The sequence below is a fragment of the Ambystoma mexicanum genome, chromosome 3p, assembly GCF_040938575.1.
Source record: "Ambystoma mexicanum isolate Mex_15411 chromosome 3p, UKY_AmexF1_1, whole genome shotgun sequence".
NCBI classification, from domain to species: domain Eukaryota; kingdom Metazoa; phylum Chordata; class Amphibia; order Caudata; family Ambystomatidae; genus Ambystoma; species Ambystoma mexicanum.
In genome coordinates, this window is record NC_090925.1 from 1,034,405,950 (window position 1) to 1,034,550,128 (window position 144,179).

The 144,179-nt window shown below is 47.4% G+C and overlaps 1 non-coding gene across 1 annotated transcript; it reads right to left on the reverse strand.

The window, feature by feature from the left end:
* Window positions 1-44,607: 44,607 nt before the first annotated feature.
* Window positions 44,608-44,710, reverse strand: LOC138581565 (U6 spliceosomal RNA). The gene has a single exon (XR_011304628.1). It is a non-coding gene; the product is annotated as a U6 spliceosomal RNA (small nuclear RNA).
* Between the last annotated feature and the right edge of the window lie 99,469 nt (window positions 44,711-144,179).

The window sequence follows — 144,179 nt, forward strand, 5'->3', positions numbered from 1 at the left end:
TATGAAATTCACATGTGCCTAACACTGCTCTGGTGTACTTCCTCAGAGATGAAATCCATGTGTGCCTAAGACTTTCTTTTATAGATGTTTGGTGGATTCCACTAAAAACTCTTTTGTCCAACTTTGGGAAAAACTCAAAAATCTCAAAAAGTTCCAACTGCTCGAACATTTGGAAATCATAGGGGTCAGATGTTTGGATGAGTCACCCCGCCCATGCCTACTCACACATTTAATACATCAACAGTTGTTACCTTTTTGAATGGCAGTACATCACTCAGCACATCAGAAGAAAATTGACACCATTAGACCATGGCATTCGACAAGGTGTCCGCTCTCGGAAGGGCTTATTAAACAGGGACTGTCAAAAGCAGTGAAGAGTTTATGCTCTTCATATCCTTACACATCTTTGCAAAAATGTCTATCATTTAAGCAAAACCAAAATCACAAAAATGTGGGGTCCATCATGAAAAGTCAATAACAAATCTCCTTCCACTCTCATAGTTCTCCCCATGAACCTCACTCTCTTTCTTGAAAATGAGTCTTCTTCAAGTACTAGAATGTGATGAGAAGATTGCAGCATCTAAGCCCTGTAGACAACCCCGTTCAGCAACAAACCACATAAGGTGATTAGCTCCTGATTGACCAAATCGATCATTACATCATTGCAACAAGGCTAAGGCATCAAGGACATCAAACGTGCAATTATAACACCAATTTTGATTAAAGCACACAGAAGACACTAAGGGCTAAAAGGAGCACAAACGAAAGGAGCTCAGAGAAGGCGCTCCTTTCATTTGCGCTTGTTGCTAAAATGCTCAAGTCACCTTATTATCGAAGTTGACCTCATATTTAAGGAGGGTCTGGATTATAGTGCATATTCCTGACACTAATGAATGACAGGCTCCCAGCAACCACGTTGTTGTTGGTAGTGCATTTCACAGAGACAGGCCATTAAAGGGGCCTTCTTCATAGTTCTTAGCCTCACTCGTGCCAAAAAATGCTTTGAGAATGGGGCCCTAAATATCTAGTGCATTATCTGCCCATATTAAAATTGCCATTCCCGAGTAAGGTCTTGAAGGGTGAGGGTACATACCATCTCCAAGAACCTAACCAAGCAATCATCATCCTTCAAAACAGACAGTTAGGGTTCAGAGCTCTGTCTCCTTCTTTATAGACCGTGGCCATCAACTCAGTATGAGCACTTTTTTGTTTTCTAACAAACACATCAAAGAAACGAGCCTATAATTGTTCTTTTATAATGCGGTTTCTTGCTATGTGTTGTCTTGCTGCCAAGACAACAGCGTTGCCTCTGAGCTATCCTCTCCGCCATCAATACAACTTCTTACATTTAACATGTAAATTCAGCTCTTGGAGGAGGACATTAGCACCTACAACCTGGCCTTCCATATGCACTCAAATGACACCAGGTCTACATTTACCTTTGGAGAAACAAACTGAAAACTGATACAGAACGTCCAACTGCTTAAGAAGCATCGGTCAAGGAATGGAAGGCAGTGTTCCTCTGCCCGCACATTCCCGAATCTAAATCCATGCTCATGAGGGAAAATCAAATTTCTTTCGGCTCAGGAATTAGTAGATACACCGCCTCCCAAAGAGAAGGTAGAAGAAACCTTGCGCTTTGGTTGGACTGTAGCCTGACCTTCTCACAACACATTTCTGCAGTCGCCAAAAGCACAAACTTGCAGATATCATGATGCCCCTAAAAGTTGTGCGCTGCTTCTGATCTGATGAAGCACTGCTTCCAACTCACTAGTGCGCTAGTACTTTTCTGTCTTTACAATTGCAATGTAGTCCACACTGGAGCACCAAAGAAAATGCTTCTTTAACTCCTAACAGCCCAGAGTCAAGTTGCAAGGTTATGCTTGAACCGTGGGATTCGATCACTGCTGCATTAAAAGAGCACCACTGGACTTTAGAGGAGCAGAACATCAAATACAAAATGCAATTTGTGGTCTTTATACTATATAAGGGATGGGAGTAGCTCCCGAATCAAATCACTGACGAGGTACATGTCTGTATGCTTCTTTCAAGCAATGCAAATCGTATCCTCCAGACTAAATCAATCAAAACAGAGAGGCAGCCCCATCAAAGTCATCAGCCCTCAACCTTTGACCACGCTGGATCCAAACCTCAGGGAGATACCTAACCAAAAACATGCATTCAGCCAGCAAGGCCCTCACATCTCCCCATATTAAATGGACAGGCCCTCTTAAAGCAACTTTGCAACCCTCAAATTACTCCTAACCAGACTTAAAGTGATTACTGGCAAGACTAATTAGGCTTACCTCTGCATCTTCATAAGTAATCTGTTTCATTTGTATCCCAATTACCTGCACCACTAATGCTCTGCTGACAAGTGGGCCCTCAACTTTTAAATAAATGAATGAATACATCAGTCACACAATAAAAACCCACACTGTGATGTATTATAGGGCAGCAATAACCACCCTAAAGTTAAGAGTGACATCCGAAAATTTTTTTGCTAATATCTTTTGACTTGGTGGATGGATTTGGATGGCATTTCCCAACAGAACGTTTGTCACGGGCCCTCACAGACTGGAAAGTATTCCTTAAGAAATGAAAAAAGTTATTAAGAAAGCAAAAAATTGCTGTTTTCTGCCTACTTGTATTCATTTTCCCATAGAGAAAATGTCAAAATTTTATCAAGCCGAAGCGCAAAAATCATTGGACCAAATAAGAAACACTTGGGCACAAAGCGTTGACTTAATTTCTGGGACAGGTTTGAGGTTATTCCGTATAGTAGTTTTTCAAATATTTGAGGGGAAAGGTGATGCCACCTTCTCCCAAAAATATAGCTATATCACCCATAGTGCTTTGCAGTAGAGAGGCTTCACAGAAATGACAAGTCACCATTTTCGTTTGCTCAATGGTAACAATTGCCGGGGTAATACCAGAGAATGCGAAAAATGAAAAGTGCAAAAGAAGTTATCCAAGGGAGGAAAAAAGGATGACATTGCATCAGGCTAGAGGTGGGGAGGGAAAAAGAGGACACCATTTTAAATTGGAGGGTTGGGGGTGGTCTGGTGAGCCTGTTAAAGTTAGAACATTTTTGGATTACTAGGGGAATCTCATGAGATTACTGCTGTAATAACTCAAGATGCGCTCAGAAAAGATAATGCATCACACAAAGCAAAGAGCGAAAGGGGGAAATGGGAAAGCCCCCTGGAGGGAAAAAGCAGCTGAGGGTGGTGGGGGAACCATGGAAAGAGGAGGGGGGCACTTGGTGAGCGCCTCGAAGGCAAGGAAGAGTTTATTTTATTTTCCAGCGGCTTCACGTTATCGCCGGAATACCGTTGGAATACCATGGGCATGAGTAGTTCATTGCCACTGTATCTGTAGTTCTTTGCCATTATCAGGGGAATATCGGTGGAATCCCACAGGAATCGGAAGAAAGTTAAAGAAAAAAATAAATGTTATGCCTAGTGGGACCAAAGCAACCTATTGGTGCAACATGTATAGTGGCCACGCCCGAAACATGGCTAGTGGGCACCAAGTAACCCTATTGGTGCAACATGTACAGTGGCTCTGGCCGAAGGGCATGTCTAGGGTGTTACAAAGTAAAATATTGGTGCAAAATGTATAGTGGACATGGCCGAAGGCCGCGGCTAGTGGGATTCACAATGACACGCAAAATTAGAGAATGTTAAGATAGCTCAGTGCGTGGAGGGCTTGCTGCTGTGATCTGTGTGTGATTCGCATGTTCAAATCCCAACAAGGCCAACTCAGCCTTTCATCCTTCTGAGGCCGATAATGAGTGCCAACTCTGGATGGGTGATACTGTATGTATATGTGTTTTAAGTAAAGTGCTTAGGTGTAAGAGCTATATGATTAACACATAATTAGATCCTTATGATCATCAACGGGAGTACGCTGAGTTAGGATAGTCATCACTTCTTACATCTGTTAAATTTCAAGGGTTTGGTTGTCTTAGGGCCCGATTCATGAATCTTGCGCAGAAATGGCACAAGGGCCGCGCGCCGAGAAGGGCCGTGTGTGAGCCATGGCACAGATAAAAACTTGCTCAGCACGTGTATCTATGGATTTCAAGAGGCATCAATTGCTGTTACGCAAGTAACTGCAAGCTGTGCGAGGAACGCCCCCAACATGCCTCCACGCACACCAAAAAGCAAGTTAAAGGACTAACACAGCGCAATACTCTGTGTCATCCCTGGCCCAGCATTCAGCACCCTAGCGAAATTGCATGCTACACCTTGAAATACCCATACGCACCGCAGAAGAAACGTGTGCCCACCCATGCAATTCCAGGCCGTACCCCTACGAAACCACGCGGCAACAGCTCGCAATACCCCACAGAAAATGCGTGCCCTCCCACGTAATTTCAGGCCATACCCCTGTGAAATTGTGCGACAACACCGCGCAATACCAATCTGCACCTCACATTAAAACGCATGCCCTCACATGCAATTCCAGGCCGTTCCCCAGCAAAATGGTACAACAAACCTTGCAATACTCATCCGCACCCCACAGAAATGTGAGCCCTCCCACGCAATTCCAGGCCGTAGCCTTGAAAAATCGCATGACAGCACCTCGCAATACCTGCTCAAAAGCCCACAGAAAATGTGTGCACTCCCACGCAATTCCAGGCTGTACCCCAGCGAAATCGCACGATTCCCCCACACCCTCGGCACCCAGCCTGCCCACTTAATCATCCACTGCACATTAATCACTGCAGTACACACAGCACCCCAAACCCCCCTCACTTGTGACATCCCCTGCAGGCAGCCCCCCATAAGGGACACCAGCCCCCATCACCCATGACACCCCCTGCAGGCAGCCCCCCCAACAAGGGACACCCCCCACCCCCTCACCTGTGACAAGCTCTGCAGGCAGCCGCCTCCAACAGGGGCACCACCCCCCCTCACGCATGACACCCCCTGCGGGCAGCTCCCTCCACAAGGGACACCAGCCCCCCTCACCTGTGAGTGAGGAACCTGCAGGCAGCCCCCTCCAGATGGTACACCAGCCCCCATCACCCATGACACCCCCTGCAGGCATCCCCCTCAACAAGGGACACCACCCCCCTTCACCTGTGACAGCACCTGCAGGCAGCCCCCTCCAGATGGTACATCAGGTCCCATCAACTGTGACACCCCCTGCAGGCAGCCCCCTCCACAAGGGACAAAACCCCCACCTGCGTCAATCCCTGCAGGCAGCCCCCTCCACAAGGGACACCAGCAACCATCATCCGTGACACTCCCTGCAGGCAGCCCCCTCCAGACGGTATACCACCCCCATCACCAGTGACACCCCCTGCAGGCAGACCCCTCCACAAAGGACCCCCCTCACCTGTGACAACACCTGCAGTCAGCCCCCTCCACATCGGACACCAGACCCATCACCTGTGACACACCCTGCAGGCAGCCCCCTCCAGATGGTACACCCCCCTCACCCGTGACACCCCCTGCAGGCAGCCCCCTCCACAAGGGACACCACCCCCCTCACCTGGGACAACCCCTGCAGGCAGCCCCTTCCACAAGGGACACCAGACCCATCACCTGTGACACCCCCTGCAGGCAGCCCCCTTCAGATGGTACACCCCCCCTCACCCATGACACCCCTTGCAGGCAGCCGCCTCCAACATGGGCACCACCCCCCTCACCCATGACACCCCCTGCGGGCAGCTCCCTCCACAATGGACACCAGCCCCCCTCACCTGTGACAGAAGCTGCAGGCAGCCCTCTCCAGATGGTACACCAGCCCCCATCACCCATGACACCCCCTGGTGAGCCCCCTCAACAAGGGACACCACCCCCCCCTCACCTGTGACAGCACCTGCAGGCAGCCCCCTCCAGACGGTACACCAGGCCCCATCAACTGTGACACCTCCTGCAGGCAGCCCCCTCCACAAGGGACACCACCCCCACCTGTGTCAATCCCTGCAGGCAGCCCCCTTCACAAGGGACACCAGCACCCATCATCCGTGACACCCCCTGCAGGCAGCCCCCTCCAGATGGTATACCAGCCCCATCACCAGTGACACCCCTTGCAGGCAGCCCCCTCCAGATGGTACACCCCCCCTCACCTGTGACACCCCCTGCAGGCAGCCTCCTCCACAAGGGACACCACCCCCCTCACCTGGGACAACCCCTGCAGGCAGCCCCTTCCAGAAGGGACACCAGCCCCGATCCCCCATTACACTCCCTGCAGGCAGCCCCCTCCTGACTGTTCACCACCCCCCTCACCCATGACACCCCCTGCTGGCAACTCGCTCCACAAGAGACACCAGCCTGCCTCAACTGTGACAGCACCTGCAGGCAGCCCCCTCTGGACAGTACACCAGCCCCCATCACCTGTGACACCCCCTGCAGGCAGCCCCCTCCAGACGTGACACCGCCCCCTTCACCCGTGACACCCCCTGCAGGCAGCCCCCTCCAGATGGAACACCACCGCCCCTTACCCATGACACCCCCTGCATGCAGCTCCCTCCACAAGGAACAACAGCCCCACTCACCTGTGACGCACCTGCAGGCAACCCCCTCCAGATGGTACACCAGCCCCCATTACCCGTGACACCCCCGGCAGGCAGCCTCTTTCACAAGGGACACCAGCCCCCTCACCTGTGACAACCCCTGCAAGCAGCCCCCTCCACTAGGGACAACTGCCCCCATCCCCTGTGACACCCCCTGAAGGCAGCCCCCTCACAAGGGACACCACCACCCTCACCCGTGACAACCCCTGCAGGCAGCCCCCTCCACAAGAGACACCAGCCCCCATCACCCGTGACACCCCCACCAGGCAGCCCCCTCCAGATGGCACACCAGCCCCCATCATCCGTGACACCCCCTGCAGGCAGTCACCTCCACAAGGGAAACCACCCCCACTCACCTGTGACAACCTCTGAAGGCAGCCCCCTCCACAAGAGACACCAGCCCCCATCACCCGTGACACCCCCACCAGGCAGCCCCCTCCAGATGGGACACCAGCCCCCATCATCCGTGACACCCCCTGCAGGCAGTCACCTCCACAAGGGAAACCACCCCCACTCACCTGTGACAACCTCTGAAGGCAGCCCCCTCCACAAGAGACACCAGCCCCCATCACCCGTGACACCTCCTGCAGGCAGCCCCCTACACAAGGGACACCAGCCCCATCACCCATGACACCCCCTGCAGGCAGCCCCCTCCACAAGGGACACCAGCCCCCCTCACCTGTGACAGCACCTGCAAGCAGCCCCCTCCAGATGGTACACAAGCCCCCGTCACCCGTGACACCCCATGCAGGCAGCCTCCTGCAGACAGGACATCAGCCCCCCTCACCTGTAACAACCCCTGAAGGCCCCACACAGACATTGTGACACATCATCAGTGCAACGATTGTGTGTTGCGCACCTGTACTGCTGTGTTGTGACAACAGCCTGAATATCATCAGGAACATTTATCCTGCAAACAAAAATAAATGCTTTCACCGGAGCTACATTCATGATTGCTGCATCTGCGCATACACACTTCCTGCCTTTAGCCATCCCCCAACATACATCTGTGACAAGTGAATGTCAAAGTGAAGTCCTGCTGCCCATGCTTCAAAGCCATGTCATTAAGCCCCAGTGACTGAATGTTTGCCAATGACACAAGCAAAAATACTGCCAGTCTACTACATCAACAAACAATGGTCAGGTATGCCCCAGCCTGAGCATCAATGAGCTGGTAGTTTTTTAAAATCTTCTCCTACAATCACATCAACATTACAGGCATGTGTGAAGGACAGGGCTGGTGAATTGGGCAGCGACTGTGAACTATGAAAAAACTGCCACTATTGTATCCCAGTATAAGAGGTTGACCAGCACGTGAGCAAATTAATACTGTGGAGACACATGCTGGTGAAGGTGAATGCACAACATGTTTGTTAAACATCATTAACTAAGTCATGTGCCATGATGGTTAACATGTAACACTCCCACAGTCACCCCACCTCCCTCCACCCCAACCACAGTGAAACTAAACACAGAGTGATGCAGCACATGTGAAATGAACATCCATTTGACAGTGCACACCCATCCGTCTACCTGACACTCCACCACAGGTCAGCCACGTGTGGATACTGCCCTCGCCAATCATGCCAGCACCAATTCACAGGCATGTATGCAACCACACCCATGACTATCAATGGAGAGAAGCAAGGCATCGAAATAGACTCGCAAACAGGCACACACCAAAAAGAACAGCAAGAAGCAATGAATTTGCGTAATAAAAACCATAATAGCAAGGAATATTCACATCATACATTGTGCACAAAAAAGAAAGATGTGTCCCTGTATATCATCCCAAAAATCTATCAACATGCCTTAACTACTATGTACAAGTAAAAATACAAAAAAATGTCCATAAAGTCTAGTTTAAAAATAAAATGAAACCTACACCTAAAGAACTATGTATAAACAAAAACTGGAGGATTGTCCAAATTGTCTGCTCTAAATAAAAAGAAAACAAAAGGAAACTTACACCTACAGAACTATGTACACAGGCAGCGGGCTAGTCCATCTCCTAATATCCTATCTCACTCAAACTCTGTACCAGGGCATTATCGAGCACTGCGTCCATCTCCCCCAGGCAGGCCACAGTTGTTTCCTGGAGGGCTTGCAGGCCCTACAGCATGTTCTTCTCCAACTCCTTCACCTCCCTCCATGTTGCCTCCAGAATGGCAGCCTGCCTCCTTGCCTGACGCAGTGCAACCTCCGCCCTAGCCATTGACATTATCGCCTCCCGAGCCTGCTGCCTCTCTGCTCCGATATGCTGTCTATAGTGCATGAAGACGGAAGACATTCTCCTACGCAGTTCCACATTTGCGTCCTGTCTGATGGCGTGTATCTGCACCCTTGTGATGGTACGCCCTGAGCAAAAAAGCTTCCTCCTCAGTGCCTGCTGCTGCCATAGTGCCCTGTGCCTGCTTCCTGTGGACACCCTCCGGGATGATGACATTACCCAGTGGTGTCTGGCTCATGCCCTGCTCGGGAGTGCCTGCCCTCCCTCCATTGCCAATGCTCCTGTAAGTGCCTGGTTCGGCACTGTGACCACCTCAGCTGATTCACTGTCGACTCTCAACTCAGGCAGGGATGTTGGCTCCACCACATGGGCCAATGTGGGTGGGACTCATGCACAGACGGCCCTGGAGGTATCTGGGCCGAAAGGCACCCCGGAGGACGACTGGCGCACAGAGGAGGAAGACGAGCACAATCCAGCACAATCTGGACCAGGAATGTTGCAAGCACCCAACAGCAAGCCTGCACTTCATCACGTATGCCGCCGGTATGCCTGCCTACACTGATCAGCAGGGGTACCACAGTGTCCCGAATATCAACAGCCGCCGGCATTGGGGTGTCGGTCTGGGTGGGTGGAAACAACCAACATCTATGGCTGGGTCTGGGTGGAGGCATGCCGGCAGGTGCATACATCTTCAGCCGCTGGCCCAGGGACAAGAATTTGTACAGGTCCTGCAAGCGGGGCCTGCACAGTCTCGTGCCACAGGGGCGGGACTGCAGTAGTCACACCCACCTCACCACCCTTGCCTGACCCCATGGACTGTGTTATTACACCCGCCTCCTCCCCCTCTACCCCACCAACCTGGATGACTCCCGAGCGTCTTCCGCACTGGATGGCCCCTGTGCTGTCTCACCTTTCCCACTTGCTGCTGAGGAGTCCACTTCCACCTTCGCCCTCTTGGACCTACCGCAGCAGTCTTGGCCGATGGTCCCGATGCGGCACCAGCCACCTCGCTCCCTGACAATGTGCTGTCCAGAGGGCGTGGTTGGTCCTTGTGCCTCTGCCTGGTGGAGGCATCCCTGCTGCCTTGCTCCACAGAACTGTCTTCACCCTCTTCTTCCGACGCAACTGTGGATAAGGCGACATAGAACACAAACATCATGGTACTGCACAAAGGTGTGCTTGGCGTCACAAACATGCACATGAAGTTTACTAGTAAGGGAACAAACATCATCCTCCACCACAACACATATATACATGCAATACACATACATGCACATACATGCCTGTCCATCCAAACAGACATTCACATCCGGGGACATGGCACTGTTGCAACCTATCAATTGCGCATGCTACACACACATGCATCATGTGCTCATACACATGTTGTGCACACACATCAACTGACAGTCCTCAAGCAGTGCAATGAGCAATCACATCGGAGTACCGTCAACTACAATCCGGCCACATGACTACGTCACACATAGAAATACACCAGTTTCATCCAGCCATGAATGATGGCCAGTCACACATTCACATTTTTGGCACTTACACATGAACAATGTGCATGCACATTAGGTAGCCAACAGTACCTCATCTGTCACACTTGTGACACGGGCACATCTCAGACACATGTAACAAAACACAAGCACGTTGTGAACGGCAGCATTACAACAAACAATGCAAATGAAATGTCAGTGAAATTACACATGGCTCAATGCACACATGTAGAGAACTGTCTGGGTGATGCACGTAGACATCCAGACAGGAGGCATACTTGCTGTAAGCCTAAGCTGCTCACTCCCAACATACAGGAACATGCATATGCACTGTGGAGCTGAGCAACACATGGACACTCACCTGACGACTCCAGACGTTGCTGCAACTCGCTGACCTGGGTGTGCAGCACCGGGTAGAACTTTTCCAGGACCCGCATGTTGGTGGTGTTGATCCGGCACCAGCCTGGAAGAAGCGCAAGGCCCTGCTGTGGGTCCTGGATTTCAGGTCCTCCCAGCTCCTGTGCACATGTTTCAAGGTGCGGGATGTCATCCCCTCTGCTTTGTTGGCATCCACGTTGGCAGCGAAGTTGACAGCCCTCTACCTCCCTGCCACAGGGTTGCCACTTACCTCAGAAGGTGATGGTTGAGACATGGCAACCCCGGAGGCAGGTGTGGGTGGGCAAGGCGGTCCTGGGGCTGGGCTGTGGAGCGGTGGTGATGGTATGGCATGTTGGGAAATCTTGTGAATCAGCTGAGGTGGTCACAGGGCCAAGGACAGGAGCACTGGCAATGGCTGGACAACAAGCACACACAGTGGGCAAGCAGCAGCAAATGACTCGGTAGGAGGCAGCTCAGGGCATTAGGAGGCAAGTAAAAAGGCTCATAGACAGGAGCGTGGGTCTTCCGTGTCTATTGTGTGGGCAGCTGGAAACAGAGTGACGGTTAGTTTGCATGTTAGAAATTTGCACGGACACATGAAATCAGAGGAAAGGCCCACAGTGCGTAACTTATGTGACACGCACTGTGTGCTGGCGTTCTGTCTGCCCGAATCGGGATAAAGTAGTGCGTAGAAGCAAACCAGACCGTACGTGTGATTGGGAGTGGACTGACAAGTGGTTTTCTGAGAATCTTTGGCTGCCACTCAATTCCGTATCCACTGCGACAACACAAACTTCTTTTTTGGGTGGCGGATTTGCCTCCGCACATATGCGCATCTACTTTTCTTTCTTCAGAGGCTAACGGTGAGTTATGTATGCATTATCCATACTTCGCCTGTGTATTGCGTACCTCAATTATTAACATTACAGTAGCTTTGCGGGCTTCGCATATTCATTTTTTGTGCTTCTGGGTGCCACAGAGTATCGCGTACCGCTTATTCTGTTTACGAGAGCTACCAAGGTGCCGCGTACATGAATGTTAGATTTTTGGGGTGCCTGTGCATTACGCGTCCCGTATTTTTGTCACCAGGGGTAATATTGAGCCTTGCTGGACCACAGAAGTACGTTTTCCATCATGTATACTGCCCCCTGACTCCGATTGCCCAGGACAAATTGCTTGGTGTGCCTACCATTGTCCATCTGTACCATGAGTGGAAAGGCCCCAAGAGGGAAAGGTGACAGAGGTGGCCGGAGTGGGGTACGTGCAGCAGAAGCTGCTGCCCCCCCTACTCAGTGGTAGGGGACATGCAGAGAGAGCTGTGCCCCCCCCAACGGGGTTAGGGGTATGCAGGGACAGCTGCCAGCCACCCCTGCCCACCAGCGTCAGGGGGCTGCAGTGGAAGCTCCGCCCCCCCAGGGCCAGGGACCTACAGCGGTAGATACACAGACATGCAGGAGCAGCTGCAGTCCGTCTGTCCAAGGGTAAGGGATGTGCAGACAAAGCAGTCACCCCCCCAAAAGGGTCAGGGATATGCAGGTGCAGCTGCTGTCCCTGCCTACCAGGGTCAGGGGGCTGCAATGGAAGCTTCTGTCCCCACCCCCCAGGGTCAGGGACCTGCAGCGGTAGCTGCTGTCATCCCCCCAGGTACACAGACATGCAGGGGCAGCTGCAGTCCGTCTGTCCAAAAGTAAGGGACGTGCAGGCAAAGCAGTCGTCCCCCACCCTCCAGGGTCAGGGAACTGCAGGGAAAGCTGCTGTCCCAGCATCAGTGGGTGATGCTGTGGCCTGGGCCACTAGTGGTCCAGCATCTGGTGCCCTCAGTGGTCCCAGCCACACAGGGTCTGCACCACCTGTTAAGAAGGCAAAGTGTGCACAGCAGGAAGAGGCTCATCCCCATGGCACGGCACAGGACACCACCACGTCAAGGAAGAGGAGCTTCAATGATGAGGAACTCCAGATCATCGTGGAGGGAGCACACATACACCTGCTCAGCATATGGTGCATTGGCAGCAAGTCACGGATGACATAAACACTTTAGGTTATGAGAGGCACACCGCTTCTCAGGTCATGAAGTGGTGGAATGACCTCAACCATCGCACCAAATACAAGATGGGTGCCAAACTCGCATCTGGTCTGGCAACTGGAGGGGGGTCACCAGAGGCGCAGGAGTTCACCCAGCATGAACATGTCATGGGCCAGTTCATTCATGTGAGTTAGGTGAAAGGGGTGGGAGACTTGGAGGATTATGAGGCCACGTCCTGTGAGTGACCAAGCTTTTGCATCATGAGTATGCGCTAGGTTAAAAGATAGAAGAAGTATGATTGTGTTGCACTTGTGCCTGCATTTGAATGACTGCCCTGGCTGAACTATGTCATGGTGTACTGACTCATGCACAGTGTAGTCTAGATTGGATACAACCCAAGTGTCAAACATCAGTTGCACATTGCATTGTGACAGTGGTCATCACCCACCAGCATACACAAACAACAATTTCAACATGTTACCTCAACGTGACATCTGGTTAGGAGCATCAGTAATCTGAGTGGCTCATCTGCTAGACATGTGCTTCTGTTTGAAGCACGTGTTACATATCATGCAGTGCATGGTGTAGATAGTCCATCCACACATGTAGGTAGGTGGTCCCATGCTAAAGATAACTGCCATGAAGACTACCAGCTGGCCTCACAGTGTCCCATGAATGACATAGCATTTGTCAACACTCTGCACATCCCCGGTGCAGTTATATCACTGACACCGTTGACAAATATTTGTCGGGATTCATCCCTGTTAACCTCCCACACTCAGGACAAACTCCATGGGACCCCGCCCCTGTCCCTCTTGTGTGTCACTGTCCCATCTTCCGATTTCCCAGTCCATGTAATTGCTCTCTTCACATCACACACCTCTGACCCCACACTCATGCCATGTCCACATTGTGTACACTCCCTGTGCCAGTTGTACACTACTGTGGCATGTAATTGATTGCACTTGGCTGTGAATATGTGCCTATGTGAACACATGTGATGTTATAGCATGTTGCATAGCCGCATGACGATGGCCATTTAGTATGTATTTGTCAAAGGTTTTCTGTGCCATGGGACACCATTTGCCTTCAGTGAACCATTTCTGATGTCAATTTGTCCACCGGCTACATGGTCTGGAACATAGGATGTTGTTGCAAGTCTGCAAACACAATGATCAAATGACGTCTTGTACCTAGTGTGTGTATGCCATTTCTGTCATGGTAACATGCACGCAAATGTGTTTCAGGACAGCATTGTGATACCAATGTATTTTGTCAATGCAATTAACATCAATTTTCATGTCTTTATATGTCCTTGTGCAGGTGATGAGGCGCTAGATGCAGGGGAGGAGGTAGAGGTGGAACGGGAGTCTTAGCTGGAACTGACCAACAGTGGAGGACGTGGTGTGGCAGCCCATGAGAATCCACTGGTGCTACAGTCCATCCGGGGAATTTCTCGGTTCGACAACGACTCCAATGATTCCAGTAGCTCTGGTCCTCGACTGGATGCCCAATCCTCAATGCTGTCGGAGGCGAGTGCACCAGGTGTTGGAGCTGTTGTTGCCTGTGAGTCTGCAGGGGTCAGGTGCCCTCGCAGGGCCAGTCAGTGTTGTCATGTCCATCTGTGGTGGTTAGATCTGCAAGGCCATGCTCCACACTATTGGTTTCTGGTCCTGGGCCAGATGTCCAAAGGAGAGATGCAGTCCTGCAGCCACAGACAGTGGCATCACAGCAAGGGCCATGCGCCCTTGGGTCAGACAGGCGTGGGCACCGCACAAGTGGTGGACGTGTGCAGGCTGGCGAGACAGTGTGGGAGCAGTCGATGTTGCGTGTTGTGCAACAACAGGGGGCTGCCTATGAGATCTTGGCTGAGGGCATGAATTGGGTGGCCAGTTACATGATCCCACCAGAGACACAGGTGGAGCATGAGCTGCAGGCATTGCGGTCCACGTGCTGCTCACACATGCTGCACTTGGAGGACAACAGCAGGAGCCGACGGGCCAATCTGAGGTCTCTGCAGGCACCCCTGCTTTCAGAGGGTCAGTCCCACAGGGAAGCCCTGAGGCGAGAGTTGTTGGCCCACAGAGCTTCAGTCGAAGAGGAAGAGGCAGCCCGCAGGACACAGTATCAACAAGAGATGCAACTAGTGAGGCATAACATCTCGGAGGAAATATGTGCATGCTGTGAGGTATTGCATGCCGACCTCTGAAACCTCACGTTGCTGATGAATTCATCAGTGTACCACCTGCCCGCTGCCATTGAGGACCAGACCAGGGCAATACGTGGTGAGCCTCCTCCACCACTACCACCTTCTGATTCAACACATGAATGTGGTCGCAGCAGAGACATGCCTCTGGATCCAAGGTAGCCGTGCGGTCCATGAGCCCATGGAGGGAACATTATTTTTTTTACGTCCACCCGTGTGGTAGTTGAGGTGAACCCTGCCCCCCGGTCCGTGATGGACATTTTTCTTCTTCTTTTTCTTTTTTTTAAACCCTGGCCAGATGTTGTATGTTGGCATAGCATATTTTGTTTTGCCTTTTCCTGGTTGTGTTATTTTTTCATTTTTATTGTGATTTCCCTTGAGGTGTGCTATTAACACCTCAAGGAGAACATGTGTGCTGTGGTGTACATACAGACAAGCCTAGTGAAGTCAACTAGCAAGTTTGCATGCTGGTGCACAGGATGGCATGTGCAGGTAATTTTAGGTTTGGTGTTCCGTTGCACATTTGTGCTGTGCCAATGGTACTTGAAATTGGCTGTTTTAAAGTGTTCTCCCATGTAATCTGTGATGTGGCGGTGACTGCTATCCCATTTCAAGTCCATGCTCCCCATGCCCTCCACCAGACGCTGTCCTTCCTGTACCACATCAGTAAACATAGTTCCTTGTGAAGGTGATGTGGGATTGAAACCATTTAGGCACAGTCAGTGGGTAAGATTTTGCATGTTGAGCATGTGTCATTGGTGTGCATGTTTGCTGCATGGCTTGGTTATCTTTTATGTCCTTTGCATGCTGACATGCCGGTATAGTAATTTGAGTGGTGCACGTGTCACTGTGTCACCTACCCCTGTGTATACCTCTATGGGTGCACCTACTGTGATGTACTGCATGCCATACTACATCTGAAGACGGGGCCATGTACCCCTTGATCTGTAATTTGCTTGGGATTCCCTCTCTGTGTCACTCTCACTCCCTCTCTCTGTTGTGCTACACTGTAATCCTGGACGGATCACAATCGATTTCCATTCACCCTGTGGCACCCTCTGCTGCTCCTCCACTGTGTATTGTATGCACATTTCATTACAATGTTCCTGTGAGATCATGTATGTGCATGTTGTTTGTGCTGTTACTCTGCCAAGTATTCTATTTCAGTGAAGCATTTCTCGATGGTGTGCATCGTATACAAGGCGGGTAAGTTCCATGGGCAGGTAAGTGCATTGCATTTGCTGACACTTAAGTGGTGTTTGCATGGGAGTGTGGCACTCTGTCTGTTCACTTAGGATCTACTTACCTTGTGCTAAAAAACTATTCCTTGAGGGGGGCCTGTTTCACACAGGGGTGATTCTAATGATTCCGAGAAATAAAGTTGGTACCCTTTAGTGCGCTCCTTGGGAAGAATTACTCAATCACTTGGTTATGTTAATTCCAATTTGTTTATTCAGTATAGGTTCTGGATACTCCATACACTTAAAGTTTCAATAAACAAACTTTGTCTCCCAAATTGTCTCCCAACACGTGTTTCCCCATGACTTTAGCCACGGTTCCTAAGGGGAGATTCCTTGTCATGTTTCTCATAATTCTGATTCAGTATTGATCGGTATTCAATTTTCTCTCTCATCGGCTCTCTATTTGTCTTCCTTTTGTTCTTTTTCCCTTTTTTCTTTTTTTCTTTTTTTCTTTTTTTTCCTTGTGTGTAGATTCTTGTGGATTCAAAGATGTTCCTTTCTCTCGGTACGATTGCCTCTGTGCATCCGTATACAAGGCGGGTAAGTTCCATGAGCAGGTAAGTGCATTGCATTTGCTGACACTTAAGTGGTGTTTGCATGGGAGTGTGGCACTCTGTCTGTTCACTTAGGATCTACTTACCTTGTGCTAAAAAACTATTCCTTGAGGGGGGCCTGTTTCACACAGGGGTGATTCTAATGATGGTTATGGTCATATTCTTCTGATGGATTGCCACTGTTCACTGATTATGATAACTGTGATTTCTAGCTGTGGGTGGCCTTTCAAGGTTTTTTTTGGAGTATGTTGTAGACTGTGGCAGGTGCAGATGTTTGGGCTGAGGTGTGCGTCATGGAAGTTTTATCATGTATAATAACTGACACATCAGATCCATAGCAGGGTTTGTGGGATTAGTGCAGTATGTCACATTTGGCCTGTCAAAATTATGGATACACTATTAGGGTGTGCTACAGCATTTTGAGGCCACAAACAGGTTGATATTTCTGGTGTTATGTGGGATATTTGGTGTAAAAGCACATCAGGTTTTGTGTTGTTAGAGGGTTTTCTTTCATTTCTCCTGCATGCAGCACCATGGTGTATGCAGGTTCGGGTGCAACGTGTCTGGGTGCATGGTGGTACAGCATTGGCATAAATGCAGTATTACACCATTGCTTTGCGGTGACAATGAAGTCTGCATTGACCATGGTCTGATGATTAACAGTGGACTTTTAGCATTAATTAATTGTTGATCAATGTATCGCTTTGCTTTTTTTTTGTCTGCTTATGTCATCCATTGAGGCTACATCTGTGTGCAGCTGTAATGTGTGCAATCAAACATGGTTCTGCAGAGGTACAAGAGGTGAGTGGTTCAATGATTGACAATACATCCACTGTATATTCTGCAAGAGCTCCTTCACAGTACCTAAACTATGCGCTCCCAGCACATTTGTCTTGCAAATACACATGACTGACTGAACCAACTAGTGACAGGCACTTCAAACACAACTCTCTGCACATCTGCAACCCCTGACACTCGCCTTCATCATTCTTAATTCTCCTCATCCACACATGTCTCCCAGGAAGTAGTCAACAGAGTTGAGTACTCCATGAAGGTGTCAGCCCTATTGGTGTCCCGCCGCTCCTACAGAAACATCATTGCCAACATCTCCTCTCTATCAAATGCTGTTGTTCATCAATGAAAACACTCCTTTCCTGGTGTTTAGTTACCATCCTCCATCAAGCACTCACTTGTGCGCACCATCCTTACTATGACATATGCACAGGCTTCCTGACCACCAACATACTGGTGAATAGCTTTAAACACCTTCCGGGAGGGACTAAAAGTGTCAAGAGCAACAGACACTGCTCTGGACTCACATGAATGAAGGGTAGCATACCTCAATTCATAATGCCCTGCAGTTTTCAACATCCTTGATGTCTCACATGCTTTTCAGACAGTGATGCATTCCATCCTCATTTCATTGATCCATCACCGGACAGTGGACTTGCTTATGTCATTCTGCAAATGACAATCCAAACATACACCATGCTGTGTCCTTTCTTCTACCCTACTTCAGCCGCCACCTGTGGCATCTTGCAGGTGTCCGTTCTTTTTCCATGCATCAATGACATATACATTAGCCAGCTGTAAGGCTTCTTTTAACCATTGTACAACTGATTCATGTGCTATGATGAGGACCATATGTCACTCCATCGTACCAATTGGCAGAAAGGGTAGTTGAGTTTGGTGGTATTTCAGCAGATTTAACACCAGAATACCTCCAAAATTGTAATAAAGCTCTATATACCTTTCTCTTCGGGCCTGTGCACTCCAGCATTCTAGCTCTCACTCAGAGAGCAGCAAGCAGCAATCTTCTGATTACCTTTGAACTGATGTGCATTTGTCGACGTATATGTTAGTTTTGGCACTTTATACAGCTAGCATCATAGCTCAGGGTTGAGGTGCATTGGAAGAGTAAACCCCATCAAGCACAGGTGGTGCCGTAGGTTAGGATTGAGGTGAATAGCCATGGGCAACATTTTATGTGAGTCCCAGCACTGTACCTCAGTGGGTGTCATCAATTAGGATTAGGGAGCATTGGTAGAGATGAATGTGTGAGTGTAAGAGCTGCAATATCGAATGAGCCATACTGAAGATTCCCCCTGCTAATAGCGCAGGGAGCTCTTGATTCTATTAAAGACAAGGAGGCGAGCATTAAGCTTTCATCTTCTTTATTTTCTACTCTCCAGAGGTTTCAACAAATATAACTTTGTATACTTTCAATTTAAATCTTTTTTTTTTTTTCAAACAAACCTCAAATCCCATCAATCCTGTAGTCCCCTAGTCTCTTGCCATGTGACCTAGTCCTTCCTGTTCCTCTGTCCTTTCTCTTCTTTGACTGCGTGAACTGTCATCTCTCTTTAACTGCGCACCCAACTGCTGAACTTGTGCTGAACTTCCTGCTTTGTGCTGACTTGGTTTCTCACATACGAACTTGCGAGTTTGTTCCAGGCAACCTGATCTGATTAGGGCTTTCAGCTGTTCTTTTGCTCATCCCCTAAAGTCAATAAGAAACAAAATTGTGTATGTTAGGGCGGGAATACACACCCTATTCTGGAAGAAATAGCCATGTTAATTATCAACAGTACTTCACATCGTTCATTTCATCATTGCATTCATTGTGTGTTCGGGATGGGAATGTAATGCTCGCCTCCTTGTCTTTAATAGAATCAAGAGCTCCATGCGCTATTAGCAGGGGGAATCTTCATTCTATGTCAAGACGGAGGCGAGCATTAAGCATGTTCAAAGCTTCTTATTACTACTTCTGCCATTGCATTAATAGGTCGGTAGTAAAACGTTCTGAATGTCGTATCACTAGCCCAGTCTGTGGCTTTCATGATGTCTTGTAGTGTTGCGCCTAGTCCTAGTGCTTTCGAGGCCATCGCTCCTCTTACTGCGTGTTCCCCGAATCTTGTCATGTCTACGCCTGCTAAGCTCATGATGTTTCTGACCCAACGTGCTATGGGGGCTGTTGCTACTCCTCTGTGTGGCTTTCTGCGCGCAATTAATAACTGAGTTGTCCCTGCCGGTCTTAGTTCGGCTGTTTTATTTTCGTATTCCTTTATACATGCCGCTACGCACCATTTTGGGTGCTCTTGCATGTACGCGTACGTGATAGTGCTAGAGTCAGTTTTAGTTCTTCTGGCTAAGCTGAACGTCACGCCTTCCGGTCCGTACGTTCTCCTATTCACTTCTAAGACTCTCACATCTGCTACTCTCCTGCATGACACCATGCATAATAGCATGGCCAGTTTTTCGGACAGCTATCCTAGGGACAAATACTTGTTATCGGGCCAGACCGCAAATAGTTTCAATATTACTGCTACGTCCCATAAAGATTCATATCTCGGCTACGGTGGTTTCCTAAATCTTATTCCTCTTAGTAGCCGTATTACTGCTATGTTTTCTCCCACCGGTACTCCTTCCACGGGTAGGTGACCTGCTGAGATCGCAGATCTGTATACCCCTATTGTTCTGTATGCTTTGCCGTCCTGGAGGAGTTCCGCTAGGAAATTCAAGATCTCAACTAGAGGGGCAGAAACGGGATGAATATTTCTCCTTCTGCACCACGTCGGCCACTTGTTCCAAGCTGCGTCGTAGCTCCTTCGAGTTGATGGAGCCCATGACTCGGCGATGAGGCTTGCAGCTTGTGACAAAATGCCCAGGAGATTCCAGCGTCTCCTGCTATCCTGCACGCCATCAATGGCAGTGTCCTCTTCACTCTCAGAGGGTGAGATGACCCAGCTGGGTCCGTGAGGAGGTGTTCTCCTTGGGGCAAGATTCTCGGATAATCTACCAATAGCTCCATGAGTGCTGGGAACCATGCTTGTGATTTCCAGATCGGAGCCACTACTATCAAGTTCACTTGTCTCTCTGCGTACTTTTGCTAGTACTCAGTTCATCATTATGAATGGGTGAAAAGCGTAAAGTGTCTGCTCCCTCCAATCTTGTAGGAAAGCGTCCACTCCGGCTGCCGCTGGGTCCAATCTCCAACTGAAGAACCTCTCTTTCTGAGCGGTCAGCCTGGAAGCAAACATATCTGTGTATATTGGGCCCCAGATCTTTTCCAGTTTCTGAAAAATCATCCGGTCCAGCATCCAGTCGCTGGAGTCTGAGAGATGTCTGAAGTTCCAGTCCGCTACTACATTCAACGAACCTGGTAAGTATTCGGCTACTACCGAGATCCCTGATTCTAGGCAGGAATGCCAGAAATCCTTGGCTATTTCTGCCAGTAATTTGGATCTTGTTCCTCCTAAATGGTTGATGTATTTGACTGCCAAAATGTTGTCCATTTTTAGCAGAATACAGGAGTTCACTTTCCCTTTCGTAAATGCCCTGATCGCAAAGGATCCGGCTAGTAACTCCAGGCAGTTTATGTGTAATTGGAGTTCCGATGCGCTCCATCTCCCTCCTGTCCGGAGATCCCCGCAACGGGCTCCCCAGCCTGCTCTGCTGGCATATGATTCTATTATCAGGTCTGGGCGGCCGCCGAAGATGGCTCTACCATTCCAGGCCTCCATGTTCGCTAACCACCATTCCAACTCTGTTCTGGACTCTTGATCTAAGAGTACCAGTTGGTGGTAGTGTAGGCCTTGTTGAAGATGTCGTATCTTCAACCTCTGAAGGGCTCGGTAGTGTAATGGCCATGGGAAAATTGATTGTATTGATGCCACTAGTTAGCCTACTACTCTCGCTATGGTGCAGAGTGATATGCTTGTTTTGCTGAGACATGCCCTTATTTCTCTCTTTATGTCTCTGATCTTTTTGTTTGGGAGTTCCAATGTCGCCGACTTGGTGTTTATAACAAACCCCAGGAATTCTCTCCTCCTCGCCGGAGTCATCTCTGACTTCTCTCAGTTCACTAGGAAACCTAACGAGGTTAAGAGGTACACGACTCAGTCGGTCTGGAAGACTAGGGTCTCTCTGCTGTCAGCCATCAGTAGGATGTCGTCTAGATATATAATCATGCAAATTCCTTTTCCTCTAATCGCTGCGGCTACAGGCTTCATCACTTTCATGAATGCCCATGGCACAGAGGAGAGCCCGAATGGCATTGTTGCGAACCGCCATAATTGCCCGTCCCAGTCAAATGCTAGGAATGGATGGAAATCCCTCTGCACAGGAATCGTAAAATAAGCGTCTTTCAAGTCTATCCTCGCCAGCCAGTCGTTCTGTCTGAGCGTATCTCTGAGCTGGTGGACTCCTTCCATTTTGAAGTGGTTGTAGGCCACCCAGCTGTTCATGTGTCTTAGATTTATCACTGGTCTCACTTTGTCTTTTCGGTGAACCAGGAACATGTTACTCACACATCTTGGCAGCGTTATGCATGGTTCGATCGCCTGTTTCTCTGCTAGGCTTCGCAATTCTGTGTCTAGCAGCTCTTTCTCGTTCAGTGTCGTGACTACGGGGCGCGGCGCTTGGTCCTGAACCGGAGTCTCTGTGAATTCTATACACATGCCTTTTACTGTTTGAAGGACCCAAGCGTCGCTGGAAAGCGAGCGCCAGTTTTCCGTGAATATAGCTGTCCTCCCCCCTACTGGCGGATATGCAAAATTTCTCACCTGTGGGCAAGTTTTGTCCTCTTCCCTGTCCTCTGCCCCGTCTTCCTCTAGGGTAGCGGCCTCTTGGGGGAAAAAGGTATCAGGCTGCCTGGATTCCCAATATTGGTTTCTGTTGTTCTGAGGCCTTCTAGATGCTTGGTATCGAACCTCCCCATCTCCTTACCAAATATCTCTCCGAACAACAGGCCCTGAACTGCTCCCCGGCTTCGTATGACGACAGATCTCCTAGTTTACGGTCAATTTTCAAAAGGAGGCCTCTCCTGCGCTCCAATGAAATCATGCAGTTTGCGTTTCCTAGTATACATACGGCCCGTTGGGCCCAGTTCGCTAGGACTCCTGGGTCTACCTCCTCGCCTGTATCTCTGGCTCGCTCGGCTAGGTCCATTATCTTGGATGGAGGGCCTGCTAGGTCGAGGAGTTTTTCTTGGCAATTTCTCCAGGAGCAGTCTATGCCGTTCCTCGGGTCTCTGTTCGATTTGGAGACGAACAACAACATTTTAGGGTCCAATTCCAGGGCTTCCGCGACCTTACCTGGCAGGTCTGGTCTTGGACATTCAGCCCTCAGTCTTTGTCTGACCTCTTTTTCGAGAGATTTCCTCAATCTCTGCGTCATGTATTTCCCCACTCGCGGCGATGGTACCCACTCCGAGGATCTCGGATTTCTGATCTCTTCCAGTTGGAACATATCTGCCGTTTCATCTTCTTCTAAGTGGTGGAGTTTTTGTTGCCTTTTCTTAGGCAGAGGCTGGCTCCCCTCATCCCCTTCATTTTTTTTTTAACTTTATTTATTGGTTTTAACAGTTTAACAAACAAAGTATGCATCACTTGTAATATCAGACGTTAATCAGAGAATTGCGTATCCCCTCCCCACCCCCAACTCAAGACCACAGTCAACATTATCTTCCAATTATGATGGGCCGGATTGATGGCTAGGACAGTCCGAACCGTCCGAGGTATCGTCAGAGTTATTAGGATGCAGTAGTGGCTCTGTCAAAGCCACCCAGCGATGCAGTTCTCCACTGGAGTCCAGCCTCTGTTCAAGGATTGCCGTTTCCCACGCGCCGGTCTCCGCCGTTATCCATTTCGTCAGGTCCCCCCACCACAGTGCCTCATACGGGGCCCTTGGGCTCTTCCATCCCATGGCTATGCGTCTCTTCGCAGTTATGTAAATCAGATCTTTGAGCTTGATTAGAGGTCTATTTTTGTGGTTGCGTTTGCATCTGCCCAGGATGCAGGCTGCGGGGTTGTTCACTTCTAGCTCAATATCTGCATCCGCCACCCTCTCCTGAACCTGTGTTCAGAAGTGGCGTATCTCCGGGCAGCTCCAGAACATATGCGTCATACCCGCTCTCGGCTCCTTACATTTGGGGCATACCTGGGCCTCAGCTCCTTTGAAATTGGATATGGCCTCTGGTGTTAGGTAGGCTCTGTTGGTGATGTATAATTGAATGAGCTGCAAACGGGCATTCCTGGAAACTTTTTTGTGGTAGTGAGTTATTTTCTCCCATTCGGCATCTGCAAAGTCTTGGCCAAGTTCGATTTCCCATTTTGCTTTGCTTTTGAGCTCGCTGTTTGTCGTGCCCTGGAGCAGGGTTTCGTACAATCGCGAGATTTCATGGCCGCCTTCGGCTGTGTTTAATAGTGTTTCTATGACCACGTTTTCCGTCTTTGGGGTGGTAGCCTCTGGCCATCTGACCATTATGGCTTGTGTCACTGCCCTATGGAGCAAAAATTGGCCAGCGGGTAATCCCGTAGTCTCAGCAAGGTCAGGGAAGGGTATGATCTCTTGGTCTCGTGTTAGGTCTCCCAAGGTGGCCACTCTGTAGGGTTCCCACTGGGTGCGTGATTCGAGAGAGCCCCATGGCTGGTAAGCCATAATTGCTGCCATGGGGATTTGCGGTGAGAAGGGATCAGCTGGCCCCACAGTTCTGCACGCTCTGTTCCAGAGCTTTATTCCAAGTTTGATTAGGTATGGGAAGGGCTGTGTGTGTCTGTTCCGGACCCATAGTAGGTCCCTCAGGAGAAGGTTGGGCAATGCAGGTTGGAGGAGCCTAGTGTCCGAGGAGGTCTTGTCAGCCATCCATCCCATCACATGCCTTAGTTGGCTTGCCAGGTAGTACAATTCGAAATTGGGGACTTTGATTCCTCCCCTCTCGTAGGGTCTTTGGAGTGTATCCAGCGCCACCCTGTGTCTTCCTCCCTGCCAAAGGAACCGTCTACATAGTTTATTTATGTTTCTGAAGAAGGAGGGGGGATGTTGTAGGGAACGTTTGTAAAGTTATATAGTAAGCGGGGAAGAGCAACCATTTTGAGGAGACCGACCCTTCCGGCCATCGAGAGCGGGAGCTTGCCCCAGAATTCCATAGATTTTTCTAGAGTGTCTTTAGCTCTCACCGTGTTGAGTATATGTTCCGTGTATGGGTCCCGGTGTATAGTGATTCCCAGGTATCTAAAGGAGGTCACTTGCCATTCTAGATCCAGGGAGGGAAGGGATCTTAGGTCTTCTTTATACAGTGCGGCAAGAGGGTAGAGGCAGGATTTGTCTTTGTTAATTCGGATACCCGTGTATCTGCTAAATCCATCCAGTGTTTCTAGAATGTAGGGCAGGAGGTGTTCGGGGTTATGAAGGTACAATAGCGTGTCGTCCGCGTACATAGAGACGAGGTGGGTCACTCCGTCTATTACGATGCCCCCATCTCTGTATTCCTGTCTAAGGTATGCGGCTACGGGTTCGGTGGCAATGATGTATAGCATCGGGGAGAGTGGGCAGCCCTGACGGGTGCCCCTGTGTAGGGCCCATTTGTCTGAGAAGGTCCTATTTGTGCGCACCCTAGCGGTGGGGTTGGTGTAGACTAGCCGGGTCCATTTCAGGAAGGTGGGTCCGATTCCCATTCTAGCCATAGTGGCATATAGCCATTCCCAACGCACTGAGTCGAAGGCCTTGGTGGCGTCAAGTGACGCAACCGCGTAATTCTGAGGCCTCTGTTCTATTCTGTATATGATGTGATGTAACCTACGCAGGTTCTCTGTTATGGAGCGACCGGGCACGTAACCCGTTTGGTCCTGATGGATCAGGTGGGGGGTTACCCTTCGCAGCCCACTAGCTAGCAGGGAGGTTAGGATCTTGCAATCGACATTTAACATGGAGAGGGGTCTATAGTAGCCACAGTGCGATCCGTCTTTCCGGGGTTTCAGGAGGGGGATTATCACCGCTTCCCTCATGGAGTCAGGGAGGGCACCACGCTCGTCGGCTTCGTTAAACACCTGTGCCAGCAGTGGGGCCAAGGTCTCTTCGTACAATTTATAAAATTCCCCGGGGAGGCCATCAGTGCCTGGGGATTTACCGGCCGGGAGTGATCTGATGATTACTTTGACCTCATCTGGGGTGATGGGTTCGTCCAGGGTGTCCGTCATTTGAGGATCGAGCCTGGGAAGGTCTATGTCATCCAGGACATCCTCAATGTCGGAGTCGGCCACGGGTGGGGGTTTGGCGTATAATTTGCTGTAAAAGTCAGAGAACACCGAATTAATTTCAATCTGGGTGTGCACTAGGGAGCCGTCTGGTTTGAGTACTTGGCAAATGGGTGTTCTGGGGGTCTCCCTCTTGTATAGCCAAGCTAGGGGTTTACCGGGTTTGTCACCTAGGGCATGGGTACGTTCAACGTGTTTGGCATAGCTCAGCCTACCCAGGGACTCCCAGTGCGTAAGGCAGGTTTGTTTTAGGTCAATTACTTTCTGTAAGTGTTCTGGGGATGGTCTAGTCTGCCTTCCAGTTCTCCCAGCTCCCTCTCTGCGTGTTCTAGGGAGGAAGTAACCGACCTTAGTGCCCTGCCCGCGGCTGCGATCATCTCCCCCCTCAGGACCACTTTGTATGCCTCCCAGGCGATGCCTATGTGTTTGACACTGTTGAGTTTCCTTTCCCAATAGTCTTCTGTCCTGTATGCAATGTGTTCGCGGAGGGCTGTGTCTAGAAGGGCTTCAGCCCTGAGTCTCCAGGTGGGGACAGGGGGTCTAGGCGGGTAGACCTCCCAGGTGGCCAATAGTGGGGAATGATCGGACAGCATCGCCTGTTGTTCTAGGCTTATGAAAAGGTAGTCAAGTCTAGTGTGGACCGCGTGTGGAGGGGAGTAAAAGGAAAACTCACGCAGGTCTGGGTGTTGTTCTCTCCATAAGTCTCGGAGTTGTAACTGCTGTACCAGCCTGGACAGTATTTTGGCCGGCGGGGAAGGGCATGTATGCTTATCGTCATACCTATCTTTCTGGGGGTCTAGGGTGCAGTTGTGGTCGCCCCCCCATATCATGTAAGGGCTGAGACGTGAATATAGGGAGTGAAAGAAGGTTGTTGCTTCGTGGTTGGGTGCATAGGTGCTGACTAGGCATATCTCTCTCCCTTCGATAGTGCCGCATGCTAGTGCCATCCTGCCCTCATTGTCTACTTTGGAGCTAACTAATCGGAAGGGGATAGAGGGGTCTACCCAGATCAGGACACCCCTGGCATAGGAGGAGTAGGAAGATCCTACCAGAGTACCACGCCAAGCTTAGGCCAGTGCCTTCAGTTTGTCCGACGTTAGGTGCGTTTCTTGAAGTAGGGCTATTTTGGTTTTACTTCTTTTGATGTAGGCGAGTATGCGCCGTTGCTTCACGAAGCTATTCATGCCTCTGACGTTCCACGTCAGGATTTTTAACGAGTCAGCCATGGGAATCGGGGGTTCTAGTGACTATATCAGGCCCACCCGGATGCACTGCATGTGGCTGGAGGAGCGTGGGGATCGTATGGGTTCCTGGAGGTTCGCGCATGTGGGTCCCAGCTGGGGTACTTGCGTCCTTTAACCTCTGCTCCGGTGACTGTAAGCCCATCCAGCGTAGGGTAGATGCTTCGTCCGTGCTGTCTGAGGTGGTTGTTGGTGGTCTTGGTATTCCCCGATTCGGGCACTTAACAGCTGTGCCAACTTCCCCTGTCCCACCCCCCCGTAACTGTGAACTTCCCAAACATAAACCAGGTCGAGCGAGGTGTCCCTCACTATGACAGACCCGTTTCCGCTCCTTTAGACCAAACATCGGTCGCATGGTGCCCTACGGGCGGGTAACGAGTACCCTTAACAAGAAAGAGCTTCCGGGGGTAGGAGAGTGTTCGTCCGGGCGTCTCGTGTCGAGCAATCCGGTCAGCTGTGGCGTGTGTAGCCGTTCCTTGGTGGGGCCTCCGAAAGACATTGGGGCAAGGTGTAGCCATTGGGAGACAGGGCTCAGCGGGGTTGTCGCTTCCTGACTTCGACATCTGGGATCTGCTCCCTGTCCATTCAGTCCTGAGCCTCGGCAGGGGTATCGAAGAGGTGAGTTTTGTTGTTGCATATCACCTTCAATCTGGAGGGGTAAAGGAGCATGTAGCGTAGACCGGCAGACTTCAGTCTAGCTTTGGTGTGTATAAACAGTGCTCTCTTCATTTGAACCTGGAAGGTATAGTCTGGGTAGATGGATATCTTGGCTGAGCCCCTACAGATCTGACCGCCTGATCGAGAAGGCGAGGATGGTTTCCTGGTCTCTGTAATTAGGTACTTTAGCGATCACTGGTCTGGGTGGGTTGCCGGGGGGGGTTTCGATGTGAGGGACCGGTGAGCCCTTTCGATTGTGAAACCCTGGGAGAGTTTCTCTTCACCAATCTCCTGTAATAGGAGGTTCTCGACGAAGTTCTCGACGAAGTTCGTGGGGTCCAATCCCTCAATGCCCTCAGGGAGCCCCAGGAGGCAAATGTTGTTACGGCGTGCGCGCCCTTCTGCCTCCTCGGCCCTGTCTTCCAGGTTTTTCACTTTTTGTCAGAGTACATCGACATCTTTGAGGAGCACAGTCTTGGCTTCAATGTTTTCGCGGACCTGGGCCTCCAGCGTGTCTGTCCTGCCGGGCAAGGAGCGGACGTCTTGGCGTAGGAGGTTCAGGTCTATGGCTACAGCGTCTATTTTATGTTCCACGACTGCTTGAGATTGTTTGATGGCTTCGAGGATCTGTGTGTTGCTTGGTTCCGATGTTGGCCCCGAGGGGTCGAGTAGGTCTGCAGCGAGTGTCCCTTTCATGATCTCAGGCGCTGTGGGCCCCGCCGCCGTGAAGGTATCAATGGTGGTCTGGCGTTGCTTGGCCCTTGCTCCTTTGGTAGACATATCAACTGGGCCACAGGGCTTCACTGTTATAGGGGTGGCCAAGGTGTGATGAGATGGAGGGGCAGTAAATGCCCAGTGCCCTCACCCGTGGTTGAGCCGTTGTGCGGGCGGGCAGCGGTGGAGGGCAGCAGTATGTTATGGGCAGCTCCGAAGGCTTGGAGGGACAGCTAGTGCGGAGGGGCCAGGCCAGCAGTGGTCTTTGGTGTGCGCCGGGGCCACTTCTTTGAGTTTCCAAAACCGGGAGCGGCTAGCAAGATACCGCTACGCCTGCTTGCCTATGTAGGGTGGAGGAGGGAGGGGGGGCCGCCCCGAGGGCCGGCGATAACAGTCTGTATATATCAGTTGGGTTAGTCCCCCCGCTCACCTCGAAGGGTCTCCGAAACCCTGGCTCCCGGTTCCGCGGTAGGTAGCGCCCTTATCTGGGATGTCTCAGGCTGGGCGTCGTGGTTGCGCCTCCTCTTATCCGCGCACCCGGCCTCACGGGTGCTTCGCAAGTCCCCCTCGTCGGTCTGGCCAGGCGCTCATGTGCGATGGAGGGGTCTTCCCCCCCTTTGGCAGCTGAGCGTTGTGGCGCGGAGCAGCCTTAGAGTGCGGGCCGCCGCATCGTGCTAGGCGAGGGAGCCGCCATCTTGGCCCTGGTCCGCTGGATCGTGTCGCACGGTCTATAAGGCGAAGCCGGTCGCCCAGAGCCACGGGAATCGACCCGCAGGTGCAGCAGGATGTTAGCCCTCGGTGAGGCGATTTGTGGGGTTCGGGACGCCCGAAAAATGTAGTTAAAGGCAGCTTATGATGGTCGCATCAGGCGGAGCGCGCGGAGCGAACGTCCTCTTCAAATGGCGGTTAGCCACGCCCCCCCTTCACCCCCTTGATTATCTGCATCCGCTTGAGTGGATGTGGGGGATATCGGCGGTTCCTCATCTGGGAAGCCTTCTGGGGGTTCCTCCTCTGTACAACCCATATTGTCTTCCCCTGGGTAGGGGGTCCGGAGGCTCGGCACCTGAGAATCTTTCATGAACGCTTCCTTTAGTCTGAGGAACGCGTCCGTAGCCTCTGGGGCTCCTGTACCTGCCCCTGTCAGTTGGCCCAGGGGGTCAGTAGAGTCTTTGCTCTTCCGGGCCCTGTTACACCCCTTAGGGTCGTTAAATGTTGCCCTTGTGGACGTGCTTTCTTACTGCTTGGTGCGTTCTTCCTTCTGGCTCAGGAATAGCTCTATGGTTTCTAGCCTTTCTTGTAAAGGCTGCACTCCTTGGGCCACTGCCTCTGTCAGTGAATCTCCCAGCACTTCTTTGAAGCCATAGGCTAGGTCTTCTTGGTAGACTGCCTCCTGCTCCTCTTCGCTCCACTCGAAGTTTGACATTGTGCTGGCCGGAGCCTGAATCAATACCTGTCTAGGTGTAGTGGCGCGTCCACTGATTCACTTTGCTTGAGGCTGCACCTTCCTTATAGAGCTTGTGTGTTCGCAGGATATATCTTTCAGATTCTGACTGGTAATACTCTCTAATCGTGTGGCTCCGCTGTCTAAAGCCCCGCCCCCGCGCAGGAGGGGTTTGTTGCTAAGCGTGCTGTGCCTCTTATTGGCGTATTCGCTGCACGTGGCCGCCTTCGTGAGAGGTGGGGGTTGTTCCTCTGCTCGGCCCGCGGGAAGTCTCCCGCCTGCGTAGAGCTCCAACCTTCCAAGGGTGGGGGCTGCATACTCACGCTCTGCTAGAGGGTTCGGCAGGCCCCTGAGGTGTCGTGCATCACGACACGGGGCCTCCGAATCTCTCTACTGCTTTAAATACTAAATCACCAACGCTCGTGCGCTCTACTATACATGTTTATTCTATCACTGTCTACGGTGTACAATTCCATATACGTTAATGACATAAAACACGTTCTGTTAAGCGAACATTACGGAGCTAAGATAAACTGGTACTTATCTTGTGGAGAGCAGGACAAGAAGAGAAAGGACAGAGGAACAGGAAGGACTAGGTCACATGGCCAGAGACTAGGGGAATACAGGATTGATGGGATTTGAAGTTTGTTTGAAAAAAAAAAGAAAAGATTTCAATTGAAAGTTTACAAATTTATATTTGTTGAAACTGCTTGAGAGTAGAAAATAAAGAAGATGAAAGCTTAATGCTCGCCTCCGCCTTGACATAGTATTTTGAATTGAGGACCTTTGTCTTGGCTAAATATTCACGTCCAGCGCCTGAGCCACAAGGAAGAGCCAGTATTACACCCTTCCCCTCCCTCTATTACACTCCATCGACTACCTAAAGTCACAACACAGCCCTGCGTTCAGCTGTGTTTGGTCGGAATATGACTAAAGTTCTATGAATTACCCAATTATTAGATTACTTCAAGGCACTTGGATGTAGCTGCACGTGCCCAGCCTCTATGAACCTTATTTTTTGTAACACACTTATCTCAATCGCGACGCCGAAGTCGGTCCTCTCCCAGGCTCTTGCTGCACCGCCGACTTTGGGGCCGTCCTGTGTCTATACCGCAATGCCTGCAGGCATGTGCGGGCTGGCCCGACCCTCTCGCTCATGATTCTCGGTGCAGGGATGTTGCTGGAGGCCCACAGGGGGTCACACAGTCATGGAAGAAGCCGCGACAAGATTTGAGGTTGCCCTGGTGCCTCCATGACACATGGCGAACTTGCTTTACCAGTCACATGACCCACAAGAGGTCACATGACCAGGCAACCAGGAAATCACTATAAATAGTCACAGAACAGGACTCCCGTGCTTCTCAGCTGTTTCCTGTGATGTGATCTCGAAGTCAAAATGGGCAAAGAAGTGTGCCCACCTAGCTTGGCGAGAGTTTACACATTCCATATTCGGCAAAGACCTGAGATTCTTGTGATCTGTTCTGATGAGGAAAGGATGACCTCCTCCTTGCAGCAGATGCCTTCACTTTTCACAGGCCAATTTGATGGCTAATAGCTCTCGCTCAATAACAGAATAATTCCGTTGGCTGGTTGTGAGAGTGTTCGAGAGATATGCGATGGGATGTTCCTCTCCTTCCTCTTCCTGCAGGAGAACAGCTCCCACTGCATTTGCTGAGGCGTCCGCCTCTACAATAAACCTTTTGTCTTGGTTGGGTTGAACCAGAATGGGTGCTGAACTAAATCTATGCTTCAAGGCCAGAAATGCTGTCTCAGCTGCAGGAGACCAAACAAAGGGTTGATTTTCTTTCTTTAAAAGAGCGGTAATGGGAGCAACTGTGGCAGAAAAATCTTGAATACATTTCCTGTAGAAATTAGTGAAACCCAGGAATCTCTGGACCTCCTTTATAGTCTTCGGAGATGGCCAGTCCAAGATGGCTGAGACCTTCTTACTGTCCATCTTTATACCCTCTTGGGAGAGTATGAATCCTAAATATTTGACAGATGAGACAAGAAATTCACATTTACTGGGTTTTACTAAAAGATGGTTCTCTTGAAGACGATGGAAGACTTCGTGGAGGTGAATGATGTGATCTTGGTGGGTTTTTGAAAATACCAAGATGTCATCAAGGTAAATGATCACTGAATGGAATAACAAGTCTGAAAAAGTGCAATCCATGAATCGTTGAAAAATGGCAGTGGCATTGACCAAACCAAAAGGCATGAACTTATACTCATACAGGCCGTAGGGTGTTCGAAACACTGTTTTCCATTCATCACCTGTCCGGATGCGCAAGAGATGATAAGCATTTCTTAAGTCGAGCTTCGAAAAAACTGTGGCTCCTCTCACAGCTTCCAGGATGTCTGCAATAAGGGGCATGGGGTATCTATCACGAATAGTTACCAAGTTGAGCCCACGATAGTCAATGCAGGGTCTAAGCTCCGTTCAGTCTCTCTTAGCGATGAAAAACAATGGGGCACCATTAGGAGATTTTGAGGGTTGAATAAGGCCATTGGTTAAGTTGGCATCCAAGTATTTCCGGAGTACTTCCTTTTCTTTCAGGGACAGAGAATACATTCTGCCAAAAGGAACTAAGGCATCAGGTACTAAATCGATGGCACAGTCTTCAGGACGGTGTGGAGGAAGATCATACTCTGCCTTTTCCATGAAGACTTGATCATATACGTGAAACTGAGGAGGAATCAAGTGAATAGTTCGTGATTGAGCTTCGACTGACTGTAGAATCGCAGGTTGGTAGCTTGCAGATTGTAGGCAGGATTGTTGGCAATGGGGTGAAAGGAAACTGAGGGTGTTCTTAGACCAGTCTATGGGGGGATTGTGTAGCTGAAGCCAGGCAATGCCCAGGATGATGTGGAAATGAGCTGCCTGAATAATCTTGAAGGATATGTCCTCTTTATGAAGTCTAAGGCTGGTCAGTTCCGTGGAATGGGTAATGGGACCCGAGCAAAGAGGAGTACCATCAACTCCCTCTACCTTGAGATCTTCCTGATTGAGAATGCGCTGGATACCCATCTTCTCGGCCCGCAAGGTGTCCCCAAAATTGCCAGCCGCCCCGCAATCTATGAGAGCGAGAGTCTCTAATGAGTTATCCCTCCAGGACAAGTGTAGAGTAACCACCATCAAAGGGGTGTCTTCTGACTGCGTGGAAGGTGTGATGGATAATGAAACATGGGGACTTTCTGTAATTCCTCGAACCGTGGTCCCCCCTAGGTTCGAGGCCCCCCATTTCCCGACCTTCTTGGAGGGACTTCGGGACAATTCTGAAGCAGATGTGAAGAGGATCCACAATACATGCAGAGACCCGAGTCTCTGCATCTCTTCTGTTCTTCTTGAGTAAGTAGAGCCCTCATGGATCCAATTTGCATTGGTTCTTCCTTGCTTAGGTTTGTAGATGAAGGTGAGGGAGGTGGAACGGGGGCAGGAAAACCTGTTATTCCTTTCCCTCTCTTCTTCTCTTGTCTGCGTTCATTTAGTCGGTGTTCCATCTGTAGGACTACTGACAAAAGTTCTGAGAAAGAGGCGGGCCTAGGAACTCTCGCCAATTCATCCTTTAGTTCCTCCTTGAGACCTCTGCGAAATATAGTGGATTGCGCCTGTTCTGACCAGGTGGATTCGGTAGCTAGTCCCTTAAACTTTGTGATGTAGGACAAAAGATCAATCTGGCCTTGGTGTACCTCCAGGAGCTCCTCACACGCTATGTTGGTTATTTCTGGTCTATCAAAAGTCTGTCTTAGCTTGGTAAGGAATGCTTCCCAATCTTGTAGGACTGGATCATTTCCGGTAACCAACGGGTTGACCCAGGACAAAGTGTTTCCGGAGATATTGGAAACCGCAAACCCTACCTTGCTCTGACCTGTCGAGTATGCTGTGGGTCGGAAGGCAAAGTACACATTACAGGCTTCAATGAATTCTTTAAGTGATTTAGTTGTGCCATCAAATCTACCCACAGACAGAGGTAGTGAAGGGAGATCAGAACCTGTTTCCCGTGTAGACACCAATTTTCTAAGTACATTGTTCTCCACCTTAAGGTTTTGAACTTCTTGATTGAGATTACGGACTTCCACATTAAGGGACTGGACTGCAGTTAGCAATTCCTGGAGTTGCTCAGGGGTGGCCATCTCGGTTTGTGTTGGGCATTGCAAACTGTCACAAATTGGGGATTTATCCGTAATGTCCAAATCACTTTCTAGTTCTGTTTCCCCCCCCTCCTCCTCACCTGAAGAAATGTCCTTGGAGGTTTTCTTTCTTCTTTCTTTGACGGATGATTTCTTTTTGATGAGATACGGTCTACCACGGAACAACGCCACACTGGTTGCGGAAGGTTTCCGGAAACCAGTGGGCCCGGGACCGTGATAGCCAGAACAGGGAAAAAGCCGTACCGGCAAAAAAAAACGGAACCTTCTTGCAGAAGGGATGGTAACCACAAGGCACTGAAGATCGTTGGAGACACGAAAGCTTTGAGCAGGCAAGTGAGAATCAGGTAGCGGAACGGGGACCTGAGAGAAATCCCCTGTAGAAACGGAAGCGCTTGGGGAAACTTGGAGAAGGCGCGGCCGAGAGTGTCCCCACAGGGAAGGAGAGACGAGAAGCCGAGGCAAAGATATGTCGAAGCTTCCCTGAGGGCAGAGAAGAGAGACAGAGAGAGTGAAGGGAGGGGAACTGAGAGAGAGTTCCAGCAGGTCAGAGTGTAGGGAGAGAAGGAGAAAAAGAAGGTACGGAGGGAGGGGCGAGTACCCAAGGAAAGGCAGGGCTCAGCAGAGCCAAGAGAAATGAACAGGAGCGTGACAACAGCAGGATAGCGAAACACACACAGTTGCAACGCGACGAGTCGGCAGCAACTGAACGCTGATATACAGGGGCTGGCCATGTTGGAAAAAGACTAGACCGCAGCTCAGAAAACATGTCAAATATAATGGAACAAACGATGGCAGCCCAATTTCCATCGATCCCAATGTTTGGCGAAAAAAGGGGCGCATGACAGTTCCATCTGTGCCCAATGTAAGAGCCAAAGGGGAAAACCGCTTGACTTACTCCAACCCATGCCACTCCCACACAAACCCTGGCACATGGTCACCATGGACTTTATCACTGACTAGCCTAGGGTCCAGAAGTTCGATACCATCTGAGTGGTGGTTGATTGTTTTACTTAAATGGCTTGCTTTGTTCCCTTTTCTGGCATCCCTTTGGCCCCCGTGTTGGCCAGCCTCTTTTTTTGCAACATCTTCTGTCTGTTTGGACTACTGTCCATCTTTGTTTTCGGACAGAGGTTCTCAATTCATGTCAAAATTCTGGAGAGCCCTCACAGCACTTTTCGGCATCAATATCTGCTTTTCTTCTACTTACCACCCTAAAACCAACGGCCAAATGGAGCATGTCAATCAAACATTAGATCAATACCTGCATTGTTTGTGCCTCCAACATCAAGAATCCTGGTACCATGTCCAACATACGGCAGAATTTGCATATAAAAATGCACCTCATTTCTCTACCGGTTTCTCTCTGTTCATTTCCCTGTACAGACACCACCGACTTCTTCTACCCCCATGGCAGATTCATGTTTGATAGACCTACAGCAATACATGAGTAGACGCTTTCCCATCTTCAGGACGCCCAGACTGCCATGTGTCACTCAGCAGACAAGCAATGGAATCCCGCCCTGCTTTATGAGATCGGCGATAGGATCTAGTTATCGACGAAACATCTCCGTATTACATGTTGCCATAAACTCCTTCCCCATTTTGTGGGTCCCTACATGATTACCAAAGCTATCAACTCAGTCTCTTATCATCTGGCATTGCCTGTCTCCTGGCATATCCACCCTGTGTTGCACACCTCCCTCTTGACATTTTTGAGATAAGGGCATTCATATGCCAGCCATCAACAAAGCTGAAGGCTGAGGGGCATGGAGTACATCCAATTCCCAGATGTTATTTAGTCCTAGTTTTTAGTGGCAGCTCATCCATAATGGGCGATGGGGCACCAACTGCCAACCATTATAGAGAACCGAAGGTAGTCCATTAAAAACACTGAATGCTCCCAGAGCTACAGCAAGGAGCTGAGAATGCATGCATGGGCTAGCTTTGTTAGGGAATCATGGACTCTCTTGGTTTACAGTATCCCAGCGATGCATGCCCAATGGCCATCGAAGACCGGGGGTGTTTGGGTACCCTAGCCTTGCATGGGCCATATGTAATGCAGGCTGTGGTACTGCAAGCTTAAAAGTGTGCATGGGGCATTCCTGCACAATTTGACACACCCATAGAGTCTGGGGCATTCTTTTGAAGGTGCTAAGGCTTTGCCATGCATGTCAGGAAGCAGGAAGGGAGAGGTGTTCAATAGACACAACCACCTACTTCCTGGTTCCAGCCTGCAGTGGGCACAGGACTAAGAGGGCCATTTGCATCAGCATGTGTGGCAGCAGCAATGTTTTCAAACAAGGAGCGGAGGCATTGAGCAGCTAAGGGAAAAAAGTGTTTATATATGAATTTATTCATGTATGCATGCATGAAATGGGTTGAATCTGTATAAGTGCCTATGTGAATTGTGCATCTGTGAATGAGAGTGCACTGTGTGTGTTGTAGCATAGGTGTGCACGTGTGAATGGGTATACATGTGGGTGCCTGATAGTGAGGGGAGGAGAGACACTGATTCTTGGGGCATCTGAGGGGGAATGTCCCCAAAAAAGCTTAATAATTGTACTTCCTGTGTAGGCAAATTCAACATGAGGAGTGTTCTTACTTGGGATAAAGGCTATTATGGGTGTAGCCAGTATAAATACCTTTACTTAAAGTAGCATGACATTTTACTGGCATTATGAGCAAAGCCAACACAATGGAGGTTCTTATGTGAGGCTGCTAGCCTAAGAAGCTGCACCCAGCAAGAACATGTTTTCTTACAATGGCACTGCATTTTTACTGACCTTATGATCAAGGCCAGCATGGGTGTTCTTATGTGAGGATACTGGCATACATTGGGCCAGGTATTGTGGATATGTTTTCTTATAGTGGCATCACATTTATATTGACATTAAGGGTAAAGGCAACATAATTAGTGCCCCTCAGCTGGGATTCTGGCATTCACTGGTGCAGCCAACATGGACATGCTTCCTTATAGTGGTATAGCATTTTTTACTGGAATTATTAGCAAAGCCACATGATGACAGTGTTCTTACATGAAGATACTGGCTTACATTGTTGCAGCCCATGTGAATATGTTGTTTTACAGCGGCCTAGTTTGACTGACATTATTAGCAAAGCCAACTTGATGAGTGTTCTTATAGGGGAATAATGGCCTACATTGGTACAGCAAGCATAAACATGGTCTCTTCTAGTGGCATGGATTTTTTACTGGCATTATGGGCAAAGCCAACATGATGAGTGGTCTTGTATGAGGATACTGGCCTACATTGGTGCAGCCAGCATGGACCTGTTTTCTAATTGTGGCATTGCATTACTAATGGAATTATAGGCAGATATAACATGATGAAGACATCCACCCCTATGCCTCGCTTCACACTTCCTGCTCCTCCTTCCTCCTCCTTTTCCCTTTCTCTCTTCTCTTGTCCTCTCCTGTCTGCCTCCCATTGTTCACTGTCTCTCTCTTCCTACTCTCCACCATCTCTTCTCTGCTCTCGCCTTCTCTTCTCCGCCTCCTCCTGTACATGCTCTCTCCTTCTCTTCTCCTCTCTGCTCCTCTCATCTTTTCATCCTGATCTATGCTTTAATTCCTTCTCTTTTTCACCTCCAGTTTCTTGCTTGCTCTCATTGTCCTCTCCACCTCCTCACTGCGGTACCATGCTCTACTCTGCACTCCTCGCCATGCTTAAACCTCCTCCATCTGACTCCTAGATCCCACACCTTCTGCCTGATTTTCTACCTTTTTATATTCTATTGTGGTTATGAATTGTTGAATAAAGTGTGAAAGCGTGGCCGATATTTGCTCACTGGGAATGGGTTAAATGATTGGTTGATACGTTGAACAGAATTACAAACTCCGTGGTGAATTCTGTTGCATGGCTGTTCGTCCTTAGGCTCTATGAACCAAGACTGTTTAAGGGCCGGACACCATCTTCGAATTGTTTGACATCCTCTGAGCCAATGCTTTCCGTGACTTCTGTGGCCAAAATTGCTGCCTGACAATAAATGAGGTACCAAGTCTAATCCATTTTATGCAACTATAGCCTATCACGGTATGAAGGTCTGTGTGGCTATGCTTGAATGGTGCCTGAGTGCCTGAGTGTTTCTCTCTGAAAATCCTTCCCATAGTATCGATGGTCCACAGAATGTTCAGACTTCTGCCAAATTGGGCTTTCTTAACTCTGGCCACATTTCTTGGATCATAGTTGGCTTCTCAAGAACCAGGATAAGGGTTTGTGTGGTAACAAGGGTTGGAGATGGGGTTCCAAGGTAAGAAGGAGGACCTTTACATTCACGGCAAGGGATGGCCTGGGAAACTAAGATCATCTCTGTATAACCTTTTTGTGGCTCGCTTCATGGAAAAGGAGGCTGTTCCCAATTTCCACCCCCTAATCTGCCCGTATGACTTCGTCAAAGAACGTTAGACTCTTATCACAAAAGCAATTTTGCGGTTTCTCTAAACAAAAACAAAAAACCTTGCAATGTTTGTGTTTGTATTGTTTTTTTATAGCGCTCATTAACATCCATAGGTGTCTTGGTGCTATGTACCGCTGAGGACTAGATGGAAGGAGCTTCAAGTTTTATGGCTAAAATGACAAATTCTCAGAGCTTCAGCGACAGTGAGATTGACTTTCATGGAGCGGTGTGACAGAGATTGTTAGCACATTCCAGAGTTGCCCAAAATGTTAAAGATTTCGCTTTGATAAGCTGGTCCACCTTTAGAAGTTGGGAAGTGGATCTGAGAGAATGAAGAGGCTGGAATTTGTCAAAACACGAGGGCTATGCCATAATAAGCCCCAATCGGCCATGCAAAGCGCCTTGAAGCAGACCCCACAGGCCACAGGGAGCCGGTCAAGGTGATGAAAAGACAGATTAATATGCCCTTTGTACTCGCTAATTTCTCAGATCAATGTGGATAGTGCGCTGTTGGGCAAGCTATTGTCCCCCATTTGGCTCCTCGGATTAGCAATCTGATTGGACAGGAACAGATAGTTCAGTAGTGGCATGAGATACCACAGATCATGGGGATTGGTTGGCCACATTGGGAGATTTGCCTGTCAGCGGGAGAGGCCAGCACTTCCTGCACCCTCCGGGCAAGGGAAAGGCTGCAGATAGCGGCATCTAGGTGTTCCTGTGTACATATATGAAACAGATATTTCTGACCATATAATACCAATTATTCTCAACATATATGTGAGTTCAAAGGTTAAGGTAACAGCTGGAGATTCTGTAAAATACATTGGGATTAGTAGAGACACCAGTCGCCACTCCACTATTAGTCCTTTAGATGGAGTCTTTATTGGGATTATCGCCAGTTCAACTGAGCAACAACCAATTTTTACCAGTGCAGGAAACAGCACCACGGTCGGTCAATGTCAAGCTTATGACTAAGTGATCATTAACTGGAAACATGAGATGACATTTTTTGAAAGGGTTAGGGTTAAGACGTTTGCGGCAGGGGCTTGGAACTGGAGGGGAGGAGCAGAAACTAGGTTTACCTCATGAGTTCATACTACTACTTGGTAATCCTCTAAAAATCAGTTCTACTGTAGACAGTACATGTAGGGAGTGTGCTGGATGGGGATTTCTTATTATGGCCAATATAACAAATATGGTGCATGTCTTGCATTAATTTAACTTACAGACCAGTACCAATTACCTAAGCAATCACTTGTAGAGCACTTACAGACCCCAGAGCTAATTTCTGAGGGATGGGGACGTTCAGCTGGCGAAAGAATCCAAAGCTGTGTATTGCTACACAGCAAGCCCAGATGCACTCAAATAGGGAAAAAGTTATCCCTCTATTTCTATTTAAATTCATTAAACATTTGGCGCCAAAAGAGGCGTACATTTTACGATGTGTTTACAACGTGTGAATTTCTCTTATTTACAACAGAAAGGGTCATTTAGAACATTTGGCAATATTATTCAGGATAAAATATACAATCATAGATGTCAAACCAATAGAACAATCAGCACGAAAACACTAGAGCTGACTTATGGATTTTAATCTTCTGAGTCCAACAAGTCGTACATTAGTAAGCAAACAGTAGTACAATCAGTGTTCCCTATTTACACATGGAAAGGACACTTGTAGGTGTTCCATATAATAAAGGTGAAAGCAACAAGCGTTAACAAAAAAAATGCTTCTAAGGAGCAACACAATTGTAAATCTGTATAATAGTTACAGTGCAAACAAACTCTAGATGTATGGATTTGATCATTCAACAGTTTGTAAATGAAGTCTCGTATTCAGGTGTGACCCGAATAAGACTGGCGCGTTTCGGCACATGGAACCATCTTCAGGGGATAGACTTCATTTTTATTTTCATAAACATTAGATTCTAAATTATTCGTAAGTACTAATTTAAGTAAAGTTAGTACAAAAAGTCTGTCACCTTTACATTGCTCTGATTGGAGTAAGAGCCATTCTGTTGCTTCAAGACCAGCTTCGTGTGTGATGTTAGTATAGAGAGATGTAACGTCCATGGTGAACATCACATCCCTTCCACTGACGAATTGCAATCAGAAATTGGCAAATTTCAAACAAGAACTAGAAATAAAGAAAATTAGGAAGTTTAGACGCGACACCCAGGACTATAAGCTTAATATTGTGTATAGTTGGCAGTCATACTACGGGCACCTCTCCAATAAACCCAACTTTAACAACCCACATAAACCAGGTCAACAATCGGCAGAAAATACCTCATCTGACGCCTCAAGCGCCGAAATTGAAGTACTTCCAGAGCAGAGCAGCGAGACTATCCCTGGTCCTACTACAGAAGAACCAGCAGCTAACGCAACAGAATGGCTCTTACTCTAATCAGAGCAATGTCAAGGTGACAGACTTTTTGTACTAACTTTACTTAAATTAGTACTTACGAATAATATTTTCAAATTCCAAGATCGTTTCTTCCTTCAGATATCTGGAACTAGCATGGGGGCAGCAATGGCACCTTGCTATGCTAACACCTACATGTATTATCTTGAACACGAAAACATTCTCAGTTCACCTAGATGGATGAGGCATTTACCACTATATTTAAGATACATTGACGATATCTTTGGAATCTGGTCCGGTCCGGAAGAAGAACTGCAAAACTTTTACGAAATGATGAACTCAATTCATCCTCGAATTAAGTTTACTACAGCAACAAACGACACTACCATCCACTTTTTGGATGTGGAGGTATATGCCAGTAATAACTCTCTCGAGACAAGAATCTACACTAAGAAGACCGATAGAAACAGCCTGCTGCTTGCCACAAGCTTTCATCCGAAAAGAACTGTCGATAGTGTCCCGTTTAGTCAATTTCTGCGTTACAGAAGGATTATCTCTGAGACCAACGAGTATGAACGTCAATCACGACAATTGGAAACCAAATTCTCATCTAGAGGATATGATCAGTCAAAGATCACAGAAGTCGCAGACAAAGTGAGGAGCACTGCAAGAGAGACACTATTGACTCCTAAACCCCCCAAGCCGGGAGAAGCACTTGTCTACGTCACTACCTATTCCATGCAGAGTATGAAGATCAAAAGGGTCATTAAAAAGAACTGGAGCATGTTTAGAATGGACCCACAGTTACAACAACTGTTTCATGAACCTCCTACTTTTGCTTACAGGAACAGTAGGTCTTTACGTAAGAGCCTTGTCAAAGCTGAAATTCCATCTCCCAGTCTACAGAAAACATTTAAGGGGACTATTCCATGTCACAATTGCCAGCACTGCGGCAACATCATTAAAGGCAACAGCATATCACACCCCCACTCTGGTAAACCTATTTTTCTCAAGCACTCTTGCACATGTGATGCCCAAAATGTTATTTATGCATTAAAATGTCCATGTGGGTTATACTACGTAGGCATGACGACCAGAAAAGTCAAAGTTAGATGGTCTGAGCATAAATCTAATTTCCGCACTAAGAGTCCCAAGTCACCAGTATCACTACACTTTTCTGAAGCACGTCACACCATTGCACAATTGAAATGTGTTATCTTGGAACAAATCACAGCAGGAAGAAGGGGTGGAGATGTGCAGCGTAAACTATTGCAACGTGAGATTTTATGGATTGAACTGTTGGACTCTCTAAGCTCACGTGGCATGAATACGGAATTCGACCTTATGTGCTTTGTATAAACCTGTGGTTTCTTTGAAAACTAGTATGCTCTGCTTGTATTAATATGTCACTCCATTAGCACCATTCACACACTCTGCGATCATTATTGTTTGTGTGTTTTAAATTTGACAACATGTACCATCTAGATCGGTAATTACCGCATGATGTATTTTCATTTTTTACCCCATTGCTTTGTGGAGCTCCTCCTCGCCTCTCATTGAGGTAGACTGTTGACCATTCACTTCCCCGATGTTCTCAGTTCTCCTCCGACTTGTGATGTCTCCTTGTCAACTATTCTTCAAGTTCTGACATGAATATGACTCTCCCTTTTGCCTTGTTGTTCGCTGCTTGCCCGCGCCCAGGGCTTTGATTTCTCCTCTACGTTGTCCATACATCCCGTGGCCTCCTTGAATTGCCCATGGAGTTTAGACTCCTTCATTGTTGTTGATTGCTGTCTCCGTTCCTTTTTGGTTTTTTAGACCTTTTCTCTTACCTTTGTGGATGCTGGTTAGCTTCTGCTGACCGATCCCCATGATTAATCACTTGCCGCGCCGTGGGGGCACCCCGTAGTTCCTTTGAACTACGGTTGTTGCCCCCACGCGCGCGTTATTTTAACCCCTTGACTGGGTCTTATGTTTGACATGTACTGCCCTTCTCTTAATGACCATTTGGCATTCAACAGCTGTTATGTGCAGCCCTTTCTCCGGACTGCTCGAGACCGCCCGTCTCTTTCAGTGTGTCACTCTTGTTTACTGTTATATTACCTTGGCAACGCTGCACTCGTTGGTGCCCACACCAAGATGGACGTCGCTTTGGTGCTCTTGCGCGCATGCGCGGGGTTACCAAGACGACGCTGTAGTTTGGGAAGCTCGGTCACTTCGCTCGCACAGCAGTGGCGAGATGATTATTGCGTGTTCGCATTGGAAGGTATGCATTTTTGTTTCCCTGAAACCAGTTACACGTTGCAATAACCTGGTCCACGTTTCTCGCTTGGTTGAGATTTTAGTATTACATTATTGTACTCGCTTTTATTATATATCTTGTACTTTATTGTACAGCTTAACCTTACCTGTATGTGTTGCTGAACTCGTGCAGTGTTCTAAAGCCTCCAATTCCTCTTTTTCATGCGGTTTACTTGCATTTGTTCTCACGGGCTAATGCCTAACGATTTGTCGTAGTCTGTCATTATTTACCATTTGTACTTATATTCTAATCTCTCTATCTCTTCACTATGGACTGATTGCCCGTTTTTGGTGGGCTTAATAGCTTGGCTTTTGTCCTTACCTCCATAGATACCCCAGCATACTGTGGTTTTTTGGCTATCCGTTGTTTCTTGTCTGGATTACCTGTCTGTTTCCTGGCCCTTATATCAGCAAGGTTAGTGACTCTGACTCGTCTCACTATGTTAATTGACTTCATTTAAATCAGAGAGTTCTATTGAAATATCTTCTTTCTTTCCTACCCCACAGAGACTGTGCTAGAATCTAATGTTTATGAAAATAAAAATGAAGTCTATCCCCTGAAGATGGTTCCATGAACCGAAACGCATCGGTCTTATTCGGGTCACACCTGAATACGAGACTTAATTTACGAACTGTTGAATGATCAAATCCATACATCTAGAGTTTGTTTGCACTGTAACTATTATACAGATTTACAATTGTGTTGCTCCTTACAAGCGGTTTTTTTTGTTAACGCTTGTTGCTTTCACCTTTATTATATGGAACACCTACAAGTGTCCTTTCCATGTGTAAATAGGGAACACTGATTGTACTACTGTTTGCTTACTAATGTACGACTTGTTGGACTCAGAAGATTAAAATCCATAAATCAGCTCTAGTGTTTTCGTGCTGATTGTTCTATTGGTTTGACATCTATGATTGTATATTTTATCCTGAATAATACTGCCAAATGTTCTAAATGACCCTTTCTGTTGTAAATAAGAGAAATTCACACGTTGTTAACACATCGTAAAATGTACGCCTCTTTTGGCGCCAAATGTTTAATGAATTTAAATAGAAATAGAGGGATATCTTTTTCCCTATTTGAGTGCATCTGGGCTTGCTGTGTAGCAATACACAGCTTTGGATTCTTTTGCTTTCTTCTGTCCCAAGTGGCCTTGTGACGACAGCCCGATTGCACCATAAGACTGATTGTAATACTGAACACTACCCTTTGTTGATACATTTTTTATTTATAATCCTACTACTTTCAGACTTTTTCTCAACCTGTCTGTGCACCCCTATACTCCTCTTTCTGACGTTCAGCCGGCGCACACGCCAGATTCTCTGGATTTGTTGGTGAAAGGGATGCCGGCTGGCAAGGAGACCACCTGCTGACACTATAATGCATTTCTTGACTCAAACTCAACGGAGAGAATCCCTGACGAGATAATGAGACTTCCGTCTATACGAGTTTGACAACATATGTAGAAACCCTGGTAGTACCATCATTTACCTGATCTCACGGCTATTATCTAAATGTTTGCGCTCCAGTACTTAGAAAAGGCCAGAATGCTTAATCAGCAACATCAATGTGACCCTCATCTTTGTATGTTGCTCTCAGCTGAAGAACTATTAGTTCTAAAAATATGGCACGCTTCACGAATTTGCGTGTCATCCTTGCGCAGGGGGCATGCTAATCTTCTCTGTATCGTTCCAATTTTAGTATATTTGCTGCCACAGCAAATTCGTGAAGCGTTCCATATTTTTAGAACTAAGCGCGGACAACTACATCAATAAGCGGACAGGTTCCCATAGGAAAAAAACATTCTCTTTTCTTAAACAATAGGCCGTCAGGTGAATGTCGGTCTCTACGGAGCCATGCAGCCACTGACCTCCGATTAATTTGGACAAGTCAGGTAATAAGCAAATACAATTACAGAAAAGGAATCAAATAGACTAACCGCGGGTAGAGCACACAGACTGATACTATTTACTAAAAAGCAAGAAACAGTTAGTGAAGAACTATTAGAATGCAGTCCGCACACAAATTACAGAAATTCTTCGCAAGGAGATGTGACTTTTCGAGGAAGAGAACCGATTTGTTTTTTCGAGTGTTGCCTCCGCATTGGTAATATTTGTTTTTTATTCATGGGGATTTTGGTTGTTCTTCAGCCGATTGTCATAAAAGGACGTTGGCTGTACTCTATTTTGCTGGTACTAACTAGTCTTTGGATCATGATTGTGTTGTTGGAAAAAAAAGTCCTACTGAAAAGGGGATCACACAAATAATGTAGTTGTGCCTATTGGGGGCACTCAATCTATGTGTTGCTCTTTCTAATTCACTGATTTCCTTCATGTATGTGCTTAGGCGTGAAATGGAGTGTATTAGTGTACATATAAACGAAACCTATGGATTTGTTTATATGTGTGCTGAACAACATCTGAATTGTGGAGTTGTGGTTATGTGTTACTTAGCAATAGTTACACATGTGATAGTTGTCAGGATGGGTCAGAGTCAACCACATGTCAGGCACTTGGGTCTGGCATGGCTTGCCAATATTGTGATGTGGGGGGACAGGCTCTCCGGTCGATTACCAGGAAGTGACAAGTATGGTGGTAAATAGGGAGGGTAAAGGGTGGGAGTAAGACCTGCCGGTGGCCGCTCCAAGTGCTATGGGGGCGTTGGGGGAATGCCATAACACCCCCAGGCATCCTGGATGGACCGTGGTTGAGGGAACGGATAGGGATGGAAACTTTCAAGGCCGTGACCAGGGAGGTTAACTGGAGTGCTAAAACCAGTGGAAACAGGGGCTTGCTTAAGAGAAGGGTTGAAAGTCTGTCCCAGAAGGGAAGGGGTGTACCCATTTAAGGAGTTAAGCTCCAACTTGTTTGTGCGCTGCAATACGAGGGCTACCCATAACCCACCGGCCACCACCTTGTTTCAGATGCTCAGTTATTTTGCTAATGACCATTGCTTTACTCTGTCTGTTCTGCAGTTTGCCACATGTCCCAATTACAGGGGGCCTCCATTCAAAAACAGCTGGCAGGAACCACCAGGGTGCTGTGCAGCTGCAAGCTTAGATCGGCGGCACAGAGGGGCACGAAACCTCAGATAGGTCTTGGGGCAGAAAGTCACAAAGATGACAAAGTGGGAAGGCGGGGTGAAAACGCGAGTAAATATGAGCACGAAGACTGACTAAAGAAGAAAAGAAACAGGTGGCAAAAGGAGAGCATGTTTGTGCTTGAGGCCCACACAAGAAGAAAAGAATACGTGAGGAAGAGAAGTGCTGGGCACCAGTCTCCCCCCGCCCCCGGTGAACGTAGAAAAGAAATAGATTTAGTCATGAGACCCGGAACCGAGTCCCAAATAATACATAAAACACCCACTAGAGACAGATTTTAGAAAAGGACTCGGGGTAAAGGCTACCTGCTTCCTGGCAGCGCTCACGTGGCGGCCCCGTATGACCCTAACAGGCGCACGCCAACAGGCGCACGCGCCGTTCCCTTCAGCCAGGACATCCGTTCTGCGTCGAATTCCGGGACTGTCGTATTGACGCAGCCCCGGCATTATAACTATTGCCAACATAAAGCAGCTGGGTCTCTCTCCTGCCCGCACACAGTTATTTGTACTGTTTGTTTGCATATTGGGATGCGTTGGCGGATGAAGGGAGCTGGACGATTTGCGACGTGGATGTCCTGCAGGTTAAGCTTGGCACAAGGCTTGTTTTGTTGAACAAAGGTCAATGCGTGAGCTGGCGCTGCCCAATGGATGTGCACACTTTCGGAGGAGATAGACTAAAGGAAAATGGTAGACGTGTTGCCTCGGAGTACATGTATTACGCCAGGCTGCTAAACCGTGGTTGCCCACACTGGAGCGGACTGAGGCTGGTGCCCTCTCATGTCATTGCCGGTAATGCTGGCTGTGTGCTTATGGATGCAGGGTGCTGGTGAACACTTCTGCTTTCCTTTGCAGCAGGGGCATCTGGCGGGGTGCAGTTTAGGCCACAGATATCGACGGGCTAAAGAGGGTGCGAGGGAGGGTAGGCAACATTTTGCTTGCTCCCCTGTACCTGTGTCCCGCTGTGAGTAGGCAGCAGTGTCCTTGTTTTCTCTCTCTTGCCTCCGCTAGCGTGAACACAGGCCTGCATCAGCTACTGTCTCGACCCCGCCCCTTCTCTGTCCTTCTGATATGATTTTTAAATTATACTCTATTACTCTAGCATAGATTTAATTACTCTTCGCCCTTGGATATGATAGGTTATTTATAACACGCTTAATATCCAGAGGTTTCTAAGTGCGGACCGGGGATAGAACCTGCGTTGCTCCTTGTGGTTTTGCTTCCAAGGCGAGCACTTTGCCAATGAGCTATCCTCCCGAAACATCCCCTTTGTGACACTCTGTTATCCATGTCTACTGAGGACAACGTGCGTGCTTCTGAAATCTCTCTGTCCACCATGCCCTCTGGGAAGCCATGAACAGTTCAGTAGTGTGGTTGAAGGCAACAAGAAAGCAGTCTGTTTGCCATCTGTGCACTAATGACAAAGCGTTGAAATCTCAGGTCACTCCCGGGTGTGAACGCCAAATCTTCTGGAAAGCCCGGATCACTGGATGATGCACTAATGGCCTCCATGCTGTATCCTCAGCGGGCAGGCAGGCCGTGGACAGGTCTGCCACCTCACAATCCAAAACTCAGTTGGTACATAAACTCAGTGGGCGAACTGAAGGCCTCAAAATGTGGCCAACAAGAGTTCTTCCGCTGTGGTTATGAATACCCACATGAAAACAAAGGTACATTATGGGGCAAGTATCAGAAGCAAGTGGAAATATGTCCAATCAGATATCGGTGCAGTATTTTAGGGTGGCTCTCCTCGCTGATGAGGATTGAGGCACATTCATTCATGTTGTACTGCTTCTATCCAGTGACTATCTACTTTTGAGCAGAGGATCTCGGATGGTGTTTTTACAAAGTGGTCATTTCCACAAAATTCTGCTGTTGCTGACATTGCCCTGAAGAAGGACCAAGCAGGTCCAAAATGCTTTGGCCGTTGGCATCTGCCAGCCGAGTTTATTAAAATAAGATATTCTATCAACTAAGTTGTCTTTAATAGTTTTTATAGAACCGTACCAACGACTGATTTTGGAAAATATATTTGTATTTATTATCTAACACAGATAATCACAGAGAAACTGAAACAGGAAGTAGATGCATTATCAGCTTCAAGTCAAGGGTTGTCCAAGGTCTAATACACATTCCGAGGTCTAATCCACATTCCAAGGTCTAATAGACATTCCAAGGTCTAATGCACATTCTAAGGTCTAATACACATTCCAAGGTCTAATAAACATTCCAAGGGTCTAATACACATTCCAAGGTCTAACACACATTCCAAGGGTCTAATACACATTCTATGTCAAATAATGTGAGGAGGGAAAGTAGATAATGTTGCATTTATTCAGAGACTATTTTCATCATTATTTGACAGTATTGGCAAGTTAAGAGGCTGCTGTATCAGCTTTTCGATGTGACGAAGCAGGTCGAGGCTGAGATACAATCGTGGTCAAAACAAGACATCATCAACAATGTTGGCCTCATCACGAGTTTGGCGGTAACCCTTAAATTCGGCGGTAGTGCTATTACTGCTGGATTTAAGGGTCTGCCAAATCAGGGCTTCGGCAGATTTCTCCCCTGCTCTGAGCTGGGGGGAAATCCGCCGAAAATTCCCGCTCATACCGCTGGCAGGAAATCCGCCGGCGGTATGAGCGTGAAAATTCCCTGTAGAGCCCAATGGGGAATGTGGCATTCCCGAATGGGCTCAGTGGGGAATGGGGACTTCCATTACCGCCAAACCCGTGATCCGGAGCTAATAGCGCCGGGGGTTTTGGCAGTAGGGCAGATAGCGTCAGCGCTATTAGCGCCGGCGTTACCGCCCAACTCATGATAGGCCCTGTGTCTGGAACAATACACGAGTCTCTCTTACCATTCTGACACCAAAGAAAGGTGGTGGGCAAGAGATGGATATCTGTTTGCAATAGCAATAAGGCTCTACAAAGCGAGAGAATCACCAAGCATACCCGTCATGACACTCATTATAAATGGAGCCACTGTGTTTTCCAAGTTGGACCTCAATAATACCATCAGTTAGAATGACATCTAGAATCCAGATATATTGCGGCCCTTGCAAATACTTTGGGTTTATACTTATGCAAACATCATGGCTTCAGAGTTTCTTCTGTGCTGGACGTGTTTCATGATGAAATTCAAAAAGACATTTGATGCCTCTTCCAAACTACATCAACTATAATAATTCTAAGACCCGGCACAGACGATCGTAGTATGCAATTCTCTTTTATTATTAGAAACAGCAGCAAGAAAAGTGAAAACATTCAATTAATACGTTTTTTGCAACACGCTGGTGACCAGTCTCTAAGTAGAAAACAGAGATTTGAACCTGCCTTGCTCTGTGTTGTTTTGCTTCCAAGCCAAACACGTTGCCCCTGAGCTATCCACCCAGTCTTTAAACTGCACCCCTCATCATTCTCTTCTGCCCCCTCCACTTTCAGTCCTCCATTCAGTGTGAGAGTATATAATCCCTCCAGGTAACCCTTCTTTCTGTTTACTTCCTGCATAAAAAAAAGAAAAAAAGATAAGCACCTGTACATTGATATGGTCATGTTTGATTAACTGTCACTGGTTGATTTCGGTTCCATGTAATAATGTCGCCACAAAAATATCGCCATGCAAAAATATCGCCGAAAAATGGTTTTTTTTTGTGGCGACATTATTGCATGGAACATGCGGGGGACACCCCCGCAACCCCCAAATATTTTTTTTTGCCCCTGTCGCCACATAAATGGCCACCCAAATAATATCGCCACAACATTTTCCCGGCGATATTATTTACAGCGACCATATATGTGGCGATATTAATACCTGATACCTTGATTTCGAGCTGTAGTGAAGTGAGCAGTCATCGGTATATCACGGCGCTTAGTGAGTAGGTTCCCTTTTGTGCATTTTCCCTTCCTGCGGGTGGCGATTGTTCAGCAAGGGGCATGGACACTGGCGCAGGGGCCTGTGTGCCATTTTGGCGGTGTTGCCGGTGCACTATGGTTCCGGCACTGTTGTCCCAACACCGGTTACATGAAAGAACCTAGTGTTGGGTGGGCTGGTGCTGGGGTGGGGGTTGGGGGTGTGGGGATGGAATTTATGGCTGTTGTTGCAGCTGATATTTGACTGTCTCTGAGTGACACAGAGTAGCGAGAGTGGTTACACGCTGGGAACCGTGGCCAGCAAGGATAAGAAGTCTTCTGGACAAGAGGCACCTGTGTGCTCTACAGAGTGGCACAACAAGCTGCCGGTCTTTATTGATAATCCAGTCACCCAAGCTTGTGACCAAAATATTGGATGGCAGGTAAGTGCTGCTCGCAAGGAGTCAATGGATACGATGGCCATGTGTTTTGGGCACTTCATCGCAGACGCTGTGAAGGAAGGATTGGCCGAGCTCCTGGCTCTGGGGATACAGGTCGTGACCATCAGGGGATGGTTTCTGCTCCGTTCATAGCCACAGGGAAAGGACACTGTTCAGTTAGTGGCATAGATACGGGCATGGGGTTTCCCAAGCAGTCCAGCATCCCCGGGACTAACACTCCCTTTGGTGGTTGCCTTCAGTCCACCATGCGGGCCTCCTGATATCTTTCTAAGATGGGTGGTTTGACAGCCCAAGCTCATCGTCGGGGAGGGAGGTGCAGATCCCGGATTGGGAGGATGATGATGTTTGCCTTTCATTCATTTCAATCCCAGATATGTCACCATCGAAAGTTGATTGGGTGGATCTAACTGATGAACCATCTATGCCAGAGGTGACAGATCTCCTTGGTGAGCAGGTGCTTTATGCATTTGGGCTCACTTACCCCAAATCCTCAGGCTGGTACATGCTTCCACATGTAGAAAAGTTTGTGCAAAGTTTTTTTGTGGAGGAAATTGGATAGCAGCTCTTGAACGAAGATGAGAGCAGAGTGCCCGAGGCCTGCCATCACTGATAAACAGCACATGGTGCCAGGTGTAGACCTCAAACCGGGTGTTCCTTTATCCTGCTATGGCAGGGACGTCTCCAAGGGTGTAGACAAATCCTGGTCAACGTTTCAAGATACATATTGGAATATCTATGGGCCGATACTTAAGATTCTCGATTTAGCAGAAGAAGCCCAGATCATAGAGGATCCTTTAGATCCCAAGGAAGTCCCAGGCTGGTCTCAGAGGGCCCTGTGCTTCCATGGTGATGCAAATGCCTGCATTATCCAGGAGCGTCGTAAGGGCATCTTAATGAAGCAGAATTGCAAGCGTATTGGGTTGACAGATGCTCCCGTGTCTGGCGATGCAGAGGATGTTATATTTGGAGGTGGCTCAGTTAAAGAAATAAGAACCTTTGTTTCAACCTTTACAGCCCTGGCCAAGGCCCACCACTGATTGAAGCAAATTGTTCAGCCCCAGGGCTCTAACAGGAGCCCCCGGTCCAGGGATCGTGTGGTCGATCTTCACGAACTGGTAGGTTAAGTTAAAATAAACCCTTCCAATAGGCACCTCGTGGACCGTTCTACGGGCCCCAAGGATTTACCAAAGGGGCAGACTCCCCTTTATTTCCACAAAGACGTTAACGTGGCGGATGAACCAGACAGGACACAGCATGTACGGCCTACAAAGGTAGGTCTGACCCCGATCCCCTTAATGCATCATCCGGTGGGGGGGTCAGATTCAATATTTCTGCAGATATTGGTATTTGGTACCCCCAGACCCGTGGGTGTCAGGCACAGTGCTGGGCTTTTATATAGAGGGGGTAGTGCAAGTGCAACCAGGATCAGGAGCAGGCGATTACCAAAGAGATTTAGGGGTTGCTCAAGAAGAGGGCCGTAGAGTGTTGGCAACCTTATTCATTAAACCCAGCAATATTTTCTTAGCCCAGAAGAAAGACTGGCAATTCCGGCCAGAGTTCCATTTACGCGCTCTGAAGGCTTTTGTCCTTTATCAGCATTCCAAGATGTTCTGTGTTGTTATCCGACGTGTTAGGAATGGGCGACCGGATCTCAAGCTTGCCTGTCTGACCATTCCCATTGCCCAGGGGCACATGAAGTTTCTATGCTTCCATTGGAAAGGACCACTGTTCCGTTTTTGTTCTCTACCATGCCATTTGGCCTATCATCAGCGACTTGGTGTTTTTCAAAGCTGTTGCGGCCTGTGGATCTTTTTTTGAGTCTGCGATGTATCAGGTTACTCATAGACCTCGACAATGTCCTCCGTTTGCACAGCCTATATGTCAGTTGATGAAACATCTCCAGCTGACCATCAATGTTTTGATCTCCCTGGGATTTCTTATCAATGGGAGAAATCAGAGTGTCAGCCGGCACACCTGCTTAAGTTCCTAGGCTTTTGGTGGATTGTGTTTCTGCCACCCTTTTGCTTCTGAGGAAGGAAATACAGGGTATCAAGAGGGAACTCAGACAGGCCCTACAAGCTTGCTTATTTTTGAACCCACAGATAGCCAGAATTGTGGGTCTCCTGTAAGCTTTTATCCAGGCAATATATCTAGCCCTGTTTCAATAGAGGGCGCTTGAAGATTAAACCAATCTGCGATAGCGTGATGTTTGCTGACAGGGTTGAACTTGCTTCAGATGCACGCAAACAATTGCTTTTGTGGCTCCATCATATGGATGCATGGAACAGCTGTGCCATTTTCAGTACTTCCCCGGCCTTGACTTGGAATCTGATGCGAGCCTCGACGGGTGGGTTCAGAGCTGCACCGGCATTTCCTCTGGAGGGAGGTGGTCCGTGACGGAATCCCAGTTGCAGATCAATCATTTGAAGATGCTTGCCGGGTCCTTTGCAGTCCAATGTTTTACCAAAAGGAATGGTGGTGTTCCATTGGACATGAGGGTAGCAACCCATTACATCCCCAGTTTGAGGAGACACGCTCCAGGGGTCTCTCGTATCTTGCGTAAACCTTTTGGGCATCCTGCCTACGTCAGCAATTGAATGTGCATGCAGCAGTGGATCAGCCAACTCGGTGGTGGATTGGTGGTCTGGCCACTGGTGGTATCTGGCGGGTTGGCCACTGTCTCCCATGGTGTTTTGCAGACTTCTCTGTCTTTGGGGTTCTTTTCGGGTCGATCTTTTCATGTCTCTTCTCAACACCCAGATCCCACTGTCCCGCAGTTGGATTTCTGATCTAGACTCTCTGGTTACGGGCACGGTTGCTCAGCATTGGGGCAGTGGCACGCTGTATACAGTTACTCCTTTCTTGCTCATACCGGGGGTACTGGTCCACGTGATATGATATGATGTGGCATTTATGACGCGCCTGTACACAAGTGTTTCTAGGCACACGTACAGACCCAGGGTGCCACTGTGGTTCTTGTGACTCCTTGGTGGACTACCTATTTGTTCTCCAGCTACGTTTTGCAGTTCCTTGGGTCTTAACAGCATTCCCCAACAGTCTGCGGGGCCCACAGCGGGGAAACACAACAGCTTGTTTTGAATGAGTCCTTCCGGCTAATGGCATGGCTGATATCGGGGAACATTGAGCTATGCAAGGCATTTCTAGCACAGCTACCAATTGAATTGCCTCCTTATGGGCCCCAAACACATTGCGATCCTATCGATCGGCCTGGGCAGCGTGGTTACACAGGTATGGTGGAAGGGGCCTGATCCCTGTTTGTCACCTGTAATGTCCATGGTAAGAATCTGGCGAAAATAGCAGTATCCACTTCCTATCAGATGGTAAACCTCTACGATTAGCTAATTCTATCTATCATTATCTGTTGGGCAGTTCTTAGGACTGGACTGACAGTCATGATTCTATTAATGGCAGAGAGGCAAGCATTATCCCTCCCAGCCCTCCCCACATGCTCACTCCTTTCTCTGTTCTCTTTCTTAGTTACGGATGTGACAGAGGTTCAATCTTTCTACTGATGCTGTCCGGTGGTCGCATTGGCTTGCCGCCTACGCTACCCCACTTGGGGTTCCGGGTCCATGCACTGGTCACAGCCTTGAAAAAAGGAAGAAGGATGGCCTCGGAGGAATTATATAGTCACAGGCTGATTGTAGGACTAAAAGGGGAGGGACGCATGGGAATGGTGGGAACTTTGGTTGGTAGTCTTTTTTTCCTGTTTTCTCGCTGATGGTTGTAATAATAAAAGAAAAGAGAAGTGAATACTAGCCTCCAAGATTGTACATACATAGGTAAACCTGACTGACTTTTTCTTTCTTGTCCCACTCTTTTGTCTAAATCCAGCAGTCAAAGATAAAGAAATATATCAATTATGTTATGTAGAATGCCAAACAAGTGGAACGTCCCCTACGTGGCACAGCCCATCACGCTCGTACTGATCCCGGAATGTCATTGGCAGAGGTCTCATCAATCCTTAGTGATGTAGTCACATTGTGGAATGAACCAAAACAGTGGTTCTGAAAAACGAAAACATTATTCTTAATCTCAATTCAAAGGGAACTTTTAATTTCCTGTGGTGGTCCTCTCCTACGGGACACTTGGATTGCGATACCAGTTTTTCTGAAACAGGAATTAGTCGATATCGCTCATTCAGGACACAGGGGTATTCTCTCAACCAAGAGTCTAGTAAGAAAGGTCTGGACGCCTGGTCTTGACAAGATGGTGGAGGACAGTTTGAGGGATTGCAAAGTTTCCCAACATCACACTAAACATGCCCCTGGGCCATTCTGCACATCTCCACTCCCAGAAATGTTCTGGGATGAAGGGGCACTTGACCTCTTTGACCTCTTGCACAGCAGTCACATCAACCAAGCTGCAATAGATGCGTTTTCAGCGTGCCTGCATATGGTCATTCCTTCCACCGCTGCAGAGTGACACCCCCAAACCCCCTCACACAAGATATTCTCAGTTCATTGAATACCCTACCACCTGTCCTCAAATCTGACAATGGGCGACAATTTAAAGAAAAAGAATTCAAAATGATCTCAGACAATTTCGTTTTTTGTCACCTTTGTAGCCTCAGGCCAAGGGACTGATTGAACATTACAAGGGTGGCCTCAAGAGAACTGTCCAAAAGAGTAATCTGATGAGTGGGGAACTCACTCGAGCTCTCTGCCAGTTCTAATGGTATTACTGAAATATACTCCTTGACCCTACAGTGGGAAGTACTGTACGGACAAGGCGGCAGCATCCTACGGCTCCTGTGATTAAGGCGCCTGAGATACAAAATCATGATCAACTTCAAAAGCATATGGACACGTCCTCTGGAGGCCACAGGTGGAGGGCAATCCCTGTGTGTTTGTAAACAGGAGACAATGGGCCTCATTATAAGTTTGCCAGTCTGGAAACAACGGTACCGGTAAGCTTGCCGGTACCGTTGTTTCCGGACCGGCAAACTACGAGTTCTGCGAGCAGGTGCCTTTCAGCCTGCCGGGTCTGACATGGCGGGTGGAACGGCACCCGGGCGCAGACCTCGACGGATGCACCGGCACCGTTCGTGAATGGTGCCGGTGCATCCGGCCTTCCCATTCCCATTGAGTCCAATGGAGACTCAATTGGGAATGGGGAGTCATATTTTCCGGCACCCTCCTGTGTCTCGCCCCCCCCCCACCCCCGAGATATTCTCAGCACAGCATCAGAGGAGCTTCGAGTTAGATGGAACAAATGGAGTGAGATGCATGCTACTGCTTAAGTTCTGCTCAGATGTCATGTCCCGCCCACATTGGTAAGTGGGAGGACAGTCATTAGGGTAACTGAACAGGAAGGGACAAACATAAAGTAAAGAGTACACTTGCCGAGGACACAGAATAAAGGAACGTCGGACAGATATTGCCTTTGTGTTATTCATCATGTAAAGCCAGCCACATGTCAGGTAGTTTCAAGCCTGGTCAGGTGCATCTGGGTCAGATTTAGGGCGGGGTCAAAGTAAATCGCATGTCATGCATCGGGGAGGGGACATTTGCTCACTGGTCAGGACCGAGACCGATTCAGTCACATCAGGGAGCAGGGATGGAGCAGATTCAGTGGGTACATTGTGGCAGATTCTGATGTCATTTCCGGGAACACAGATTGGACTGGGGTGTGGTGGTCGCTGCGGTGGCCTCGGAGGTCAGAGCGCAGACACGTAACACACCCGTCATGTACAGGCAGCCTGCCTCCAGCTATCACGTGCTAAGAATATTGAGCGCAATCAGTGAAATAACATTATTTGCCAAAGCGGTAGAGGGCTCTAAAGTGATGGGAGATATGGCACAGGTAGCAGATACGGGAGTAATGGGAGTGCTGGCAGAAGTGCGAGTGGTGAGGAAGCTAGAACTGGCGGTCATCATTATTACGGGAGAACTGTATAATGGGAGACCTGAGGGAGATGAGAGCCCAGGGAGAAACGATCTGTGGGAACTATAATGGATTGCAGTGCTTATATTTAGATTCACTATCACAAAAACATGCTGAGCAGTCATTTCCCACAAGTCTGGTGTGTAGTGCTATTTAGGGGAAGCGGGGAGGGGGCTCAGGCAGAAACCGCCAAACTGTCGCTCTTTCGGAGGCACAGTCCCAATTTCACGTTAAAAAATTACTCGTTTCTAGGGTTTTAATGTAGGTTTCATATTTGTTCCACAAAAACGTGTTCATCTCAATGCTTTTTGATGGATTTTCAAACCCCTCGATCTAATTTGAATTTACTCCAAATATCTGCCTGTTCAGCTTTCAAAGTTTGGAGGGGGTGGGGGAAGGAGCTGCTGCTAGGCTGGTATCTCCAAAAAGGCCCATAGGAGTGGGCCACCAGAGCCAACAACTTGCAAAGCTCATGCCGCTGAGTAGCCCTGCAAGACTGGTTCACATGTGGGGCAATCCCGGCGTTAAGTGAGGGGCTCACTCAATCCCTCGGTACTAAATGTTCTTTTGTGAAAATCAGTCTCCCCGAGTTCAGTAATGGGAGGTTTGCCCTGTGCAATAGACGGACAATGCTTTTGAGAGCTTCAAAGTTTTGAAACTCTGTATTGGTAGCATTGGTGTGTGCTTCTGTGTGACATGATGTTGATGTCCTCCGTATTGCATTTCAAGGGGCAAGCAGAGTAAAGTGCTTACCTGGACATTTCCGAAATTACTCCTCTTCTTCTGGAACTTTGCTGGTCTACAAGCAGCCATTCCATACTCACCAACCCTACCGATTGAGGCGGTAGGATACCGATTTTTAAGCAGTCCTACCGCTTACCAATTTAGTGCCAGCAAATACCGATTTTATTGTTAAAAAGAAAAAAATATTTATCATTTTCTTTTTTTTTGGGCCTGGCTGCCTGAGGCCTGACATAGCATGATCAGAATCCTGATATATGACATATTTCATGTGTCAAGGGCATGAAAGGCATCAGGGCCTTTCAACCGTTTAGTTGAAAGTGGCCATGAACCTGAGGGAGGCCCACAGCAACTGCCGCGTGTTCCCAGTCAGCAGTTGTATAACACAGCACCATATTTTTCTCTATATCACTTTTGTTCTGGGGCTTGCCTTACAAGCGGCATTTGCGGGAGTCCTTGCGGCCGTCACTTCCCTTGGGGGATATAGAAGTGTTATCACCTTTTTGTCTTTTCACACCGGATCCTCCACAGCAGGCATTCAAATAGAAGGATTTATAGCTTTTCAGTGGGTATTTTGTGTTTCAGCTCCCTACTGGCTGGCCATCTCGTGATTTTCAGCGGCAATGTTTGAAGAGGAAAATATGTGTTAATAAGGAAGACGCTGGTCACGCTGCTCACAGCTCACTTATTTGGTACATTTCTTTCTAATGATGGGTCAGAGAATTTTTGGATAGGCCACACCAGGCAGTCTTTTCCTGTGATCTCTTCAAGGCCACATGTCACTTCATGTCATTTTCTGTGGTGACTGAAGGCCAAAGTTCACGTGACATCCTTTCATGGGATATCATCTAGTTCTATTTTTGAAACTTTAAGATTCCTACAGATTTTTGGTCACAGAATGTTGGCATGTATGCCATACAACATTGGCTAGCTTCCAAGTATCCCAGACATGCCGACTTGCACCAAAATGGTATGCTCACTTTTGGTCAAAGGTGGCTATTTCCGGCTCTTAACTTCCAAAATATTCGGCCTGTCCAAAACATTCTAATGGAAAGCTTGGTTTGCATGACCATCCTTCTTGGTACTGTGCACTGTCCCCCACACTTGAAGTACAATGCTGCTCAGTGTATTTTTGCTTGGCATACGTGCATAAAGCATGCCCGTTCTATGCATTTTCTACGGGCCAATCAGATTCCTGTTCAACAGACACATCCAGGCTGAAACCTCTTGAAACATTGATTAAGCGCTTCAGCGTTTCAGTATCACATGATATGGGTATGTAAACATAGTTTCGTTATTGATCCATACGGTTTACGAGTCCTGGGTGCAGCTGGTGCTTTTTTTGCAAGGTGACAATAGTTCCAGTAAGGTCGCCTGTACAGGGCTCTTCCCTATGCTGAGCTAGAGTACCCCAAGAGTCAGAAATAGGTTTACCCCACAATGCATTCTAGAATTATTCCTTAGGGTATATAGACACATCAGTCTAAATGTAGCATGTTCCATGTTCCTTATTTTTAAAAATGCTCACCAACAACCCAGCGCATTATTTGTTTCATAGTGTGGAGCACTGGCAGTGTTATTTGTTAATTTTCAGGAGATTGTTAATTTCGGTCATGAAAAAATTGAACAAAATTAGGGGTAGGGCGCACCATCGCTGCAGGACTCTTCAGGGGCCGCCATCATTTGGAGTGTGTCGCAGCCTATCAAGCTAGGTAAATGGGGGTCCCAATTAAAGGTACCGTTTTTTTCTCCCCACCTTCCCGTATTCACCAGGCATACACCCAATGGCGTATTTGTCCCAGCCAGTGACAACACCCCCACAGCAACCATAAGACAGTGAGCGGCATATGGAACATGTTATGGCGAATAGAACAGCCTTTTCTTAACCCCACTGTCCATGCTCACATCGGCCACACTGCACCATATGTTTAATGAGCCCAGAACCACTGTGCCTTTTTACAAAGATGTTAAGACATCTGCGCTGTGCTACGCTTTCGTGCACGCAGGCAATCAATACACGTGCTAGCCTTCTCCGCTCCTGGGCTCACCCTCTACATATGGCAGGACTAGCCCTGGCCGCTAAATATTGCATTACTTTTTTGCATACTTTTTTTGCATGGCAGCTACTGGTGTGCATATTTGCGCCATGTTTTCCTCAAAGCTGGCATTCTGGAGAAAAGACTGAAGGACGAAAGTCGGATGTCTTGCTATGGCGAGGTGCCAGAACTTGTGTGTGTCGTGTAACGCAGTCATGCCTTTCTAATTATGTGGGCACTTCAATGGGCTAGTACATTTTATTTCCGTATGACTGGTTCTCTTGCAGACACCACGGAACATTAGTGGTTCCACTCGTCTGTTGACAAGCAGACGAATTTGATAGAAGAGATCGCAAGATGCTGTTTACTCAATTAAACTCTAGGTGGCAGCATTTCCCTAGACTTAGTAAAATATCGTATGAACGCCAAGAACAATGAAGCGGGAAATGTGCCAAAAGATAATATGAATAATTCAAAAAACAGTACCCCAAACTACAGCATGAAGTTTAATACTAAACCGATTAAGACGACCTAGGCCTTTGCAACGGGCTCCCATCAAAATGTGTTATGCACAAGTCAACAATAAAGCTAGCGGGATTCAAGTTTCAATGCGATGAATCGGGAAAGGTGTGCCCCAGTGAGCAGGGAGCTGGAGCAGCCATCTTTAGAATAGAACCGAGTCCACGGGCCACTGTTTTGCAGTGGGACAATGTGAGTAGCCCACGGGGCGCCCCATGTACATCTAATGTGGCGAGGTAAAGATGGCCATAAGACTGGCATGTGGAAACTGGAATGCTTTCCTGTAGATGCACAGACGCTTAAACCACAGAATGTTGGTAAACCTATCGGAAAGTCTAACTTCCCATTCGAGGGTCAGGCCTGAGGTCACGAATTTCACTTGCAGACCTGCAGGGCGACTGCAACAGAAACTGGAACCCTAAGTGGCACTGGAAGTCCTGAAAAGGGAGATGTGGCACGCCGGGAGTAATCCTTCCACCCCCATGACGTTCCACACACTATCCCCAAATGAGTACCTCCTAGTGAGTGAATTAAATAATAAGAGGGTCCAAAAGGCGCCCAGCAGATGAAAATTGATCTACTACCAGGGTGGGTGCTACAAGTGCAGCACATCATGTGGCAAAGTCAATGGAGTTGTGGTACATTATTAGAATAAACTTACCATCCGCTTGCCAATAAACACCCACAAAATAAATGATCCAATGGAATACTTGGTTAAATTTCCAAATAAGAAGCTGAGGTCGACTTTCTTGAGGGCACGGCTGAACCTACTGAAAACGAACAAGGATTTGGCAATAGGAGGCAGCACTAGTCATAACACTTGTCGGTTCTGTGATCAGAAAGACACAGTGGAAACAATAAGACACGTGCTCCTCTCTTGTCCTGGATTGACAACAAAAAGAAGGATCGACATGGGCCATCTTTTTAAGGAATCACAGTGCCTAGAGGAGGAATATTGGTGGAATCGTCTGATGAGTGGTCAAAGTATAAAATCAGTCATTGCAGTTGGACAATACCTCCAGAATATTGGATTGGCTATAGAAAAAACCAGACTCAGAATGAAGACATCCGCCCGACAATTGATAATTGAACCTAAACACACAAGATGGAAGCCATTATTTGTAAAAATTGTATGAATACAGTTGAATCAAGTTAAATAAAAAAAAACAAATTGTTATTTGCATTTATATAGCACTACAAACCTTCAGGCATCTGAGCACTGCTTATTACCCACAGTTTATGGTGCTCATTTATCGACCTTGGAAGGATGAAAGACTGATAGCCCCCATATGTCACTACAACCTGCAGATAACACAATGGATAAATACTCGCAAACAACAGCTATTCAGCAGGGGTTACATCAGGGCTGTCAAACTGACACCTCTGAGTCACCGCCATTGAGTTCTATGATGCAAGTGAAACCAGCAGTCCCTGTTGCATGTCCCGAAATCAATAAGTCTGTTGAGACAATGGACTTTTCAATGAACAAGGACTTACGGATCAATAACTCTGCTATGGGGAAAATTACTGACTATAAGCTTAGGAGCTTTGCTTCGGATCCCAGAAATGTTGTCATTACAAATGTTAACCTTAAGAACAAAATCTTAGCTTGGCTTAATCGAAAAGTGATACCCAACTGCATTAGACTTCAGGACCTGAAGGTCCTTAGGAGAATACAGATCGAGAACTGGTGCAGCTCAGAGAACACGGACTGCATTATAGTGGGATGTGGTTCCAGTAGCCTACCCTTGTTTTTGCATAAAATTATCAAGTTGAATCATCTATCACTGACTTCTAACTTAAATATTGTATTGAACTGATCTCCCCTAGCTATTGACCCATTAATTTTTACGGTTTGGCCTCATTTTATATTTTATGTTTTATGATGTATATTTGTATGTTGTTTTTTAGTCTGAATGCGCCATCATGCCTCCGGGTCCATTGAGCGCGTTATAAATAAATAAATGTAAATGTAAAATGAGTTTGGCCCTGCTGGGATTCACACCTGCTTCAGCAGGCTTTGCACAGATGTCAAAGTGAGCACTCTATTCACTGTGCTATCTGACCGGTCATGGGCAAAATGCAGAGGATGTTAAAGGATCCCATACCTCTCTGAGTTTATGTTATGTGACAGAGTTTTTATATTGCACAAAATCACCACTTCAGTAGTCTCAGAGCACTTAGGCTTTTTTCCCCGAAAAGTGGTGCATCATGTTCCGGCTAGTGGTTTCCAGGCTGTAGTCTGCGAGGAAAGTAAACAGGGGAGGAGGCATAGGAGGAAGAAAAGGTGATATCAGTGATGATAACAGCCACCAAGATTCCATTAATAACCTGCATGTGCTTTTCAAAGAGCTTCAGCACGACAAGACACGAGGTGGCCCAATTATGGCTGTAGACGGATGTATTTCTATAGAGCAGGGCCGCCTTTAGGCGCAGGCGACCTGGGCGGTCTCTTGGGGTGCCGCATTAGCCCCCCAGTACGCAAGCTTTGGGGAGTCATTTAAAGGCCCCTCCGAGCTGGCGTGGTGGGTAAAGACACCCTATTGCAGGAAATGTGCCCCGCTCTCGTTAGTGCCATCATGAAAGTGGGCGCATTTCCTTTCAATAGGGTGCTGATGCTAATCCAGCATTGGCGCCCTATTGCCCTTTTGAAGTGATTAACTCCCCGCTCCAGCATGGAAGCAAAGAGTTAACCACTTCAATAGGGCGCTGATGCTAAACCAGCATTGGCGCCCTATTGCCCTTTTGAAGTGATTAACTCCCTGCTCCAGCATGGAAGCAGAGAGTTAACCACTTCAATAGGGCGCTGATGCTAAACCAGCAGGTGGCAGCCTTTGAAAGGCTGCCCCATGCTGTTTATCATCAGCGCCCTATTGAAGGAATAACTCCAGCACGGGAGCGGGGAGTTAAGCACTGAAATAGAGTGCCGCTGCAAGTCGCCCAGCATCCCCCACCCCCAGCACCTTCGTCAGGCGGGGGGCACGTCTTTTTTGCTCGCCCCAGGCGCTGCAGGAGCTAAGACCAGCCCCCCTGCTAGAGAGCATAGTTGCACTAAGCAGGTGTGGGGACAGCATAACACAGCTTTTCCTCCTCACTGAGGCTGAGAAACAAAAGGTCTAAGCTCTGGCCAGCATCTACTTTACTTTGTTTCCAATCCATGTCAGTCAGGATAGAGATCTATTCAAGGGATGATTTCAACTTTCACTGGGCGAAAGGAGGGCCACATACAAAGCCCCAGAGCAGTGCTCTTCAAATCCCACCTGTTCAGCTCTCCTTTTGATCTGCTGGGTGTGATATGATATGGCATTTGTAACGCGCCTATACACAAGTGTTTCAAGGTGCGACGAGGCAGGGAGGGGGGGAACAAGGGGAAGACAGACAACGATCCTACTAGGCCAGGTGACATTCAGACCACGCAAGTGCAGGGGTAGGGGAAGGGAAAAATGCAAGGGGAGGGGGAGGGGGGGAAGTGCAGTACAAAGTAAGTAGAATAAAAATAAATAAATAGGGCCAGCTGGTGGCAAGTGCAAGGTAAGTGCAGACAAGTGCTGGGAAGGGGGGGGGGGGCTGTAGGGATACAGAGACAGTCCCGCAGTGCAGGGGTTGCCAGGGAGGCAGTGCAAGTGGAGAGTGGCTGGGCCCCGGACCGAGGTTGGTGAGAGTGGCCCAGTTGCAGATTCAGTACAGTTTCAATGAAGAATTTAGCAGGGGAGAGGGAGAGAGAAAGCAGAAGCAAAGAGGAAGGTTTTGAGGTGCTTCCGGAACCGGAGATGGTTCTCCTCAAGTTTCAGGGAGGCAGGAAGGCTGTTCCAGAGGGAGGCCCCTGCCGCGGAGAGAGATCTACCCCCAGCTCGTTGCTTCGAGAAGCGGCTGACCCTGAGGGAGTTGGAGACGGATGAGCGAAGGGCTCGGGAAGGAAGATATTTAGGAAGAGAGAGTTGAAGGTATTTAGGCCCCAGGCCCCAGAAGGCCTTGTGGACAATGCAGACGGTTTTGAACTTAATCCTCGCAGCCACTGGGAGCCAGTGTAGAGATTTCAGTCCTGGAGAGATACGGTCCCAGGGCTTGAGGCCAAGGACAAGTCTCGCAGTTCTGTTCTGGATGAATTGCAGAGGGCGGAGAGTGGAGGCAGGCAGATTAAGATAGAGGCTGTTACAGTAGTCCAGCTTCGAGAGAACCAGGGCTCGGGAGACAGTGAGCTTCTGGGGGAAGGAGAGGAAGGGAAGAATACCTCTGAGGAGGTGCAGCTGGTAGTGTGACTTCTTAGAGACGTCAGATATATGAGGAGAGAAGGAGAGTGTGGAGTCGAAGATGACCCCAAGGTTTTTTGCCTTGCAGGTAGGAGCAGGAAGAGGGCCAAGAGAGGCTGGCCAGAGAGCTGCAGGCAAGGAGGGAGTGGGTGTGCCGATGAGTAGAATCTCAGTCTTACTGGCATTAAGGCAGAGGTCATTGGCGGCACACCATTCCTGGATAGCAGACAGACAGTCAGAGATGAGGGAAGGAGATGAGGAGGCCGAGGGTAGCCTGAAAATGAGCTGGGTATCGTCCGCATAGCACTGAAAGTTGGGGCAGAGAGCGGTGATGTGGTCGGAAGAGGGTTTCTTAAGAAGAGGGTGCACAAGGGAGTGCTTGAGGGGGGATGGGAAGACTCCAGAGGCGAAGGAGTGGTTGCAAAAGTCAGCCAGGGCAGGAGCCAGGGAGTCAATGTGGTCCTTGATAGTTTTGGAGGAACAGGGGTGAACCTGTTTAGACGAGACTTTCATAGATCGGACTTGTCTGGAAACCTCATCAGCAGAAAAAAGGGGAAAGGCAGAGAAGGAGGGAGGAGGGGTGGCTGCAGAAGGGCCAGAGGAAGAGCCGGGGAGAGAGGGGGGAGGTGATAGGAGGAGAGTGAGGACAGGATGTCCTGAGTTTTAGAGATGAAGTGAGAGGCCAGTGCAGTGCAGAGGGCCTGGGAGGGGACAGGAGAGGTAGAGACTGCAGCAGGGTTGGCAAGCTCCTTGCAGATTTTAAAGAGTTCAGCCGAGTTGTTAGATGCCGCAGAGATGCGGGCTTGGACAAGGGCTCTCTTCTTGGTGAGAACGGAGAGTCGGTATTGCCTTTGGAGCAGGCGGCAGGCCAGTTTGTCAGAGGATGAACATGAAGCACGCCATTTCCTCTCTGCCACCCTGCACTTGCGTTTTAGGGTGACGAGATCCGAGTCATACCAGGAGTTACATTTGGCTTTGGGCTTCAGGCGGATTCTCATGACAGGGGCAAGGATATCAAGAGTATCAGATATAGCAGAGTGGAGAGGGCTGTGTCAGGGTGGGAGTCAGCCAAAGGGGGAGGAGGGGCGAGAAGGTGGCAGCGAAAGCCTCAACTGACACGCGCTTCATGGGTCGGATGACTGAGAAGGTGGGTGGCAGTGATAGGGTGGCTTTGCCTGTGGGATAGGGAGGGTGAGGTGGGAGGATAGGAGAAAGTGATCACTCCAGGAGAGAGGAGTGGAGAGAGGGACATAGAGGGGAAGGTCAGAAGAGATCAGAGCATCAAGAGTGTGCCCTGCAGAGTGAGTAGGCCAAGACGGGAGAATAGAGAGTGAGAGAGAGTCGCAGAGGTCACGAAAGAGTCCAGTGGAGGGACAGGAGGCATCCAGGTGGATGTTGAAGTCACCAAGTAAGAGGAATTGAGGGGTTGAGGACAGGAGTGAGGAGGAGAGGTCAGCCCACTCAGAGAGGAAGGAGGAAATTTGACCAGGTGGCCGATAGATAGTAGCCACGGTAAGGGAATGGCTAGGAGAGAGAGAGAGTCGTCAGACAAGACATTCAAAAAAGGAGTAGGTCTGCATAGGAGTGACAGTGGCAGGAATCCACTCAGGGAAGATAAGGGCAACACCCCCCCCCCTGCACGGTTGGGCCTGGGCACGGAGAGGATCTTGTAACCGTCAGGTAGGAGTGTGTCAAAGCTGGTGAGAGAGCTGGCTGTGAACCAAGTCTCAGTGAGACCGAGGACGTCAAGGTCCAGTTCCTCAAGAAGGCGACAGATATCAGAGGAATTCTTGATGGCAGAGAGAGAGTTAAGAGTGGCAATGTGGAGAAGTTTGCCACCCTTGAAGGACTTCCGGGGAGGGGTACAGATCAGAGGTACACCCTGCGGAGGTGTAGAAGAAGGAGGTGAAGAAGGAGCCCAATAGGGGGCAGGGAGGGAGGGTAGAGGCAAGGTAGCCGAGGACAGAGGAGGGGGGACAGCATGAGAGGAAAGGAAGTTGATGAGGCGTGGGAAGCGTCTATCAAAGAGGTGAAGGTTGGCCTGAGGGCCTTGGACCAAGACAGTCCCATTAGTGTAGACATTAATGATGGCCTTAGAGGAGCGGAAGGGGGCCAAGAGGACATCCCAACGGGTGCCACCATTAATGGGAGAAGAGGAGAAAGGAGAGAGCACAGAGACCATATGAAGGGTCCATAGGTCAGGCGAAGGCACGAAAAAGAGGATGTCAGTGAGAGTTTCCTTGGAGCAGGCACTAGTGTAGGTGTCAGCGATAGGGAGGCCTAGGTTGGAGACCAGGATGTCCTTTTTAAACTTTTTCCTACCAGATTTAGTGAGGAGAGCAGGATAGTCAATAGAGAAGCAGTTAGAGAAGATAGGCGAGATTGAGAGCACCATGGAGTAGAAGGGAGTGGGGGGGGAAGACAGACGATACGAGAGCACGCAGACAGGAAGTGAGCGGCAAGCACAAGTTTACCACATTTCAGAGCAACAACAGTAAATGCGTATTAGGTATACAGTGGAGGTGTCACCTAAGTTTGAGAATCCTGCGAGGGGAGAAAAAACCCTAGTTTACCACAACTGTGGAACACAGTGAGGTGAAGACACCATGCGAATGCAATGACCAGGTGTGGGTGGGGTGGGCCGGGAGAAGGTGGAGATAGCAAAGTGAAACTTGCGCCTTGCGTCCCCTGCGGACAACTGCAGACACAGTGGGAGCCGCAGCTGTAGGAGCCGCCCTTTGCCTGAGGGGCCCTTAGCCGTGGGGGCTGCCGGGTAGGGGGCTGCCCAGGGGGAACGGTATATGGAGGGGGAGTTGGGCGGGCAGGGAGGCGGGATGGGGAGGGCACCAGGAAGAAGCTGCAAGGGGAGGGGGGAGGAGGAAAACACACACGCGCTCGGAGCGCAGGGAAAGTAAAGTAACACGAGTAAAAAACAGGAAAAACGAAATCCACTCACTCGAGGCCCTGGATGGGCTGGATGGGCTGGCAGGGAGTCACTCCTGCACTGGGCTGCCCGGCGAGCTGCTCGCAACCCCAAAGCTCTGCACAAAGAGGCGAGCGGGGAGAGCAGCCGTCGGGTAGTCCAGAAGGGACACCTGACGGAGCCAATCGGTGAGGGGGGGGTGCTCGAGCAGGGAGGCGGGATGGGGAGGGCATCAGGAAGAGGCTGCAAGGGCAGGGGGGAAGAGAAAAAAACACACGCGCTCGGAGCGCAGGGAAAGTAAAGTAACACGAGTAAAAAACAGGAAAAACGAAATTCACTCACTCGAGGCCCTGGATGGGCTGGATGGGCTGGCAGGGAGTCACTACTGCACTGGGCTGCCCGGAGAAAAGGAAACAGGAAAGAATACAGACATTAGACATAGAGACATTAGAGGGCGTGGGCACAGCTACCCACAGCTAAGGCTGGAGAGAGGTTCTTCCTACATCACGCTTGCTCCTTGCCACATACTGGTGTACCGGTACCCTCCATCAACGTGAAGAAGTCACGATGCACGATATCCGTCTTGAGAGCTCTGCAATACCAGCCCCTTGAAAGCTATGCTTAGAGAAATAGACATGGATTGGAAATATAGTAAACTAGATGAAGAATTCACTCTCCTATTACCTTTAACCAGGTATTGCCGCTCCCCCGCCAAACCCACACAAAGCAGATTGACACACACACGGACTGGATACTTCTGACCTGCACCCTTCAACATCACAGGTTTACATCTGCTTTTCCCGCAGTCTCCCTAATGACTCTGTGGTAAGGTAGCTTGGTCCACGGACACAAGGAGCCTTGATGATGTGTAAATGGAGACTTCTTTATTCCAGTTAAAAGTAAGCAAGATCAAGCAGTAGGAATAGGACACAGATAGACTAGGGACACATACACCGGCCACCCCCTCTCTAGCCTGCCTCTCCTGGAACACCCACACCACATTCTATGCTAGGAACACTCATTACCTCACATCCATACATAGTAAAGCAGCTAGGTAAAGGTACATCACCACAGAGTCCTCCCCCCTTGTTCTCACAGAGTCATACAAGCAAGGCAGTGTTGGACTGGGGCATACACTTCTCCCGGGCACTGATGAAAAAGTGGCCCACAGTTGCAAATGGCAATTCATTCATTTTGTGACACACTGTTAGAGTAGTACCCAAGGGGGAGGTTTTTGATAACATGTGATGCCAATTGTGCATTTTAAAGAATATTATTTTTTTAAAGAATAGGTTTTTTATCAGTAACACTGGTAAAAACGACTAGCCACATGGTGACGTTACTTATCAAACGGGCTCACATGGGGCAAACAAGTGGCGCACTTCAACCAAAAAACTGCCCCACACTAGCATTTTGTGTTTTTGGTTCAGGCAATGCTCTATTGCCTTATAGGCCAGTCTGAGCCTGCAGAAAGGCCTCCAAAAGTGGCAGAAGCGTGCTGTACAAGAACACTTAACATTACATTGCACAGATCAATGATAAAGTAGGGACCCAGTAAAAGAGAAAAGCTTAAAGAGACAGCATAAGTGATCATTTTCAGTGCATGATGATGTTTGCTTAGGTGGAGTGATATTATGGAAGCTTTGTGTAGTCCTTAAATTGTAGTATAACCTATGGAATGCAAGCTCAACGTGGACTGGTGAGTACCCGGACTTCTCTTTTTCCATTTCAAGTCCTCTAAATGTAGCTGCTCTTAAGTGTCATGTGAACTTAATCCATACAAACTGAAATCTGTTTTGACCGAAAGAAACAGTATGAAAATCAATTTAAAAGGACTCCTCTGCATGCCTTCTAATTGGTCCTTTTCCTAGATCATAGTTCCACTACGTATTTTGCATTTGATCTGGAAGAAAGAGAGTAAACAATGAACGGTTGCGGTACACTATATAGAACTGCAGGTGGCAGCATGCTGCTATATTTAGTAAAAATAAATAATACCCCGCATATAACAAACATAATTGTCGCTGCTTTACCTCGAGAGGAGTAGCACACCATAATTAAGCAATATGACCCAAACGGCGGGGGAATTCCTGACTCAGGTAATGGCCCAGGGCCCATAGTTATAGGCCCGAGCGAAGCCGAGTCCCCGGCGGGGGCAAAGGCAGCCTCTCAGCCGTGGGGAGGTTCGGAACGGGGATGGCCCCGCTTTGAGTCTCCTCATTGGCTAAAGGGCTGCCACGCCCCCCGCCGAGGACAAGGCAGCTGGAATCCCGCCGAGAATTGAAGGATTCTCGGCCGGGTAAGGACCCGGTGAGAGCCAATCAGAATGCTTATTGCAGTCTTCTTGACTCTCTCCGGGTACTAATTCTGAATACTTGTTAATGGTGACATGAGGTAGAGTCTTTGATGTTGGTTAATATTGTTTTGTGAAGTTTTCTTTTGTAAGAGTAATGTAAACAAAGATTCCAATGTTCGTGTGTGAATGTCTGGGCACGTTGTGCAGGTGGTCCTGCAGAGTTTGCTGGACTGACCCACATGTTCTCTTTGACACTTAATGAGCATGGAAAGCAGGGGTTCGTATTGTGGCAGGTACAGTATGAGGTAAGCCATGCCCAGGTACTGGCACAATTTCCCATTTGTTGCCATCTCATGGCCAGGAAGTACCATTGTGGCAGTGATGAAGGTTGCCTTTACCAATGCTTGCTTTAAAGTATGTAGGTTAAGTTTGTCCATGTGTCTGGACATTTAAGATCCATGACGTTGTTTTATTATGCAGGTATGACTACAAGAAGGTGACCTTTTCACACAGCTTCTTTTGCTGTATGTAATGTAATGTAATTGTCATTTGTATCAGGCCTTTTCCCATCGCGCTGTGAAACACCTGCGTATGAGCGTGATAGAAATAAAATATCATTATCAATATCAATTGGTATGGTGTCAAAGAGATGTTGGTGAATGCCCTTGGGGGACCAAAGTTCAGGTACGGGAAATTCATCAGAGGAGTTTAGAACGCGTGTGTGCATATTAGCCAATACGAATTTAGGTAGGGGTGGCCAAGTCCCAGCTAGCTATGCATGTCGAGCTGGCATGTGGGTGGGTTCTGTGAGAGTATGCAAGAGCAAGAGAATCATTACGTGTGCAGCTAGGCTGAATTTATGTTGTGGGGTATACCTGCATTCTTATGGCAGAAGTATTGTGTGATGTGTTTTAGAGTAGTGTATGATAGCAGATGTTTGCGGGTGGGTGGCCATGCCTTCAGCTATCTTCCATAAGCATGGAGTGTGATACATACTATGTGTCCTGCCTGGGTTCTTGGTTTCGTAGGCGCAGGTGAATTTGGTAGGTGGTGAATTCAAAGCGCAGCTAAATTCTACACAGTGGCTATATATTCAAAAGCAGCTAAATATATCACACTGGCTATACTCAAAATGCAGCTAAATATATCACAGTGGCTATACTCAAAGATGCAGCTAAATGTAGCACAGTGGCTATACTCAAATTGCAGCTAAATATAAGTGTCTACATTAAAAAATGCAGCTAAATATTCCACTGTTACTATACACAAAAAGCAGCTCAATATTACACAGTGGCTAAAATAAAAATTCAGCTACGTATCACACAGTGGCTATACTCAAAGGCAGCCAGGTTTAAATGGGGATGAGTTTTAAGCGAGGCTAGATTCTAAAGAAGAATGCAGCTAAGAATGACATTGGCTATACAGAAAAATGCAGATAAATATAACGCAGTGGCTCTACTTAAAAATGCAGCTACATATGATAATGGATGTACTCATAAATGCAGCTAAATTTGACACAGTGGATATACTAAAAAATGAAGTTAAATATGACATATTGGATATACTCAAAAATGCAGCTAAATATGACAAAGTAGATATACTCAAAAATGCAGCTAAATATGACTCATTGGATATACTAAAAAATGCAGCCAAATATGACACAGTAGGTATACTCAGAAATGCAGCTAAATATGTCACAGTGGATATACTCAAAAATGCATCTAAATATGACAGTGGATATACTCAGAAATACAGCTTAATATAATACAGTCTGGAAAGTAAAGTTGAAAACCACAGAAGACATTCTTCAGACTAACATTAATGTGTGTTCTGCTACTTCTGGTCAGCCACTTAGGATGGGGAAAACAAAACTGCAATCATACCCATTTGACTTAACATGTTTCTAGAAGGATTTTATTTCTGCCACACAGCTTATTTAATCATTATAAGATGGTCCAAAAGGAAACTTGGTCAGTTTTTAAACTCGATTTAAGAGTGGTAAAGCACACACCTGATCTTATTGTCAACATGATCTGCCTACAATGCTATTAGCACAGATCTGCTGGGTAGGGTGCTAGGCTTTGACCCTAATGGGGGCATAGGTAAAACAAAAATTCAATCGTGGCCACCTAGCAACTGATGTTCTGTTGTCACACATTATTCCCTTTTCTGTGTCCATTGTTTGGGTAACTCCAGAGAGGCAGGTGTGGAAAAGGGTAGTGTAGGCACCGATAGGCATGAATGGCATCCTTCAAACCATCAGTACCCAAAGCCTCGATTATTGGCCAGAAGGCCTGAATCCTGTTTGGATAACAGGATATAAAGGTTTTTCTCTGGCTTCCAATTAAGCAATAATACATCATTCTAATGGCTGTGGTACCAGGTGGTAATGGCCAAAATGCAGTGAGCACCTTCAATGGGGACCATGGGCCATAACCAACTGTTACATCTGTAGAATTAGATATTAGTGACATTATTGCTTTGAGCACCGCAGGGTAAACTCCCTGGATGATACGGGTACATTACAAGTGAAATAACATGGGCGGTTTTGAGTGTGTGACCTGTACGACCTGGAGGAAAAAAAACGATAGCCACCATGGAAATGGACAATGGGCCTCCAAGCACAGCCCCTGTTATGATTGGTTATTTATAAGATGCTTAATACCCAGAGGTTTCTAAGCACGGACCCAGGGATCGAGCCTGTGTTGCTCTGCATCGTCTTGCTTCCAAGGCGAGAGCGTTGCCCCTGAGCTATCCTCCTGAGACTTCCATTTCCATTGCGAGAGGAGTGTGTGTGTGCATGGAGTAGGCCAGGGCCAGGAGGCAGCCTTTTTTCAGAAACTGATGCTGTGGAAAAGAATCAGTCCAGAAGGAAAGGAGGGAGAAATGGGCTGGGGCAGGCAGAGGGAGAGAGCAGAGTGGGACAGCGTGGGAGCCAGGCTGCTGGGCAAAACTGAACATAAGAGTGGCTCGGGATGCCCAGTCATCTCGCAGCTTGGAACACAGACTTTCAGCTATAGATAGAGCTTGCGTTTCATGTACGCCGATTGTCAGGCTGTCATCCTTTAAAGATATACTTGTTAGGCTGACATGTCTAATCGCATGTCTCCTGCATGTAATCCCCCCATTCTGGGAAAAGAACATGTAGCTTTTAAGCAAAACTAGATTTTTATTTAAAGAATTAAAGTCAATCTGAAGAAAGATGGTCGCCAGATTTATACCAAGGAAATCACCACAGTGTTGTAGGCACCAAAACAATGTATCAGCAAAGCAAACTATTCCCTACATACATGCATCCCTCAATTCCATTCACAAGCATTCATTCCCATAATCAATGCTATATATATGGGGTAAAGTACCCCCTTCCATACCTTATAAGGATATTGCAAGTCACAGAGGAGTTCCATGGCCAAAAGAGGAACAAAGCCAAAGGCTGAGTTCCTTTATTTCATAAATTCATGGAACTCTGAGGTGACTTGCAAATATCCTTTTTATGTAAAGTAGGAGGTACTTTATTCCTTATAATACATGGATGCACACTGTCATCTGCTTTACTACCTGGCCTCTTGATTCAAATGGTATTCAAACTGTTTTACGCTGAGCCCCCTTGAATAAGAATATTGATTTTGGACCCCACAGATGCCAAATCTGCTTCTATTTTCTATTGAAAGTCACTGTACCCCCTTCTTTAGAGCCTTGCACCTCTTCAGCGTTCCTACGGGCCCCTCTATGAGGGCCAGTCCCACAGTTTGAAGACCCCTGATCTAATGTAAGAGAAATTCCACTTGCTGTTCCATGAAATAATGTAGAATGTGGTTGGATTTAAAAAAGTTAACAGGCATTTTATAACGTGTTGCAGAAAAATAGTTTGAACAGTTTAATGTAATGGAGTGAAAAAACGTTTTCATTTTGTGCTTTACAATAAGTCATAACATGCTGATTCTTGCTTACGTGCTAAACTTCAGAAGTGCACACATTATACAAGGTACCATAAACAGTTCCCTGTCCATTACTGTCTGTCATAGAAAACTATTTACAAACATAGAATTTGAAAAGCAAGTTCTGCAGTGAGATTTGGAGTTCTGCTATGTGCTGGCTCAAGCAGCAGTCATTGTGATGCTGCAACTGAAGCGTCATAACTGATTATCGAGCATTTGTGATGTTATTTTATTATTACAGGTTACTTGTGGTGTCACAACTAGCCTGTAATAAGAACATTATTTCCAGGTTTTTATATGGACAATGGATATTGGAGCCTGCCATGTATTATATATACATACATACACACACACACACACACACACACACACACACACACACACACACACACACACACACACACACACACACACACACACACACACACACACACACACACACACACACACACACACACACACACACACACACACACACACACACACACACACACACACACACACACACACACACACACACACACACACACACACACACACACACACACACACACACACACACACACACACACACACACACACACACACACACACACACACACACACACACACACACACACACACACACACACACTCTCTCTCTCTCTCTCTCTCTCTCTCTCTCTCTCTCTCTCTCTCTCTCTCTCTCTGTGCCCTTCCACCGTTCTATAAGCAACACTCCCATAATGGGTCAATTGATTCACTGCCAGAGTCCAAAAGAGTTTAAAATGTAAACCTTAATTGAAGAAAACTATTCTGTTTAAAATTAATCGTCCCATCTTGTATATGCCAGCAGATAATGGCAGCTTGATGCGTTTCGCCATGATCCCGTGACTTATTCATATATTATACTCTAAAAGATAGTAGACATTCTTAATACACTTCTGTATCTTGTCAATAATTCTTAATCTCACCAAAATATTTCAACATGAGGCATAATGTTGCTTTTTAAATACATAAAAATACATTCTCAATTTCCCATTACACCCAGCAACTATAGAATGAAAATACTTTTTTTACATTAAATGTGGAGCAGGGGATTCTTACATGTGTGTACACTTTTTTCTTTACACGTGTGAGCAATCGCCAATGAATATGTGTGTTTATAGCTTTCAATCTATATGTGTATGTGCAGCTTTCAATCTAGATGTGTGTACAGCTTCAATCTACATGTGTAAGTGTAACGTCCATTCAGTTTCTTTTTGCTTGCCTGCAGACCTACATATGTTGATCTGGAGATATAATATTCTCCATGAAAAGGTACAATCTTATAGCACCCTTACTCTAACACATGAGGGGTCAACTGGTACATTTCAAGTCAAAGGACTGCATGGGTTTTACACTTTGTTTGATTTCATGTGAATAGAATGAATTCTCTAATCTACATCTCACCTACAACAAACACTTTTTATGACGATGTTTCCCACTGGCGACAAATGGTACCCTGTGAAACAATAGTGTTTCATGACACCACTATCATCCGTGTGATTATAGGTAGGATCCAAGGATTCTATTTTCAATGGTGCCTAATTTTACAGAAGGAATCTGCATTTAAGTGGCCCAAAATGATGTCAGTTTTAATTTGTGCTTCTCAAAACAAAAAACAATAAGGCATTGTAATTTTTAGAAATTAAATCTCATTTGCCCTCAGTTTCAAATAGAGGACACAGTGCTATTTGTATATTACACTGTCTCTGTCAATTAGCATCCTCTGTTTTGCTCCTAGCCCTCTTATGCCTGGGATTTTACAGAGGCCAGAACTCTATGGACAATCTGGGCTATAGCAGGGATTTCCTACTTTCATTTTAAAGGTGGCTTCTCATTTTGGAGAATCAGATGGGATACTCTTAGTCTGGAGATGGTGCATAAGCCAGGTCCCTTTCAGATGGCTCTCTGAAAACCAATCTCCTGTATATGGCCTGCTGGTCTGCCTCTGAAATGGCTTCTTTCTCCAACATGCTTGAAAACCACACGTGTCTCCAATTGGTCTCAACAATCCCCAGGCATCGGCTTCTAGTTGTATCCAGAAATATTCTTCAGAATATGTTTCCAATCTCCTATCCTATCTGTGTGCAAGCTATTTTACAATATCAAATTCCTCCCCTTATCTTGTGACTTGAAAGGAGGTGCTCTTCCCTCAGGTCCCACGATTTCCCATGACTGGAGGGGAGTGGAACATGCTTAGTGGTATGGATTTGTATGAGAGGCCTGAAGTTGATAGATGTGATACCTCCCTTTGTTCTTATACACTAGCAAGAAACCAGCAATGTTTATGGGGCAAAAATAGTTTCAACACAATAAATCAAGTGATTCTTATTGTGGCCTCTTTCTTTTTTATGATGGCATTGCTTTGGTTGGGGCTAGTTTCTCAAAGCCAACTTCATGGTCATGCACAGAAATGTTTCAAAACTAGTTAAATAGAAATGCAGTGTTTTTCAAAGTTAAGTAAGATGCATGGCAAGGTACAATGGAACTCAGAAAAAATATGTCCTTTCTTCATTAAACTTCACATTATTTTAGTTAAATTAAATATTTTGCAAGATACGATGGCACTTCGAATAAAAGAGTATCTCCCAGAGTAGTAAGAAGGACCTACGGAGCCTTTGTGATCTTGAGAAGCCAATTTCAGGGGCAGTTAGTCTTTCCCATAAGAAGTTAAAGCAGAAGTATTCAAACCGGCTTAAAGAGTGTAAATCCAGACTTTGGCAAACTGACAGTGAGTTTATGCTCATAGTTAGTCTCCAGAAACAATCTCAGTGGGACAATAGCTATTCAACCAGCCCCACAGATATAATCCTATTAAAGAAGCAGTCTGGATGGATTACTATTTTTATTTGTACTACAATGACATAAGACCACCCATATTCAGTAATACATATGTCCTATAATTTGAGTGTTGTGAGGAGAAATAATACCCTATCACAATCAAGGCTATCAAATCATAGTCACCTCATGTAAAAGTGCATACACAATTTATTAGCAAACATATTTAAAAAACCTATTGCAACAAACAGAAAATGATAATAGATAATCATAATACATTAAACATATCAGGCACCACAAAACAAAGAGCAAAATGATGTGCAAATATACAAACCAGACAAATAGTACAATACACCTACCAAATCTCCCACCACATCATCTAGAAAGCATTGGATACATTCAAAGTTCTTTCTGGAATTCCTGGGCTCCAAAGAATATTAATTTTTAATATTGATGATTAACCTGAACCCAATTGTAAAGCCCTACATGTTTCAATTCCTTAGAGTAAGTGAAGGGAATTTCAGGAAATTTCTTCATGGCCTATAGACCGTTGACGTGGTGTAGGGTACCTAGTATTAGAACTCTGCGGCCAATGCAGAATATTTTCACTTATAGGCCCTCATTACGACCCTGGCGGAAATCGGAAAACGATGGCGGAAATGCAATACCGCCATCGAATAGCGCTCGGTGCGACTATGACCCGTCACCGCAAAGTACGAAGCCATTAGCGACACCGTAGTGAACGCCAACGCTAACTGCACCAAGCACGCGCGCGCGCGCCATGCCAAACCGCAAACACCACCATGGCGCAACGGTACGCCAATTCCGACCCTAGCGGACATGTACCTAACGCCATCAGGCATGGCGTAATGTACCATTCCGCCATGGTGAGAAGTACGGCATCGCGAATCAACCGTAAACGGCCCCACTGAGTGCCTGTACACCGCTCCCTGCCCACAAAGTACAACTCCCCTAGGTGCAATGAAGCCACAATGCAACCATTGAAATGTACAAGTCACCCATGCATGGCAACGAACAAAAGAAACACAAGAGGGGCCAATGGGAGCTGCAGGGCACAGATGGCACGAACACAGAAGCCATCCCAATGGACATGACCACAGTCCCCCACCAAGAAACGCACGCAAACACAGGCACCTGTGACCAGTCATATTCCGAGAATCACATCATTCCACCAGTCCACCTGGCTGACCGGCATCTGTTACACAAAACCCAATCCCCCGCCCCTGAGCATGACAACATTCAAACTGTCATATTGGCAGCCCCCATCCCTGACCTCACGGGCTTAGTAGGCAAACGCGCCCAGTACAGTACCACGCAACTAAACTCCGAAGCTGGAACCCAATGCAGATCTCCTCACAATACATCGCCCCCCAAATAGGCATATGCCACATCACTTGCAAAGAAAAACGCTACACGGGCCAAATCAGAATAGAAATTTAATGCACATCAAAGTCACCAAGCCCATACAGCCATCAGGCCATGAACTCCTAAACACCAATCACCATTGTGGGCTGCATCCGCAAGAAATGACCAGCCACTACTTGTGTGTCGTCCTGTTCCCTCATGGTACACAGAGCCACATTCACGTACGAAAAGGCAACATGGAAGCGCACAGAACCGCAGGGCCGTCCCAATGGGGAGGCACTAGTCCAGCCGAAAGGCCGAAATGTTGCTCCGAGCCACCAGTACAGCGTAAGGGCATGTGGGCCATTGGCGATCGTCCCATAAGATCGTAATGCTGCTCCACTGATTAACACGAAGCAGCAGGTGTCGGGAGTAAAACCCATCTGCAGGAGTGGCATACAGATGGCAGTGGCAAAAGGGGAGGAGATACCTGTCAACCAAAAGAAAAGAAAAAGAACAGAATGGCCATCAGAACTACATTCCAACAACTCACTTCAATGATCACACGAAATCCACAGCCATATGCATGCTAGCCCACTCCAAAGGATCATCACCACCCCAAAACCACTTGCGACTCCTAACCATCTATATCGAGGTGCAAACACCATCACAAACGAGTGTACCTGTGCATGCGTCTGTCAAAACAGAATCCATCAGATGGGAATGTAAATGTGCATGGACACAAGTGTCTGAGGGCGTGTCGAGACAGGGAGGGCTCAACAAGGCCAGATAGACGATGGTCCCACCATGGCAGCCCTGCATCACATAGCGTAGGGGAGGCGGATAGATCCCAAGAAGCCCTGTACATGGCAAACTCTGTATCAAATCACCTGCCCATGCATCCATTCATCATTCCCTCATCCCGGAATCAAAACGCCTGAATAATTACTCACATAACATTAGAAACATCCATTGAGTCTGTGCGTTATGCAGCCTGCAAAATCCACAGTGCCCCAGCCCGTAATTCCGGTGTTGTGAAGTAACATGTATCTGGGAACGGCCGGCCTCATCGCCCACGTAGCAATTGCGCATCCCAAACTATTCATATCAATCATTGCTCCCTCGCCATGGGCCCTGTCTCAAGGACATTGAACAACAGAACGTTATATTTGCAGTCAGACCTGTGGGCATCTCCTCGCCGCTAGCTGGAAACCGAAAGCGCCGCCCTTGGAATTCCACATTTGCAACATCACGCCGAAAAGGCATCTGTGGCCGTTTGAAATCACTAATTATTCCATCGAGTGCGGCTGTGTGTGAAAATGTCAACTGCCTTCACCCACAAATGGGACGCCCCGCTCGTCATTGCAACTCGGTAAAGTGATGCATGAGGGCCCACCGTTACTCGAGTACTACGTTCCACTGACCCTTCACAAGTCTGTTCGCGACTGCACAGATAGTATGTGCAACAATGGGACCACAGCAGAATGAACATGTCAACCAATGTTACACGGCCATCGGGTACAAATACATGATTGCAATAGCAAGATGCCATTCCCAGATTTGCAGCGTTGTGCGCGGGACGTGCTCGGCCAAAGGGGAGAGCAGCTTGCACAGGTGGAATTAATCACCACAGGTGGAGGCCATACAGCCTGAAAACACATAAATTGCACAGCCAGTCTCCTCCCACAACCACACCGAAATGCTACCGGCAGGACTCGCGATGTTGGCCCTGGGGGACATGATAGCACTGCAACTACTCCAACTCCAAGAAGAAGACGAACACCAACTGCAACCGGCCGCACGAAGGAGACGCAGGAGGAGGAGGAGGGCAAGGAAGGGCCAGCAAGGGCCGCCAGCACAGCCACTACCACCACGCAGGCAGCCCGCAATCCCACGCCTCCGAGCACATCCGTTCGACCTCACTGATGAGCAGATCCACACCCTCTACCGTCTGGACCGGGACACCATAGCCGCCATTGTGGACATGACACAGGCTGACCTTGTCAGCATGATAGATAGCCCAACCGCCATCCCACCCCTACTGAAGGTGGTGTCTGTACTCCACTTCCTGGCCACAGGCACCTACCAGCACACAGTCGGACAGTTGCATGCCATTTCTCAGCCACTGTTCTCACGGACACTATTGCAAGTGCTCGATGCCCTCCTGCAGCACGCAGACGACTACATCTCTCTACCACGCTCGGAGCAGGAAATTACCAACACAAAAGTGGGATTCCATGCACTTGCCGGCATACCGGGTTGCATTGGTGCCATCGACTGCACCCATGTGGAATTGGTCGTCCCACATGCAATGGAGGCCCAGTACCGCAACAGAAAACAATTTCATTCCCTGAATGTACAAATGGTGTGTGACTCCAACAGGATCATTACACATTGTTGTGCCCGATTCCCTGGATCTACCCATGATTCTATGGTCTTGAGGAACTCTACAATACCACGCTACATGGAGCGACACGCAGGGAACAGATCCTGGCTACTCGGTGAGTCTCATTACATGCATGATTATGTGGGGAATGTGATTTGGCAATGACCTGGCAGGAAGGGGGGGGGGGGTGTGCGTACGTATCAATGGCATTCCACATCATAGGTTTCTCGTCCACATACAGGTGATGCTGGATATCCACTGAAGAGATGGCTCCTCACACCAGTCCGGAACCCACGGGACCAGCATGAGGAGGACTACAACCATGCCCACTCACGTACCCGTGTAGTCATTGAACAGGCATTCGGCCTACTGAAGACTCGTTTCCGCTGCCTCAGCAGGTCTGGCGGGGCACTCCTGTACCGCCATGAGAAGGTTGCAAAGATGGTGATGGCATGTGTCATGCTCCACAACATGTGCGTACGTAGAAATGTGCCCATGCCCCCTGACGCAGAACTGCAAGCACCTGATGATGGTCATGATGAGGGTGGGGATGTGGCAGCACCTCATGGAGTCTGCGAGGCACCGGAGGCCCGTGACATTCGTCAGCATCTCATTGATGTATGCTTCTAGCACTCACGCCTGGTGGCTGATACATGGACACGGGACTCGTGGCACTGTGCGTGTCTGGGACATGCACAATATGGACTGTACGCCTATGATGGCCTAGTACACAAAAATCAATGTCCACACATCTCATTGGTTGATCGTGCACTTTATATGGCATATGTGATGTCATGTTGAACACCCTATCGACCCGCCACCCAAGTGAGCCCAACACACCCCCTCCACCCTCCTACCTCCCCCCCGAACCCCAGTGTCCAAAGATGCTCATTGTCAGTGGGCTGTCGCTATTGCAAGCCCCCTCTGCGGGTATCAGGGGCACCCCTGCCTGTGGAGCGCAGGTTCCTTCCAGATCTACGTTGGGGGCTGCCCTGGACGGAACTTGCAACGGATGATGTGTCTGCCTGCTCACGTCCATGCATGTCCCTAAGGGTTTGCGAGAGCTCAGTGAGCACACGGCGCACTGCGGCAAGTTCGGCACATACGTCTTTGGACGTCGCATGCAGTTCCCCCCTCAGGCTCTCGGTGCTTCTCTCCATTTGGACTCTCAGGCTCTCGGTGCTACTCTCCATTTGTGCCCTTAGCGTCTCTGTGCCTCTCTCCATTTCTGCCCTAAGTGTCTCAGTTGATGTTTCTATGTCTGCCTTAGTGCCCCCACATTCATCGGCATGGTCCTTGAGGAGCGTGGCCATTTGCTGCTGTTGCACGATTAACTTGTCGAGGGACTGTTGCCTCTGCTGGGCCATGCCCATTTGTGGGGGTGTCACAGAGGGGCTGTTGTCCTCATGTTGCCTTGCCACAGGGCTTGTGGGGGATGGCCAGTCGTTGTCTTGTGGGTGCCCCTGCGTGGTATCCTCATGTTGTACGGGATGGGACAGACAGGGGGATTGGGACAGGTCATGGATGGATCTGACTTCGACATCCCCGTTTTCTGTGTCGGAGCATGCTGCCATCAATGGGGTGTCACCTATGGTGCTGCTGCCACCAGAGGCAGTGCCTTCTGTGGCATCCATTGGGGGGACCTGTGGTGGTGGTGTTGTGGGCATGCTGGCTGCTGGGGTGCCTGTTGATGTTCCCTCCTCTGTGCTGCCACCTGATTTGTGCTGCTGCCGTGTCTTGATGCGTGCAGCTGAGGTGGAGGGTCTCTGGCCGTTGGTCTTGGCCCTCTTTGCAGGTGTGCTGGTAGGGGTGTCCTGTAGCTCGTCGTTTGGATCGGACCCTGTGGTGGAGTAAAGGAGGGCGAGGGTTAATGATGGGTCTGTGGGAATTGGAATGGCATTGTATCACATGCTCTGGGGTGGTACCTGAGGGTGATTTGGGTCGGGTCCTTGGAGGTGCTTTGATTTGTGTGTGGAGTGAGGGTGCAGTTGTTTGGCAGCCTGCAGTTAGGGTGTGCCTGCTGCACGTGTAGTGCGTGTATTAGGGGTTTTTAATTATTTATGTATTTATTGTGGGTTTTAACGTGCGCTATCAGGCCGATGTGTGTGGCCGTTCTCCTGGACATGTGTTTCTGTTGCACTATGTGGACGCATGGTACTTCACATGGATGGACTGTGTGGATTTGGCATTGTTTTATCTGGTACACCTACCTGAATCTTCGGATGTCTGCACTCCTTTCTCCATCCCTCCGACTCCCTCTATGCTCTCCATTCCGATGGTGGAGGCACAGATTTCTTCCCAGGGGGTCAACTTGATGGGTGATTCAGGACCTCCCCCGGTGGCTGTGGCAATGTTGCGGTTGGCAGAGAGTATGCTGCGGACGCGTATCCGCAGGTCGTCCCATCGCTTGCGGCATTGCTGTGGGGTGCGGGGTGCGGTCCCCACCGCACTTACCCGCTGTGCCACCAGAGCCCATATGGTCTTCTTGTTTGCAAGTGCCGTTCTGGTCATTTGCGTGGAGAAGACGACGGCAGCATTCTCCTGGAGGGTCTCTGTTAGCACGGTGAGTTCCTCGCGGGAGAAGTGGACCTGCCGCTTGCGGTCGCACGCTTTCTTCGCTACTTTTCCCATTTGTCTTGGTTTCGCTAGGGTGGGTGACGGGTTGGGGTGTGTTTCAGGGTAGTGATTTTGGTGGTTGTGTGGTTTTAGTGGTTTTATAGGTGTACGCCGGGATGTTTCCCGTTCCGGGCCCATGTTTTAACTTCCGTTTCCGTATATTTCCGGTCACCGTACTTTCCGGTAGGCGCACACTGCGGTGACCGCTAAGAGGGGTGGCGGTATTGCACCTAGGGCGCCGTACGGCGGCGGTGTGGGCCGTTTTGGGGTCATTTCCGCCATCGCGGACTTTGCACTTCCGCCGTGGCGTGGTGCTCGTGCCCGATGGGTCGGAATGGGCCGCACTTTGCTCCTTCGTGCAATGGCGGAAACGCTATTTACGCTTTGGCGCTCCGGTCAGTCGCTTTCCGCAAGGGTCGTAATGAGGGCCATAGTGTTTAATTTGCAGAAAAATAATCGATCTTGGGATAAACACTACATGCCGTATAATTGAGAGGGAAGCCCTTATGCCACTGGAAAACAGTATACTTCCAAGTTAGAGCGACTAAGCCTGATAAGACATTAGTATTGAGATGTCCAAGTGATATGGAAATCTGTGGTTGCTGCCTATGGTGAATACCTTATTCTTTGTATGCCTCACAAAATACTGTCTATACCCATATTGAATTCATTAGTAACTCTAACAGGGTCTTGGATTTTTCTGAGGAAGAGATCTCACTTCTGATCAATAAAGCAATAAATCTAATGCTGTGGAGACGGGCGGTCTTTCAAATTTTATTGAAGGCTAATCCTGCACTTTGGGCCAGGGTCTTGTTTGGATTATTCAAGAAAGTATTGTTGCATAAACAGTTTCCACTTTCATGAAAGACTGCGTTTGGTAGCCCCATTTTTCAAAAAGGATGCCGCCATCTACCATCGACCGATAACTTTGTTGGATGCAGTAGTAAAATCTTGTCCTCTATCATTTTTTCATCATATAGATCATTGAGTGGTCTCTCTAAATAGGATTGATGTATTTTAATCAGGTTTTTATAGAGGTGTGGGCACCAGGCAAAATTAGTTAATATTGTCCTCTCCTTTTCATCCACCTGAAAATACTCTGATATGTAGCCTTTATCTCCCTTTCTTCAGATTTCGATAGTGTGAATAGAGATGGCCTCTGGCAGAAACTACTGGCGTGGGGCTTTCTGTCTTCAATAACAGAGATTACTAAGTGTTTGCATTTAGACACCATACTGGAAGTTAGACTCAACACTAATGGTCATCTTTTGAGAAAAATCAGGACTTAGGAAAGATTAAGGTAGGGGTGCATTTTGGCCCTAGACTTATTTGTTTTCTATATTTCTGACTTGTCTGCAACATTTCGGAAGGTCAATGCATTCTCCCCTAAATTAGTTTCAGCTGCCTTTCATTGGCTACACAGATAATTTGACGATTTTACATCAAACCCCCATAGGTCTGCAGAGATCGCTTGTAGCCTTGAATGATTATATCATAGAGAATAATTTAGGAACTAACATTTCAAAATCTAAAATTCTGTCATGTGTTCCTAATTCTAAGGGTAAGAAGTTCCACTGGAAATTAAATATGTCCCACTGAGAAAAGGTGCAATACTACACCTATTTGGGCTATATTATGTGGAACAAGCCGAACATTGGCAAATGATATAAAGGCCTGTGCCTAAAAACATTTTCCCATGTGGCTCAAATAAAGTGCATTAATTTTAGATATGGTAAATTGTTTGACCGGTTTTTACATTCTATAAATCAAAGGTGACCCTGTGTATGATTTGTAGTGCAGAATGTATGCCTTTAAAGTTTTCTAAGAAGGCCTAATTCAGTGTAAAGCACCAGGGCTCCCTAAGGGGGTTCCAGTTTCTAGTCTTCATTATCAACTAGACCAAGTGTCTTTTAGATTCCATTAACAAATGGAAACATTTGTCGCTCTATAGGAACATTCTGCCCCCCCCCAGCACACTCAGATTTTTCTTTATTAAAACAATTAACTGAGAAAGAGCAGATGTCCTTTATTACAGACTGTGTTCATCGCTGTAGTAAGATCTTGATTGAAATCAATTTTTCAGAATTATCACTAATTAGTAACCCAGTCTAAACTGAAAAACTCTTTGGGTTTGGGATTGGTCTACAACCAGAGATTACATTCCTAATTATAATCTGATTAAGGTCCTGGCGAAATTTGAAAAAAGAACCTGGTGTTTCCAAAATATATTTTGCAAGTTTCCTTGCAGTATGCTTAGAAATGATTTTCTGAGGTTTCGTTTGAATTTTTATGAAACTAAGCAAATTTCAGTGCAAGAACATGTGTGATGCATAATAAAAGAAGCCGCTGATTGTGTAAAGACTCTCATACGTTTGAAACTCTTGGGGCACTTGTTCATAGATTGTATTGCTCTGGACAATTTGAGGAGTGCCGGAGAGTGCTCCACAATTACTGCAGAGACCTGAAGTCTGTCTGTTGTTTCTATTGCTTTGGCGGACATTAGTTATTATGCAAATCACTCATAGACACACTGGTGCTGAAGCAGTGTGCCTAAGAATTCCCCTGAGTTACTGTAGTTGCTGCAAGACACCCCAGGCCTCTGGCTGAGGTTGCCGGTATTGACCAATGTAAATTGCCTACGAAAACTGAAAACACGGGTTGATACCTGGCTGCCAAGGAATCGGAGTGGATGCAAAGCTCTCTTACACCGTGAGTCTTTTACTTCTCCTGCACTGCCTCAAAAACATAATGAAGCGCCTCTATAGGCTAAAGTTACTAATCTACCAGTCCTGACTCACACACTCCAACCACCCCAAACCAAAAACTCAAAGATCATTGAATCTTTGCAGACTACTGCAGATACCCCAGAATCACCTACCCATAGGGATATACTCTTCCTAGCATCAGAAAATCCCTTGACTACTGGCGTCAACTTGCCGGTCAGAAAGCACAATGAGCTACGCGCTCGCTGATGTGGCAGGTTCGAATGCCGACAGGCTCAACTCAGCCTTTCATCCTTCCAATGCCGACAGGCTCAACTCAGCCTTTCATCCTTCCAAGGTTGATCAATTGAGTACCTCTCTGTGGGCCAAAAATCTCTTCTGTTATTTCAGGGCTCTGAGAACTATGGGTGTGTAGCGCTACATAAATACATTATTATTAATACTGATGACAGAGGGCTAGTTGTCTCTGAACACTCACAGGCGGAGCCCTTGCCATCCTTACAAATGGTTTGGATGTCTGCGGAAAGTGTCATTTCGTCACCTATGGTTAATGTCTTCTCCAATTCAGCTGACTTATTGGCCAGATCTCCATCTCTATTTTACAATGATGACACTAAATCACCTGTGGCCTCTTTATATGCCTAGTGTGCCTCTCCTATTCATTTATGGTCACGAATGATATAGGAGCATCTGAATGACACAACCATTTTCCAAACTAGCAACCTTTGCACATAATTTCATGTTAAATTGTTTGGTGAAGTTATACAAAAACATTCACCAAGAAATTAGGGAACAAAAAAGGACTTTGCTTACTGTCACAAACAAGCTGAACGTCTTGGAAGGCAACATTTGTGCACAAAAAGGTCAAATAATAAAGACCTGAAATTCTCGATGAAAGATAATGTCAGTGACTCAATGTTCTATGCACGAATGTCTCAGATCCACCAAGATGTATGCCTACAAATGGAGCAGATTAATGGAAATGAATCATCAAACCTGATGCAAGAGGTCGGGGTAACACTGCCTCACCTTCGGTAATTGAGGTCGCACCTGTACCTCCACTGAACAAATCTATTAAACAGACGAAGGCCAGCAGAAAGAGAGGAAACAAAAGTAAAACAAATTAAAATGATTTCCCCAATAAAAAAACACGGCTTCCCGGAAATTCGTGCAAAAATGAAAACTCTCACTAATGGAAGTCAGTTCTGCTCCACCACGGGACTCTACGGAAGGAAGAATGAATGTATACCTATCTAGTGCTTCATAGCTGCCTCTTGATTCACAGAAAAACAAGCAGCTCAAGCTGGCGGACCTCTGGAACAGAGCTCCAGACAAAAAGGAACTAACAACCAACCACAAAGACAAAGTCAGCTGTTTTTACGGAACTAAAGGCGTCAATGACGAAATTACATTAAATTGTATCAACTGAAATCTAGCATTTCTCGAGATCTTATGGATCTGACCCCACATCTTTGCCCATCCTGTCTCTGAGATCTGTTCCCCCTCATCTCTTTCCCACCTGGCCTTAACTGTCAGCTCCTCCGTAGGGAATAGTACACCTATTGAATGAAATATATGAGCATTCCTAGCCCTTCCCTCTCCTTGGGTCAGCGATACTTGCACTATTGGGTTTGTAGTTGGTTCCTCTGGGGTGTCCATCCACAGTCTTGCTAAACGCGCAATCATTGTCCAATAGGCCAGAAATTGCCCCCCAGGAATTTCATATCGCTGTCTCCATTTCTCAAATGGCTGCACTTTGCCCCTTTTAAATAAAGCCCCCACCGAGGCACACACCTTATCCATCAGTCTCCAGAACCCCATTCTTTGCGCTGCTGCACAAAGCCCCTGATCTGCGCTCCAGAGCAGGTCTGAGTTATAAAGGCCAATATCCGCTTACTTCTCAGAAATTTCCTCCAGATCTCACGGACCACCTGAAAAACATTAGTGGTCCCTTTCCCCCCGACCGCTTCCCACAATACTTCCACTGCCCTTCAGTGGGTTGGTAGACTCCCCAGCAGCCCCTTTAGTAACTCCCCTTGTAGTTGGCCCACATCAAAACCGCCTACAGCTGAGCTGCTATATAATATTGCTCATAATTAGGCAAATTGAAGCCTCCGTCTTGGCGTGAATGCAGTAACGTTTCTAATGAGACCCACTTCCTACCCGAGCTCCACAGTAGTTCCCTCACTCATTTATCTTAAAGACCTTCTTAATTGCATATGATATATTAGTGAAATAGTAGAGGAGCCTCAGAAAGATAACCATCTTGCATAGGGCTACTCTACCCATCAATGATAACGGCAGCCCCTTCTAAAATTGGACTGATTCCCCTATCCCCGAGAGAGCTCTGCCCGTATTGTACATAAATGTTTCTTCAATGCTGTGAAAAATCTGGATGCCCAAATATCGAAACAAGTCTCCCTCCCATCTAAGTCCCCAGTTTGGCAGGGTCATCAGGATCTGACCTCTAAAGCTTCCCAGTGGAAATAACACCAACTTTTCAAAATAATGCAATATCCCAACAATTTCCAGAAGTTACCTAGCACCTGTAGAAGGGCTTGTTTATCGGGCTCCATACATACAACAACAGGTCATCAGCGTATAGGGAGATCACATGTCACACCCCTCCCACCAAAATACCGGCATCCCCATCTCCCTCCTAAGATACCTCACTAAGGGCTCCACCACCATTGAAAATAACATTGGGGAAACTGGACACTCTTGCCTCGTCCCTCTACTCAGTTTTCATCTCTGTGACACCCAGCTGTTAGTTTTTACTCTAGCCATTGGTTTATTACATAAGAGCCGTAACCATCTACATATGTTGTACCTGAACCGTAGGCCCCTATCACCCTGAACAACCATTCCCATTCCACTGAATCAAAATCTTTCATGGCATCGAAAGAGGCCACCCCCATTTCCTGACCTGGTCCATTACATGGTGCAACCGGTGGAGATTCATCGTGGTGCTCAGCCCCCTCTACAAACCCGGACTGATCTGGATGTATTAGACATTGGGCCATCCCAGACAATCTGGTAGCTAACACCTTGTCCAGAATATTCGCGTCAACATTCAACAACGAGATCGGTCGGTAGGATGCGCATTCAAGGGGGTCTTTGGTCCTTCAAAAGAATGGTTATTACCGCTTCCCTGCTTAGATTCTGGAAAAATCCCTGTCTTGAAGGCCTCATCATAGACTTTCTTAAGCCTGGAAACCTGTAGCTCCTCTTACCTGCAGTACAACAACCCCTCTTGGCGACTTACCCTTCCCCATTGCTCGCAACCACTCACATATTTCGGATTATTCAATTGGTCCCTCTAACGTCTCCCTAACCTCCCCCATGGGGACTGGTAGTTCCGCTATATTAAGAAGCTCCTGTGCATCCTCATCCGAATATGATTTTTCACTTATGCGCAAGGATTGATAGAAGTCTTGAAAGGCTTTGTTGATTCCTGCATGGGTGGTGGTAAATACCCCTGAGTCTCGCCCAATATGGGTTATGGTGTGCTGTGGTTGCTCCAGTCGGATCAACCAGGCTAGTAGATACCCTGCCTTGTCCCCCTACCTGTGAATTTGTATATCGCTCTCACTCCTGGCAAATATTGAAATTGAATACTGTATCTCCCAATGTGTTACAAGGGCGATCGCTACTTCCTCACCCTTGTCTTGTCCTGCCCCAATTCCCCATTCCAATATCTCTATCTCTTTTTCCAGTTTCCATAATTTCTCCTGCAAAGTTTTCCTGACCCCTACCGACTTAGCTACGACAAATCCCCCTAACCGTGACCTTAAACGCTTCCCATAGTGTTTCCTACCTTTCCACGAACCCTCATTGATCTCAAAGAAGACTTTCATCTCTTCCCTCAATGATTATTGTAATGCCCCGTCCTCCAGGACCAGGGCCGAAAGCCTCCAGGAGTATGGTGGTGGCCTTCGCCATATCTCCTCATGTTTGTTACCAAAGTTAAACAATCATAGAGGGTCCTCCCTAAGTACTCTGTGCTGTTGAATATATTAAAGTGCCCCGACAAACAAGTAGTCCAACAGGGAATACAACCCATGCGCCACTGATAAGTAGGAGCACCCTGTTCTTGTCCTTGAGACTCTCTCCATAACTGCACCAGGTCCCGGTCCGCAATGTTGACACTGCCTTTTGCTTCAGTGAGCCTGACCTCCCCATACTATTCAAATTCGGGTCTAGTAAACAATTAAAATCCCTTCCCCATATGAACACTCCGCAGTACCCTCCCACCAGCTGCATCACTGAGGGGAAGTATTCTTTGTCATCTATATTGGGAGCATAAGAGCTGACCACACAGATGTCCTTACCTTCAAATACACCCTGAAGCACCACCATCCTTCCCAACTCATCCATTACCACCCTACCCACCTGCAGAGGCACCGCCATGCTACCCAAATCAACACACCTCGTGCGAATTTAGACTACGTCATCCCCACCACAGTTCCCCCCACCACATTCTTAGTAGATCCAGATCTTTGCGTACCATGTGGGCATCCTGTATCAAAGCAAGCTGTATCCCATGTCGCTTCAGAAAGCCCCCTACCCACTGGCACTTCAACTTCCTACCTAGACCCCAAATGTTCCAGGTCCCAATTCGCAAACTATCACCCCCTGTTCAGGCTGCAGTTGTCTCCCTCCACCCATCCCTTTCCCACCACTGTCTATCCCCCTAGTCCCATTTGAGTCACACTCCTCTATTCCATTAGCCTTGATTCTAACTTCAACCAACTGGGCAACTGTGCCCAACGTGTGTATACCCTCAACTTTCCTCCCCACTCCTCTTCCATTGTTCCTCTTCTCACCCGCCATCCCCTTCCCCCCTCCCATTGAAGGACCCGCTCTCCCGTTCAACCCCCACATAACCCCCCCACTGGCTTCCCAACCCCACCCCTCTTCCCTCAGATTCTTCAACTCCCTCCCCCTAAACCTCCCCTTCCCATGGACCCATCCCAACCATGCCCGAATCACCCTCCCCTCCAACTTTTGATCTTGACCGGTCCCTCCCAACCTCTCTCTGTGACTGGTCATCAGTCTAGGGATTCCCCCCTGCCAACCACTTTCCACCTGTCCTTAAGGCATATCTCACTGTCTCATTTTCAATCTTAAACTGCTGCTCCATCTCTTTCCAGATCTTCTCTGATCCTTCCCAGTTTCCAGCTCCCTTCACCCTTCTCGGTCACCGACCATTGTGTTTCCTTCACACCTTCTCACTGAGCACTCGACCCTTGAGGCTGTGTCTCCAGCCAAGCCCACACCTCCTGTGGTGATCCAAAGAACCATGATTTCCGTCCTGCAATAATCTCCAATTTGGCCAGAAAGAACATCATACATTTAACATTTAGTTCTCTGAGGTGTTGCCATACTCCGTCATAAGGTTTTTGCTGGCACTGTACATCCAATTTGAAAGCCGGAAAAATCTGTAGTTTCGTGTTCCCCACTTCGAAGTCGCCCACCCTGCGGGACTCTTGTAGAATGGCATCCCTGTCTCTGAAGTTCAAATGTTTTGTCACTTTGACCCTTGGTGGTCCTCCTGGGGTTGGGGCTCTGCCCTGTAGCCTATGTGTGTGCCTCACTGTCAAAGTTTTGATAGTCCCTTCACCCTCAGAGTATCAAGTATGAGTTGCTCTATAAAAAGTTCAGCACTAACTCCCTTTTCTCTTTCATTGACACCCACCAGCCAGATGTTGCATTGCCGTGATTGCCCTTCTGCGTCCACTGCTCTAGACTCCAATCTCCTAGTCATTCCAACCAAACCTGCCACCTGATTCTTTAGCAGCTATAGGTCATCCTCCACATTGCTTACTCTCTGCTCTATGCCCGTAACCCTTTTGCACACCTTCTGTAAGTCCGCCCTCACCAGGGATACATCGACCCCTACGACTTTAATGCTCGCCTCAACTCAGGGTCTTGTAGCTTGGATTGCTTCCATCAGGGCATCCAAAGTCACCCCTGCCGAGCCCCTCCACTGGCACCTTCCCCCTCTCAGCCCGCCTCCTCATCTTCTGGTGGTTTTTGGTCGGGTCCGTATCCCTGTCCATCCTCTGTTGACCCTTCACCATCTTCACTGTTTCCAGGTAGTCCAACCTTAACTTGTGCCCCTTCCTTGGGGATAGTCCACCAGGAGGTCCACGCCTTTCCAACTTATATTCCCTTTCTTCCGGGGAAACTGTTGCAACAGTCTCTCCGTGCCTCACATAGGCTTTTGTTTGGGAGGGGTCCCGAGCCTTCCTCACCTTGGGATGCCCTGCTCCCTATCACCGAGCTGTGTGTCTCTGTGCCACCTCCTATTGTCACCACTTGTCTCCTGGGTGCTAGCAGGCAGCTCTCTCTATCCCTTCCCCGTCTCTCTGGCACCCATGTACATGCACTGCTTGCCCCTCTGGGCTCACAGTTTATCCATCACTGATGTAGGGGAGAGAGGCACCCTTCAACGTTGCTGTGATGCTGGGGGAAAAATCAGACAGTGTGAGATCTCGCCCCCACCTTCAGCCCAGTTCTCCACTGCCCCTCAGGCCTATTTTCCCAGTGCATGCTTGCCCTGGCTTCCCTCTCCACACTGACCCATCTCCAGGCCGGTTTTAGCTCTTGTGAGATGCAGGGGCTCACCCGGACCCTGTCGGTCCTCGCTCTTCTTCCTCTTTCGACGCCACTCCCGAATGGCGTTGCCTAGCCTCCCCGGTGTTCCTACACTGTGCACTCTCCCCCCGCTGGGGCTCCACTCCTCTTGCCCAGGGGAGTCAGGGCTACACGTCAGCACGGATTATCCCACCCACAGCCGGGCGATGTCTTCTCTGACTCCAGGTCGGGTGGCACTTCACGTCTCCATTGTCCGCTCTGCTCCAGGCTACCGCTGACACTCCTCCTCATCTATAGGGCACACCACTCCTCAGGCACGGTCGGACTCCTCCGCCGGGGTCTGCACCTTCAGGCCGGGAGCCCGCAATCAGCTCTGATGGGCATTTTATTTTTCCGGACTCGCGTCTCTCCAGTCCTTTCACAGCAGGGATGTGCCACACCGTGCTTTGCCCTAAAATTTGCACCAAGTACTCCCCCACCGGTCCCTCAGCCAAGGCTAGGCTGCGGGACCATCCTCGTGGGTCCCAAGCAGGATTTCAGCCAGGATGTTAACAGGCGGTCCGGCAACCACAGACAGCTACATGCTCATGCTGCGGCTGCCGGCCACGCCCCCTCTCCCAACCGCTGTTCGATCAAATCTAATTAGTGAGGCTGCCCGGTTAAGATCAAGTTGTAATGAAATATTATCAATAAACATCTCTTGGTGCAATTATGACATGGATAGCACTCAAAATTGCCTGCTCCTATATCTCTATTGGAACCCTGGTAGAATTATCCAGGAAAGTCTCTTTAAATGTCTGTGGGATCACTGAACATACTGGAATGAGAAATTCCTCCCCAAAATTATATTGTTTGGTTATTTAAATTCCAATTGTATGTATGCAGATGAGATAATCAAGGCACGATTGACAAGTGATAAGATTGAGTCATGAACTAGAGGTAAAAGTTGGAATTTATTAATATTATTATTATTATTATTATTATTATTATGGTATTTATTGAGCACAGAGCACTTTACAGAGGTATACAATACAGATACATAATGGAGCGCTTTACAGAGGCAACAGTACAGATGCATAACAGATCGCTTTTTAGAGGTAACAACAGAACAGATATACAGTGGGGTGTGGTATACAGAAGGGCAAAGAGGAAGGGGTAGAGCTGTACCAGGTGGCAGGGAGGAGAGGAGTGGGCAGCGTATCAGTTGGCATGAGGGACGATAGGATGGCTTAGGTCTTGAGGTTTAGAGATTCATTGGAGAGGTGGGTCTTGAGTTATTTTCTGAATAGTAGGTGCGTGGGGGCTGGTTTGATGCCTACAGGGAGGAAGTTACATATTCTTGGGGCATAGGCAGAGAATGCTTGTTTTCTGGTCCTTTCCTTTTTGCAGTGATGTATTTCAAGTCTGCACGTGTCCTGGCTTCTGTTGTGAAAGCAAAAAGAAGATATTGAGGCTGAGTACCCCAAAAGGAAATACACCAAACGCCGGTTCAAAAGATACACAGATCTTTATTCTACAACTCAACAGTTTCAAAGGACAAAGCAACAGATAGCTATCAGGCCCTCAGTACAACACAGCGAATAGCAGCCCTGTTCGGTGTGTTCAGTGAGTGGGACTGTACATCAAAATAGTCGCACCTTTTATACACTCCAAAACATGATGTCCAACCCACTTGTAAGTTAATGAATCTCGGATCTAGGGTTTGTGCCAAGTTCGTTCCTAATTTATGCAGCTATACATTTAGGGGTTATCCTTAATACATTTTCCAACAAGTTACAATAGCAACAGTGTGTCTTTGGATTTCATATTGAGCCTTCATACACATTTATACAATATAATTAAGCAAGTGTTCACATTAGATGCTCGAACAGTATTGTGCACGATATATGTTCATGGATTAGCTTTGTTGGTACAGGTAATCCTCTATACATAGGTCAACGAAGGACAAGGTCTCAGTGCATGACCCTAACATTTGGCCTGCGGGCAGTTTACATATTAACTTGTACACAGAGGTCAAGACGGCCATGTTACATTCAAAACGACACTGTCCACCATCTTAGAACACTGGGTGACTTTAGAGTGAGAATCTAAAATGGCAGATGAACCTAAAATGGCGGCTAACACAGATCTACGGTCAGGACCTTGCAATGCGGATTCCTTCGCAGGCGACTTGACCTAGGCCAATATATATATATATATACATACGATCTAGAGGGTATAATATGATTTCCCGTTCGACAAAACCTCCTTTTGGCCTATGCCAAGCGCTAAACTACTTCTAATCACTTTACGAACAACTCCACGTCTCAACATCCATACACCCTGAATCACCATTGGAGATATCTATTGCCATTAGATCGGTTACCAGAATTTCTTTCAGCACATATTCATTGGAGTTCTTGTCTGGGACGTATACCTTGTGTCCTAATGTACCCATTGCCTGTACGCAACATCCTCCTAACATCGAACATATACCAGGAAGGCATTGTATACAGCAACAAAGGAAAAACAGAATTCCCAAAATGATCAGCAAGACCGAAAGTACCTTCCGACCCCAAGATCGCAAGAAGTCCCAGAACCAAGCGCTAAGATCCCAGTTTCCGTCAGGAACATGCACTTCTGAACTTAGAACATGCAGATTCTGTATTGCCTTGAAGATAGTTAGGGAGGAATCCGGCACGAAAACACAGCAAGCAGACCCCACTAATTTGCATACCCCTCCATGTTCAGCCAGGATGACATCTAATGCCATCTGGTTCTGAAGTGCTACTAACCTTATTGCTTTCTGTTCTAAAGTCATATTATAGAGTTTGTCACTAGTCCGGTTGATGGTTCTCTCCAGTACTCTCGCTAGTCTCCTGATATCTTCTGAGTTCAGAACTTGTCCCCAAAATGGCACAAAGGATTTCGCTACGTCTCCCAGAACTTGTGCTGGAGTGTCACCATTCTCGTCCCGCCGTCGACGAGTCTTTGAAACCTCTACAGTACTGGCTATGAATACCCCGGGTAACAGGATCCCTAAATAACAAGTTCCCTGCCAATCCCTGGGTAACCATGGAAATGCTACATTACTGAAAACAAAGTAGACAGGTTCGCCTACATACAAAGGTCTGTCTCCCCAGTCAAATTTGCAACATTGGTGCAACCTTTAAAATCACCCATTGATTGAGTACCATTCCTCTGTATGCAGAAAGAAACTGAATCAGGGCTATGATTGACAGTGTAGGAAGGAGGCATGACATCCTTATTGCCTATAGGAGCCATTTTAAAAGAAATCAAAGATTGAAAAGGACGAGACAGTCTATCAGAAGGCCTAATAGAAGCAACATTAGGCTTACTCCTATTCACAAAGAGCGAGCACCCCAAGGAAGTCAGAACACATTTTTCAAACTGATTCAAATTAGTCCCACCAAAGTTCCCTGAGATGCTATCGTTCCAGCGACCAAAGAATAGTGCTCTAAGAGAAGCATAGCATGCAGTTGTCAAAGGTAAAGGATGAATATACCAACCCAGCCCCTTATCCCTGTGTTGCGGTAAATGTGAACAGACCCAACAGTTGGACTTATTAAAGATGGCATGTGTAGCATTCATGATGAGTAATAATGTGTTGTTATGATATATCTGTCTATGCTGAGAGTCTCTAGGAGATAGAGTGTGCAGATGCACGAAAGGAGTAGAAACAATAGGTACACTTTCAGTTGGCAACAAATTCTCAAGTGGATGTACTTCTTCTAGGTCCAGAAGCCTAAAACAATGACTATTATAAAACCAATTAACATTATCACAGAGCAGCAGTACGTTTTTCGGGGCCAACATAGTTAAATGTTCGTTCCCGTAGCTGGTCATGCAGTCTTTTCCCTTTTCCATATGAGCGGAAGCGGTTGCAGGCATTGTAGTCTTCAAACGAAAAAAAACAATGTTTTTAGCTGGCGACCTCCAGGCGGAGCGTCTTCTTAGTCCTTCCACAAACCCTAGCCAACAGAATCTCCTTTTTCTTTCAAACAATTAATCGGGCCAAAAAGCAAGCCATTGATGACTTTCTTCTTTTCCGAGCGCACAGCCGAACAGTGCCGTAAATCTATTTCCTTGGACGCAGATCGTACCTTGCGGTCCCTGGTACTGATTGATCCGTAAACAACGTGTCATCACTTCCCACTGGAAGCGGCGAATGAACGGAAGTAAGGTTAGAGGCACAATTGGGGATCACCTCTGAAAACAAAATGGTTGGAGAGTGTGGGGGTGGAATGGCTGTTTCCTCAGACCTCACAGGATCAGGGAGAATCCCTGACACACTTTCAATGCCAGTTACTGCTTCGGGATCGTTGGTTGCAGTACTGATGAGGGGTTCTGCTTCTTCTGTATCGTATGACACTGGGTGTGGAATTTTCTTGGTGTGCGTCGCATGGATCCAATTTTTCCGGCCTGACACCCGCACCACCGTCTGTGTGACTAGTAGGACCTGGAAGGGGCCCCACCAATGAGGTGCAGGGCAAGACGATCGCTCGAAGGATTTTATGAGGATCCGCTCCCTAGGTCGTATGCTGTGACCGGGGCCTTCGTATTGTACAGGTAAAGCCTCTCGCATCTGGTGATAAATCAAATACAAGTTTTTAGTCAACTGACTGCAGTAATCTGAAAGAAGTACATTTTCAACCTTTCTCAAGGAACGACATTTTGGAATGTTCCAGATATTAGCAGGCCTCCCCATTACCACCTCAAAGGAAGAGAGCCCAGTCTTAGTTTGAGGGGTTGTACGCATTGATAACACCACAATCAGTAAGGTGTCCGGCCATTTTAGTTTCGTGCCGGCACACGTCTTAGCGAGCTTTTTTTTGATGATGCCGTTGTGCCTTTCCACTAGTCCGGCACTCTGAGTGTGTCTGGCCGAATGGAACCGTTTATCGATCTGTAATCCCGCACTTTTCTGCAGAATTACAGCAGCGATAAAATGTGCACCAGTGTCCGACCAGATGACTCTTGGTAGCCTGAACCTTGGGAAGTATTCTTTTAGCATAGTCTTTGCAGTAGTCATGGCTGCAGCGTCTTTAACAGGAAAAGCCTCAACCCATTTGCTGAAAGCACAGATGACAACTAACACATGCTTCAGATTATTACACCGTTCCATCTCAATAAAATCAAAGTGTATAACCTCGAAGGGGACAGAAGGTGGACCAAAACTTCCCCTAGGAGTTGATGTTCCCTTTCCCACATTATGCTGTAAACAGATCATGCAGTCTTGAACAAAGCGTTCAGCTACCTTAGAAATTTTGTCGTTTACCCATACTTTTTCCAACATTTTTGTGATTTTACGGGCACATATATGTGTGGGACCATGGGCCATAACAACCATCATCATAATGTACGCGTCGGGAAGTAGCCATTTCCCTTCAACTCTGTCCACCCAACACCCATCATCATCAAGTTTCCCCAAGCCCTCAGCCCATTTCTTAGACTCTTCTAATGTGGCATCGGCTTGGATATCCCTTACGGAATCAATACCCTTATCCATTGTACAGGCATTTGTGGCTTCCCTCGAAGTATACCTGTCTGAAGAGAGATCAGTGGCAGTATGTTTAGCTATCTGATCAGCAAAAGCGTTCCCTTTTCCTACATCATCTACAATCTTTTGATGCGCTGCACATTTTACAATAGCCAGCTGAGTAGGGAGTGCAAGCGCTGAGAGTAGCCGTACTATTGGGGAGCCATGCTGGATTTTTGTACCATGTGAAGTTAAGAACCCTCTTTCTGACCAAAGTCTCCCAAAGTTGTGAACCACCCCAAAGGCATACTGACTGTCAGTGTATATATTCACACTAAGCCCTTCGGAAAGTTTGCAAGCTCGGGTCAATGCTATAATCTCTGCTGCCTGCGCAGAGTTATGCGTGATTCTCTTGGTTTCCACAATCGTGCTCAATGTAGTGATTGCAAAAGCAGCTGTGGATGTACCATCCGGAAGTTTGAAGTAGGAGCCATCACAAAACAGCTCCCCTTGTGGACTGTTCAAAGGAGTATCATTTAGATCAATTCTACCCTTTGTCTCTTGTTCGATAGTGTAAAGGCAGTCATGTGAGTCTTCGTCACTGCAAACAGTTCCTTGCGGGAAAGGTAAGAGTTCAGCCGGATTAAGAACACAATACCTCTTAATTTGAATGTGTGGTGCAAACAAGATCAATTCATATCTCGTCAACCATGCGGAAGTGAGGTGTTGCGTTTGAGTTCTGTTCAGTAGAACATCTACAGAGTGAGGTACCATCAGGGTTAAAGCATGGCCTAGGACCATTCCCTCACTCTGTTTTACAGATGCAGCAGCAGCAGCGACAGCTTGCAAACATCTTGGCAAAGCGCATGCTACAGGACCAAGGGCGGAAGAAAAGTAACCGCATGGCCTATACTTCCCTCCATTTTCTTGCATTAATACATCCAAAGCACATCCATCACATTCATGCACAAATAACACAAAGGCCTTTTCATAATTTGGTGTGCCCAAAACCGGTGCCGAGCACAATGCAGTCTTGAGCAAATCAAATGCACGCTGGTGCTCCATCTTCCATGGCAATGGCGAAGAAATGCCCTTCTTCGTCAGAGCCAACATCGGCTTAATCGTTAACACAAAATTAGGGATCCACTGCCTACAGTAAGAAGCCATTCCTATCAAGGCTCTAACTTCTTTCTGTGTATTTGGAACAGACATGGTAGAAATGAGTTTTATCCGTTCAGGCGTCAATCTTCTTCCCTCCTTTGACAGGAGATAGCCTAAATAGGCGACCTCCTGGCAACGATATTGAAATTTTTTAAGCGAAGCTTTATGTCCGTGTTTAGCCAGGTGAATAAGTAACAACACAGTGCCCTCCTTACAAGCGCTCTCTGAGTCGGCAGCTAAAAGCAAGTCATCAACATATTGAAGCAGCACACAAGTAGAGGGCAACTCAAGGGTATCAAGCTGCTCTTTCAAAACCCTACTGTAGATGCTAGGACTTTCCGTGTAACCTTGTGGTGCGTGGGTAAATGTGAAGGAGCGTCCCCCTAAGGTGAACGTGAACAAGTATCTACTGTCCTTGTGTATAGGAATACTAAAGAAAGCATTCTTTAGATCCACAACACTAAAGTGAGTAGCTGAAGCCGGAATCATAGTCAATATCGTCGTCACATCAGGCACGATTGGAAATTGTAGAGCGACGATCTTATTGATGGCATGTAAATCAATTATAAAACGAAAAGGAATTGCATTATCGCCTTTTCTGTACATGGGCAAAATCGGACTATTGCACAAACCACCTGAAATTTCCTCAATCACCCCTCGATGCACAAAATCGGAGACGATGCATTTCAAAGCTTGTTCACCATCGATCGAGATCTTATACTGTGGAATACGTGGCAGCTTTACTCCATGTTTCAAAGCGATTTTAACAGGTTCAATTTGCAAAACACCGACATCATTGTCATCAATTGCCCACAAACACTCTGGAACATCACTAAATTCTGGCAGCAAAGGTCTAGTCAAGAATTGAGAGACAGAAAGTTGCTGTGGTGAAATCGTCAAACGCACTCCATCAGAGGAATAATGAATTACCACATTTAATTCCTTCAACAGATTCAACCCCAGCAAATTCTCTCCACAATTCGAAGTCAAAAGGAATGGACAGTGGTCCATAAAGGGACCCAAAGAAATAGGTACCGGCGAAGAAACCGGACAGGCAACTGGTGTGCCAGAAAACCCTACAGAAACGTTAGTTTGCCCTGACAGTGGAATGTTTGGAACCCGAGAATGATCAATGGAACACTTCTGTGCCCCTGTAACTATCAAGCATAGGTGTTTCCTATTTCCTTCTATCATTTCAACGTAGGGACCTTTCTGATTAACGGGAATAGGCGTTGGTTCCAAACCTTGCTTCGGCCAATCCTAACGAAACAGGATGTCATCAAAAGGAAGTTCTTCAGAGAGGTAAGCGGCAGAAGGAAGGTCAAAATTTTTTCTAGTATCAACACTTGGTGCCTGATTATCCTGTGAAAAAGGTTGCTGTGAATCTTGTGCAAACTGACATCTACAGGGCCCCATACACCCGAGCGACCTCTGGATCGTCTACCCATATTCCCAAATGTGTTATTTGACCTCTGTCGGAGGATCGGGCATTGTGCACGCCAATGACCCTCTTGCCTACAATAGGCACACTGGTTAATGTTTACAGGCCCCAAGGGCAGATTTCCTTATGGAACATACTGACCTCTAATTTGTGAACTAACCCCCCCCCCAGGGCTTCTAACAATTTTCTGTAACAATACTTCTGTCTTCAAATCACATTTTCTCTTTTTGACTCTTTCCTTTTCATTATTGACACGATTCTCATAGTACTGAGCCATGTGCAGTACTTCTGAATGAGATTTTGCTTGCCAAGCGCTCCCGGAAGACATGATTTGCGACTGGATGTCAGGCAGCAATCCACGCACAAATTTGTCTACAAATAATCTTTTCCCAGACTCTGTGCCTAAGTCTTGTCCACTGAAATCCGAGAATAACTGTTTGAACCGATTAAAGAACTCGGTAGCACCCTCAGACTTCCCTTGGACACAAGCAGTAAGATTGTCCCAAATAATTCTTTTTTCGGGAATTATAGTTTTCAATTTTGCAACTATTTTATCAGGCAAAGTTAATATCACCTGAGGCGGTCTTTCTCCATCGAGTCTAATTATATTAGCCCATGTATCTCCTAACCCTGCTACATCGTCTATGGTTCTAACCTGTTTCCACAAATCTACGGGCAGGAGTACGGGAAATAACAGACCAATATCACTTAAAGTGAATACTGAAGATTGCAAAACAGACTCTATTTCTTTATAGAACCCTGTTGGATTTTTTCTAATGTCGGGAATAGATTGTCTAATGGTGTTCTCCTCCTGTCTTGAGAATGGGACGTCAACAAACTGAGACACATAATGTGCAGGGATTTCCTGAGCAACTGTACCCGCTGCAACATTAGCGGGCATCTCAACTTTTGGGAAGAATGTCGGAGGAACCTCTCTCATAGGCAACTGAGAAATAGGCAACTACGAATGCTTACTAAGCAACAGAGCTACATCGAGCGCTAAAGCAGCCGAAGAAGTGTCAAATGAAAAAGCTCTCTTGTAAATACTCAATAAATCTGCGGGGCAGCAAATCTTTCTTTTTACACACTCATCCTGTAGGTATTCTACCTTTATCTGTATCACTTTCCTCTGCACTTCTGGCGTATACTGACTATGTGTGTCATATACTTCAACAGGAGTTATCGATGTGTCTGATATCCATCTAATCGCGTCTTTCATGCAAATTTGCATTTCCTCAGATATCGATTTACGACAAGGGAGGAACCGTTTCTGCACATACATAATGTCCAAACTATCTCCATCTTCATCCTCATTCTGTAACCTTTCCAACTCCTTTCTATACTCAAATACCCTCTCAACATGCTCTTGTACTCTCTCCGCAGTGTCTCTATAGAACGCTAAGGTGTTCAGATCCGTCACTCCTTGTGGGAGATCTGTATTGTGTAATCTGTCCCACATTACACACAAATGAATCCCTAACCCCTCAATAAAAACATTTTTCTCAGGAAAATTGTCGATATTAGAAAGTGTGGCAAAAACACTTTGATCCCTTCATGATCCCTCTCCATACAATGCTTAGCCCATGCAATATACTCACGTTTCTTCTGTGGAGGTACAGTATTATGAGTGACAACCCTTGATCCTGCTCCCTCATCTACTACAAGCGGTATTGAACCACTTGGAAGAGGGACAGTAGGCATGTTCAACGGAGGTGTTACCACTGGTGCAACAGGTAAAGGTGGAACAGCAGGTGGAGGAGCAGCGACAAAAGGAGGACCAACAACTGGAGGAGGAGGAACAACAGAGGGAACGATAGGGGCAGCAGGAGGAGCAGGAGGAGGAATAACAGCAGGAAGAGGTAAACCAGCAGAAAGAGGAATATACGGAGGTGGTGCAGTGGCAATAGGCCTTCGTTCATTTAACAATTTGTCGATAAGTTCATCGGAAACATGAAAGTCTTTAGAAGGATAGATTTTCTGGATACCAGGTGAGAAAGCCCTATCCATATTCCTAGCCGACTCAGACTGTTTATCTTGGTCATATAACAACGCTTTTTCGGCGTTCGTCTTATGACGGCGCGCATGCTTTTCTCTACTCTTAGGCTGCTGTAAAGCTTCTTCCCTCCAATTCTGTAATACATCAAATGCTGCAGGTCTAGCCTTTTTCTTTAATAATATAGATTCTAAATACTCAATACGATGGATTTCAAAACTACCATTTATTGGCCACTGAAGTTCGGAAGCATGTGTAGTTTGTCTGTGCCAAATATCATTAAACACTATACTACCAATGCCATGCTTACAGTACATAGTACAAGCCGGCGACACCTCCTATGGCGCCGGATGGCTAAATTACAAAGATTGTCTGTCACTGCAGAATAACGCCCTGAAGCAGGCAGACAATTTCCCAGGCATGTCAGAATACTGATGTTACCTGGTCAATAATTGTACTTGCAAGCACAATGCCCCAAAACAAATTATCAGGATACTCAAGAATCGGGTCACGACTCACCTGATCAAGCCTAAGGAGGTCCGATCGGATTTCAAAGTTGTCTAACAAATTTTACCTCGTGTTTGGTGATTTCGGCAAATCTGCCCGTCTCGATAAGTGGACCCTCGTCAAGATGCTGACTCGGACCGCATGCTCACTGTCCAGGGATCGGGCCGTGCAACGCTGCTGAGGTATCGCATCTTATTCAGGAAAGGGGCCCCTTTTACACCGTCCGATCCTGGTCCAATAGCCGCGTCAACCTTCAATGTGCTGGCATCAATCTTGAGGGTCCCTATTCAGGAACAATCTGTGAAAGAAAAAAGAAGATATCAAGGCTGAGTACCCCAAAAGGAAATACACAAAACGCGGCTTCAAAAGATACACAGATCTTTATTCTACAACTGAACAGTTTCAAAGGACAAAGCAACAGATATCTATCAGGCCCTCAGTACAACACAGCGAATATCAGCCCTGTTCGGTGTGTTCAGTGAGTGGGACTGTACATCAGAATAGTCGCACTTTTTATACACTCCAAAACATGATGTCCAACCCACTTGTAAGTTAATGAATCTCGGATCTAGGGTTCGTGCCAAGTGTGTTCCTAATTTATGCATCCATACATTTAGGGGTTATCCTTAATACATTTGCCAACAAGTTACAATAGCAACAGTGTGTCTTTGGATTTCACATTGAGCCTTCGTACACATTTATACAATATAGTTAAGCCAGTGTTCACAGTAGATGCTCGAACAGTATTGTGTATGATATATGTTCATGGATTAGCTTTGTTGGTAGAGGTAATCCTCTATACGCAGGTCAACGAAGGACAAGTTCTCAGTACATGACCCTAACATTTGGCCTGCGGGCAATTTACATATTAACTTGTACACAGAGGTCAAGACGGCCATGTTACATTCAAAACGTCACTGTCCACCATCTTAGAATACAGGGTGACTTTAGAGTGAGAATCTAAAATGGCGGATAACACAGATCTAAGGTCAGGACCTTGCAAAGCAGATTCCTTTGCAGAGCGATATATATTGGCCTAGGCCAATATATATATATATATATATATATATATATATATATATATATATATATATATATATATATATATATATATATATATATACGATCTAGGGGATATAATATGATTTCCCATTCGACACTGTGGATATGCTGTCCGCTGGAGATGCTGAGTTTCTCTGCAAGGTAGCTGGGTGACTTGAGGGTGACTGCCTCATAGACTATGCCGCAAGACTTGAATGTGATTCATGCATGCAGTGGGAGCCAGTGAAGGTCGATGAGGGCCAGAGTGATGTGGTCGTATCTGCGTAGACCCTTGATGAGGCGTGCGGCTGCATGTCGGACACTTCTCAGGGGCACAAGGGAGGACAACAAGAGGCCTTTGAGCAGTGCATTGCCCCCATCCAGGTGGGATAGGACCAGTGTGTGAACAGTGGATTTAAAGCTGTCTGGTGTGAGGAAGGGATTGCCCTTTCGCAGGAAGGAGAGCTGATACCAAGTACCCCTGAAACTCTGCCATTCCAGTGAATGTTGAGTGGGCAAAACAATATTTCCCAAATATTTACTTGCATCCCAAATCGGAAACCCAACACTCTGCATTTTATGCAAATAAAAAGCCCAAAACAGTTTTCCCATTGAGTTCCTTTCCTAACTTTGCCTTTCAGATAAAAAGCCCAAAACGATTTTCCCATTGAATTCCTTTCCCAAACCTTGCCTTTTAAATAACAAGTCCAAAATGATTTTCTTCCATTTCGTCTATTTCCCAACCCCTGCTTTTTTATAAAAAGCCAAAATGATTTGTCTACTGTATTCCCACTCCCTGTACCTTACCTTCAAATTAAGGGGTCATATATAATTGATGCCTGGGGATGGGGGATGCTGGGGGAGTAGAACATTGTGTTAACCCAAGAAATCACTGGGCTTGTTTCAAATTTCCTAATTGTTAATGTGCAAGAAATCATCTGTGTGTTTTGATGTAGAGTCCTTACATTCAACCTGTGTTCGTGGTAGTGATTGAAAGCCCATTAGAAACATAGGTCAGTCAATTGGTGCAAGTAATTTGAAATGTTGATAGTATGTAGGGCCACGGTGTTGGTGACTGATGTTGGTGTGACTGTTCTATTATTCTTTGTCAAACCTTAAATATATATATATTCTTACTATACACCGGTCTGGTTCCTGGCTCATTGGGGGTAAAGAGGGTATTGGTTAGATGGCGCGAGATAGGTTGGAAGCCTCACTAAAGTTGAATAAGAGCTTTGGTGCGTGCCACCTTGTATACGGGGAAAGGAACTCCCTGAGTTCAGAGTGACCGCCCAATAAATCGTGATAGTATGCCCTAAGAATCCAGCCTGGCTTAGATCACCATCTAACTCCTCATGTGTTGGTTACTGGACGCTGTATGAGAACACCCCTTGCTCCTCCACTAGGTTAAAAACTGATTCCCGTAGTGTAGCGAATGCACTAGGTGATGAGATTCATGATTACCTAACAACAACGACTGCAAGTATTTCTTTTATGTCTCAAAAGGTCAAGAATCAAAGGGGGGGTCAAAAAGAAGCAACAAGGATGATCAATCCATCGAAGCAGAAGATTTGCTAAACCAACCCAGTCAGTAACCAGGGTACCAGGTAAAGTACGAAAGTTTGTACGCATTTGGAGTACGCCCCACTTTGAAGGGCCATATGAGGTGGAAGAAATCACCCCCACAGTGGCCAAATTAAAAGGATGAAGAGCCTGACTTCATTTTCACAATATAAAACCATATAAAGGAGAAACTCTAACCCCTCCTGCAGCTACTGACCGAGAAGCAAGAGAAGAAGTTCGGTGCATGAAGGCTCATTTTATGGCCATGAGCAAAGACAAAGAAAATGAAGAGCACAGAAGCACTTTAAACTGAGCATTAATATCTTTCAAGTTTGCTAAAGTATAAATAGACTTGCAGTTATCCTGTAAACCTTTTATATAGGGAAAAGGAACAATGCTTTAAACTACCAGAGCTGAAAGAAGAGAAGCACACGTCATCTGTGTATTACCCATTGTAATAACATTACACACATTCTTGTATGCTGTTTTTACCTGCATATTACATTCTTATCCAGCTCTAATAAGAAGACACGTAAACATTGTGACATTTTTTGGCAATCCTAAGAACAATTATATTATTTTTAGAATAATTATAGCCATTATCTTCCAGTTCTTGATATAAAAGTGTGATCCGTAGAGAATATTTGAGCAGCATATGGTTTCAGAATATAAGAGGCTCATTGCCATCTAGAAAATCGATGAGTTTTTCTTAGGAAAAATAATTGTCATATCATTCTGCATCATGATTTGTGTTTTCTTCCTGATTATTATGCCATTTAGACATGTTATAAGGAATAATACAGATATGGTGGGTGACAATGAAACACTTACTATTGTCCGCGATGAAGCCATGAACAGCATTTTGTATAATCCTACTAGGCATTTATTTAGATTTAAAAGGGATTTTGGGGAAGATGTTGAAGTTATAAACATATATCTTGTTAATTAAGCTCATTTAAAAAATAACCTATGGTGTCTTCACATGAAGGAGGTGGGAGAGAGAATGTCAGATGAAAGCTGCTATGTCTCTTCCTTAATACCCCATGCCATGAATGCAGCAAGGACGTTTATTGCCAAAGAAATGGCTGCACAACATACAAAGGGGGTCATTACGAGTCGGGCGGAAAGGGATACCGGCACCGGTAAGGAGACCGGTGCCGGTAATCCCTTACCGCACGATTCCACGGTCCCTTGGAGGGAACCGTAAGGAACGTGTGGTCTGACCACACGTCCCTTACGGGTCCCGCTAAGGGACCAGGGCGCTAATAACAGGCTTGCCATTCGCAAGCCCGTTATTAGCACCCTCCCCATTCCCATTGAGCCCTATAGGGACTCAATGGGAATGGGGAATGGTTTGTTCAATGGGGACTTACCGGTCCCTGCCAGGGTTGGACTGCACTGGTAAGTTCCCATTGAACGAGACCGGACACGGGCACGGTATGGGAGGCAGCCATGGTGCTAATAGCACCATCGCTACCGCCCATCTCGTAATGAGGCCCTAAGTGTCTCAGTCATCTAGCAGCGTCTACAACAAGAGGGTAATTAGAAGGAAAATGGGTAACTTTACGATGGTGATCAAGAGGAACATTTCTATATGAAGATACCTATGTGAAAACAAAGAGGATGGAATGTGGAATGGTTTGCACAAGCAAAATACTGATGTAGCCATCCTAGAATGTAGAACGAATACAAATTGTCAAGATGAAGAAGATGGTTTACTCAGGTATGAGTGAAAGAGCAGGAGAACCAGGATGCAGGGGGGAGACCGCAGCTATTGGTGTATGGGTGTGTTCTGGATGGGAAGAATGACTATTATATTGCCCTGCACACTTATTGAAGAGGAACCAGTGAGCATAGTTTTCTTAGTTACTAACATGGGTCAACAATGAAGCATAACCAGTATCTATAATACCACTAAGGAATGCAACAACATGCTTTAGAACTACAGGCTTGGTTCTGGTTGGAGAAAACAAAGGATGTGGATGGATAATCAAGATCCCAGGAATGAATGGAGGAACTGCGTACTGATGGACTGATATTGGGCCTGTGGATCCAGAGCTTACATGTAGTTGCCTAAAAACCAGGATGGAATATGATCTGTTGTGTTAATACATGTTACAGCATTAGTGATTCCTTAAAAAGATCTCAGCATTCATTAATTTCCAAAAATGAATGAACACCAGAGGAGGAAGAGGTTGCTTAGCCTCCGCCGGCTGAAGTGGGAGAACTATTTCTCATCAAAATCAATAAAGGCCTATGAAGATAGTCCAAATGAACATAAACTGTCCAGCAAGGCAGCAATGATAATGACATCTATATTCATGCCAGGACTCCAGTCTGCAGTAAACGCCAAGTGGCTGCAGATTACAAGATGGGAGCAATCACATTTGATTAATGCAACAATAAAAGGATTTAATGGAATAACAGAAGAATTGAGAGCCATCAGGTTGATGACTCTCTAGAACAGGTATGTTCTGGACGTAATTACAGCAATGGTAGGAGGTGTATGCACCAAGTTCGGGCCTTCTTGCTGTACATTTATATCATCTCATGGTGGAGAAAATGGAACCCTGACAGAAGCAATACCTATGCTGACAACCCTAAATACAAAGGTGGAAGATAAAGCTGTTGAGACAGCAGGGATGACTGGTTCTCATTTCTATCGGCATGGATTCCAACCTGACTGGTGAATGTTTTCAAAATACTTGGAGCAATACTAGTGTTGGTATTGCTAGGATTTTGTCTCATAAGGATCATCTTGGGACAGTGCCAGAAGACAGCCAGGAAAGCTATTGGGATCAAGATAACGATTGATATAGGTGCTGGAGCTGGGAGCAAATGCAAAATGAGGAAAGTACCTTTGAGAAAATAAAGAAAATCCCTTGGCACCTCCAGGAACCAGGTTCTACTACCCCAAGGATCATAAAAAATACTTAGGACGTGGAATATTCTGTCCACCATCAGGAGAGTGCTGCCATATGATCTGGAGTACGGATGAATATATAAAGAGTGCAGGTCACCAGATGGGTTGACAAAGATATAGTTCTCAAAGAAATAACAGTACAAAGAGAAGATGAAGGAGACTGAAGAGGAGAATGTGGTCGAGGACTCGGCCAGAGGGGGGAATGTAGAGGAGCAGTTGGATGCATTTTGCCTAACACCCGCCCCTTCACACCATCATATTGGAACAGCAGGAGAAAAGCTCTGTATGGGACTTCATGTGTTGTTCCTCTCCTGCATGGAGTGTATGAGAGATGATATGCATTCAGACAACTGCATCAAATGTATCCTCACACTGAAAGAGTGGAAGGATGTCTCTCATATGGTAGGATGTTAGCATGCACCATTGGACAGCGTGGAGCGTTAAGTCAAATCTCATGAGGGCAGAGTGATGTCATAAAGAAGATGTACAAAGACATACTGAAATGATATGAAAATACTTAAGAGTGTTGATGTAACTGAAGCAACAAGAGAAACATATACAAAATGATAAAGTAATCATGTATGCATAAGAAGATAAAGCAACTTATTGATTAATAAGTGTAAAATATGCAGTAACGCAAGGTAGAAAAGACATATAGAAGCTTGCTATATTAGAATATATAGCATGACTAGGATGGCCATAATTGGAAAATAGTTGCTGGCTCTTGTTAATATTCAATCCAGCTACCTTAGAGACAGACCTGGGTTGCAGTGTCAAGAGATGTTGGCCTTGGATTAAGGATGCTATTATAAGGAATGATTGCAAAGCACAAAGGGAGGCAGACGGATAAGCCAAGGACGTAAAACATATTTCTTGTAGATTAAAGAAGAAGAAAACACCTGCAAGAGCCAAATATTGTCCAATTAAAAGTGTATAAAGTCAATACAAGATGGAGTGAGCAAGTCTCTAGAGGCCAAGAGGCAGAATGACACCCAGTATAATTAAATCAATAGCAGAAAATAAGAGGTCGAAATGGACAAATTTGTCGTCACTTCACACGTGAATCAGAAGTCAAAAACAAGGGCCATTCATTAAGCTGAGGATGAAGATAGTGATTTACTTACACTCCCTTGAATGTCCCAGAATAGAGAGCAGGCTACACGATCAACAACAGACGAGAAACTTTGGATCATGGCCAGACTGATGAGAGATGTTGGATTAACTGGGAAGGTGGGGAATAATCTGATATGACTCAGGCACCTGGGTTTCATTTTGCTTACTTGCTGCTAACGAGATGAATGTCCGAGATTGGAGGAGAATGCCAACCAATCAGCGGGTATATGGGGAACCCTGTAATATAATGTTGCCTAGACCAATCCGCTATCATTTTGTCTGCTATAATCAGTATTATATGTATTTAGAGGTCGTTCGAGGCATACTCTGCAGATAAGAGGCAGCCAATGGTGTACTTACCCCTGTGTATTCAATATGTAGATATATGTAGATATGTTCCCCTAACTAATCCCTCCCGTTAATAAGTTTGAGAGTTTACCACATAGGATGACATCATAGATGACGCATATTGGGGTACAAGACCTCTGTGTAATCAAGCTTGTGTGTGAGTGTGCAAGCATCCGTCTGATTGTTGTCAGTTTACACTACTTTATTAAATTAAGAATAAAGTAATATTTTGCCATATTCTTTGAGTCTGTCTGATTATTTGGACTGAGATCTTTATTGATTATCCCATCTAGCACAAGAGATACTTCAATGTGCTAGCGCACAATATATTTTGTGGCACCTCAATCATTTGGAGGGGCAGGAGACTAAACGTACATCCCAACAACACAAAGTAAATTTGCGACACTCAAGAAGGAGTCTCTCTTTTTAATTTTTGGAGATTTTAAATCGGCATTTGATTCTGTTGACCTGGGGCATTTTATGGAAAGATTTAGTGGACCTTAAAATTCCCCCTGAAATAATCAACCCTATGCAGTGACTATGCAATACAAATATTGCATTTGTTAGCTATGGACAGGTCATGGAAAGAACCGATTTCTTCCCTGTAGCCAACGGTGTAAAACAGGGATGTGTCCATGCCCCGCTACTCTTTTTTGATATATGTTAATGTACTCATCGTGAGAATTTTAGACCTCAACGCAGACGCACCCTTGATTGCTGAATGGAAGGTGGACGTACGCATGCATGCCGACAACACAGTCCTTAGCTCGAAGACCAAAAAAGTATTCAGAAGCAGCTGGCCGTTTTTTGTCGAATTTTGCAAAGACAGAGGCTAAAAACAAATTATTCAAAAACGATGGTAATGTCATGGCACTGTATGTGCAAGATCAGGGCAAGCATTGCCACTGAGGGGGTCTACCTCCAACCAGAAGTCTACTACGATTACCTGGACATCAGGTTCAATGATAATGCTAAATGGGCCTCTCAGCTAAGTGAAAGGCTGAGGTGTAGTTTCTACCCTGGGCTCTCAACCTGGCAATCAGCTCCCTCTGCCTGCTATTGAGGTGTACAAAGCATAAGCCTTGGCAGTTGCACTAAATGGCAGCAAACTCTGAGGTCGTGCAGATCTGGCTGCCTAAACTGGAGTGGAAAAATAAAGAATGAAAGATATCCTCACCTTACCGGCAAGCCCACCAACGATCCCATTGCTTATGGAAACTGGAGTTGGATCTGTCAAAGGCAAAGCCCTAAGCAGGGCATTACTCTACTGGCTAAAGTTAAGTCAGGCAGACAACCTGGGACATTATAATGTGATGCTCTGCTGATGTAGTAAGGACTCCAGGGGGGAAATCAGAAAATGGTTCTAACATGGAGCAGCTCTAGGGCGTACTATAGGGATGGCTTCTCTTCTGAAAGCTGGTATGGCGGTGCCCAAGAACAAGCTTGATTTTCTGTGTAGGCTACTTGACATTTAAAACCAATTGATCTCAAGAGCCATTACACAACAATGTGTTTCCTTCTTACAACCGTGCTCTGTTCATAAAATTCAGGTTGAGAAACAGATGGTTATGTCCTACCTTTTGTAAATATCAGATCTGCTCGGCAGCCGAAGCCTATGCAGTATGCAAAATGAACTTGAATGAGGATGTGACATTTGCAGTTTTTAGCTTTTTCCCGAAAGCATCGCTGGTAGCTCAGTGGGTTGAGCGCTCGCTGCTGTGATCTGTGTGTGATTTACTGGTCACATGTTCGAATCACGGCAAGATCGTCTCAGACTTTCATCTTTTCGAGGTCATAAAATGAGTACCTATTTCGATATAATTGTATATAAAACCATAATATGGATAGTGTTTTGAATACAGGAGCTATATAAATGACAAGTTATTATGGTGGATTAGGATATGATGAAACCACCCGAAACCCAGATAGAAACGTGTTTTTAAAATCCTCCACCTTTTTAAAGCATTCTCTTTAGTTTTTAGCAGTCGTTTTTAGTGTCACCATTTTAGAACTTATATTGTGTAAAGCTAATATGTATTTTCTTCTTTTTGATTGGCTGTTTTATATATTTTTATCTGTAAACGTTTCCATGTTATGCTTTCATGAGTTTTCACCCAAAATAAATTGTGTTGATTGATTGATGAGCTTCTGCAAAAAGACAATGAGAGGACAGTTGTGACAGCTGAAGGAGATCCTATTGCAAGATCACGGGATGAAGGTCAGCACAGGTGTAATCAGTGACGTCATTTCACCAAAATGCCAGGGGTAGCACGACCCTTAACCCCTGATGACACCACAGGAAGTGATGTCATTTGACCCCGCCCCCAAAGTGACATCATGGGAATCAATGGAACACGACCTTCCACCCCTTGACAAGACAGGAATTGGCATCACATAACATTGTTTTTAATACGCTAAAAAACATATGGTTACAATATCACGGTAATTTGATGTACATGTATACAAGAATGGATCACTATATGTATACTTAATATCAGCACATACAGGCCCATATTACCAAAAATTGTGAATGCAAGCAGATGTTGAAGTTCAAACGATAATGATGTGTTATTATATAGCACTCATGCGCTTCATATAGAACAAATACACATACAATATTGGCCAACCTTTGTTGGTTCTCATTTATCAACCTCAGCAGGATGAAAGGCTGAGTTGACCTTGCCGGGAGTCGAACCTGCAACCTGCAGATCACACACACATTGCAGCCGTGAGCACTCAACCCACTGAGCTATCTAAACAGCTATAGCGATCAGAGAACCAGCCACTCCAGAAACAAAGAGCCACATGCTGCTGGTCACAGCCCAAGAGCCTCAATTTAATACAAAATAAATCAAATAAAAAGTTGTTTTTTTCTTACTTTATTTTAGGGGTAGCATGGGAGACCTCAGGGGTCGCATAGGCGGACCCTGGTGACCCCTAAATGACGTCCCTGGGTGTAATATATCATGCTGCGGATTGGAGATGGAGAACTGCAAGGTCAGTCATATTTTAATGGTAACCAGAACAGCCTTAATTTCTTCTATTATAACCATGCTTTATTCTGACTCCCTACACTTCCCTTCCTTCTTTGTGCATTGTGTTTAGGTGGTAATCAGAATATTGTTAATTTTGTTTCCCTTATTCTGGCCCTGCAGGCTGTGTCTTATAATATGTGAGATCAATAGCGCAGAGCAGGTGTTCACGCCAAGATATGTGACCTATGGAGAACAAATAAACCAGCAGAGAGCCGCAGTTGGGCTCTGCCCAGTGCCTTTTCGGAGTAACAGCGCCTATTGAAGCACCAACACCTAAGCAAACCTGGACAGTAAGGTACCCACTGAGAAATCCATATCTACAGACATGACAAAAGGACATTTGTCAGAATGGAATACCAAAAGAAGCCAAGAAGATACTCAGAGAAGGCGACTGGTGACGTCATGAGAGATTCGACTGACACACATATAGAGTATATAATGACCCAAGAATGCTGATAAAGAGACGAAATGCCATGGCTAAGTGACACCTTGGGCCTAAGGGGAAACAGTTGATTTCAAGATGAAGAACCATATGCCATATTCAGGATGAAGACATTAAGCCAGTTTAAACATGTACATACGCAAGAATCCGCAAGAGCAAAGACATTGTGAAGCTTGCTTATGCTTAGTAGTAAAATACATTGGAGCAAGTGCCAACCATACACATATCCACCTTAAAAGCACATTTATAGATGAGTGAAAATCCACTACGCACATAAGCAGATTTGAATAGAGGTTACTAAAGGTCTCAAGAGGAGAGGGCCGCAGCAAACAAATCAAGAATTAAAGACAGAGAGAAACTCAGCTGGAGGTAACCATGCAAAGAAGCCAAGGTCATATCAGGCTGGAATAGGCTAGCAATGCCTACACTTAAAGAGAAAAAATAACAGAGTCTCCTGTTCAGCAAGGTCAAAATAAGCCACAGATGATAGACGACTGCCAGACATAAATCAAATACACGAAAATGCATGAAGAAGAGGCCGATTTCACTGTGTCCTAGTCACGTGGCAAGGCAGGCAGAAAGGGATGAGACTTTCACATCTACGCATGGAGCCTTGCCGTACCCATACTCCTTAACTTTCTCAGACCAAGAAGCAGACTGAAGGCCAAACTACAAAGCAGTAATTGACACACACCCACTGAGTTGATGTATGGTTGTAACATAAATTGGAGGGAAGCAGGGGTGCAGACTTACTCCCTGCACCTGGCCAATTATTCTGCATGCTTCTAAGTGCAAGTGGAAAAGTATGTCTGGGATTGATGCCAACCTAATCATAGTGGACCAAGTAATCTAGGGTCCTATAGAGAGTAGAGCCAACGGGACGTCGTACTTTTAGTGATGTTTACAGTGACCAGTTTGAAGGAAGGTTTTAGTTGTCCCACCTGACATTATTATCCAATCCCCCCTACTGTTACCATATACAGACATAGTACCTATGTTAAAGTTTCCTTTCTATAACCAATCAAGTTGCATGTTACCGAGCAGAAGTTGGTCCAGAAAGGCCACTATGACCCCCAGCGCTAATGCCAGTTAATATGATTGTAAGTGCGGCAGCGTTCAACTTAAAGGTTGAGGGGTCCCTGGACCAAGACCCCTCAGTAAAGAACAGAGTAAGTTTGATCAGTGAACTGCGCCAAGTTACAAGCAATATAACAGCCAATTGAATTACGTTTTTAATTCCATTCAACAGCCTGACACGTGTTTCGAGCAAAGCTCTTCCTCTGAGGCTGTACAGTAATTGACAAACGAGTGGAAAAGATGGCCATATCCAACAGTACATAACATAACAGTAAGATAAAAACAAGGGGGGTAAAGGGGATGATTGCCAAAATCATAACGTGTAATGCATGACACCATTATTTGGATTAATTATATCAGATCTGCTCGGCAGCCGAAGCCTATGCAGTATGCAAAATGAACTTGAATGAGGATGTGACATTTGCAGTTTTTAGCTTTTTCCCCGAAAGCATCGCTGGTAGCTCAGTGGGTTGAGCGCTCGCTGCTGTGATCTGTGTGTGATTTACTGGTCACATGTTCGAATCACCGCAAGATCGTCTCAGACTTTCATCTTTTCGAGGTCATAAAATGAGTACCTATTTCGATATAATTGTATATAAAACCACAATATAGATAGTGTTTTGAATACAGGAGCTATATAAATGACAAGTTATTATGGTGGATTAGGATATGATGAAACCACCCGAAACCCAGATAGAAACGTGTTTTTAAAATCCTCCACCTTTTTAAAGCATTCTCTTTAGTTTTTAGCAGTCGTTTTTAGTGTCACCATTTTAGAACTTATATTGTGTAAAGCTAATATGTATTTTCTTCTTTTTGATTGGCTGTTTTATATATTTTTATCTGTAAACGTTTCCATGTTATGCTTTCATGAGTTTTCACCCAAAATAAAGTGTGTTGATTGATTGATGAGCTTCTGCAACAAGACGATGAGAGGACAGTTGTGACAGCTGAAGGAGATCCTATTGCAAGATCACGGGATGAAGGTCAGCACAGGTGTAATCAGTGACGTCATTTCACCAAAATGCCAGGGGTAGCACGACCCTTAACCCCTGATGACACCACAGGAAGTGATGTCATTTGACCCCGCCCCCAAAGTGACATCATGGGAATCAATGGAAAACGATCTTCCACCCCTTGACAAAACAGGAATTGGCATCACATAGCATTGTTTTTAATACGCTACAAAACATATGGTTACAATATCACGGTAATTTGATGTACATGTATACAAGAATGGATCACTATATGTATAATTAATATCAGCACATACAGGCCCATATTACCAAATTATTGTGAATGCAAGCAGACGTTGAAGGTCAAACGATAATGATGTGTTATTATATAGCACTCATGCGCTTCATATAGAACAAATACACATACAATATTGGCCAACCTTTGTTGGTTCTCATTTATCAACCTCAGCAGGAAGAAAGGCTGAGTTGACCTTGCCGGGAGTCGAACCTGCAACCTGCAGATCACACACACATTGCAGCAGTGAGCACTCAACCCACTGAGCTATCTAAACAGCTATAGCTATCAGAGAACCAGCCACTCCAGAAACAAAGAGCCACATGCTGCTGGTCACAGCCCAAGAGCCTCAATTTAATACAAAATAAATCAAATAAAAAGTTTTTTTCTTACTTTATTTTAGGGGTAGCATGGGAGACCTCAGGGGTCGCATAGGCGGACCCTGGTGACCCCTAAATGACGTCCCTGGGTGTAATATATCATGCTGCGGATTGGAGATGGAGAACTGCAAGGTCAGTCATATTTTAATGGTAACCAGAACAACCTTAATTTCTTCTATTATAACCATGCTTTATTCTGACTCCCTACGCTTCCCTTCCTTCTTTGTGCATTGTGTTTAGGTGGTAATCAGAATATTATTAGTTTTGTTTCCCTTATTCTGGCCCTGCAGGCTGTGTCTTATAATATGTGAGATCAATAGCGCAGAACAGGTGGCTCACATCATGGTCTGGATGGATATGGGGAAGACTTCAAGGATGTTCTATTCAAGGATGAGACTACTGACACCGTTAAAAGACTCAACTGGATGGTCTTCAGGAGGGGAGGACCCCCACTGAGCAAACCCGCCCCAAACAATCAAGAACATTTCTAGGGTGGAGTTTCCTAGAAGGGACCAGGACCTTTGATTTATTTTGAGAGCATAATGGACACAGCCTTCTTTAAGAGAAAATAATTAAGCAAGGGTTGTTGCTATATTCATTATCCAGACGACACCCAGAAATTAGGCATGGTCCACGACAATGGCCTCGAATTAGCATCCTGCTGATGTGCTAGATGTGGGGATGGGAGTTACCAACTTTGGTTCCCTGCAAAACCCCATAGCAGTCAATAGGAAGCTGCTAATGTTCCAGGGTAGAGACAAGTTCTGTGTATTGCTGAAAGTGAACAGGGCTCTTCACTTTTGGATTGAAATGACCTCAGTGGTCCCTGAAACAAGGGCCTCAGAGGTAGCGCCACAGGTATCACATGAGTTTCCAGGGGGGGCAGTTTATACCCGTAGTGACTTCCAAATTATGTCGCTGAAACAAATGTCACAGAAGGATTGGGGGGAAGGGTTTTGAGCCATTTTTCTTGGGATCTGCTGATAAGACAGAATATAATGAAGATGTTTGATAAGTGAATGTGATCGTTGTATAGGCTACAAAAAGAAGTTCCAACAATGAATATGGAATTTGTTGTAGTGTGTACAGTGTTGTGTTGACTGACTCTGGTTTACTATGTTGAAGTAATGAACTTGAGGAAACTGAGTATAATTTGGCATTTTAAGATAGATATCTGAAAAAGATGTGTATGGTATTATATGCTATAGAGTGTCCAAGTCCAGAAAACCATAGAGTGTAAAAGAGCTCCAGCACGATCAGAGGAACCCAAAAGCCCCCACAGACCGAAATATTCCAGAGCTCGTTTTGAGTGAGAAAGGGTCATAGAATGAAGATTTCGATTTTCGAATGTGTTGCTTACTGCGTTCATCAGTTGGACGGGGAGTTATTCCATTTCAGTGGTCCTTACACATTTTGCACCAGCTAATTTCAAATGAATGGAGTTGAAACTAGGGCAATCGCTCTCAAGGATCACAATGTCCAGGTAAAAAGGCAGATGTTCTTTTCGTGGTATTTGGGCAAATTGCCATTTAATCAATAATGTGTCGGAAGAGCCACCTAGAATAGTATTCTGGCTTCTCCAGGCATCCAATAGAGGTTATAAAGTGGAGTGAGTGGAGCATGGTTGCAAACTTGGGGTAAGTCTCTCCATGATCTAATTACAGAACAAATGTCTACCTGTTGTCCGAACATTACTCGAAGATGGTCATCTGAAGATCCATGCATAGTAATCACATTGAGTAAAGGAGCATTGAGTAAGGAGGCCTATTTCTTCTGAGGTTACCCACAATTTACATCTATCGACACATTCAAAGGTAGATGACAGGTCCATGAAGGCAAGATGGATCGAACCCCCAGGGAGCTGTACATACTTAGTAAAATGTAGATGAAGATGTATTACATGGGAAATTGTCCTCAAACCACCTTAAAGCCTTATTGCATAAGAGATATTAGCAGAGTACAGCCATTCAATCAATCTATTATTTCTCAACTTGACAAATAAGTTCTGAACTTTCAAACAACAAAAAATGGCATTTTGAATTTGGGTGAGATTGACTTCCTTTTTTATATATGGGCATCACTGTAGCCTCTTTCCAATTATTTGGGAAATTTCCCATGACTGATGGGTCTGGCCAGTATTTGCATGTTAAGTTATTGAATATTTACATTGCGCCCTCTAACACCACAGTGGTGCTCTAACTGAACATAGTACGAGAGGTAGCGTTTTGCTAGTCCGTCCGGGTGTTGCCAAGCATAGTCTGTGCATAGTAAGGAGGTGGGTTGGTATGGGATGGACATCAAGTGAGATTAATCACCAGACAAACAAACACGGAAGGGCAAAGATACATGGGATGAGGGGGAGGTAATTTGGTTTTGGTGTTAAAATGCATTTTTCCTAAATGTGATTAGCTATCGGTAATCATGAGAGAATATTACAGGATTGTAAAAAACGATTTAAAAAATGGCTTTGCTATACTCCCAATTTCCTAGACCAGACAATGCATGGCATTGGATGCAGTTTGTGTGTGATTGAATGATGGACTTCAGATGTGCTCAAGCCGGCCCTTGTGGTGTGGAGGCTTTCACAAGATCAGTTTGTAAGAAAAACTTTCTGTGTCTGGGGAGATAACGAGTTTTATATACATCATAGGAACTTCAGATAGCCCTGGGTTTTATGTGCTGGTTGAGAGGACAGGGCATCTTGAATCACATCTCCCAGGCAAATTTCAGGAGACTTGCTAACTCTGCAATGTGTCCTTGCTTCTAGGGGGATTTTAGCTACTTTTCTTCAGTTCTAAAATGCCTTAGATTGAACTGAATCCACAATGTCAATATCTCAGCACTTCTGAATTACTCTTTCCCCTAATAAACAATGCAATCTATGCTGAGAGTTCATTTATTTTTCCTACCCAGGACATCGCCCATTGCTTACAACCTCAGCTGAGTTGTAACATGCAATGGTTGACGAGACCTTTTTTTAAACTCATGGGCTACCATCATTAGGGGGTAATCGTCACTCTCTGGCACACGATAACACATCATTCCTTAAAATTAGAGAATCATCAACTCATTCCCAAAATAATCCAGCTTGTTGAGGGACCCACCATTGTTGACGTTATGTTTCCACGGAGTATCTGGAGAGAGCCTTACAGCTACTATCCTAATATTCTTCAGAGAGAGTAGTACAGGAGCCATGTAACCCCCTCATATTCTAACCTGCTCTCTTTCCATATAGGGAACGGAATTCAACATATTTAACAACCTCATGCATTCAATCACCTCCCCTAAATCCTTCCACATATTAAAATCCCCACCAGTAACAACACTGCATTTTACCCAACTCGATGGTTAGCTTTACATACAAGATCATAGGATACTACTTTTAGTTTAGCAGCCTGCTCTATCTCGGCCAATAAGAGCATGGATAAAAAAATAAACGAGGTACATGGCTTTGAAAGGTTGTCACCCGCTATCAATACCTTGATGTGTTCAGATTTCACCTCATTTATTGACACCATTAATTACACCAAATTACAGGCAGAATTTGTTACCATTACCACCACTCGGTCCTGTGGATTTATCATGGGATTACGAGTGGTGTCAAACTGGTGTAAATCCCACATTTTGGAGCTTGTAGAACTCGATGGGAATTTTGTCACGTAATTCCTCTGATTTGTGGCCTCAAAGTGGAGGATTAACTCCAGAATGATGCTGGAGGTAAATTCTCCACTTGAAGGTGAAACTCATTATCGGGGGTGCGGGAAAAAGATCAGTAATTCAGTTACCGCCAAAACAAAGTGTCAGTATAAGAATCACTACAACTTTGTAACCGCACTGTGAAACTTGTTACGAGGCCCAATATGTCTCGGTCAACTCATTACACCAACCATGCCAGAGCTTACAACAGTTGAACAGGATGATATATAACGTTATTAGTTTGTCTTGTCTATAGAGGGCTGTATTGTTGTTTCCCAGGCACATCTTATTTGTTCATTGAGACTCAGACAACCTCCTTGTGTTACATCTACACCCATGCCCTGACCCTGAAACATGGCTATCGCGGACCTTTCTTTTCTGGGAAAGGAGAACTTGCTGAGTGAGAGCAGAAGGATACCTGTAATCTACTTGCTTTGACCATAAGGAGGATTTAACAAGTAAGCAGTATTTTCTGGGCAACCAAAAGAGAACACAACACAATCCCTGATAATATCATTTCTGTTGGGTCATCGTCAAACCATGCATCAGGCCATGTGTTCATGCATAGCTGTGATGGAGCTGCAACCTACGCTTAAGATGCGCTTTCTTCTACATGATAATTTGGTAGTGGGCACATGCTAGGGTCATGACCAAAGCAGTCAAGGGATATGGGGGATGAAGGCTGTGCATTTTTCGACCTTCTTACACAGCTAATTCTAAGTGTGCAGCTGTGCAGTCTTATCAACATTTGTGTTAATCCTAGACCAGCTGTGTATGGGTGGGTTGCTGTTGTTTCTCTCCAAACGGTGCTGGTGATTCTTGCTGCCTGGTTGATTGCCTGCTTGCCACTTGTCACTTATTCTTTAATTGCCCTGAATTCTTGGGACAAAATGCCCATTAAGTTTGGCAGGGCTGGGTTGTCTGTATTATTTACAGTCGGACATGCTATGTGATCCTTTGCACATTCAATATCATGAATGCGTAGCAAAGAATGGATTATCCCTTCCAACCTATTAATGTGTTCATGTAATGTTATTATTTATACAAAAAACTCAAAAGAGACAATTGTTATTTAGTGGTTGGAGGGATTGCACCCAGAGCAAAATACAAAAACCATAACAAGATCCCAGCATCTCTGCACTTTTGGTACCTCCTATAACCACTTCTATATGTGGACTACATCAACGGCCAATGAAATTACTCTGATGATTCGACCACCAATACTTAATTAGTAATTTATAGCAACAAATGCTGAACTGTCCCTAATACAAGGTAATGGAATCACAGTTTTTATATATATATATAGGATCACAATTTATTATTCAAATCCAAGACATAACAATACAGTTTAAAATACATTCAATAATTCATTTTAAGTGACTAAAGTCACTGGTGCTCTTTACCAAACTATTAATACATATAAAAAAAACAAAATAAGTAAGTACTTCAGAAAAACAACTGAGTACTTTATTAAAGCACACAATTTATAAAATGGTAGCCCATTAACAGGTCACTCGACAATAATACCAAATTAGTACAAGTTGTTAATACAGTATTCAAAACCCAACCTGTTTCGTTCCTAAACACATTTGTGCATAGATAAAAGAACTTCTTCAGGGGCGGAAAAGATTCTAATAATATTGTGATTGGTTCTCAGCTCTGGACTCTCCTAACCCAGATGGCCTCCTTCGTAAGACAGATTCTGTGATATTTAGGAGGTACCTTACCTAAAGAACACAGTGCAAACAGCTTTGAAGAGGAAGTGCCAGACATCATCCGCACTCCAGCCACCCCCTTTGAAGTGCCAGGAATGTTCATGCCAAGATATGTGACCTATGGAGAACAAATAAACCAGCAGAGAGCCGCAGTTGGGCTCTGCCCAGTGCCTATCGGAGTAACAGCACCTATTGAAGCACCAACACCTAAGCAAACCTGGACAGTAAGGTACCCACTGAGAAATCCATATCTACAGACATGACAAAAGGACGTTTGTCAGAATGGAATACCAAAAGAAGCCAAGAAGATACTAAGAGAAAGCGACTGGTGACGTCATGAGAGATCCGACTGACACACATATAGAGTATATAATGACCCACGAATGCTGATAAAGAGACGAAATGCCATGGCTAATTGACACCTTGGGCCTAAGGGGAAACAGTTGATTTCAAGATGAAGAACCATATGCCATATTCACGATGAAGACATTAAGCCAGTTTAAACATGTACATACGCAAGAATCCGCAAGAGCAAAGAAATTGTGAAGCTTGCTTATGCTTAGTAGTAAAATAGATTGGAGCAAGTGCCAACCACACACATATCCACCTTAAAAGCACATTTATAGATGAGTGAAAATCCACTACGCACATAAGCAGAATTGAATAGAGGTTACTAAAGGTCTCAAGAGGAGAGGGCTGCAGCAAACAAATCAAGAATTAAAGACAGAGAGAAACTCAGCTGAAGGTAACCATGCAAAGAAGCCAAGGTCATATCAGGCTGGAATAGGCTAGCAATGCCTACACTTAAAGAGAAAAAATAACAGAGTCTCCTGTTCAGCAAGGTCAAAATAAGCCACAGATGATAGACGACTGGCAGACGTAAATCAAATACACGAACATGCATGAAGAAGAGGCTGATTTCACTGTGTCCTAGTCACGTGGCAAGGCAGGCAGAAAGGGATGAGACTTTCACACCTACGCATGGAGCCTTGCCGTACCCATACTCCTTAACTTTCTCAGACCAAGAAGCAGACTGAAGGCCAAACTACAAAGCAGTAATTGACACACACCCACTGAGTTTATGTATGGTTGTAACATAAATTGGAGGGAAGCAGGGGTGCAGACTTACTCCCTGCACCTGGCCAATTATTCTGCATGCTGCTAAGTGCAAGTGGAAAAGTATGTCTGGGATTGATGCCAACCTAATCATAGTGGACCAAGTAATCTAGGGTCCTATAGAGAGTAGAGCCAACGGGACGTCGTACTTTTAGTGATGTTTACAGTGACCAGTTTGAAGGAAGGTTTTAGTTGTCCCACCTGACATTATTATCCAATCCCCTCTCCCTGTTACCATATACAGACATAGTACCTATGTTAAAGTTTCCTTCCTATAACCAATCAAGTTGCATGTTACCGAGCAAAAGTTGGTCCGGAAAGGCCACTATGACCCCCAGCGCTAATGCCAGTTAATATGATTCTAAGTGCGGCAGCGTTCAACTTAAAGGTTGAGGGGTCCCTGGACCAAGATCCCTCAGTAAAGAACAGAGTAAGTTTGATCAGTGAACTGCGCCAAGTTACAAGCAATATAACAACCAATTGAATTACGTTTTTAATTCCATTCAACAGCCTGACACGTGTTTCGAGCAAAGCTCTTCCTCTGAGGCTGTACAGAAATTGACAAACGAGTGGAAAAGATGGCCATATCCAACAGTACATAACATAACAGTAAGATAAAAACAAGGGGGGGTAAAGGGGATGATTGCCAAAATCATAACGTGTAATGCATGACACCATTATTTGGATTAATTTCAATTTCACATAACATTGTAATTAGGTGACATAAGAGATAAAGAAAAATGAAATTACATTTGGTCCATTACCGTTTCAAAATGACATCAATTCGATTCCGAAACCAAGAAGAAAAATAAAAAGAACAAAAAAGAAATTAAGTATTATGCGGTGACTAAACAACCATGGATAGTTTAAATGGCTAATTAGCCACTATTAGCATTTGAAATACCGAAAAAGCTATATTTACCCAAAAACCTCATCCAACGGGGTAATCTGTGCAGCAAGAAATGATATCCAAAATCACAATTTGTTGAAAAAGTCAATAATAGTAGAAAAGACACAATGGCCCTCATTACGACCCTTGCGGAAATCGACTGACCGGAGCGCCACAGCGTAAATAGCGTTTCCGCCATTGCACGAAGGAGCAAAGTGCGGCCCATTCCGACCCATCGGGCACGAGCACCACGGCATGGCGGAAGTGCTAAGTCCGCGATGGCGGAAAAGACCCCAAAACGGCCCACACCGCCGCCGTACGGGGCCCCAGGTGCAATACCGCCACCCCTCCTAGCGGTCACCGCAGTGTGCGCCTACCGCAAAGTACGGTGGCCGGAAATATACGGAAACGGAAGTTAAAACACGGGCCCGGAACGGGAAACATCCCGGCGTACACCTATAAATACACTAAAACCACACAACCACTAAAAACACTACCCTGAGACACACCCCACCCCGTCAACCACCCTAGCGAAACCAAGAAAAATGGGAAAAGCAGCGAAGAAAGCGTGCGACCGCAAGCGGCAGGTCCACTTCTCCCGTGAGGAACTCACCGTGCTAACAGAGACCCTCCAGGAGAATGCTGCCGTGGTCTTCTCCACGCAAATGACCAGGACGGCACTTGCAAACAAGAAGGCCATATGGGCTCTGGTGGCACAGCGGGTAAGTGCGGTGGGGACCGCACCCCGCACCCCACAGCAATGCCGCAAGCGATGGGACGACCTGCGGATACGCGTCCGCAGCATACTCTCTGCCAACCGCAACATTGCCACAGCCACCGGGGGAGGTCCTGAATCACCCATCAAGTTGACCCCCTGGGAAGAAATCTGTGCCTCCACCATCGGAATGGAGAGCATTGAGGGAGTCGGAGGGATGGAGAAAGGAGTGCAGACATCCGAAGATTCAGGTAGGTGGGCCAGATATAACAAGCCACACAGTCCATCCATGTGAAGCACCATGCGTCCACATAGTGCAACAGAAACACATGTCCAGGATAAGGTCCACACACATCGGCCTGATAGCGCACGTTAAAACCCACAATAAATACATAAATAATTAAAAACCCCTAATACACGCACTACACGTGCAGCAGGCACACCCAAACTGCAGGCTGCCAAACAACTGCACCCTCACTCCACACACAAATCAAAGCACCTCCAAGGACCCGACCCAAATCACCCTCAGGTACCACCCCAAAGCATGTGATACAATGCCATTCCAATTCCCACAGACCCATCAATAACCCTCGCCCTCCTTTACTCCACCACAGGGTCCGATCCAAACGACGAGCCACAGGACACCCCTACCAGCACACCTGCAAAGAGGGCCAAGACCAACGGCCAGAGACCCTCCACCTCAGCTGCACGCATCAAGACACGGCAGCAGCACAAATCAGGTGGTAGCACAGAGGAGGGAACATCAACAGGCACCCCAGCAGCCAGCATGGCCACAACACCACCACCACAGGTCCCCCCAATGGATGCCACAGAAGGCACTGCCTCTGGTGGCAGCAGCACCATAGGTGACACCCCATTGATGGCAGCATGCTCGGACACAGAAGACGGGGATGTCGAGGTCAGATCCATCCATGACCTGTCCCAATCCCCCTGTCTGTCCCATCCCGTACAACATGAGGATACCACGCAGGGGCAGCCACAAGACGACGACTGGCCATCCCCCCCAAGCCCTGTGGCAAGGCAACATGAGGACAACAGCCCCTCTGTGACACCCCCGCAAATGGGCATGGCCCAGCAGAGGCAACAGTCCCTCGACAAGTTAATCGTCCAACAGCAGCAAATGGCCACACTCCTCAAGGACCATGCCGATGAATGTGGGGGCACCAAGGCAGACATAGAAACATCAACAGAGACACTTAGGGCAGAAATGGAGAGATGTACAGAGACGCTAAGGGCACAAATTGAGAGTAGCACCGAGAGCCTGAGAGTCCAAATGGAGAGAAGCACCGAGAGCCTGAGGGGGGAACAGCATGCGACGTCCAAAGACGTATGTGCCGAACTTGCCGCAGTGCGCCGTGTGCTCACTGAGCTCTCGCAAACCCTTAGGGACATGCATGGACGTGAGCAGGCAGACACATCATCCGTTGCAAGTTGCGTCCAGGGCAGCCCCCAACGTAGATCAGGGAGGAACCTGCGCTCCACAGGCAGGGGTGCCCCTGATACCCGCAGAGGGGGCTTGCAATAGCGACAGGCCACTGACAATGAGCATCTTTGGACACTGGTGTTCGGGTGGGAGGTAGGAGGGTGGAGGGGGTGTGTTGGGCTCACTTGGGTGGCGGGTCGATAGGGTGTTCAACATGATATCACATATGCCATAAAAAGTGCACGATCACCCAATGAGATGTGTGGACATTGATCTTTGTGTACTAGGCCATCATAGGCGTACAGTCCATATTGTGCATGTCCCAGACACACGCAGTGCCACGAGTCCCGTGTCCATGTATCAGCCCCCAGGCGTGAGTGCTAGAAGCATACATCAATGAGATGCTGACGGATGTCACGGCCCTCCGGTGCCTCGCAGACTCCTTGAGGTGCTGCCACATCCCCACCCTCATCATGACCATCATCCGGTGCTTGCAGTTCAGCGTCAGGGGGCATGGGCACATTTCTACGTACGCACATGTTGTGGAGCATGACACATGCCATGACCATCTTTGCAACCTTCTCATGGCGGTACAGGAGTGCCCCGCCAGACCTGCTGAGGCAGCGGAAACGAGTCTTCAGTAGGCCGAATGCCTGTTCTATGACTACACGGGTACGTGAGTGGGCATGGTTGTAGTCCTCCTCATGCAGGTCCCGTGGGTTCCGGACTGGTGTGAGGAGCCATCTCTTCAGTGGATATCCAGCATCACCTGTATGTGGACGATAAACGTAGGATGTGGAATGCCATTGATACGTACGCACACCCCCCCCCCTTCCTGCCAGTACATTGCCAAATCACATACCCCACATCATCATGCATGAGATGAGACTCACCGAGTAGCCAGGATCTGTACCCTGCGTGTCGCTCCATGTAGCGTGGTATGGTAGAGTTCCTCAAGACCATGGAATCATGGGTTGATCCAGGGAATCGGGCACAACAATGCGTAATGATCCTGTTGGAGTCACACACCATTTGTACATTCAGGGAATGAAATTGTTTTCGGTTGCGGTACTGGGCCTCCATGGCATGTGGGACGACCAATTCAACATGGGTGCAGTCGATGGCACCAATGCAACCCGGTATGCCGGCAAGTGCATGGAATCCCACTTTTGTGTTCGTAATTTCCTGCTCCGAGCGTGGTAGGGAGATGTAGTCGTCTGCGTGCTGCAGGAGGGCATCGAGCACTTGGAATAGTGTCCGTGAAAACAGTGGCTGTGATATGCCATGCAACTGTCCGACTGTGTGCTGGTAGGTGCCTGTGGCCAGGAAGTGGAGTACAGACACCACCTTCAGTAGGGGTGGGATTGCGGTTGGGCTATCTATCATGCTGACTAGGTCAGCCTGTGTCATGTCCACAATGGCGGCTATGGTGTCCCGGTCCAGACGGTAGAGGGTGTGGATCTGCTCATCAGTGAGGTTGAACGGATGTGCTCGGAGGCGTGGGATTGCGGGCTGCCTGCGTGGTGGTAGTGGCTGTGCTGCTGGGCCTTGCTGGCCCTGCCTTGGCCTCCTCCTCCTCCTGCGTCTCCTCCGTGCGGCTGGTTGTAGTTGTTGTTCGTCTTCTTCTTGGAGTCGGAGCACTTGCAGTGCTATCAGGTCCCCCAGGGCCAACATCGCGAGTCCTGCCGGTAGCATTTCGCTGTGGTTGTGGGAGGAGACTGGCTGTGCAATTTATGTGTTTTCAGGCTGTATGGCCTCCACCTGTGGTGATTGATTCCACCTGTGCAAACGGCTCTCCCCTTTGGCCGAGCACGTCCCGCGCACTACGCTGCAATTCGGGTAATGGTATCTTGCTATTGCAATCATGTATTTGTACCCGATGGGCGTGTAAGATTGGTTGATATGTTCATTCTGCTGTGGTCCCATTGTTTCCCATACTATCTGTGCAGTCGCGAACGGACTTGTGAAGGGTCAGTGGAACGTAGTACTCGAGTAACGGTGGGCCCTCATGCATCACTGTACCGAGTTGCAACGACGGGCGGGGCGTCCCATTTGTGGGTGAAGGCAGTTGCCATTTTCACACACAGCCGCACTCGATGGAATAATTAGTGATTTCAAACGGCCACAGATGCCTTTTCGACGTGATGTTGCAAATGAGGAATTCGAAGGGCGGCGCTTTCGGTTTCCAGCTAGCGGCGAGGAGATGCCCACAGGTCTGACTGCAAATGTAACGTTCTATTGTTCTATGTCCTTGAGACAGGGCCCATGGCGAGGGAGCAATGATTGATATGAATAGTTTGGGATGCGCAATAGCTACGTGGGCGATGAGGCCGGCCATTCCCAAATACATGTTACTTCACAACACTGGATTTACGGGCTGGGGCACTGTGGATGTAGCAGGCTGCATTACGCACAGACTCAATGGACGTTTCTAATGTCATGTGAGTAATAATTCAGGCGTTTTGATCCCGGGATGAGGGAATGATGAATGGATGCATGGGCAGGTGATTTGGTGCAGAGTTTGCCATGTACAGGGCTTCTTGGGATCTATCCGCCTCCCCTACGCTATGTGATGCAGGGCTGCCATAGTGGGACCATCGTCTATCTGGCCTTGTTGAGCCCTCCCTGTCTCGACGCGCCCTCAGACACTTGTGTCCATGCACGTTAACATTCCCATCTGATGGATTCTGTTTTGGCAGACGCATGCACAGGTACACTCGTTCGTGATGGTGTTTACACCTAGGTATAGATGGTTATGAGTCGCAAGTGGCTTTGGGGTGTTGATGATCCTTTGGAGTGGGCTGGCATGCATATGGCTGTGGATTTCGTGTGCTCATTGAAGTGAGTTGTTCGAATGTAGTTCTGATGGCCATTCTGTTCTTGTTCTTTTCTTTTGGTTGACAGGTATCTCCTCCCCTTTTGCCACTGCCATCTGTATGCCACTCCTGCAGATGGATTTTACTCCCGACACCTGCTGCTTCGTGTTAATCGGTGGAGCAGCATTACGATCTTATGGGACGATCGCCAGTGGCCCACATGCCCTTACGCAGTACTGGTGGCTCGGAGCAACATTTCGGCCTTTCAGCTGGACTAGTGCCTCCCCATTGGGACGGCCCTGCGGTTGTGTGCGCTTCCTTTTTGCCTTTTCGTACGTGATTGTGGCTCTGTGTACCATGATGGGACAGGGCGTCACACAAGTAGTGGCTGGTCTTTTCTTGCGGATGCAGCCCACAATGGTGAAATGTGTTTTGGAGTTCATGGCCTGATGGCTGTATGGGCTTGGTGATTTTGTTGTGCATTAAATTTCTATTCTGATTTGGGCCGTGTAGCGTTTTTCTTTGCAAGTGATGTGGCATGTGCCTATATGTGGGGCGATGTATTGTGAGGAGATCTGCATTGGGTTCCTGCTTCGGGGTTTAGTTGCGTGGTACTGTGCTGGGCGCGTTTGCCTACTGAGCCCGTGAGGTCAGGGATGGGGGCTGCCTATATGACAGTTTGGATGTTGTCATGCTCAGGGGCGGGGGATTGGGTTTTGTGTGACAGATGGCGGTCAGCCAGGTGGACTGGTGGAATGTTGTTATTTTCGGAATGTTGCTGGTCACAGGTGCCTGTGTTTGCGTGCGTTTCGGGGGGGGGGACTGTGGTCATGTCCATTGGGATGGCTTCTGTATTCGTGCCATCTGTGCCCTGCAGCTCCCATTGGCCCCTGTTGTGTTTCTTTTGTTCGTTGGCATGCATGGGTGCTTTGTACATTTCAATGGTTGCATTGTGACTTCATTGCACCTACAGGGAGTTGTACTTTGTGGGCAGGGAGCGGTGTACAGGCACTCAGTGGGGCCGTTTACGGTTGATTCGCGATGCCGGACTTCTCGCCATGGCGGAATGGTCCATTCCGCCATGCCTGATGGCGTTAGGTACATGTCCGCTAGGGTCGGAATTGGCGTACCGTTGCACCATGGTGGTGTTTGCGGTTTGGCATGGCGCGCGCGCGCGTGCTTAGTGCAGTTAGCGTTGGCGTTCACTACGGTGTCGCTAATGGCTTCGTACTTTGCGGTGACGGGTCATAGTCGCACCGAGCGCTATTCGATGGCGGTATTGCATTTCCGCCATCGTTTTTCCCTTTCCGCCAGGGTCGTAATGAGGGCCAATGTACAGCACTTACCAATAGTGTGGATAATTCTAGGGAACAATTCCAGAACTGAATCAGAGATAAAGTGAAATATGACTTAGGTATTAATACACGTGATCCGACCAAAAACAATTAACAATAATAAAGAAACACAATTGTTGTAAAGAACGAAAGAAATTACCTTAGTAGTGAATGCTATTGCAAATGAATAATTTTGACGGACTACATAAGTCCAAGAAAAAGGGGATTGTTAACGGCGAAGATGAAAATAGTAAGAACACAACAAGGTCAATCCATGGAGCGCAGGTAATCCCGTTGTCAATGGTGGTCGACCAATTAATACGAAGGGAAAAAAAGAAACAGACCCCGAGTTAGGCAAGTGTCAATTAAAAGAAATTGTGCATAGTTAAGAGGCAGGGACCGTGTCAAAGGTACACGCGTCTCGCTTACCAGCCTTCCGGCAACAAACTGTATCCAAGGGAGAGCACGCGGGAGCAGCAACTCCTGTTAATTAAAGGGAACTGGTTCACGGAAACAACAACGTAATCGGTCAAAAACCGGCGGCCATATTGAGTGAGGGAAGTACCCTCATTGCCGAATAAGCCACAATAGCTACATACTGATTAGCCCACAAGCAACATCAAGGTGTTAAAAAATTGTTGAGCTTAAGAATCACCTAGCGCAATTGTCAACAATATTTTTGTTGCAGTTTGGATTATATAAAATTTGCATTAGCGCAATTACAATGTAATACACCATGGTTGTGTAACCTACCGTACATATTTATTACAATAGTCACAACACACAAATCTCACGTGGAAAATATCTGCCAATTAAAGCATAAGGATAATGTATAGCCACCTTCAGTGACAGCAGCACTTACGACCAAAACAATTAATAGCAATCAATAAAAGGCATATATCCTTAAACTAAAAAGATTTTTGCAACCCGTTGGGTTAATACAATTATAAAGAATACCCTGGGGCAAATATACATTGGCATGAAATGCATTAAAGAACAGCTAGTAAAACACATATTAATCGAATTTAGTGTAATTGGTGCAAATTGTTAACGTACTTCCAATTGCGACAATAGTGTTAGCTGAGTTGCAGGTTAGGTCATAGGAATACATGAAATTCATGGTCAGAATTAAGTCTCCGATTGACCAATCAATGTTTGTCAATTACTGTACAGCCTCAGAGGAAGAGCTTTGCTCGAAACACGTGTCAGGCTGTTGAATGGAATTAAAAACTTAATTCAATTGGTTGTTGTATTGCCTGTAACTTGGCGCAGTTCACTGATCAAACTTACCCAAGTTGCATGTTAGGTTTTTAAGATTACATGTCAATGATGACAATTTTTTGGTATAAAAGTTGTGTTTTATCTGAAATTAATTGGAGTTTAAGTGAGAAGGAAGATCACCCGGTTGCAGATGTTCATTGAACTCCCCTTTTTCTGTACTTGTCATTAAACAGACTCCCTTTGCAAAACTACTGAGTTGTCATTCTTATTTGGTGCAAGAGTACAAATCTGCATCCCCATCCATCTCAAGGGTGCTGCTGCTCATCTTAAAGGGCTCCTTGGAGACCCCCAGTCTCATGGGCCGGCTGGAGACCATCCAGTTCACTTTCAATTAATGCTGTTATTTTATTTAAATTAGCACTCAGTAAGGAATTAAATAACTTTAAGGGTACTCACCACAACCACTCTAAATGATTCGAGTTGTGGTAGGGTCAGGACGCCTTGTAAATAGACTTGGGCCTGTGTACAATCAAAAATAGCAATGGTGTAGTGAGTGAACCACACACTCCGCAACAGTGTGACAAACATCGCAACACTTCTGGACACCAACTAATAGCTCTTCTTGAAAACTCAACATGAATTTACTTTCAAAGAAAAATGAATAATAAATAAGAGCTTATTGAGCCCAAACAAGAATAAGTCTTTCACAGTGGCCTACAATACTATCATCTCTCTATTGTCTAGGCAGGGGTACGTGCCCACTGTTGTACTTTTCAAAACTAGCCAATCTAGGACTAGCAATTTACAACTTAACCATAGGTACTTAAAATCAAAATCCAAGAAGGAAACACAAGAGTAGGTAACAGAGACAGCACTTACGCAGTGGAATCTTGATTTCTGACAACACTGTGTCTTCATTTTATAAATGTGCATCATCTATTTTTAACAATATTTCAAACCGGCATTGCAGCCAGCGCTCACACAATTGCAAAGGATACACTTTGAACCACATAAACTGAAATATCTGTTATGGTTTTTTAATGTAACTATTTTTGGCTTATAAACCAATATCACGAGATAGGGCCCACTCCCAAGTTTATTATCTGAGGTGAATCCGGGGTCAATGATTCAGGGAACTCCATTAAAGCAAGTAACACTGATCTCACCTGGGCTCTATACAACACGTTGTGGTAAAATAAAATAAAATAGTGTATGTCATGCCCCCAAATAGACTACTGCTGAAGTTAGAATGTTTGGAATGAAGTCAATAACAGGGGTTATTGAGTGCATTTAAATAATTCTGATTGGTTTAGAGGCGGTCCATAATTTGCTTTGAGTGTCTCACTCAGCAGAAGGTCCAACCCTCAGGCATCGGCTCTCAGTGGAAGGGGAGCCAGTCAGATCCCAGGAGCGATTTCATAACAGGGGTCATTACTGTAGCTGCTCGTCATCGCTGCTGAAGGTAAGTAGGTAGCAAAACCCCTCCCCAGTGGCATAACAGGCAGATGCTGCGACTGAAAACATGCATTCGTTTTATTGACTTTGGAAGGGTGAAAGGCTGAGTGCACTGCCAGGATTTGAACTGATCCACATTCCACAGACCCAGCAAGAATTCTTCTGGGCCTCCCGTAAAGCCCTCAAAACCTGGTTGTTTTCATAACTTCTGCATACCAAGACCTATGCCCTGATTACTCTGTGTGTACCTGTCCTCTATCCCGGCAGGGTCCTATGTCCTGATTACTCTGTATGTACCTGTCCTCTATCCCGACAGGGTCCTATGTCCTGATTACTCTGTTTGTACCTGTCCTCTATCCCGACAGGGTCCTATGTCCTGATTACTCTGTATGTACCTGTCCTCTATCCCGACAGGGTCCTGTGTCCTGATTACTCTGTATGTACCTGTCCTCTATCCCGACGCGGTCCTATGCCCTTATTACTCTGTATGTACCTGTCCTCTATCCCGACAGGGTCCTATGTCCTGATTACTCTGTATGTACCTGTCCTCTATCCCGACAGGGTCCTATGTCCTGATTACTCTGTATGTACCTGTCCTCTATCCCGACAGGGTCCTATGTCCTGATTACTCTGTATGTACCTGTCCTCTATCCCGACAGGGTCCTATGTCCTGATTACTGTGTATGTACCTGTCCTCTATCCCGGCAGGGTCCTATGTCCTGATTACTCTGTATGTACCTGTCCTCTATCCCGAAGCGGTCCTATGCCCTGATTACTCTGCATGTACCTGTCTATGCACCCGCTATGTATCTGCCCTTACACCTGTATCTGCCTATTGACCTGTTTATTCCTGTACTTTGCCCTATGGCTGCATGTAACTGGAGTCCTATCCGACAGCGCGCTTTACAAATGAAAACATGAATACATAAATATGCAATAACTTCCCGTGCAAATCACCGCATGCCGACGGGTACCCCAACTCCCTCCCCCTTTGGTGACTTTGGACGAGGCGCACGCTTCACGAATGTGCTAAATAAATAATGTATGAAGGAGGCATGGCCCGTTCACACATAACACTCTCTTTGATCATCTTGCAGTGTCATCTAACCGAATGTTATTGCAATTCAATAGGCGCGCCGACGCCATCCATTTATCATATATAACTTTTCCTTTGATCAATGGGTGAGCCCAACTGCTTTTCTGCAGTGCTTTTAATTCTCGGAAATGCGAGTGGGGAGCCCCTGGGGTTCTTCCTTCGCAAAGATACATTTTATCTTCTGAACTCCTCTCAGTTGGGTCCGTGGGTTGATGAATACCCTCAGAGGTCACACGTGCCTAACACTCTACGAATACTAACACGTGCGATAATGATTGGTTCTATCTGATTTGGTCGAGTATTTGTTTCTCGAAGTAGAATTCATCGTGTTTTTTCCTTTCTGGACGATTTTGCCACAAATATATGCAGGAGAGACCACCTGCAGCCCCTATCAACCCCTTTACATTAATTCTTCACCTAAACCCATGCTCCACATTTATTTGCGGCAAAGTCCACAATAACATTTTTGGATGAATTCTACTTGAATAAATAAATATACAATAACTTCCCGATTGAAAATACTGCAGCAAAATGTCCCATTGATTTGGAAAATAGTGACTCCTGTTATATACTGCACCAATGGCAGCTAGTCCTGGCCTCACAAACTATCTGTTGACGGCTGTCTTTCAAACTCAAACTAACAGGGTAATTCATAGAATTTCGCAGAAAAGTGTCGCAAGCGGCTGGCGCAGAGTGTCCGCGTGCGATTGTCTGCGCCAGGCACGTGCGCTAAAACCGATTTCCGCGCACAGCGTATTCATGGATTTTAGGCTCCCAAACCAGCCGTGGCGCAGAGTGTCGCAGCGACCCTGCAGCAGCGCCAGTAACGCCCCCAAGAACGCCCTCGCGCAAGGAAAAGCCATCAAAATCGCTAAATCATCGCAAAGGGCTGCGCTTACCCTGGACCAGTCTACAGGGCTGCCAAACAAGGAACGCAAAGCGGGTAACGTGCATATCAGGGGTACGCGTGAAGTTATACACGCGATTAGCCAGGGTACGTGTATTACAGGGGTACGCGTGAAGTTCTACACGCGATTAGCCAGGGCACGTGTATCACAGGGGTACGCAGGAATTATCACACGCGATTTGGCTGGGTACGTGTATTACAGGGGTACACGGGAAGTTCTACACGCGATTCGGCTGGGTACGTGTATTACAGGGGTGCGCGGGAATTCTCACATGCGATTTGGCCAGGTACGTGTATTACAGGGGTGCGCGGGAATTATCACACGCGATTTGGCTTGGTATGTGTTTTACAGGGGTGCGTGGGAAGTTCTACACGCGATTGGCCAGGGTACGTGTATTACAGGGGTACGTGGGAATTATCACACGCGATTTGGCTGGGTACGTGTATTACAGGGGTACACGGGAAGTTCTACACGCGATTCGGCTGGGTACGTGTATTACAGGGGTGCGCGGGAATTCTCACATGCGATTTGGGCAGGTACGTGTATTACAGGGGTGTGCAGGAATTATCACACGCAATTAGGCTGGGTGGGTCCTCACAGGTGTTCCCTGTACACCCTCCACGGCCCCTGCAGGCAGCCCACAAAACAGGGGACTACCCTGCACACCTGCTCATGTCCCCCTGCACCCCCACCCCCCAGCAGTTCAGGGGCAGCCTCCACCAGGCCCCCACCCATGTCTCCCAACACCCCCACCCCCCAGCAGTGCAGGGGCACCCTCCACCAGGCCCCCACCCATGTCTCCCACCACCCCCACCCCCCACCACCAGGGGCACCCTCCACCAGGCCCCCACTCATGTCTCCCACCACCCCCACCCCCCAGCAGTGCAGGGGCACCCTCCACCAGGCCCCCACCCATGTCTCCCACCACCCCCACCCCCCAGCCACCAGGGGCACCCTCCACCATGCCCCCACTCATGTCTCCCACCACCCCCACCCCCCAGCAGTGCAGGGGCAGCCTCCACCAGGCCCCCACTCATGTCCCCTATCACCCCCCACCCCCTGCCACCAGGGGCACCCTTCACAAGGCCCCCATCCATGTCTCCCACCACCCCCACCCCCCAGCAGTGCAGGGGCAGCCTCCACCAGGCCCCCACTCATGTCCCCTATCACCCCCACCCCCACGCCACCAGGGGCACCCTTCACAAGGCCCCCATCCATGTCTCCCACCACCCACACCCCCCAGCAGTGCAGGGGCAGCATCCACCGGGCCCCCACTCATGTCCCCTATCACCCCCACCCCCCCGCCACCAGGGGCACCCTTCACAAGGCCCCCATCCATGTCTCCCACCACCCCCACCCCCCAGCGCTGTGGGGCACCTGCCAGCAGGCCCCCACCCATGTCCAACCCATGTCTCCCACCACCCTCACCCCCCAGCCACCTTGGGCATCCTTCACCAGGACACCAACTTCCCTGGCACTGAAGCTGGTGCCCCTCTGCCTCCTTGGCCGGGGGTTGCCACTGGTGCCAGATGTTGTAGTGCCCGACATGGCAACCCCAGAGGCAGGAGTGGGTGGGCAACTGGGTCCTGGGGCTGGGCTGTGGGGCGACGGAAAAGCAGTCGGGAGCCTTTGGTTCCAGCAGGGGTGGTCACAGCAACAGCACCCCTGGCTGATGTGCAGGCAGCAAATGGCAGGGCACGTGGGCAGCAGGCAGTCAGGCAGCAGCAGATGGCAGGTGGGAGCGTGCTCAGGGCTCTGGGGGGCAGTAATTTGGCCTCCTGGGCAGGAGCGTGGTCTTTCGTGTGTGAACGCGTGGACAGCTTGATACATAGTGAGTGATTTTGCACGTGAAAATCCCACACGTCGATGAAAGGCCCTTAGCGCGTAAACACGTATGCGCGTCTATGAAGTCACGTGCACACGTAGGAAAAAGTTGCGTGACACGTCCGAGTGTCAAACCGTGTTATTGGTGGAAATAGCCCTACACGCATAAGTGTCAAAGCGTGTAATAGGTGCAAATGGACCTACACGCAGAAGTGTCAAAGCGTGTTATTGGTGGAAATAGCTCTACACGCAGAAGTGTCAAAGCGTGTAATTGGTGCAAATGGACCTACACGCAGAAGTGACAAAGCGTGTAATTGGTGGGAATGGGCCTAGCACGTACACGCCGTGTAAGTGACGCTGTACGTGTGGGCCTGCATATAAGGTACGTGTAGAACACCAATTCCTTGTACTGCTTTTCGTGGAGAGCGAGTGGGTGAATTCTGTACTTCTTGTCGTTTCACACACGATTTACTTCACGGCGTTTCAAGTTCGTACTCCCTGTTACCTCTGACAGCTTTTTCTATTTTTTCTCTTGTACTGGTTTACCTGGGCCTGTTCCCTCAAACAGTGTTCCCTTCTACTGTTGTCCTGTCTCCTCAGACAGCGTACATATCTTCTTTTGGCGGGGGTGTTGCCAACCAAACGCGCTCATTTTTCACGCTCTTTTACCTGGCAGACGGTGAGTCACGCACGTATCTAACATCTGTGCTTGCCCCGTGTGTAGCCTACCCCTTCAGAGGTCATTCTAGGCTGCGTGTGACACGAATACGTTCATTCTTGTGTTACTGGGTGCCACAGCGTAGTGCAGGTTTTTCTTTCTGCACACGTGGTCTAGGAGGGGCTGCGTGCACGTCATCTCCTTTTTTTGGGCCTCCTGTGCGTTGCGTGACCCGTCATCTTTCCCCAGGGGTTACATTCAGCCTTGCTAGAGCACTAGGGTACAATTACCATCTGGTACCCAACCCCTTTGACCCCCAATTGCCCAGGACAATAGTCTACATCCACTCCCATACGCACATTAACATCAGTGCCATGGCTGGGAGGCGAGGATTCCGTAAGGGTGGCAAAGGTGGAAGAGCCACAAGTGGTGGCCGTGGTGGATCCGGTAGGGGACGTGGTCATAACTTGCAGGGTGAGCCTGTCCCCCCATGTGTGGAGAACCAGTCACGGGCACCCATAATCCCCCCCCCTCCCGTTGAGGCTGATGTGGCTGACACCATCCATGCTCAGCCCTTGTTGGACCAGCCCATTGTGGCACCAGACCTGGCTGACTCCATGGCTGACTTCCAGGTCAGCAGGGCTACGACACGTGCGCTGGTGCACGTTGATGCCATCATGCCACGTGGATCTGGGGCAGCAAGGTCATCTGCTGCACCAAGGAGGCAGGGCGGAGAGGCTGCAGGGGCAGCTGCGGCTCCATCCACCCCAGCCCTCACACACCCAGCCAGGACAGTGTCGGTCCTAGTCCATGCTGCTGACATTCCCCCTGACACCATCACACTAGAGCCAATGCCTGCACCAACTCCCATGCTGAGTGTGCAATCCCACACTCCTGATACAGAGTCCACCAGGGCTCCTGCCCCTAGTATCCAGAGCGGCGCAGGACACTCAGGATCACCACCACCTTCCAAGCGGAAGAGGAAGAGTGCTCGTCCGGCACAGCCTGATGCCCCAGACACAGCTACACAGTCCGGCCCGTCCAGGAAGCCCAGCTTCACGGATGGCGAACTGAATGCACTTGTCGAGTATGTGTCCGGACATGACAACCAGATGGTCATTGTTGCAGGATCCAAGACCACACCTGCACAACGCCAGGCACACTGGCAGACCGTTGCGGACATCGTAAGTGCCCCTGGAATCGTGAGGCGCACAGCCAATGATTGCTATAAGCGCTGGAATGACCTAAAGCGCAGGGCAAAGAGTAAGCTGGCCTCAAGTCATGCCGCAACTCTAGTGACTGGAGGTGGGTCTCCAGTAGTAGACATGGAACTCACTCCACATGAGTCAGTCGCTGGGACCTACGTCACGGAGGAACAGATCCAAGGCGTGGGAGATCTGGCTGATTACGAGGCATTGTCCGGTGAGTGCACATGCATTTGTGTGTCATCCATGTGCATGGTGTGTGTGTGAGGGCTTCTGTTTGTGTGCCAGGTGAGAGTGTGTGCGCCTGAGTCGTATGGGTCAGCCATGTGCTTCATGCAATCCTTCCTGCGCAGCTGCATTTGGCCATAGCAGTATCCCTTCTGCCAACAGTAGACATCTAGCCCAACTGCACGCTAGTTGCTCTTGAAGTGTCACCTTGCCACACCATAGTTGCTTATTTTTCACTGTTCATTCAGTCAGATTGTTTGCATTCCCCCACTTTTACTAGCCATGTCGCTGTCCACTAGTCACATGTCTGACATGGCTATGGTAAAGTGGAGTGACTTTGTTACCTGGATATCATTTGTACACACATGTCCCTGTGCAATTGGACCATTTCAGACTGGCAGCACCAGGTGAAAAATCTGACCTGTTAGAATTAGAAAAGCAATTACATGCGGGAACTGGACTGAATGAATAGGTGCTGCCCTCCTCTCCATCTTCACTCAATAGCAATGGTACATGCCATCTGTGTGATGGCATGTGTGTTTCACCTGGCAATCACAGGCCAATGTGTGATGCCACTGCCAGGCAGCATGCAGAAAATGTGTTCATCTTCCATCTTGGTGTCATCAGTGTGTGCCATTTGCCTGCACTTCATACGCAGTGAGGGTGCATGCATGCGAGGGTTATAGTCATGTGGGACATGTGTCAATCAAGTACTGGTTCTCTTGCTTCTCAGCCCTCATTGTGTGCCATGGTGCTAATGCCTGTTTCCATTTCTTTGTTTTCATGTCTTTGCAGGGGAAGACGCACCTGATACTGCTGGGGTTGTGGAGATGGTGCAGACCCAGGAGGTGTCCGAGGGCCGACCAACCACCAGTGAGGGACGTGGTGTGGTGGTGGGGGAGAACCCACAAGTGCTGCAGGTCGTGCTCTCAAGGGGTGTCTCTGGCTGCACCTCCCCCGAGCTGTACTCAGGTGTTGATTCGGATGAGACCTACGTGCCGTCGCAGGTGAGTGTTCCAGGGAGGGATTCTGTTCTGTCTCACCCACCTGCACCAGGGTCAGAACCCTCCATGGGGATGTCAGTGTTGGCAGCTACGCCTTTGGTGGTTACGGATGCAGGGTCACACTCCGCGACATCTGATCCTGTTCCTGGGCCAGCAGATCAGAGGGGGAATGCAGTCCTGCAGCCTCAGGCAGTGCCGGCACAGCAAGGCGCAGTTCGCCTTGCCCCAGACAGGTGTGGTGCCCGCCGACATGGTGGCCGTACGCCACCTGGCAATACCGCATGGGAGCAATCCATTTACGGTATGGCAACCCAACAGGCTGCATCATCCGAGATGATGGCTCAGGCCATGGATAGGGTGGCCACTTCCATTGTCCCCCCAGAAAGACTGATGGAGCGACTAGAGCAGGCAACCGACTCCATCTGCCAGTCACACAGGGAGGACATGTTGGGGTCCAACAGGGACAGGCGGGCGGCACTGGCGACTCTGCAGGAGGCCATCTCCATTGAGTCCCAGGGCCACAGGGAAGCCCTGAGGCAGGAGCTCCTTCACCTCAGGACGACTCTTGTTGAGCTTGAGGCTTCAACACACCAAAGGACAGAACAGCAGCTGGAGCGTCTCACCCGTACGCCCTCAGCTGAGATGCAGGCAACGAGGGCGGAGGTCCGGGCATCCCGTGAGTTGTTGCATGGGGACCTCCGCACACTCATCCTCCAGAACCAGACCTACCACACCCGCATGCTTGCAGCCATGGAGGAGCAGACTAGGGCCTTGCGTGGGCTGCCTCCCATAGTGCAACCACCTCCGGATGCAGCTGCACAGGGTGATAATAGCGACAGCAGTGATACTCCCACAACAGGGTAGCCGTGTGGGCCATGAGCCCATGGAGGTGTTTTATTTTCCAAGGATCCACGCAGGTGGGTTCTGGTGTGCATCCTGTCCTCGGACCTCCTGGGTGGCCTCCCCAACCCCCCCGGGCCCATCAATGGCCATTTTTGATTGTTTCTTATTTTTATTTTTATTTTGATTTCTTTTATTCCCAATTTTTTTGGGACGATCTGTTGGCTTCCGTGGTTCCTGTGGGCATACGCTGCATTGTGGCTGGGCACATGCAGGCTTGTAATGTATTTGGTTCAGATGCTTGGGTTTGAGTCACACACACCCCTCCTGCTTCCCGTTTCCATGGGCTTGCAAAGGGTGTGCCCAAGTTACAGTGAATTACACAGTGACGTTGGACTCCCATGAGCTGTGTGGGCAGTCTGTAGTCAATACTGTGTATACATTCCTAGTGCATATTGCTGTTGTGTTGTACACTGCATGTTGCATTGATGTGTAACTCATCTTCTGTGTCTACCTCCCAATTTGCAGGTCCCTTCCTCATGTCTACACAAGGACCTCTAGTCTGGAGATGGGGTCCATGTTGGCAGCAGTGCACCTACAACTCTACATGGCGCCAACACTGCACAGTTGGTAGTGGTGGGAGTGCAGGCATTTCTAGGTGGTGAGACTACTAATATGTAACATTTGTGATGTCATGTTAATGGTAGTACGTGCTCAAGTATGTTGTTGGTCCGGCATTGCTGTGAGCATTTCAGGTGTTGCAGGTTTCAAATAGGGACACTGTACATAGTGACACTAGTGTCATGTTGTGGGGATTACTTTGTTTACCTGCAAATGGCATGACATGGCACGGTGTGTCGTGTGGCGGTGCTGGGGTTGGGTTGGCTGACATGGCACTGTCCTCTTGTTGCATTTTGCAAGTGGGTATTCTTTTTAGCTGCTTGAATGTGTAACTCCACAAAACTGCATTGGTGCTGTCTGTGTGGGTAGGGATGCACACATTGTGACACTTCCAGGTGAACAATCTCAGGCTGATATGGTATTCACGGTTCATTCTCCAGACATTCAGGATCAGTGTCAGGTTGAGTCATCATTGATTGTCAGATGGAATGTGCCAGGGCAGTGTGCACTCCACAGGGGTGTGATTTCTATGTGAAGTAATTAGCCACTAGCTGTGTACGGGCTGCCTCCCCAGTGCCCTTTCCCCTCCCATGCGCAGCGGCTGTGCATGTGGTTGGGGATGTGGGGCCACCACCATGTCCACGGCCAGGCCCCGCGTGTTGCAACGTTGTGCAGGACACATGCTGCCACTATGATCCTGCACACTACTGGGGGAGCGTATAACAGCTGGCCGCCAGAACGGTCAAGGGAGCGAAAGCGTGACTTTAGCACTCCGAATGTGCGCTCCACTATGCCCCGGGTCGTAATGTGGGCTGTGTTATATCTTACCTCGGGTGGCGTGGTGGGGTTCCGAATTGGCGTCATCATGTGGGGGCTGAGAGGGTAGGCACTGTCCCCTGTGGAGGTGGTGATTGGTATCATTGGTGGGGTTGTGACCTTGCTCAGTATCCAACATGCATGCATGTGCAGTGGCATACATACTCACCAAGCAGCCATGTATCGCCATGCCGCCCAGCTTCTAGGTCCCGGCTTAGGGTGGACATTCGGTAAATGAAGCTGTCGTGGGTGGACCCGGGATAGTTGGCATATACTGAGGTGATAATTCCCTTGGCATTACATGCTACCTGCACGTTGATGGAATGCCAGTACTTGCGGTTCCTATAGATGTGCTCAGATGCCCTGGGGGGACGTAGAGCCACATGGGTGCAGTCGATGGCACCTAGCACTTTGGGGAATCGTGCCACACCGTAAAAATCCAGGGCGGCAGCATGCCTTTCTGCAGGTGTTCTGGGCAGGTATATGTGCCTGCGGACTGATGGGCGTGCAGTGATGATGTTCAAGACCTGGTGTAGGCAGCGTGACTGGGTGGCCTGTGACACCCCACCCACTATGGCACTTGTCCGCTGAAATGATCCAGTGGCTAAGAAGTGCAGTACATTGAGGACCTTCTCCAGGGGGCTGAGTGCTTGGGAGCACAGGGTGGGTGATGTGAGGTCATCCTCCCACTCACTCACCAGGTCCAGTATTATGTGTGGTGGAAACCTGTACCTCCCATACACCTGGTCATCAGGCATCCCGAAAAGGCTGGTTCTGGGTGTGAATATTCTGGCCCTGACTATCCTCCTCCTCCTCCTTTGGTAGCCCACTGCCACTGCTGCTAGGAACGGTATGTTCATCCTGGCGTCTGAGCTTGTTATTGTTAAAGTGCGCAAATTTATGCTTTGCGCGTGTTCTAGGCGAGCGTGTGACCCGCGCACCCCTGGAATCCAGTTCCCAGTCCAATAGCGTGTGGAAATTCCCACGCACCACGGGATACAGGTGCGCTGACGTACTTGCGTGTGTAAGTGCCCGCGCACCCATGAAATACACGTACATAGACCAATCGCGTGTACGTGCACTTTTGTCCAATTACACGCCGACGTGCAGTATTTCCACGTGTGCTCCGTCATCATGTGCTGAGTGGGGAACACCCGTGCGGGTCACGTCACAGACGCGCTTACGCGCTGAGGGACTCTGGTCCAATAGAAACGCGTATGCGTGCTGACGCGCTTACACGCTAAGGGCCTTTCCTCGGATTTCACGCTGACGTGCAGGATTTTCACGTGCCAAATCACTCCGTATCAAGCTGGCCACGCGAAAACACACGGAAGACCACGCTCCTGCCCAGAAGGCCGAGTTACTGCCCTCCAGTGCCCCGAGCAGCCTCCCACGTGCCATCTGCTGCTGCCTGCCTGCCTGCCTGCCTGCTGCCACCGTGCCCTGCCATTTGGTGCCTGCACATCAGCCATCTGCAGGGGTCCAGTTGCTGTGTCCACCCCTGCTGGAACTGAAGACTCCCGACTGGGATTACATCGCTCCACAGCCCAGCCCCAGGACCCAGTTGCCCACCCACACCTGCCTCTGGGGTTGCCATGTCAGGCACTTCCACATCTGGCACCAGTGGCAACCCCAGGCCAGAGGGGCAGAGGGGCACCAGCTTCACTGCCACCGAAGTTGGTGTCCTGGTGGAGCATGTCCTGGGGCAGTATGATGCCCTCTTTGGATCGTCCCGCGCCAGCAAGGAAGGACGGGAGAGGATCTGGGCCGACTGTGTGGTTGCCATCAACGCGGAGGGGGTGGCAACCCGCAACGTCCTGAAGATCAAGAAGCGCTGGGAGGACTTGAGGTCCAGGACCCTTGTGAAGGCCCGGCGCCTTGTGGAGGGGGGCCGGGGCCGCATGAGTTCCATCCAGATGAGGGTCCTGGAACACGTACGCCCAGCGCTCCACGCCCAGATCCTTGAGAGGGAGGCCCGTCTGGAGTTGAGCGGTAAGTGTCCAAGCATTATTGTGTGAGACAGGGCATGTTGCGGTGTGCTGGTTCTATGATACTTGCCTGTATGTGTGCCATAGGCCATGTATGCATGTATGTGTGCAGGGACATCATAGTAATGCATGTGCGACCAGTGATGTGTGACCCACATGGTTGTTGCATGTGTTCAAATGCCGCATGGGGAGCCCTATGCAGATTTTGAACATGAGAGCATGCCAGTCTCTGTACCTGGACATGGGTGGGGGTGAGGGATGGGTGCTGATGCCAGGTACATATATGGTAGCCATGTCTGTGTGCCTGACCTGCGTGTCTGTGACTTGTGCATGCCATGGATGCATGACACATGTGTGTGACAATGCACAGATTCAGTGAAGCAGCCAAATTACCCTTGTATCCGCTGTGTTTGGTGTGTTTGGGGCCAGATGGATGTGACTGAGGTGAAGTGTGTGCATGTGATAGGCATGAGCCATGATGCATGTGAGTTACATATCATTGAATGTTTCAAGAGTCCATTGGACATGCATGGAAATGTCCATGGCATGCACCATGCCTGTTACTGTGTGTGTTTTGCCTGGACTGACCCATGTGTTGTGGAGGGACATGATGGAAGTGTACTTTGACAGTGGTGCTCATCTGCTATTGCTTCCTGTCTAGGGGACCATTGTACAGTACCCTGATGCTTGTGTTCTTTGTCTCCCTCTACGCAGCGGCTAGTGAAGAAGAGGGCGGAGACGGCGCTCTGGAGCAAGGCGGCGGGGATGCCCCCACGGCTGCAGCGGAAGGGGTGGGTGAGCCCCCACAGGGGCCTGCTACGGTGGGAGACGGTGAGGAGCCATCCAGGTTGGTGGTTTGCACAGAGGAGGAGGAGGCCGCCACTGGGGCACACATGGGGCCTGGTGGGGGCATCCCTGCTGGTGCAAGTGGTGCAGTCCAGGGCCAGGGGCAGGAGGCAGCACAGGTCACCGTGGAGGGGGCCTGTGCCTGTCGCTGTCCCTGACCCTGTGAGTGCACCACCATGCACCAGCAGGGATGCCCCGTCCCAGGCCCGTCCGCAGGTAGAGGGGATGTCCATGTCACCTGACTCCCCTCCACCTGCGGACGTGGGAACCCCTGGCCGTGTGGAGAAGGTCCTGATTGGGGTCGCGATGCGCACGGCTGTGATTCGTGATGCTGTGCATGCTTCCCGGGAGGAGCACGCACGTCATCACGAAGTGCACCGTGCCGACGTGGCCCAATTGGGATCGGCCATGTTCGGGGGTTTCTGCATGTGTTGGCCAATCTGGCGGCCCTCTCCTCCTCTGTGCAGGCTATACACCAGTCGTTCTCCTTG